This window comes from Lepus europaeus, chromosome 9 (genome assembly GCF_033115175.1).
Source record: "Lepus europaeus isolate LE1 chromosome 9, mLepTim1.pri, whole genome shotgun sequence".
In the NCBI taxonomy this organism is placed as follows: domain Eukaryota; kingdom Metazoa; phylum Chordata; class Mammalia; order Lagomorpha; family Leporidae; genus Lepus; species Lepus europaeus.
Genome location: NC_084835.1, coordinates 68,226,012 through 68,369,632, shown reverse-complemented (window position 1 = coordinate 68,369,632; position 143,621 = coordinate 68,226,012). Strand labels below are relative to the sequence as shown.

The 143,621-nt window shown below is 44.7% G+C and overlaps 4 protein-coding genes across 8 annotated transcripts; 3 read left to right on the top strand and 1 right to left on the bottom strand.

Moving 5' to 3' along the window:
* Positions 1-3,705: 3,705 nt before the first annotated feature.
* Positions 3,706-4,224, top strand: CETN1 (centrin 1). The gene has a single exon (XM_062200233.1). It carries the CDS (start codon positions 3,706-3,708, stop codon positions 4,222-4,224), a length of 519 nt encoding a protein of 172 aa, XP_062056217.1.
* A 41,640-nt stretch (positions 4,225-45,864) lies between these two features.
* Positions 45,865-69,772, top strand: CLUL1 (clusterin like 1). The gene is made up of 7 exons (XM_062200232.1): positions 45,865-45,979; positions 47,236-47,384; positions 53,976-54,143; positions 57,056-57,488; positions 61,448-61,585; positions 63,972-64,186; positions 69,584-69,772. Exons 1-7 carry the CDS (start codon positions 45,874-45,876, stop codon positions 69,770-69,772), a joined length of 1,398 nt encoding a protein of 465 aa, XP_062056216.1. The 5' UTR covers positions 45,865-45,873.
* Positions 69,773-84,456: 14,684 nt separating this feature from the next.
* On the top strand, positions 84,457-97,123 carry TYMS (thymidylate synthetase). The gene is made up of 7 exons (XM_062201436.1): positions 84,457-84,667; positions 87,128-87,201; positions 89,555-89,729; positions 93,244-93,345; positions 94,059-94,234; positions 94,869-94,940; positions 96,221-97,123. Exons 1-7 carry the CDS (start codon positions 84,472-84,474, stop codon positions 96,356-96,358), a joined length of 933 nt encoding a protein of 310 aa, XP_062057420.1. The 5' UTR covers positions 84,457-84,471; the 3' UTR covers positions 96,359-97,123.
* ENOSF1 (enolase superfamily member 1) lies at positions 95,296-142,551 on the bottom strand. Of its 5 annotated transcripts, none has more exons than XM_062201431.1 (16): positions 142,446-142,551; positions 134,957-135,065; positions 126,443-126,558; positions 123,078-123,164; positions 122,679-122,705; positions 120,554-120,626; positions 120,400-120,438; positions 119,955-120,037; positions 117,200-117,234; positions 114,559-114,646; positions 113,173-113,307; positions 103,220-103,261; positions 101,995-102,124; positions 101,618-101,717; positions 99,354-99,435; positions 95,296-96,434 (listed from the first exon to the last, which is right to left on the bottom strand). In XM_062201431.1, exons 1-16 carry the CDS (start codon positions 142,527-142,529, stop codon positions 96,411-96,413), a joined length of 1,254 nt encoding a protein of 417 aa, XP_062057415.1. In that variant the 5' UTR covers positions 142,530-142,551; the 3' UTR covers positions 95,296-96,410. The 5 variants fall into 5 exon arrangements, with proteins under 5 accessions (XP_062057415.1, XP_062057414.1, XP_062057419.1 ...); XM_062201430.1 differs by lacking the exon at positions 95,296-96,434 and adding an exon at positions 97,861-98,234; XM_062201435.1 differs by lacking the exons at positions 95,296-96,434; positions 134,957-135,065 and adding an exon at positions 97,861-98,234.
* Between the last annotated feature and the right edge of the window lie 1,070 nt (positions 142,552-143,621).

Genomic DNA, 143,621 nt, shown 5'->3' with positions numbered 1-143,621 from the left:
TGCATTTTAGCCACAAGTTAACATCCAAAGAGGGCAGTTTTGGGTGAACCCCCCTTAGAGAACAGGGTCCTTGGTCTCACCCTTGGAGGAGGGTCTTTTTTGTGGCCTCTCCCAGTGACTCCTGTCTAATTATCTGCCTGACAGTGTTGTTACAGAACAAGGTGGGTTTGCTCCCCATATGCTGTGTGATGTCAGTCTTTTGAGAGGAGAGAGCCTTTATTAGTGACCAGTAAGGGAGCAGGAGAAATTGAAATTAAGCCGCTACATGGTGCCTTTGACACGGATGCTGGGTACTGTCAAGTCCTAGTGTTGTAGGCAGGCATACAGGATAAAATTGATTAGGTTTGTGAACTGGAAGACTATACCTTCAGCACTGTGTGACCTCATGCCCTTACCTGGCCACACCTGTGTGCCCACTGGCCAATCAGACTAATTCACCACTCCCCTTTGAAAGTGGATTAAAGGCCTGGAACACAGTGGGCCCAGCCTTTTTTTTTTTTTTTTTTTTTGGCCTTTTGCCTCTTTTGCCATTGCAGGCCACCATGACAGGGAACATTGAACCATCAAAGGAGCAAGCAAAGGATGGGAGCTAGATTCTGGGCAGTCTCCCCGCCCTCTCCAGAAGAACCATGAATATTCCTCCCCTGTCTGAGAATGTACCTCCCATTTTATTAAATGATAGATAATTACAGCTCAAAGACAGAGCCAACTCCCCTCCAAAGGAGCTTGCACTATCGGGGAGTAGGTACTTCCATTTTCTCAGTAAAATGCCTGCTACTATTTGCTATTCCTGAATTCCTTCTCAAGGCAAAGTCAAGAACCAGGTGCTCGCTGTGCTGAACCAGAGGGATTTGGAGTCAGTCAGGCCAGCATGGAGTTTTCAGGTTTAGCAACTTTCCTGAGAATGCAGGAGCCTAAAGGAACAGTTCAAGATCAGTGTGATGAACAAAATCTTGGCACTGCACCCAGCCAGGCCAGACTTTAAATCCCAGAGCTACCACTGATGGACTGGCCATGTTGGTCACCTTGCTGGTGCTTCATTTTTTTTTTCCATTTGCAAAGGCAGAAATGATTGCAAGGATGGAATGAGAATACAAACAGGGGGACAAGCACAATGCCAGGCACATGGTAATCTAAGTCCCCTGGCCCTTTTAAGTCAGAGTTTGGATGATGAACATAAAGTAAATCTCCACCAAGAGCTGTCTCTGACCCAAAGCACTGTTTTCAACGAAAAGGAGCTCTTGGTGGCCTTATGTTGTGACTGTTGATTGCACACATCTGGAAACTATGACAACTGCTTTGCTTTGCGCTCAACTTGGCCCAAATGTAGCTCTATATAAGGCAGCTTCTATCTTTCAGTTTTTCTCAACACATCATAGCTTGGCTTGAAAATGGGCAAAGGGGTAGGTGTCAAAGGAAATGCACAGTGTCTGGGAAGAATTCCGATTCCACTAAGAGTTACCAGTGAGGTACAGTCACACTGCGGCCCTGTCCCTGGACTGTCGTGGATTGTCTGGCACTGGAGATGTGTCAAGAAGCCTCACGTTCATGCCGCCTCTGCAGATGCTCCCGATGAGTCTGGGTAAGGGACTTTTCCAAAGTCACAGGCACAGTTGGCCATGGACTTGGGGTGGGATCCCAAGCTTTTTGATATGGGAAAAAACAGGGCAGGGGAATGAGCAGTGTTGCAAGATTTGCAACTATCGCGCCTGCCTGCCAGAGTCTACTTAGAGTTGACATCGCCTGCAACAAGTGCTGGAAGGCAAGGGACCAGAGGGACCAGAGAAGTTTGTTTGTTTGTTTGTTTGTTTGTTTGTTTTTGCCTTTAGAAATTCTGTGTCCAGACCCTCTGTCCACTACCTCACACATCAATTGGGGCAGGTAATCAGACAGGGCTAATGAAACATGCTTAGTTTTTCATTGTTATAATGCAATACCTGGGACCAGCTAACTCCTCTAAGAAAAGCGATCTTTCTAGGTCACAGTTTTGGAGGTTTGAGGGCATGGCATCTGCATTGGCTCAGTTCGGTGAGGGCCCCCTGGGCTGTGTCACTTCATAGTTACAGCAACGGTGACAGCACAGCACTGGACAGAGAGCAAGAGAGCTGATTGGGCCAGCTTCAGGCTATGAACCACCAAGGGAACACAGAACTACCCTAATGCCTTCCTAAGGGCAGCACCTCTAATGACCTGAAGACCTCTCACTAGGCCCCACCTTTTAAAGGTCTCACCCCCTCCCCACACAGCCACCACCCCCACCCCTCCAAGCCTCCCAACACAGGAACTTTGAGGGAGAAGCAGACAACTATAACACAACTATAACACATGCCATGGAAACAATATCTGCCCACAAATTTTAAAAACAGCTTGTAAAGCACTTCCAGCATCATTTAATCTTTTGGGGGTTTTTGGTTTGCTTTATGTTGATGATTCAGAAGGTATTTCAGGATAGCATTGTTATGCATTTATTCTACAAATATTTGTTAATCCACCTATTACGTGACATTTAAGCACTGTTCTAGGTGCTGAGCATACAAAAACTCTTCCAAGTTTCCTCTGTTGTAACAGATTGACTAGTGATAAATTCAGATTTTTTGGACAAAGAATTCTAACAAATTAAAGTCATCTTTTAAAAAAATATTGTTTAAAGACATATGCAACTATTCTGATGGCAATTCCTCTGTGGGCTTATTTGGTAACTTTTTTCTTTCTTTTTTCACCTGAAAAGCTTCCATTTTTCAATTACTCCTCTGGTTTCCAGAAGGACCCCTTTGTTTCCAGGAGCCAATCCTGGGTCCTAATGTGCTCTGTATCATCTCCTGTTCTGTCCACTGTCAAGGGAAGGCTCCCAGAGTGTGGGGCTGAGCACAGCCCTGATTGGATGATAAACTGTGAAAGAGTAACATGCTGCCAGAGTTTCAAAAAAAAAAAACTACCAGAAAACTGGAATGCAGTATTACGACTCTCCCTCCGAATCAAAAGCCTAGTAAATGAAATTAGGACCATTATTCAACTGCAATTATATGAAGTCAAATTGAAACACCAAAAATAAATCATACATTTGGATATTACATTTCATATTTGAGAACATGCCAGGAGTTTTATTATTGCTGAGTGTAACGTCAGGAGACAAACTTCTACAAATTGTATACATAACTTTTTCCATTTTATCTGTTTTCCATTTATGTCAAGTTGAACACATGGTATGACTTTTAATATTCTCTTTCCCTTCTCCTTCCCCATATTTAATGCCAAGTGAACAAACTTAATCTTGATTATCCTAAATTTGCCCTTCAGTAACCTCAAGCCAAGAATGTTTTTAAAATTAGTATGGAAAAGGAGAGAGAGGAAGAACTTCCAAATGAACCTGATGGGTTTGATGGATGCTAACCAATGGGGCCCCTAAAGAAGACCAGCGAGCGGTGAGTTATGGAAGACAACGCGCTACAGGCAGTTCTGGCCAGCTCGGGAATCAACTCCTGGAAAGTCGGTTATAAACCCAGGGACTGTGGATGTTAATGTAAATAAGATCTCCCAGATGTGGAGGCCTTTGCCGCCAGGGGCTCCCTGGGCCGGAGCGGGGCCAGAGCTCTGCTTTGAGGATGAACGCTGGGAGGTCCGCGTCTCCGCGCGGGGGCGCCTGGGCGCAGGCGCAGTGGCAGCGGCGGCGCTGGCGGCGTTAGCGTTAACAACTGCCAGGCCAGGATGGCGTCCAGCTTCAAGAAGCCGAACTCGGCTCCCGCCAGCCAGAGGAAGAAGTCGGGTCCGAAGCCCGAACTCACTGAAGATCAGAAGCAAGAAGTTCGAGAGGCGTTTGACCTCTTCGATGCCGATGGAAGTGGCACCATCGATGTGAAGGAGCTGAAGGTGGCCATGAGGGCGCTGGGCTTCGAACCCAGGAAGGAGGAGATCAAGAAAATGATCTCGGAGGTGGACAAGGAGGGCACGGGGAAGATCAGCTTCAATGACTTCCTGGCTGTGATGACTCAGAAGATGGCCGAGAAGGACACCAAAGAAGAAATCCTGAAGGCTTTCCGGCTCTTTGATGACGACGAGACGGGGAAGATCTCTTTCAAAAACCTCAAGCGCGTGGCCAACGAGCTGGGCGAGAACCTCACGGATGAGGAGCTGCAGGAAATGATCGACGAGGCCGATCGGGACGGGGACGGCGAGGTGAACGAGGAGGAGTTTCTGAAGATCATGAAGAAGACCAGCCTCTATTAAAGTCGCTGGCACGGAACGCCATTCGCCGGGTTTTGTGAGACTGTCACTTTGAGGGCAGTGGCTGTCTCCAGCTCTTCTCTTTCCTCCTCATTTGTCTTGATCAATTTCCAAACCTCTAGCTCAATTACAGACTTTGAAAGATGCATGCAACATGAGTTTTGGTTTTTAATTCTCAAGAGCAGACCTGGAGTACATTAGGTTAAAGTGCATCCGTTATTTTCCTCGCGAGTGTGGACATCCATCAAACTAAAACCAGGACGGCAGAAATAGGGTTCCCTTGTCACTTCTTTGGTGGTCTTAGATGATCTTGCTTCATATATGATTTCTTAAGTTGAAACCATTATCCTAGCATAATCATTTAACTACTGATTTAAAGGAAACTGGAATGGCGATTTAAGAACTTACTGAGCTCAGGAAAGGTACCAAAGTATAGGCTTGCCTGTGGGTGGTAGTGAACTGTGCAATTTAGACTATTTTCTGGCTTCCTCACATACGTATGATTCTTTGTGTATAAATTATCTACTGTGAGCAGTGCAGGACCAGTATGTGTACCTGGGCTACTGAATAAAAATGAAACTGAGTACTCATCCAACAAAAGGTAATTTGATGAAGACATTAAGCTAACAATTTTGAGTATTTACAAAAGTAAGATCTTCATTTAAGCAATCGTAAAAAATGTCAAATACATTTTAAGCTACTTATCTGTTCTTGAAAAGATCATTGAACGTTTTAGGCATTATACCACTAGAACATAACTTAGCCATTTCATTACTGCTTAATTACAAGGCGCTATCCACCTACCGGCTCTTAGAACATCATAACTGTAGGTAATTAAGCCCCCTCCCTGCCCCCAACCCCGGATGTACTTGACATTAGAGTGTCTGAGATACAGATAGTTCTCTGGTTCTCTATTTTATACATTTTAGTAAATTCACTGTGATTTGCATGTTTGTGAATAATATTACTTGTTTACTTGTTCTTTTATAAATTAACTCTTTCTTGCTTTGAAATAAAGATGCCTACTCTTGAATAATTGAAGTTAGAGAAAATTTACTGTGACTGTGGGAAGATAACATAATCTGTTTGCCAAGATGGAAGCTTTCACTAAGGTTTTGGAAATAGGCAACAAAGTTATTCAAGGGGCTAGATATTTTGGTCACAACTAAATCTAAGTTAAAACTTCATGTAAAGTCCTGTTGAGATAAATGCTCAAATTCAAGAAATTTTTTTTTACTTGGTTTGCCAGCAGTTCTGCTCTTCAGATGATAGTAGATCTAATCAGGAGAATGATGAGAGTTCTTCAAAAAGTTCATGGAAAAACAGATTTAAAATATGTTTATTTTGGAGCAAAATTTTTTAAAAAAATTTTTTTAATTAAACTTCTATTTAATGAATATAAATTTCCAAAGTACAGCTTATGGGTTACAATGGCTTCCCCCTTCCAAAATTTCCCTCCCACCCACAACCCTCCCCTTTCCCGCTCCCTCTCCCCTTCCAATCACATCAAGATTCATTTTCAATTCTCTTTATATACAGAAGATCAGTTTAGTATATATTAAGTAAAGATTTCAACAGTTTGCCCCCATATAGTAACACAAAGTGAAAAAAAATACTGTTGGAGTACTAGTTATAGCATTAAATAAGAGTGTACAGTACATTAAAGACAGAGATCTTACATAATATATATTTTTTTAAAAAATTAATTAATTTTCTATGCCATTTCCAATTTAACACCAGGTTTTTCCTTTTTTTCATTTCCAATTATCTTTATATACAGAAGATCGATTCAGTATATAATTAGTAAAGATATCATCAGTTTCTACCCACGCAGAAACACAAAGTGTAAAAATACTGTTTCAGTACTAGTTATAGCATCACTGCACATTAGACAACACATTAGGGACAGATCCCACATGGGATGTAAGTACACAGTGACTCCTGTTGCTGACTTAACAATTTGACACTCCTGTTCATGGCGTCAGTAATCTCCCTAGGCTCTAGTCATGAGTTGCCAGGGCTATGGAAGCCTTTAGAGTTCGCTGACATTGATCTTATTCCGATAGGGTCATAGTCAAAGTGGAAGTTCTCTCCTCCCTTCAGAGAAAGGTACCTCCTTCTTTGATGGCCCCATTCTTTCCACTGGGATCTCACTCCCAGAGATCTTTCATTTAGGTCTTCTTCTTTTTTTCTTTTCCATGGTTTCTTGGCTTTCCATGCCTACAATACTCTCATGGGTTCTTCAGCCAGATCCAAATGCATAGTTTTTTTTTTTTTTTTTCCATAATACACATTTTCCAGGAACTTTTTGAAGATCTTCGTAGTATTATAGTCTCAGTTCTCAGTGACAGGGACAAATTTGCCAAAGCAACAGAACTGACTAAAGTGATGACTACATGGGCATTCATTGTGAAACAGGATTTTGTTGAAGTGGCTGGCACAGGGCAGGGGAACTCTTGGGCTGCAGAGACTAACAGTTGAAAAGCCTTGGGCGCAAATCCAGTTGTCATGGAAATGGGTGCGACTTGGGCCAGCATTCATGTGAAGGGCCTGCTCAGAGAGTAAGAGGAAGCATATGGGAATCTGGCATCCTTGTTGACCAGTGTGTTGGCCCAAGGGTGGACATATGCATTAAGTAGAAATACTGGAAGCAAAGGTGTCAGAAACTAGAAGCAAGGGTCAGCGCCTCAGTCAACTGGATGAGGCTAGCTTTGGTTCCTGGCCCAGTAGAGGATGGAAGTGAAACACAGGCTGGTGTTGTGGCATCAGGGGTTAAGGTGCTCCTACAATGCTGGCATCCCATACAGGTGTCAGTCTGAGTCCAGGCTGCTCCACTTCCAATCCAGCTCCCTGCTAACGCACCTGGGAAAGCAGTGGAAAGATGGCCCAAGTGCTTGGGCCCCTGCACCCATGTGGGAGACCTGGATGAAGCTCCTGACTTCAGCTTGGCCCAGTCCTGGCCACTGTGGGCATTTGAGTAATGAACCAGCAGATGGATGATCTCTCTCTCTCCCCCCACCCTCTTTCTGCTTTTCAAGTAAATAAAAATTTTCTTTAAAAAAAAAAGAAGAAGAAGAAGAAGTGAAACACAGAAACCTAGGCTGAAGCCCAGCAGTCAGTCCAGCTGGCCGCACTGTGGGGCCAGTTCTAGAGGCTGCAGCAGAATACTTCAAGGGGCTGCCTAAGGGCAGGATCCATCCCACGCAAGGGGAGGGGCTCTGGAAGATTTCTGAATCCTCCTCATTCCTAAGGAAGAATCTCTCATTGGTGCCTTTTCCTGCTTCTCCAAAGAGGGGGTAGAGCGAAGTGGGAGGGCTAGCTGAACAGGCCTAAACTGACTCTAGAATTTTTAAAGAAATTAGTCATCTACTGGTTGGGTTAGACATGTACCCTAGACGACAAAAGCAGAACCTAGAAAATACAAAGAGTTTATGGAAACCTTTTTGCAGATGAGGAAACACAGCTAAGAACATTTGGGAAGGATTAAAAATGTAATTTTTCACTGGGCTATTACAGATGGCCCCAATTAAAAAAAAAAAAAAGAGCAAGAAGTAAACCAAAGAAACCCAAGTGGGGCTGGCACTGTGGCATAGTAGGCTAAGCCTCCATCTGTGGCAATGACATCCCATATGGGCACCGGTTCATATCCTGGCTGCTCTACTTCCAATCCAGCTCCCTACCATGGCTTGGGAAAGCAGTAGAAGATGGCCCAAGTCCTTGGGACCCTGCACCCACATGGGAGACCAGGAAGAAGCTTCTGGCTCCTAACTCTGGCTGTTGCAGCCATTTGGGGAGTGAACCAATGGAAGGAAGACCTCTCTGTCTCTCCTTCTCTCTGTCTATAACTCTGCCTCTCAAATAAATGTTTTTTAAAATTGTACTTAAGTTATACAAGTTTCCTATGTTTCAATACACAGATTTAGGAACACAGTGGTACTTCCCTGCTTGCCCTCTTGCTCATGCTCCAACCCTTCCTCCCTCTCCTTCTCGGATTCCCACTCTTAAATCTTACAAAGATCTATTTTCAGTATAATTATTGATTGTATAGTTAACCCTACTCTAAGTAAAAGAGTTCAACAAATAGTATGAAGAGAAAAACAAACAAAAACAAAAAACACTGCTCCTCAACAGAAGAGACCAGGGCTGTAAGCAATCATCAAATCTCAAAGTATCTATTTCATTCCAATACATTACATTTTAGATACTCTATTAGTTACCTTGGATCAGGGAAAACATGATTTCTGTCTTTTGGGGACTGGCTTATTTCACTAAGTACAGTGGTTTCCAGTTGTTGCAGAAGGCAGGATTTCATTTTTTTTTTTTTTTACAGTTGAGTAGTACTCTGTAGTGTATATATGTACCATAATTTCTTAAAAAAAAAATAAAAAAGAAACCCATATGACCATGTAAAATTCTTGTAGGCGAGCTCTTGCTTTGTGATATAATCTGAAAACAAGAGCATGGGGCCAAGGATGAAAATGTAAAAGTCTCAAGGAGCAGGCATTTAGCGCAGCAGTTAAGATAACTACATCTCATGCCACAGTGCCACAGTGCCTAGCTTTGAATCCTGGCTTCAGCTTCCTGCCCATGTAGATCCTGGGAGGCAGCCATGACAGTTCAACTAATTGGGTTCCTGCCACCAATTTGGGAGACCTAGAACCTGTGTGGTAATTTGGCCCAGCCCAGTCATCATAGGCATTTGTGGAGTGAACCAATGAGAGGGACACCCCACCACCTCTCTCTCTCTCTCTCTTTCTACCTCTCAAAATCAAAAGTAATTTTATAAGTTATCACAAAAGCTAATGCCCCAAATAAACAGAATTTAAAGGGTTCCCCCCTGCCTTGAGGATAAGAAATGTTATGTTTAAAGTAAGAAGATATAGGAAGGGGTAGATCCAACTCTTGAAACTGCTGCAGGTTGGTTTCCCTAGGAAGCAGACTCTGGGTCTGAGATCTGTGTACAGGAAATCCAAGCGTGGAGGAGGAGAGATAGCAGGACCAGAGGTTGGGGGGGGGGGGGGAGGAGGGTTGGGCTGTGACCTAATTACAATGAAAGCCTCAACTGATCCCACAGGGAACTCTGGAACTAGAGTGCCTGGCCCCAAAGAGACATTCCAAATTGGGACAAGGAAGTTGGACTGTTAAAATTTTTCATTGATTGACAATCATTGGGCATGGGCTGCCATCAAGAAGAAGCTATGACCTTGGGCAAGGTGGCTTTCTTCTTCAACCAAGGGCAATCACTGGGAAGGAGAACACAGCTACAAACTGTCAGCCATCAACACTCTCAGCACTGGGGCGATGGAGTACTTCAATTTAAAGGTTTAGGGCTGGGAGTGGGTGTTGGGTTCACCAGGTTAAGCCACCTCTTGGGTGGCCTACATTCCATACTGGAGTGCCTGGATTTGAGTGTTGCTTCAGCTTCTTCTTCTTCTTTTTTTTTTTTAAAGGCAGAGTTACAGAGAGACAGAGGCAGAGAGAGAGAGAAGTCTTCCATCTGCTGGTTCACTCCCCAGATGGCCACAACGGCCCGAGCTGCACTGATCTGAAGCTAGGAGCAAGGAGCTTCTGGCAAATATCCTGCATGGGTGCAGGGTCCCAAGCACTCAGGCCATCTTTCACTGCTTTCCCAGGCCATAGCAGAGAGCTGGATTGGATGTGGAGCAGCAGGGACTCAAATTGGCACCAATATGGGATGCCAGCACTAGGGCTGAGGCTTTACCCGCTATGCCACAGTGCCAGCCCCTGCCTCCAGTTCTGATTCAGCTTTGCACTAATGTGCCTGGGAGGCAGCAGATAATGGTCTAGTACTTGGGTCCTTGCCACCCACATAGAGACCCCAGCCCTGGTTGCTGTGGGTATTTGGGGAGTGAAGCAAAGAATGAAAGAGCTATATCTCTCCCTCTTTCTGTCATTCTGCCTTTCAAATAAACAAATAAAAAAAAAAACCAGCAAAATGCAGGGACAGGGAAGAGTTGTGCAGTTGAAGGGGTGGTTGCTTCTGAGGGAGTCCCTCATAGCTTCCACTACAGTCCATGTCTTGCACCACTTAGATCCACTGGCTCTGTTAAAGTCCCGGAAGGAGCTAATTCAGGATTCTGACAGCCCTTTCTTCCCGAGGGAAACTTATAAAAGGAAGGTTAGAGGGACAAACTATAGCCCCTGCCACAGCTGCTGGTCTTCAGGACCCCACAACAGTCATCTTCCCCCCTCAACCATCCAATCTAGATTCCCCTCACCCTTAGCTAGAGCACCTCTGCTGATGTCAGTGGCTCACCTGGTAGGGTGACCCAGATCCTCATCCCTGAGAGGTCCTAGGTCCCAATCCCTTGCCCTTCTCAGGTTGTGGCTGTTGGGCTGTGGCTGTTGAACTTAGCCATTTTACTCTCAAATGGAGTGAAGGAGTCCCAAGTGGCATTTGCGTGGATCACGTGGGTGCTGAACATGCACACCCATTCCCTTCCGGCAACTGACTCTTTCCCTTGACCATTGGTCTCTCAGCCTTAGGAACCCACCATGAATGGGTGCTATACTTAGTTTGAAATTTAATAGGACTCTTGCCGTGCCCACTGGTGAAAGCATTCTTCCTCTGGGGACAATACTTCTGAATCAGAGTCCTAAGTAAATGGCCGGCAGTTACAGTAAGAATAACTTTGACTCTTAGTTTGCTATCTAAATGATACCACACCGCAGAGTGGGTACTGATTTACATTATACTCTGCTTCCTGGAAGGGGGGTACCACATCCTCAACAGCCCCTCAGAGGAAACTTTTTAAAAAATATTTATTTATTTATTCAAAAGTCAGAGTTACATAGAGAAAGGAGAGGGAGAGGGAGAGGGAGAGAGGGAGAGGGAGAGAGAACCTTCCATCCACTGGTTCGCTCCTCAACTGGCCACAACAACTGGAGCTGTGTTGATCTGAAACCAGGAGCCAGGAGCTTCTTCCAGGTCTCCTGCATGGGTGCAGGGGCCCAAGGACTCGGGCCATCTTCCACTGCTTTCCCAGGCCACAGCAGAGAGCTGGATGGGAAGTGGAGCAGCTGAGACTGCTCAGCCACAGCACCGGCCACTCTCAGAATCACCTTTAACAGGCCGTTCCATTGTTCTATCAGGTTGAAAGCTCCAGCGTGCTACAGGACCAGTGGATTCCATGGTCATATGCTGGCCCCTATACCTCCTGTTCTTTAAAGTGAGCCCTTCATTCCAATGTAATTACACATGGGCTCTGTACAACAGAATAAATATTCAGATACCAGCTGAAGCTCTGCAGGCAAATCCGTGAGTGCAATAAGTGGCAAGTTCTGCCAAGGTGAGTCCTTGCTCTTTCCAAGATACAGAAAGTCTGATGGAGACCACTTGACTTGGAGCGGCCACTTGGTCTCCTGGAGGGACGGGGCTGCGGCGGCAGATTCGTGTCATCCTCAGGAATGAGCTCACTTCTGTTGGGCTCACACCAAGTGATGCCTCCACCCATTTTGTCCGCTACACCACACTATGGTGGCTGTATCACCGAATACATCTTTGGTGTTATTATTTAAAAAAAAATTCTCATCTGTTAGATCAATCAACTGTAAGAAAAATAGTAGTCTTGGCTTTTTATTGGTAGTTCATGTCCTCTCTCCCTCTAGTCAGTCTTTCCAAAGGTTTGTTAATTTTGTTGACTTCATTTTTCAAAGAATCGGTTCCTCTTCATGATTTTTTTTCTATTTTCAATTTCAGTGGTTTCTGCTGTTTATTATTTTTTTCTTCTGTTTCTTGTGGTTTATTTTTCCTCTTTCTACTGTCTTGAGGAAGGAACTTATACTATTAAGTTTAGAATGTTCCCTCTTTTCTGATGGATGCATTTGATATTCCAAATTTACTTTTTTAAAGAAAAATTTATTTATTTATTTATTTGCAAGGCACTGTTACAGAGAGAGAGAGAGGGAGAGCCAGAAAGAGAGATTGTCCTCCTGCTGTTCAGCCCCCAAACAGCCAGGTCTTGGTCAAGCTGAAGCCAGTAGCTTCCTCTGGGTCTCCCACATGGATGCAGGGCCCCAAGACTTGGGTCATCTTCCACTTGTTTCCCAGGTGCATCAGTAAGGAGCTGGATCAGAAGTAGAGTGATGGGGACTTGAAATGGTGTCATATGGGAGGCTGGTGTTGCAGGTGGTGGCTTAATCCATTATGCCACAATGCTGGACCCTAACTTCACATCTTTGTATTGCTTTAGCTATGTTCCACAAATTTGGATCTGTAGTTTCAGGATTTTCATTTCGTTTAATATATTTTTAAAATTTCTCTTCAGATCTCTTCTTTGACCTGTTTTTTAGAATAATGTTTGTTTTTCAAGTGTTTAGATTTTCCTCTTACCTTTCTGATATTGATTCCCAATTTGATTCCATTGTGGCCAGAGAGCATGCTCTACATAGTTTCAATTCCTTTAAATGTTGAGGTTTGGGACAGATGTTTGCTTTAGTGGTTAAGATGGTGCTTGGGTGCACTGGTGTTGTGGTATAGTGGATAAAGTCACCAGCATCCTATATGGGCACCAGTTTGAGTCTCTGCTGCACACTTTGGATCCAAGTCTCTGCTAATGCACCTGGGAAAGTAGTAGAAGATGGCCCAAGTGTTTGGGTCCCTGTACCCATGTGAGAGACCTGGAAGAAGTTCCTGGCTCCTGGCTTTGGATCAGCTCAGCTCCGGCTGTTGGGGCCTTTTGGGGAGTGAACCAGCAGATGGAAGAATGGTATCTCTCTCTCTCTCATTCTAACTCTGCCTTTTAAATACATAAATAAATTTTAAAAAATACTGCTTTAGGGGCTGACATTGTAACACAGCATGTTAAAGCCCCGGCCTGTAGTGCAGGCATCCTTTGGGGGTGCCGGTTCCAGTCCTGGCTGCTCCACTTCTGATCAAGCTTCCTGCTATGACCTGGGAAAACAACGGTGGATGACCCAAGTCCTTGGGCCCCTGCATCCACATGGGAGACCTGGAAGAAGCTCCTGGCACCTGGCTTCTGATCGCCTCAGCTCTAGCCATTGAGACCATTTAAGGAGTGAACTAGTGATGGAAGACCTCTCTCCATAACTTTGTCTTTCAAATAAATATAAATAAATCTTTTAAAAATACTGCTTTTAAAAAATAAACAATAGGAGCCGTCACTGTGTGGAGCTGCCACCTGCAGTGCTGGCATCCCATATGAGCACCGGTTCAAGTCCAGCTGCTCCACTTCCGATGCAGCTCTCTGCTATGGTCTGGGAAAGCAGTAGAAGATGGCCCAAGTCCTTGGGCCCCTTCATCCACGTGGGAAGATCTGGAAGAGGCTCCTGGTCCCTGGCTTTGGATCAGCGTAGCTCTGGCCATTGTGGCCAGTTGGGGAGTGAACCAGTGGATGGAAGACCCTCCCCCCACCTCTGCTTCTCTATGTAACTCTGACTTTTGAATAAATAAATAAATCTTTAAAAAACAAACAAACAACAAAAGATGATGTTTGGGATGCCCACATTCCATATCAGAACACCTGGGTTTGAATATAGGGTAAACTCCAACTCTAGTTTCCTGCTAATGCACTTGCTAGGAGGCAGCAGGTGAATGTGGGAGTCTAGGGCTAAGTTTCTAGCTCCTGGCTTCAGCATGATCTAGCCCCAGCTGTGCAGGCATCTGGGGAGTGGACCAATGGATGGGAGATCTCCGTATGTCTCACTGTGTCTTTCTGCCTTTCAGAAAAATTTGTTGAGGTTTGTTTCATGGCTCTGGGTATGATTTGTTAGAATATATTCCATGGATATTTAAAAAGTATATTATGCTGTTGTTGGTGGTTTATAAATGATAATTAGATCCTTCTGGTTGATGGTGTGGGTGTGTTTTCCTATAACCTTGCTGATTTGCTGTTGATTATTCTATCAATTATTGTTAGAGGGGTGTTAAAGTCTCCAAATAAAACTGTGGCTTTGTCTATTTTTTTCCTTTCAGTCCTTTAAGTTTTTGTTTCACATATTTTGCAGTTCTGTTGTTTGGTACATACACATTTATAATTGTTCTGATTTCTGATTTCTGGGTAGATTGACACTTGTATGACTATCTAATGTCTCTCTCTCTGTCCCCAGTAATTTTATTTGCTTTGAAGTCCTTGATATGTGATATAGCTACCATTCTTTCCTTTAATGATTCATCTTTTACATTTTCCATCCTTTTACTTTCAGCTTTTCTGTATTGTTTTATTTGAAGAAAGGTCCTTATGGACAACATGTAGGTCCTATTTTTATTCCAGTCTGTCAATCTTTAAACTGATGTACTTCGAACATTTGTATTGAATGTAAGTATGAATATATAAGGGCTAAAGTTTTTTGATTCCTTTTTGTTCTCTCCATTTTTCATTTTTGAATTACTTTTCCTTCCTTTACATTGGTTACATGAATACTTTTAACCAATTTATTTATCTATTTGACAGTAAACACACACACATAGAAAGAGAGAGCAGAAACACAAGAATGTGAGCGCTCATCTGCTGGTTGACTCCCAGATGCCCATGATGGCCAGTGTTGTGTGTAGGACAAAAATGGAAGCTGAGAACAGAATCCAGGTCTCCACATGTGTGGCAGGAGCCCAGTCATCTGAGCCATTGCCGTGCTTTCCAGGGTCTGCATTAGCACGAAGCTGGAGTCAGGAGCCAGAGGCAGATAATGAACCTAGACATTCTGAGATGAGATACGGGCATTCTAACCAGTGTTTTAATGCTGTCAAATGCTCGCCCCTACATGAGTACTTCTCATCATTTAATTTTGATTTACCTAGAGTGTTCTTTATGTCTTTGTCTAATTTTCTCAGTGGTTTCTCCAGGTGTTACAGTACATATGCATAACTTATCACAGATTACTGGTGTCATCATTTTACTAGTTCCAATGAAATATGAGAACCTTTCCCTTATATCACTCCATTTAGAGTTTTCTTAAATATTTCTTCTACATATATACAGAACCAGATCAGGATTCTAAGTTTTGCTTCAGGAAAATATAGACAACTCAAGAAGAAAAGACGAGCTTATTGTATTTACCCCACTTTATCTGGCCCACTGTGTTGTTTCCTCCTTCTTCATAGTCCAGTTACTTCCTTTCCCATTTCCTTTTTGTTTAGAGAACTTCCCTCGCCATTCTTTCAGGGTAGATCTGCTAGTGACAAATTCCCTTTGTTTCTCTACTCTAAGAATGTCCTCATTTCCCTTTTCATTCCTACAGTCTTCACTGGGTGTAGGATTTGGGAATAAGTTATTTCCTTTAGCACTTTTGTAAGAATACGGTATGCCATCGGTATGGTTTGACCAAGAGTTCATGTGTTGGAGGCTTGGTTCTCAGATGGGAGATGGGACCGTAGTGGGGTGGGACCTAGTGGGAGATCCGTAGGTTAATTGGGGCGTGCCCTCAAAAGGGACTGTGGGACCTCAGCCTTTCCTGCTTCCTGGATGGGGATGTGGTGTCTCCCTCCCTTGAGCACTCCCAGCAATGCCATCTGCTATAGGGAGACACACAAAGGAGGGGCCCTCACCAAAGCCTGTGAAATGCTCTTTGGACTCTCAACTTCCAAAGCTGTGAGCTAAATACAGCCTTTTTTTTTTTTTTTTTTTTTTTTTTTTGTATAAAGTTGGTCTGCCTCAGGTATTTCATTGTAGGAACTCGAAATGAACTCATACAGCTGTCAAAAGAAACTAAACTAACATAGAAATAGTGGCACTCCTCAGCTCCATCCTTACAAATTCAATTCACCAAGTGAGGGAGCCCTGGTTAGGAGCTGGAGAACCCAGCTTGCCTCATAGTGTTATGCCTGAAAAGGAATTGGAGAAGTTAAGGTCTGTTGAGAGCAGCAGGGTAGTGTGAATGGATACAAAACCATGGCTGAAGAGAAATAGCTTAAAGGAAAAGGAAAAGAGAATACTCTAGAGGCACATCACCTCTGGGTTTCCAGAAGAGAGGATGATAAAGGAGAGATTTCTCAGTATCTGGAAGACTTTTCAACAGCCAAACCTGCCCCAAGACAGACTACAGGGCCCATCTTTCTGAGTGTAGAGTCATGGGTCTGATGAATGTTTTGCCAAGATCCTGAAAGTGTTTCAGACTACTGATGTTGTGACGCTATAAAAGCCACCTCCATGGGTCAGCATTGTGGTATAGTGGGCTAAGCCTCTGCCTATGGCGCTGGCATCCCAGATGGGCACTGGTTCCTGTCCCGGCTGCTCTTCCTCCAATCCAGCTCTCTGCTATGGCCTGGGAAAGCAGCAGAAGATGGCCCAAGTGCTTGGGTCCTTACACCCACGTGGGAGACCCAGAAGCAGCTCCTGGCTCCTGGATTCAGATTGGCCCAGCTCCAGCCATGGCAGCCATTTGGGGAGTGAACCAACAGATGGAAGACTTTCTCTCTGTCTCTCCCTCTCTCTGTAACTCCATCTCTAAAAAAAAAAAAAAAAAAGAAAAAGAAAAAAGAAAAAAGGAAAGAAAAAAAAGAAGCTGTCTCCACCCTCCACCTCCATACAGGTTTCTAGAATGCAAAATGAAATGGAATGTATTTAAAGAATCATTAGGCTCACAGACTTCATTTGGATGGCAACCATCCCGGGCTTGTGCCATGTGTAGCATGTTAGGCTGCCACCTGCAATGCCAGCATCTTGATCAGAGTGCAGGTTTCAGTCCTGGCTGTTCTATTTCCAGTCCAGCTCCCTGCTAATGTGACTGGGAAAGCAGCGGAAGATGGTCCAAGTGCTTGGGCCCCTGCCACACATGTGAGAGAGTGATGGATTCCTGGCTCTTGGTTTCAGCTTGGCCCAGCCCTGACCATTGCAGTCATTTGGGGGAGTGAGCCAGAAATGGAAGTTCTCTTTCTCTCTCTCTCCCACTCTCTGTCACTATGCTTTTCAAGTAAATAAAAATAAATCTTCAGAACACTTTTTCCTACATAAGAATGTTTTATTACTACAATTGATGTCAACCTAGAGAAGTGTCTGCCTTGTTGTGTGTGGATGTTGACTGACGCATTTATAATTCAAGGTGAGACTATAAAGTGATGTGTGCTATTTTAGCAATGGCATTCAATATAGCACTTACTCTAGGTTCAGGAGCTTCTACATGTTCTATTATTAGCTCCATTTACAACAGGGAAACTGAGGCATGGGGCAATTAACCAACTTGTGCAGGAGTATGTAGCTAGTAAGTGATAAAGGGAGGATTGAACCCAGTTGGTTGCACGCCAGAGTTCAGGCTGATAATCAATATACCTTCCACCAACCCAGCACTATTTAGTTTCACCCACTTGTCGGACTTGCCCAGTGCAGTGAATGCGTGCCCTTCCAAAGTCACACAGGGGACCAGTGGTGATGCTGCACTTAGAACATTTTGGAACTCCTCTTTTGGAGTCAACCTGAAAACCTCCAGCACATTCTTCTGAATTCTCAAGAATGAAGCCCGTCGAGAATAAGCTGAAATATTTTTTTGGAAATAGCCTCCAGTTGTTTATAGTCAGATCTACTGACCAGAGTGGCTGGAACAGCTGGATAGTTTCTTTTGTGGTTTAAAACAGCAAATGCCACTTAAATCATGAACCCAGTTTCCTCAAATGGCTTGCTAACTGGTTTTGAAGGTACTTCCTAAAGAAAAGCGCCAGCAAAGCAGTGACTGACAACAGCACGGTTGGAGTAAGTGTCTAATCACTAAGGCAACCCAGTGTTTTGAAGGAACAACACTCACTTGGACATGTACATCTGGTGATATTATTTTTCAAAGTTATATGCTATACAGATGCATTCTTTGCTATGTGAAAGAATTGTTCTTGCATTTATTAAGAAATTTTATTTAAAAAGTGGGGGGTGGGGGTACCAGATAGGAGATCCACTGGCTAAGTCAAGTGCTTGAACATCATAGACCTTCAGCAGAGACCTTGGGGGAGGCACTGAATGTAGTCCCCATGGTTCTGCCATGACACTTTTTGCTTGTTTTTCTCTTCACTGAGTTAGTTGCCAGGCATGAAAATTCAGTGACTGCACGTGAGCATCCATATTTCGGGCTCCTTTGGGGGGGGGGGTTCTTTCCGCAGTAGGCCCACATGCCCTTCCGACAGCGGCCCCCAGTTAACGGGAGAGGCCCAGCCTCTGTGTTGGCTACAGGCCCTGTGCACTGTGCTACCTGCGGGCCCTGCGGCAAATTAGGGTACCCGCCTCCAAGCCCAGGACACGGGCGCCTCCAGGGGGCAGCACTCCCGCATCATCTGAGTGACAGGTGAGGGATGACACCCGTCAACACCCAGAGCTCTCCCCGCTCCCCGCTCCCCGCTCCCCACTCCCTGCAGTGCCCCCCCCCCCCACCCCGCCCGGCGGAGCCAGAGAAAGCTGCCCTTGCAGGGTAGGGCGCACCTCGCCCAGCTTCTCCAGCGTGGGCAGAACCAGGTGACTCCCGGGCTGGCCAGGGAAGGGAAAAGCTGTTGACGGCTTCAGGGACTGCCAGCGACCTCCTGGACCTCCTGGACTCTTCCAAACCGTTCCTTCGCGTTTTCAAAACAGCCAGAAGGAGGAGGAAGGAGGTGGATGCAGGGCGAGGGGACATCGCTGCCAAACCTGGGCAGCAACCAAGCAGAAAGAGGCCTCGGACATCCAAGGACCCGTGCTCGGGCAGTTCGTGTCATTCTCAGCTCTACTTGGTAAATTCATAATTCGGGGACCCCGCAGAGGAGCCACTGATTTCCATCCCGTCCTGGTTAACGGAGGTTAATGAAGCGAAGAGGCGCACACACTAATTATGGCTATGTTAAGCCGATTACTCCGGCTTAGCCAGCTTTCAACGCACAGATCTTCACAGTGGACGGCATCAGGCTTTGTTAGCTGTTTTTCTCTCCCCAGGACTTTTCTCGGGACACTCGAAACAAATACTTATAAAGCCACTTTTACCTGCCTCGTTCAAGAATAGGATTTTCAAACCCATCAGCCCCCGACAGTGATGGGTGGGAAGGCTTCCAGAAATATGGGGTAGCACAATGACCCAGAAGAGATGTTGTTACCTAATAAAAATGCCATAAATATAGAATGATGAACTACCATGGGAAATGAATCCATAGTAAAGGACACTCTGGAATGTGGGATAGTAAAAATCACTTAAACTTCACATGACCTCAAAGAAAGAAAGTCATGGTGATCTTGTTTTTCTGGGTCCCTCAATTGATGCACTGAAATACAGCTATTTCGCTCCTCCTACCATCTAATGAACTGAATTTAATGCTTTTGGGGTAGTCTTTCTTCTGGGGGAGAGTCTGGAATCTTGAATCCAGACTGAGTTTCTTATGCTCAACATCCTTTAGGTGGTTATCAGCTAATGAGACAACGAATTCCATGGAAGCATCTCCCTTGTGGCCATGGGGACAGAGGTGCCTGTCTTTGATAATTCAGAACAGTGGTGAGCAGAGGGTCAGATCACCCTGGGGTGGTGTCACAACCAAAAAAGTGGCTGTGGCACTGAGCTCCCCGATGGTTTTCTACAGCTGGTCCAGATTTTCCATGGGCTCACCTTTAAATTAAAAGAATTTCTGCACTTTCAAGAATTTGAAAACAAAGCCATGTGTGAGAACATGAGATCCACTCATATGCCCTTGCAAGGAATAGGTTGCATTCCTTTTTCCACACTTAAAGAAGCGCCTCCTTTTTCTCAGAATGCCATATATGTAAATGATCCTAAATTAATCTTTAGCATGTGCCCATGCTGTTTTGATTTATTCTACTTTAAAAATGTGCCCATTGTTCTCTTTAAACACTTTTTGGCAACTTTTGCAGAAATTGAAATATTTGAGCAAATTAGCAAAATGAGTTCAATTAGAAGGACCATTCAATAAATACTAAAGGTACAAACATCGCTACACTACACAAAAAGCATTACAGATTTTATAATGCTATATAAGTTGTTTATTTGACTTCCTTCTTAATTAGCAAAATACAATGAAATTATGTGGAGAAAAGCAAACCAATATAGAATAGCGTTTTTACATTTCTTTAAGTATTTTTGAAGTGGAAAGAACAATGAGACCTGGATTAAATAAAATTCTGGTTTTTACCTTAACAATTTTATGATATTGGGAAACTTACTTAACTTCTCCCATTCTCATTTCACTTATCTGTAGAATAGGATTGCCAGTATTCAATCCCAGGATTGAAAGGATGAAATGAGAGTCTATGAAAAAATGTCTAACATGGAGCTTATAGTATAAGATGCTCAATAAAGGTAGCTCTCACTATCAGCAGATTTTTCAGGTAATGGTGATTTTATATGTCTTGTACATTTTTTTAAAAAAAATCTTAGAAATAGTTGACTTTCAAATGATTAGAATGATTCATTCTTGTTACCAAAAATGTCAATGACTGCCATAATCACAAAAATCAAGCATTACTTAAATCATGCATATTAAATAAACTAGTTCCCTTAATACCACATCATGTAGGCAAGTCTTAATTTTGGTGGCTGGTTTATCTATTGTTCTTAAATAAAAAGTTGTATGTTGCCTCTGAACTCAGCAGTTGGACTTTTCAATAAATTTGCTCTAGTAGCATTAGCCTTTCCTAACAAGAGTCAAGCAATCCATTTTCCAATTTTTTCTTCAACTCTCATAAATAATAAATACTATATTCTGGTTAAATATTTCCTGAACATACATGAAGGACATATAAATCAGTCTCTATATGATATTTTCTCACTGGGAAAAGAGTTTATCTGGTTCAAGAACTAGGCAGTTTTATTGCACATAAAGTTTCCACAGCTCAGCCAAAAGCTGGAGGATAAAGACTTGCTGCAAAAAGTCTTAAATTGTTCACAGCCATTTTAATTATCCTATGCAGAGATTGAAATGGTGCAGTAGTTGTGTGAGTGTGTATTCCTCCTGCAGAATATTAGAACAAAGGCTTGCAATTTCCCGAAGAGAAGGCTGGCAAGGTGTTTGGAAATACAACAAGGAGCCTGAGGAAGTTAGTGGAATGACAGGCTTGTTATTTCTATAAATAGCCTAGAATCTATTCTAATTTTATACTTGGGTAATTAATTAGATTAATTTTGCTTTAATAAGGATCAGGAGTAAGAGAATACTGGCAGTGAAGGTCCCCCCCTCCCTTAGGACTTGTTAATCGGTTAATCAACTAGACAAAGTTCCAGGGGCTGGTGCTGTAGTGTAGAAGGCTGAGCCTCTGCCTGCAGTGCCAGCATCCTGTATAGACTCTGGTTCGAGTCCCAGCTGCTCCACTTCTGATCCAGCTCCCTGCTATTGTGACTGGGAAAGCAGTGGAAGATGGCCCAACTCCTTGGGCCCCCGCACACATTTGTGTAGCTCCTGTCTCCTAGCTTCAGCCTGGCCCACCCCTGGTTGTTGCAGCCATTTGGAGAGTGAACCAGCAGATGGAAGACCTCTCTCCTTCTCTCTCTGTATCTCTGCCTTTCAAATAAATAAATAAATCTTTTTTTTAAAAAAGTTTCAAAAGATAACTATCAAAGAGCTATAATGGCTTAACCATCTTTAAATAATACCTCTCAATGAATCTAGGTATTGAGAAATCAAAACCTACATTTTTAAAAAGTTGACCCTAACCATTGAATGAGCTGGTTGGTTGGTTTGCCATCTCTCCCCCAAGTCCACCTTTCTCTCTGCCCTACCCTGTTCCCCAAGGTCTTGACTTCTGTGAGTTGTATCACTGGGATCCTTGCTTTTATGTCCTCTGATTGAGTTCAGCCATGGAAGACATCATTTTGACGGCACCTTTGCAATTATAATCCCCTCCTCCAAGCTCTAACACTCATATGGCTGTTGTATCCAACAATCAATTCCCTTATGCTGTCCTCTTCTGAAAATAGTCCCTTCATAAAAGCATTTCATAATTTCCTCTGAGTACTGTTTCCTGTACAGACTTTGGCCATTTGGTTAGGAAAACTGACTACTGAAATTATGGAAGATTAAGTAAAATAACAGAGGTATACACAGGCAGAGTGGTGCAATAAATGGCACATTCTTGTGCTGTCAACAATGCCTAGAGAATAGCTACAAGTAAATATTTCTTGAGCTGAACACTGAAGGATAAGCAACAAGTGGGAGAAAGACCTAGAAGGGGCAATATATGGCATGGAGAAAATAACCCATGGTCATGCAACTTCAGGCAGCTTCAGACAAAAACTTTTGGCACCTACAGTGCAACGTATGTACAAGGAAGCAGAAGGAGTTAGTGTGGAGAGGCAGGCCCAAGGCAGACAATGAAAGAATGGCAAGCAATTTTGTTCATTTCACACACACACATATACACACACACACACACACACCTGTTCAGGGTCTGTTTTCTGATGCTGTAACAAAATACCTGAGACTGAGAAATTTCTAAAGAGCAGAGATTTATTGGTCATGGTTCTAGAAGTTGGTAAATCCCACAATAGGGCAGTCATGTTGGGTGAGGGCCTTGGGCTATTTCATTGTACAGCAGAAAAGTAGGACATGTGCTAAGAGGAGAAGAGACAAACAAAGAAGACCTGCTTCGTAACAATCTGTTTTCTTAAGAACTAATAGTACCACAAGAACTAAGACTTGCAAGAAAGACATTAATCTCTCTTAATAACCTAATGAGGGAGTGTTGTTGTGGTGCAGTGGGCTAAGCAACCATTTGTGATGTTGGCATCCCAAATCAGAGAACCAGTTAGAGTCCTGGCTCCTCCACTCAGCAGAGATCCAGCTCCCTGCTAATGCACATGGGAAGGCGTTAGATGATGGCCCAAGTACTTGGGCCCCTAGCACTCATGGGAGACCTGGATGGAATTCTGGGCTCCTGGCTTCAGCCTGACTTAACCCTGGTCGCTGCAGTCATTTGGGGAGTGAACAGATGGATGGAAGATACCTGCCCTCCAAATCCCATCTTTTTCTCTTTCACTCTCCCTTTCAAGTAAAGAAATCTTTAAAAATTGACCTGAGAATGTTCCTTTCTTTTTCCAAATTAGGGAAACTTTTTATAATTATTTCACTAAAAAGGGTGCATGTGGGAGGATTCATGGTGTTGCTGGGACTTTGGGCAGTCACTGTGGACATCTCCACATTCTCAGGGCTCCCTAATTCCTGGGTGAGGGTTATTGCTATGAGATCTGTGCTCAGTCTAGGGATTGCATGGATCCTTTGTGTGGCTCTTATGATGACTACTTTACACACTGGGGCTAGCATTGGTTTCCTTTGAGGAGAGGAGGTGAGCGTGAGACTATGCCAATAGAGCTGAACAAACCTCCCCTCTGATTTTTTTTTAAAAGGAGATATGCCACACCCAACTTGGATGTCACCTTGGATAGTCATCTCACCCTGGAGCACTGAACACAGCTCCCTGACCACACACAACACACACCTCTGGGTATTCACTGAAAGAGCAGACACTCCACTAAGCAATTACAGGGAGAAAAAAAAGAAACCAACAAGTATCTCCACAAATGCCTACTAGTAAATGCACCTAATCAAGAAACAAGAATAGGGAAGGCAACATGATGCCTCCAAAAGAACACAACACTTCAATACTAGAATGTGAAGATGAAGAGATTGAAGAAATGTAAGAAACAGAATTCAAAAAGTTGATTGTAGGATTACTTAGAAGTAACCAGAAGCAAATCCACAAACTAAGGAAATCCATACATGACACAAATGGAAAATTTTCCCATGAAATTGACTTTAAAGAGAAATCAAAATGAAATATTGGAAATGAAGAATTCAATAGAACAAATGAAAAATGCAGTGGAAAGCCTTAACAACAGATTCAGTGAGGCAGAAAAAAGAATATCCGAATTAGAACACAAATCTCTAGAAATTTTACATCATGCCAAAAATTAGAAAACTAAAAAACAGTGCTGGAGATGTATAGGATACTATGATACTATCAAACAATCAACATATGGGCCTTGGGAGTTCCTGAAGGCATGGAAAGAGAATGGATTAGAAGGCCTTTTTAGTGAAATAATTACAGAAAGCTTCCCTAATTTGGAAAAAGAAAGGAACATCCAAGTATAGGAAGCACATAGAATTCCTGATAGAAATGACCAGAAAAGGTCTTCACCACAACACACTGTAGTCAAACTCTCCACAGTAAAACTCAAAGAAAAGATTGTAAAATGTGCACAAGAGAAACACCAGATTACCTTCAGAGGAGCTCCAATTAGACTCACAGTGGACTTTTCATCAGAAACCCTACAGACTAGGAGAGAATGGTGAGATATATTTCATGGTCATTGCTATGAAAGAAGGTGAAGGCCAGCAGACTCATAGAATGGCAGATGTCCTAAACAGCACTCTGGCCTCAGAATCAGCCCTTAAGGCATTCAGATCCAGCTGAAAAGCCCGTGAGAGTATTTCAGGCATGGAAAGCCAAGACACTCTGTCAAAAAAAAAAAAATGACCTAAATGAAAGATCTCTACGAGTGAGATCCCAGTGGAAAGAACAGGCCATCAAAAAAGGAGGTACCTTTCTCTGAAGGGAGGAGAGAACTTCCACTTTGACTACGACCTTGTCTAAATATGATAAGAGTCGGTGAACTCAAAAGGCCTCCATAGTTTGGCAACTCATGACAAGAGCGTAGGGTGATTACTGATGCCATAAACAAGAGTGTCAATTTGTTAAGTCAACAATAGGAGTCACTGTGCACTTACTCCTCATGTAAGATCTCTGTCCTTAATGTGCTGTACATTGTGATTTAATGCTATAACTAGTACTCAAACAGCATTTTTCACTTTGTGTTTCTATGTGGCTGCAAACTGTTGAAATCTTTACTTAATATATACTAAACTGATCTTCTGTATATAAAGAGAATTGAAAATGAACCTTGATGTGAATGGAAGGGGAGAGGGAGCAGGAAAGGGAAGGGTTGCAGGTGGGAGGGAAGTTATGGGGGGAAAATCCATTGTAATCCATAAGCTGTACTTTGCAAATTTATATGCATTAAATAAAAGTTAAAAAAAAGAAGGTGAAGGCAGAAAATCTCCCAGTAAAAGTATAAAGGAAATCTAAAGTCAACATAGGAACATTTATAGGAAAATGGCAGGGCCACATCATTACTTATCAATAGTCACCTTGAGAGTAAATGGCCTCAACTCTCCAGTTAAAAGACACAGACCGGCTGAGTGGATTAAAAGACAAAACTCATCTATTTGCTGTCTACAAGAAACACATCTCACCAACAAAGATATAGGCAGACTGAAAGTGAAAGGATGGAAAAAGATATTCTATGCTAACAGAAACCAAAAAAACAGTTGATGTAGCTATCCTAATATCAGACAAAATAGACTTTAACATTAAAACTGTTAAAAGAGACAAGGATACTATGTAATGATTAAGGGATATATTCAACAGGAAGATGTGACTACTATAAATGTACATGCACTTAATAAAATTGACACACCATTGGCCCAACTAACCAAAAAAGAGAAGAGAGAAGACCCAAATCCATCAAATTAGAGGTGAAAGTACAAATGTAGCAACAAACACTATAGAAATAAAAAGAATCATCAGAAATTACCACAAAGACCTATATACTAACAAACCAGAAAACCTAGAAGAAATGGAGAGATTCCTGAACACATACAATCTACCTAAATTGAGCCATGAAGGCACAGAAAACCTAAAGACTAATAACCAGGAAAGAAATTGAATCAGTAACAAAGAATCTCCCCAAAAAGAAAACCCTGGGACCAAATGGCTTCATTGCTGAATTCTACCAGACACATAAACAAAAACTAACTCCAATTCTTCTCAAGCTATTCAAAACAATTGAGAGGGAGGGAATCATCTCAAACTCCTTTATAAAGCCAGCATAACCTTAATTCCTAAACCCTCTCCCTCTCCCTCTCCCTGAAAAAGATACAACAGAGAAAAAGAACTATAGAGTGATCTCTCTGATGAATATAGACGCAAAAAATCCCAACAAAATACTAGCCAATAGAATCGAATAATACATCAGAAAGATCATTCACCCAGATCAAATGGGATTTATCCCTGAAATGCAAGAATGCTTCAACATTCGCAGATCAATCAATGTGTTACATCACATTAACAAACTGAAGAAAACCATGAATATCTTAATAGATGCAGAGAAAGCATTTGATAAAATACAACATATTTTCTTCTTTTAAAAGATTTATTTTATTTATTTGAAATACAGAGTTACATAGAGAGGTAGAGCCAGAGAGACAAAGAAGTCTTCCATATGCTGGTTCACTACCCAAATGACCTCAATGGCCAGAGCTGAGCTGATCCAATCTGAAGCCAGGAGCCAGGAGCTTCTTCTGGGTCTCCCACACAGGTGCAGGGACCCAAGCACTTGGGCAATCTTCTACTGCTTTCTCAGGCTGTAGCAGAGAGCTAGTTCAGAACTGGAGCAACTGGGACTAGAATTGGCACCCAATGGGATGCCAGCACTGCAGGCCAGGACTTTAATCCACTGCACAACAGTGCCGGCCCCTACAACAGCTTTTCATGATGACAACTTTAAACAAACTGGCTATAGAAGGAATATTCCTCAACACAATCAAGGCAATTTATGACAAAACCCATGGCCAGCATCCTATTGAGTGGGGAAAAGTTGGAAGCATTCCCACTGAGATGCAGAACCATACAAGGATGCCCACTCTCATTTCTTTATACAATATAGTCCTGGAAGTTTTAACCAGAGCCATGAGGCAATTAAAATAAATCAAAGGGACATAAATTGGGAAAGAGAAAGTCAATCTATCCCTATTAGCAGATAATATGATTCTATAAATAGGGGATCCAAAAGACTCCACTATTGGAACTCATAAAAGAGTTTAGTAAAGTGGCAGGATATAAAATCAACACATAAAAATCAATAGCCTTTTTATATACAGACAATGCCACAGCTGCAAAAGAACTTTTAAGATCAATCCCATTCACAATAACTACAAAAATAGCAAATACCTTAGAATAAACCAAGGATTACAAAGATCTCTATGATGAAAATTTCAAAACATTAAAGAAATAGAATACACAAAAAAATGGAAAAAATCTTCAATGTTCATGGATTGTAAGAATCAATATCATCAGGGTCGGCGCTGTGGTGTAGCTGGTAAAGCCGGTGCCTGCAGTGCCAGCATCCCATATGGGCACTGATTCAAGACCTGGCTGTTCCACTTCCAACCCAGCACTCTGCTATGGCCTTGGAAAGCAGTAGACAATAGCCCAAGTCCTTGTGCCCCTGCACCTGCATGAGAGACCCAGAAGAAGCTCCTGACTCCTGGCTTCAGATCGGCATAGCTGTGGCTGTTGCAGCCACTTGGGGAGTGAACCAGTGGATGGGAGACCTCTCTCGCTCTCTGCCTCTCCTCTCTCTGTGTAACTGACTTTCAAAGAAATAAATAAATCTTTAAAAAAATTGTCATAAAGATGTCCATACTACCAAAAGCAATTTACAGAATCAATACGATACCAATCAAAATACCAAAGACATTCTTCTCAGATATACAAAAAAATGATGCTGAAATTCATATGGAAACACAAGAGACCCTGAATAGCTAAAGCAATCTTACACAACGAAAACAAAGCCAGAGGCATCATAATACTGAATTTCAAGATATACTACAGGGCAGTTATAATCAAAATAGCCTGGTACTGATATAAAAATAGATGGATAGACTAATGGAACAGATTAGAAATGCCAGAAATCAACCCATGCATCTACAATCAACTTATCTTTGACAAGAGAGCTAAAATCAATCCCTGGAGCAAGGACACTCTTCAACAAATGCTACTGAGAAAACTGGATTTCTAAAAGCAGAAGTGTGAAGCAAGACCCCTACCTTACACTTTACATAAAAATCCACTCAAGATGGATTAAAGACCTAAATCTATGACCTGATACCATGAAATTACTAGGGAATATTGGGGAAACTCTGCACGACACTGGCATAGGCAAAGAGTTCTTGGAAAAACTCCAGAGGCACAGGCAAAGCCAAAATTGACAAATGGGATTACATCAAATTGAGAAGCTTCTACACTGTATCACAGTCAGCAAAGTGAAGAGGCAACTGACATAATGGGAGAAATTATTTGCAAACTATACAACTGGTAAAGTATTAATAACAAGAATATATAAAAAGATCAACAAACTCAACAACAACAAAACAAACAACACAGAAATGGGCAAAGGACTTAAACAGGAATTTTTCAAAAGAGGAAATCCAAATGGCCAACAGTCACATGAAAAATGATCACTAGCCATCAGGGAGATACAAATCAAAACTACAATGAGGTTTCATCTCACCCCTGTTAGAATGGCTGTCATAGAGAAATCAACAAACAATAATTGCTGGTGAGGATATGGGGGAAAGGTACCCTAATCCACTGTTGGTAGGAATGTAAAGTGGTAAAGCCACTGTGGAGGACAGTATGGAGATACCTCAGAAATCTGATGATAGCCATAACATATGACCCAGGCATCCCACTCCTGGGAATTTGCCTAAGGGAAAGGAAATCAGCATATTAAAGTGTTATCTGTGGGTCCTGTGCTGTGGCGTAGTGGACTAAGCTGCCACCTGGGCACCAGCATCCCATAAGGGCACTGGTTAAAGTCCTGGATGCTCCACTTCCAGTCCAGCTCTCTGTTATGGCCTGGAAAGGCAGTGGAAGATGGCCAAAGTGCTTGGGTCCCTGCACCTGCGTGGGAGACCAGGAGAAACCTCCTGGCTCCTGGTTTCAGATTGACACAGCTTCACCAGTTGTGGCCATTTGAGGAGTAAACTAGCAGATGCAAGACTTCCTCTCTCTCTCTTTCTCTGCCTCGTAAATAAATAAATAAATAAATGGAAGGAAGGAAGGAAAGAAGGAAGGAAGGAAGGAGTTATCTGTACCCCCAAGTTTAATGTAGCTCAATTCACAATAGCTAAGATATGGAATCAATCCAAATGTCCATCAACTGAAGACTGGATAAAGAAATTATGGGATATGAAATCCTGTAGTTTGCAACAAAATGTATGAAACAGAAAAAACATCATATTTAGTGAAATAAGCTAGTCCTACAAATACAAATTCCATATGTTCTCCCTGTGATAATTGAGCACCTAAAAGGAAATCTATAGAAGTGAAATTGATACTTTGAGATGCAATGGCTTTGAACAGCCCTTCTCTTGACAGTTGAGGAACACTTTTTTAAAAACTATTTTTTTAAGGATTTATTTTATTTATTTGAAAGACAGAGTTACAGAGAGAGGTGGAGACTGAAAGAAAGGTCTTCCCTCCGCTGGTTCACTCCCCAGATGGCCACATCCTGCGCCGATCCAAAGCCAGGAGCCAGGAGCTTCTTCCGGGTCTCCCATGTGGGTGCAGGGGCCCAAGGACTTGGACCATCTTCTGCTGTTTTCTCAGGCCATAGCAGAGAGCTGGATCGGAAAAGGAGCAGCCAGGACTAGAACCGGTGCCCATATGGAATGCTGGCGCTTCAGGCCAGGGCTTTAACCCGCTGCATCACAGTTTCGGCCCCTAATACTATTTTTTTAACTCTTTACTTAGTATAGAGTTAATCATTTGTGTATGAGTTAATCTAAATAGATCTTAGTAAAAAATAGGAATGGGAATAGGAGAAGGAGGAGGAAGAGGGGTGGGAGTTGGGGTGGGAAAATGGGTGCAGTGGGAAGAATCACTATGTTCCTAAAGTTGTACTTATGAAATGCATGAAGTTTGTATTCCTTAAATAAAAGGTCTCTGGGGAAAACAATAAAATGAAAATTATGTCATGAAAAACAGGTACTGAAGACCCTTGCTACTCAATGAGTTGGTCCAGGACCAGCAGTATTGACATCACCTCAGAGCTTGTTAGCATTGCAGAATCTCAAGCCCCCAGACATACTGGATCAGAACATGCATTTTAACAAGATCCCAGGTGATTCATTTGCATGGTAGAATTTAATAAGTGTTGGTTTAAAATATCTCTGACAGGAGACTAGAGGATAAATTTAAGGCAATAGAGGCAAGTCAGAGAGACGAAGGGAGGACATAAAACAGGGCAGCAGTTGAGATGTAACAGAGGAGACAAATATAAGGAAATCAAGGAAGACAAAAATGCCTAGCACAGTGTAGACAATTCCTAGGAATTTTTTAAAAAAATTTCAAAATAATTATAGATTCACAAGGGGTTGCAAAGAAATTACAGAGAAATACCATGTGCCTTTTACCCACCCTCTTCTAATGCCAACATCGTATACAACTAAAATACAATATCAAAACCAATAAACATTAATATCCATAGTTTGTTCAGATTTTGCCATTATATGCATTTGTGTGTAGCTTCATGTAATTTTGTTGTATGTGTAATTTTGCCACAACAATCACTACTCAAACCATTATTGCAAGGCTTATTTGTGTTGCTTATTGCTAGCCATACCCATCCCTATTCCCTCATAACTACTAATTCATTCTTCATCTCCATTATTATGCTATTTTACAAATGTTACCCAAACAGAATCATGCACTGTGTACCCTTTGGGACTGTTTTTTTTTTTCATTCAGTGTCATTTCTTTGAGGTTCATCCAACTTGTCATGTGTATCAATATTTTTACTCCTTTTTATTACTGAGTAGTAGTCTATGGCATGAAAGCATTAGGGTTCGTTCAACCCACTTAACTCACTGAAGGACGTTTCCAGTAGTTTCCAAGTTTCCTGTTTTGAGCTGTTATGACAAAAGCTACTATGAACATTAGTACACAGCCTAGATATTTTTTGAATGAATGAATAAGAAAGAGTAGGATGTAGTGATAAGCTCTGAACGATGTAGAGTTAGTAAAAAAAAAAAAAAAGAGCCCAATCCAATGTGAAACAACCAAATACCACAGAGTTTATTTTGTTCCATACACATACACACACAATTAATGAATTATTATTAAAATATTTATTTATTTATTTACTCAAAAGGCATACTTACAGAGATAGAGAAGGAATGTCAAAGAGAGAGAGATTTTTAATTTGCTGGTTCACTCCCCAAATGGCTGCAACAGCTAGGACTGGGCCAGGCCAAAGCTAGGAGCCTGGAACTCCATTCAGATCTCCCACATGTGTGACAGGGGCTCAAGTACTTGACCATCTTCCACTGCTTTCCCAGGCACATTAATAGGAAGTTGGATTGAAAATGGAACAGCCAAGGCCTGAACCGGCACCCATATGGGATGCCACCCTTGTAGGTGGCAGTTTAACTCACTGCACCACAATGCCAGCCCCCAATAGTATGTTTTTAAAACAAAAAAATCTAAGTGAAGTGTCACCTTAAAGTTTAAAGTAAAACTTGACAGAGTTCTCCGTATATTGTTTTAAATGTTTAAGAAACTTAGAATGGTCTTTGTTGAGATTTTTAAAAATATTGGTGTGTTTCCAGTTGTTCAAGCTCCTATTCCATAATATGATTTTTTTTTGACAAGCAGAGTTAGACAGTGAGAGAGAGAGAGAGAGAGAGAGAGAGAGAGAAAGGTCTTCTTTCCATTGGTTCACCCCCCAAATGGCCGCTAAGGCCGGCGCGCTGCACCGAGCCAAAGCCAGGAGCCAGGTGCTTCTCCTGGTCTCCCATGCAGGTGCAGGGCCCAAGCACTTGGGCCATCCTCCACTGCCTTCTCAGGCCACAGCAGAGAGCTGGACTGAAAGAGGAGCAACCTGGACAGAACTGGTGCCCCAACTGGGACTAGAAACCAGAGTGCCGGCCCCACAGGCAGAGGATTAGCCTAATGAGCTGTGGCGCCGGCCTCCATAATATGTTATTAAGCATTATTGGATCACACCATTCATCAAATAGTTTTAAAATCAGTTTTAATTTGTAAAAGGACATTCTATGTATCCATGGGAAACATCAGCAAGGAAAACAATATAGCATATATAAATACATATATGGAAAATATTTTATATTTTATATCATCTACTTTAAATAACTCCAAGACAGTGTTATTTTCTTTTTTACTGTACATTTTAATGAATTCATAATATGACCCAAATAATTCCCACTTTTTCTGTTTTCTAGGGCCACATTGCCCTTTAATATTCAAATAAGAATAAGCCTACATCTTGTGACTCACAGGGAGAACAGTCCCTTCTCCAGGTGGCATTCTGGCACCTCTTGCTACAAACTGGTCTTAGACAGAGTCATCCCTTGAAATGATGTGGCCACCATTGTGCAGAGCCAGAGGGGGATGATGAAAGACCACAGTCCCCTGCTTCGCTGTCCCAAGAGTGTGCACAGCATGACTCCTAACTCCCCACCACCAGCTTCACTCTAGAAGAAACACAGCATGGAACAGGGAACATTTTACAACATCACCACCCTTTCTCTGAATGATCCTGCTGAGCCCCTCCCTCCTAGGCCCTAGACCACTACCCACTATGTAGGAATCCTCTCAAACCAAACTGTTTTCTTCATGACATTTTTTTCCAAAGTCCCAAAGCCCCACATCTCAGAGACACTGACTGTCACCATATCCAACCGTTTCTTCCATCCCAATCTTCCTCACCTGCACCCCCAGTCAGGAGAAGTCAAAGCATTAATCAATGACGCAGTCATCCTGAAGTCTTCAGCTTCAACTGCAGGCCTTCCTTTGGGCAGCTGAAAGGCTACTAGACCCTTTTCTCAAGTGAAAGAGATTTTATTGAAGGCTTGGAGAAGAAAAGAAAAGGACATTATGAAAAGTAAAACATCAAATGTACACACATACATACACACAAGAATGGACTAAGGCTCTCTTTCCTGAGATGCATGCCTGATCTGTCAGGCATAATCTCTTCATTAAACTTGGCTAGCATGCTTACTGCTACTTTCTATCTCATGTCTGAATTCTTTCTTGCACAAAGACAAGAACCTCTGATCAGCCATTTCCAGGAACTTATTTGGCAGGCGAGAATGAGAGCAGTGGATACAGGCTATTCAGCTCCAGATGGTCATGAGGCCTGTTGGATCATGTGACCAGACCTCTGGATTATGCAAGGCAATAATTTCCCAGGCCTCCTCCAAACACCATAGGACAAACAGCAAGAGAAGGATACCCCCAATCAGCTCTATGCTCAAACGCCAATTAGAAGAAAATATAGAAGATGCATTTTCACCCATGCTACTCGCAGAACATTAAGAATTACTTCTCTTGAGAGGGGAATACTAGGTAGCCAGGTAGACATTAACCCATGTGTGTAAGAGGAGCTGAAAAAAATGGGAATTTTTGAAGAAAATGGGAATTGTTAAAGAAAAATGGAAAGCTTTAAAGAAAATAGGAATTTCTGAGCAATGGAATGAGGAAACAAGCCTTGAAAGCAGACCAGCATAACCTTGTTATGTGGACTCCAGCCCACTCCCTTGGTGGGCAGTGTAGGGCAATCGTCCCTAACCTGTACCATGAGGGCTATTAGGTCCAATAACATTGTGGCAATAAAGTCCTGGGAGGATTTTCAGGAATTCCACACCCAGAAATCCCTCTACTCAGCAACTTCCCAGAAGAGGGAGGTAGGGAGGATAAATGGGGGAGGGGAAGCATATTCATATCCATAAAAACTCCAGTCTGAATGCAACTGTGGTCTCAGCTGTTTCCAGAGACACCCAGATGGTCTTCCAGGTGTATTCTGTTCATTAAACCTGGCTAGCATGCTTACTGCTAAAAAGAAAAAAGAAGAAGAAGAAGAATTAACTAAGGCAAATGGTGATTGCTTCCAGAACATTGAGGACAGGAATGTTCTTAGCCTTCCTTCTACCCAGCGCCTCCATGGAAAAACCAGTTTACCTGCAGTTCCTACCTTCTACTCTGTGCTGTTAATAGAGTATCTGTGATAACTTTAGTTGGCCTCATGAAGCTTCTTTTGTATCAAATGTGCACTTAACCCAGTTAAAGTTTCACCTATAGAAATTAATTAGGGCATGTGGGGAGAAAAGAAAACAACTAGCCATACCTAGTTCTTGAAATTTTGTATGCATCTGAGTAGTTGACCAGTTACACAATGCAGAATGGTGAACTGTAACCCTGCTTGTAAAAACCTTAGGTGAAGAGAGGGGAACCATCACAAGAGTGTGACCAAGGCCGAGTGAGGCTGGACTGGGTGTTCTGTTTGTGGCCACCCCACACCCCACTTCTCTGCCCTGTGTTCCAAGGAGGTTGGCCCCTGAGTTGGTATCACCAGGCCTCTGGGCTGATTTTCTGGATTCACCCTGGAGGACTGCCATCCTCTCCATGCAGCTCCTGTCCCAGCTCTCAGTGGGCTCTAGAGCCGTGGCTCCCTCCCTTTTCCCCCTTGGCCTTTGGAAGAATAAAGGATTTCCACTGGCTGGTAAGTAGCCTTCAGATCTTTTCATGTGAACCCTATGAGGTGAATTCTATTTAATTCCAGTTTCCTGACAAATGCAAGGTCAAAGTAGGTGGTACAAAATTGGATTAGGAATTGTTAGGTCTTGGTGATCAAGGTGTTTTTGTTTGCTTGTTTTCTAATGTAGACACATAATTTTAAAAAGTATTCACTTCTACATAAGAAGTAAGAAAATAGTCATATTGATTCAGAGTTCTGATGTTTAGAAAAACAAACAACTTTTAGGACATTTTGGTTAACATGTAGCCAAAGGCTTTCTCAAGCATGGTGAGTAATCTGTCTTTGCTGACCTGGACAGGTCTCCTGCTTCCTTTCAGGGAAGAATCTGACCATGACCAAAAGTCTTTCATAAAGAGTCTTAATCTAGTTATAACACACACACACACACACACGGTTTCTTCGGCCATTATAATGTAGGCCTGTTTTCACCTTCCAAAATATCTGCAATCAGTACACAAGAATTCTTTTTTTTTTTTCATATAGAGAAACTGTTTTGCTCAGCACACATATAATAAGTCAAATGATATATTCTGGCATTATTTATATGCTCCTGTTTATATTGGCCTTGCAATTTTTTAGCCAATTAAGGATTAGAAGGTGAGACTTAAGTGTTATTTAGAGGGGACAGGATGATTTATCCTTCCCCAGGTCACTGGGATGGGTTACAGAGATCATCAAATAGTTATAGTATTTCACCCTATCTAGTTGTCATCAAGAACCAAATCAAAAGACATTTGTCAGGGTCATGTTGATATCATCAGAATTCAAAGAAAAACCTGATTTTTAAATTAGGTACAGTGACACTCATTTTCCCCCAGGGTCCGTTGATCTCTACATGCATTAGCTTACTCAGTACTAAAGTACAACCCTTCTATAGCTCACTCTCATGGGCCTGTAAATGGCACAGGCCCAGATACAATACATCTGGCAGTTTGCTTGGGTTGGCCACTGGATTGAAAGAGAGAGAAGTCTGGGATAATTCCCAAATGTCTGGATCTGGTGACAGGGAGATATGGCAGGGTGAGCTTGAGGAGAAAAAGCTGGATCAGGCAGGCTGCTGACCTGAGATCCCTGGGGGCCGTGCCAACAGAGAGGCAGCCAGTAGAGGCTTGGCTGCACATGTCTGTGGTCTGGGTAGCGTCATCCCAAGGCAGGAGAAAAGAGGATCAAGGACAAAATCCTGGCAAATATGAGGGATCTTCCAAAAGTTCATAGAAATGTGTATTACGAAAAAATTACCTATGGATTTCAAAATTTTCACACCAAAATAAACTTACCTTTTAATTCCACCTTTCCATGAACATTTTGAAGCAGCCTAGTAAAAACATCTAGAGTGGGCAGAGCAAGAGGAGCGGTAAAGAAACCAAGCAGGTATTCTGTGTTGATAAATGCCCGGCACATAGTAGGCACTTGGCGATGTTGTTGCAGATAAGTAATGGACACTGGCGACCATGGTGGGTGGGATGGGCCTGAAAGCTCAGCCCACTCTTACTGGCAGCTAGTCAGAAATTTGCCTGGAGGGGTGGGAGTTGTGGCACAGTGGGTTAAGTGGCTGCTTAGGATGCCTGCATCCTGTATCAGAGTTCCTGGTTTGAGTCCCAACTCCTCCAATTCCAATCCAGCTCCCTTCTAATGGCCTGGGAAAAGCAGCAGAAGATGGCCCAAGTGTGGGAGACCTGAATGAAGCTTCTGGCTTTGGCCTGGCCCAGCACTGGTCATTGCAGCCATCTGGGGAGTGAACCAGCAGATGGAAGACCTCTCTTTCTCTTTGTCCTCTCTCTTTTTCTTTCTCTCTCTCTCCCTCTCTCCTTCCCTCCTAACTCTAACTTCCAAAATAAATTAAAAAAATTTTTTTTCTAAAAAAGGAACCAGATTTTTGTAATCATAGCTTCTTGATGACTCCAGCCACAGAAATCCCCATTGGTAGTAAGCGTGAAAGCCTAGTGCTTTCATAGGAGCAAGGACAGCACCCCAACAGTTCCCCAGTAAGTTCTGCTTCGGTCTTATTCGCCTCTTAAAATGGCCTCACATCTACCCACAGCTCAAGTCCAAAATGCAGCAGCCAGGTGTGTGCTTAGCCTAACAGTTAATATGTTGGTTAATTTGCTTGAGTTCCACATCAGAGTACCTCATTCAATTGCGGCTCCAATTCTTGATTCCAGCTTCCTGTTGATGGAAACCCTGGGAGGCAGCAAGTGATGGCTCAAGTAGTTGTGTCCCTGCCACCCACTTGGAGGACCTGGATTGGGTTATCTGCTCTCAACTTTGGCCCCTTAGCCATTGCATTACCATCTGGGGAGTGAACCCAGCAAATAAAAACTGTTTCTTTCTCTCTTCCTCTCCCTTTTCACCCCTCTTTTCTAGGAACTCAATCCAGGTCTCCCTCAGAAGTGGCAAGGACCAACTACTTGAGGTAGTTGGTCTCCTGTCACCTTCTAAGGTGTGCGTTAGCAGGAAACTGGAACTGGGTCCTTGAACCCATGCATTCCCGTATGCTATGTGGGCATCCCAACCTTCATCTTAACTACCACCCTTTGTGTCAACTTACCCACAGTGACCTAATCTTGCCTTTAAAAAAAAACTCTAACTTCTCAACCTGCCTTACTATACAAAAACTATGTGATCAATCCCTTTCTGCCTCTTCATCTGATGATACCTTCAAAAAAATTTTTTTTAATGCATATTATGAAAAAACTACACATGGATTTCAAAAATTTGGTACCACAATACACTTACCTTTTAATTCCATTTTCTCATGAGCTCTGTGAAATATCTTTGTAGTTCTCACTGCACTCTGCCACATTGGTTCTTTTTCTTAAACTTGCCCAGCTTGTTTCTACCTGTGCACCTGCTCTCTGTTTGCAGATCTCTTCCTCAGCTCTTGGAAGAGTCACCGCTGCCTGTCTTTCAGACAGGGCTAGCTTCATGCATGTGTTCCCTGGGCTCAGAAGGACCCTGTACTTGGGATAGGGGTTTGGTACACAGGTTCAAGTCCTGGCTCCCCTTCTGATTCTAGCTTCCTGCTAATATATATCTTAGAAGGCAGCAGGTGATAGCACTAGTAATTGATAGCTCTCCATGTGGGAGACACAGATTGAGTTCTGGGCTTCTCCTAGCTTTGGCCTGGCCCAGCCTCAGGGGTAGTGGGCATTTGGAGAGTGAGCCAGTGAATGGAAGCTCTCTTTTTGTCTGCCTTTAAAATAAACTGAAAACAAACATTAAAAAAAAAAAAACCCTAGAACTAAAATGTTTGGGAGAAGTGTTTGGGATTTGGGATTTTTTAAGATATGGAATATTTGCATATATCTTATGAAACATTTTAGGGGAGGAGATTCATATCTAAACATGAAATTCATTTGTTTCATATGCACTCTATACTCACAGCCTGAAGGTGATTTTATACAATATTTTTAAGGATTTTGCACATGAAATGTTTCATGGTGTGGAATTTTCTACTGAGGCATCATGTAGGTGCTCAAAAAGGTTCCAATTTTGCAGCTTTTCAGGTCCATCACTTTTGGATTAGGAAAGCTTCACCCATAGTAGGTTCTGCTTTCAGGGACTGTATTAGAGGCCCCTTCCTTCAAGAGGCCTTCCTGGGCCACCTAGTAGCTCCTTCTCTTCTAAGTTACTGCTTATCACATTCTCCCATTTTATTTTCTTTCTAACACTTTTCTTTTCCCCAGATGTTCTTGTATTTCTGTCTTAGAAGGCAACATTAGCAACTAGAGATCAGAGACCCCAGCATCCTCAATGTGGAGCCTAGCAGGTGCTCAGTATACCTGTGCTGAATAAACTGTGCCAAGAGAGCTGAACTTTCCGGAAGAAAGAGAAGCACTATGATGGACATAATGAAAATTTCAGAATGAATTTGATAGTTATATACATCCTGATCAATAATTAAATTTGTGTACTGCTGGTCTAAACAGATAGATTCTGGCTACAAAATTACATCCTTCACATGAGGATATAATTTCCTTATATTGTATCCAACTTGAATTTTTCCTTGAAGATTTTATTCATTTATATGAGAGGTAGAGTTAAGAGAGAGGGAGACACAAAGAGAGAGATCTTCTATCTGCTGGTTCGCTCCCCAAATGGCTGCAATGGCTGAAACTGAGCTGATCTGGAGCCAGGAGCCAGGAGCCAGAAGCTTCTTCTGCGTCTCCCACGTGGGTACAGGGGCCCAAACACTTGGGCCATCTTCCACTGTTTTTCCAGGCCATAAGCAGAGAGCTGAGTAGGAAGAGGAGCAGCTGGGACACAAACTGGTGTCCATGTGGGATGCCAGCACTGCAGGCAGAGGCTTAACCTACTACACAACGACGCCAGGCCCATCAAATTTGAATTTTCTCATGTAAGATTTTGAAGTCAAGATTCAAAGCCTACTTTTGCTACATATGTTATATGAGCCTAAAATAATACTTTTAGTTTAGTCTGAAATTTTTAGAGCAGTTATTGATCTACCTTCTGATTACAATGTACTCTTTGGCTCAATTAAACACTTCCATTTACATTAGCTGATTTGATCTGCTCAGGAGCTCTGAGAGCAGGTAATGTGGCTGCGATTTCTCATTTTGTAGATCACTTCACCTCATTTATTACACCCCAGCTATGTTGCAGCTCGGCAAGAATCAGTGAATCACAGCCACAGACTGCCAGAACTGGGAGTAGCAGTGGGGTCATTTCTTCCAGCTCTCCTGGTTTTAGAAGAAAACAATGATATCTGAGTACCTAGGATTGTAGTGGGCATCTTGATGGAATCTGATCTCTTAAATCATTGATTTTAGGGGCCGGCACTGTGGCACAGCGGGTAAAGCAGCCGTCTGCAGTGCCAGCATCCCATATGGGCGCCAGTTTGAGTCTGGCTGCTCCTCTTCTGATTCAGCTTTCTGCTATGGCCTAGGAAAGCAGCAGAAGATGGCCCAAGTCCTTGGGCCCCTGCACCCACGTGGGAGACCTGGAGGAGGCTCCTGGCTCCTGGCTTCAGATTGGTGCAGCTCCGGCCATTGCAGCCATTTAGGGAGTGAACCAGTGGATGGAAGATCTCTCTCTCTCTCTCTCTCTCTCTCTGCCTCTGCCTCTGCTTCTCTGTAACTTTGCCTTTAAAATAAATAAATAAATCTTTTTAAAAAAATCATTGATTTTTAAAAAATACTTGAAAGGTAGAATGATGGAGAGGGAGAGAGGGTGGAGAGTGAGGGATGGATGGGTGAGAGAGAGTGAGTAAGATCTTTCATCTGCTTGTTCACTCCCCAAATACCCAGCCTGGCTAGGCCAGGCTGAAACCAGGAGCTCCATCTGTGTCTGCCACATTGGTGGTCATGATCTAAGTACTTGAGCCATCATCTACTGCCTCCCAGCTGCATCAGAAAGGAGATGGATTGCTAGCACAGAGAGGCTGGGACTTGAACCAGGCACCCCAATGTGGAAAGCAGGCACCCCAAAGGGTGGCTCACCACTTGCCCCTTAAATAATACTACACCACTGGTCCTTTATAGCAAGTGAATTAGTCAACCTTTGCCTGCACAGGGAGCAATTTTGAAATGAGTACTTAACATTCTATTTCTAAAAGTTTGTTTATTGTTGTGAATCATGTCCTTTATTAAATAAGTGGCTGAATAAATGAGGATAAGGAAGGAAGCAAGCTCCAGAGAGGGAGGAAGAGAGAATAAATCTGGTGAAATTAATTACTACTGTAATCTACATGGATAAAAATTTGTTTAGATCTTTATGGTCTTCTCTTTCACCTTACTTGTCTCATGCATTCCCACCTTGATTTTTTTGGGGGGGTGGGCCGCAGGAGGAGGGCTTCTTCCAGAAGGTAATGCTCCTGGCCTCTTAACCTCAAATTTTCCACCGCACAAAGCAGGGGTGTTATTTGTTTATGTTGTTGGCATATCGGTTTCTATCATGGAGAACTCCTTTCCCTGTCAGACTTCACAGGGGCACAACAGAAAATCTTTGCTTTTCTATAGGGCACAAGCAGGGCTCAGGGGCTATACAACAGCAGGGATACTGCATTGTACCCCAGAATGGGTACACACAGGCTCCAACCTGCTATCTGCCAAGTGCCCCAGTGGGAAACCCACAAGCTGACCAGCTATGCCAGTGGGGTGGACATATCTAACTCTGGGGTGACATAGAGGAGTCTTCGAAAAGTTGACATAAAACGTGAATTTTGGAAAAACTATGTATAGGTTTTTTAAAAATGCTTGCATCAAAACAAATTTATATTTTAATTTCATTGCCCAGGTACTTTTTTTTTAATTATCTTTTTTTTAACTTTTATTTAATGAATATAAATTTCCAATGTACAGCTTATGGATTACAATGGCTTCCCCCTCCCATAACTTCCCTCCCACCCGCAACCTTCCCCTCTCCCGCTCCCTCTCGCCTTCCATTCACATCAAGATTCATTTTCAATTCTCTTTATATACAGAAGATCAATTTAGTATAAAGATTTCAACAGTTTGCACCCACATAGAAACACAAAGTGAAACATACTGTTTGAGTACTAGTTGTAGCATTAAATCAAAATGTACAGCACATTAAGGACAGAGATCCCACATGAGGAGCAAGTGCACAGTGACTCCTGTTGTTGACCCAACAAATTGACACTCTAGTTTATGGCGCCAGTAACCACCCTAGGCTGTCGTCATGAGTTGCCAAGGCTATGGAAGCCTTCCAAGTTTGCCGACTCTGATCATATTTAGACAAGGTCATAAAAGACAGGGTGAGGATAGTACCCAATGATCCTAAGAGTGGCATTTACCAGGTCTGAACAATTATACAGCATTAAGTGAGGAAGAGGACCATCAGTACACACAGGTTGGGAGTAGAGCCATTGGTGGTAGAGTAGAGGTTATGATTACAAAGGAATGAGGCCCAAGTGCGCTAGACAGGGTCTAGAACAAAGGACAGAGTCATTATTAGAGGAGCTAAGAAAGGTGCTGTCTAAGCTACAATTAAGTTTTCTGATTGAGAGGCAAATAGAACCTGATAGAAAGGGCTTGATAATAATCTGTTGGGCTTTAGGCCTTGTAAGTTAAGAGGCCCAGACCTATCTATCTCTTCACATGGGGTATATCCTAAGGGAGGTGTGAACCTCCTAGGGGAAGGCACTCTGTTGACTTTCATTTCTTGGCTGGCCTGGGAGGAGAGCTGGCCAGGTAAAGGCAGGGGGCATCTCTAACAAGAAATTTACAGTTCTGCCTGCAATGTTGCTGACCCTACTTGACCATCCCCTCAGCTGCAGTGGTCACTTTGGAAGCTGGGCTGAGTGAAGGGCTTTTCAGCTTAGAGCCAATAAGATCTGTGGCTCTGATGCCCAGGTACTTTTTGAAGTAGCCATCAGGCATATCCAAGATGCTCTGAAGCCAGTGATAAGAAACCTGACATTTTAAAGTCTATCTGTTAGCCAATAGAATCCAACAACACATCTGAAAGATCATCCACCCAGACCAAATGGGATTTATCCCTGGTATGCAGGGATGGTTCAATGTTCGCAAATCAATCAATGTGATACACCACATTAACAAACTGCAGAAGAAAAGCTATATGATTATCTCAATAGATGCAGAGAAAGCATTTGATAAAATACAACACCATTTCATGATGAAAACTCTAAGCAAACTGGGTATGGAAGGAACATTCCTCAATACAATCAAGGCAATTTATGACAGACACACAGCCAGCATCCTATTGAATGGGGAAAAGTTGGAAGCATTTCCACTGAGATCCGGTACCAGACAGGGATGCCCACTCACCATTGCTATTCAATATAGTACTGGAAGTTTTAGCTAGAGCTATTAGGCAAGAAAAAGAAATCAAAGGGATACAAATTGGGGAGGAAGAAGTCAAAATATCCCTGTTTGCGGGTGACATGATTCTTTATTTAGGAGATCCAAATAACTCCACTAAGAGACTATTGGAACTCATAGAAGACTTTGGTAAAGTAGCAGGTTATAAAATCAATACACAAGAATCAACAGCCTTTGTATACACAGGCAATGCCACGGTTGAGAAAGAACTTCTAAGATCAATCCCATTCACATTAGCTACAAAAACAATCAAATACCTTGGAATAAACTTAACCAAGGATGTCAAAGATCTCTACAGTGAGAATTACAAAGCTTTAAAGAAATAGAAGATACCAAAAAATGGAAACATCTTCCATGTTCATGGATTGAAAGAATCAATACCATCAAAATGTCCATTCTTCCAAAACCAGTTTACAGATTCAATGCAATACCAATCAAAATACCAAAGACATTCTTCTCCAACCTGGAAAAAATGATGCTGAAATTCATATGAAGACACAGGAGACCTCGAATAGCTAAAGCAATCTTCTATAGCCTTGACAGCTCATGACAAGGGCCTTGGGTGATTACTGACGTCATAAATAAGAGTGTCAATTACTAGATCAACAACGGGAGTCACTGTGCACTTGCTCCCCATACAGGACTCCTGCCCTTAATGTGTTGTACTATGAGAATTAATGGTAAAACTAGTCTTCAAACAGTACTTTATACTTTGTGTGTCTGTGTGGGTACAAGCTGTTGAAATCTTTACTTAGTATAGAGTTGATCTTCTGTATATAAAGATAATTAAAAATGAATCTTAATGAAGAATGGGATGGGAGAGGGAGTAGGAGGTGGGATGGTTTGGGAGTGGGAGGGCGGGTATGGGGGAAGAATCATGATAATCCAAAAGTTGTACTTATGAAATTTATATTTATTAAATAAAAGCTTTCTATAAAAAATAAAGTCTATCTGTGTGATTCCTCAATCTCAGCTGATATTGCATGCTCCCCTTCCCATCTTTTGCAATTAAGATGAGCTTGCTTCTAAGCCACCTTAATTACCAACCAGCTATTTGTTATATGTTATAATCCACTTGAATCTGGAGCATAATAACGTTGTAATTACGAAAGTAACTGGATTCCTGTGACGTGTTGCTTAACCTTAAAACCAAAAATGGCAGCTGTGAAAACAAATGAAGTAATTAGAGGAAGAACCCTTCTGGAAGCTTTTTTGGAAGATATTTTTAAAACTCTAGTCATTAGTACTACTTAGGAATTAAGCACTGTTCTCAGAAATCCCGCTTAAAGCGGGACTGTGCATGAAAGGGAAAAAACCTGCTACTAGAGAATCCACTGGATTTCCTCAACAACGAGAAAGTGACAGCCAGGCCTTCAACCTGGCCCAACCGTGGACAGCAGAAGACTCATGAGCAAAACTGTGCAGGAGCTGAGGAGAGCTGGACAATTTCATAAGGACAGACATTTCCAAAATTCTGCTCTTCTTTGCCTGAGAAAAATACCCTAAGTGCTCTTTCCTTCATGGGCCAACCAGTCATCTCCTAGGATAAGACACTTCTGTGAGAGGTGTGGAGTATAGTTGCTTAAAAGTGACACTAGGCTGGTTAAACCAGCAATAGTTCAAGCTTTGCTTTGAGCTGGTCTGTTTTCCAACAGAACTAAGAGGTGTCCAACCAAAACAGAATTAGCGGGTAATCATGACAGCTGAAACGGGGTGTGGGCTGGACTCTGAGCGTGTTCTGTAATGCTGAATCTTGGTGTCCAAGTATAGCAGAGAGAAACCCCAGCCTGCATCTGGCTTGGAGTCAAGGACCAGTTTCTAAGGGCTCTGGAAAGACAGGTGAACCAGTCAAGGCGTGACCTGCTTAGAGGAGTACTTGGTGTATAGTACACGTTGACTGGCTTTCAAAGAAATTCAAACACAATCTTGAGACTTCAGCAACCAGAGAGCACACCATGACTGTAGAGTCTAGAGCTGGCTCTCCTGGCTAACAGCTCTTCAAATTGCTCTCAAATGAATCATTTGGAGCCATATTTTCAGTTCAGTTACTCAATTAGCAAATTGTAGTGAGCCTGACATACTCCACTCTTGCATTACTTGTATGCTCAGCTTTATTTTACTTAGTTAAAAGTGATTCTCTTTGTTCTTTCACTTTATCTAGTCAAATGCCAATCAGCTATGTGAGTACTCTTTTCAACATGTTTTATCTGAGTCTTTTTTGCCTTCACACTGTTGCTCCTATATCTAACCTTAGAGTTCTGTTTTGCCCATATAGTAATAAACTTGTCGTAAATTGAAAACGTAAAGAGCGCTTTAATGAAGGCTTTAATGATTCCTACCAAAGCATGTTTGTGTAAAATAAGTAGGCTGAAGTCATTGATTCTGAGCATGTGCATAGCTTGCCCTCTAGTGTTTCTTTTTAAAGCCTACCACACTTTAAACCACATTTGTAATCTCAAAATATGGGCTTAATAGGATTAAGAACTGTGTCATCAAATTAGTAGGACAAGCCTAAATCCCTGGCACAGATGAAAATTAAACCAGAGAAAAGTGAAGGTTCTTCCAGAAGCCAAGGGCAACTTCACTGAGGAGAGATTGCAAAATTAACGGTAAATACAATCTATTAAAAGGTTTGCTTGGTAAGTAGGTTAGTAATAGAGAAGAGTTAGTTCAAAAGATATGTAAAATGCCATAACTATGTAACTACTAATACAAGTGCCATTTTACTATTGCATTCAAAAGACATTCCAAATGTTGATTAAATAACAAAGATTTTTTAATATAGCAGATATAAATAGAGCAGATAAATATTCCTTTTGGGGGAAGATAATCTAACCTATTTTTATAGATTTAATTTCATTAAAGTATACAGCTGTTTTCATTTAACTTTTCTCAGTAAAGTTTCAAAAATTTGTATTTGGAATATTTATAGCTAGCTATGTGAAATTAAACTCAAAAAGAGATTCATTATCTGAGAAGAAAAAAATTAGCTAGGCAGTACTCATATAGTATGATGATTTCTATAAGAAGTATGAGAACAGGTATGTGACTGTTTTTTGCTGTCTTAAAAAGTTAGAGAGCCACGTAGGTAGAAACATACCTGAGGACTCAGAATTTTGGAGGAAAAATGTCTTCATTGGATTCTGACTCATTCTATAGTTAGAAAAGTTTATTGTTGACAAGGAAATAAAATCACACTGGACTACCAGGGGCTGTGATGCACACTATCCACTGCCGTGAGTTTCAAGCAAAGCCGATGACAGCCTTACTTAACCATCAGGAAGAATGTAAACTAAACAGGGACTCGGGCTTGTTTGTTTTGTTAACTTATATTCCCAGCTTCCTTATGTCCCAGACACATTAGCATAAGTTGTCTAAAGTCATAAAGAAAAAATGACAGAGAAACGCTTTGGAGCACCATGTGTTTTCCATTGATGCCGAATGCATCTAACCTAATGGGAGGCATTTGTTTCAGGTTTATTTTTTTCTGCGCAGTAACAGCGGGGACATGAAGCTGCCACTCTTGGTGTTTGTTGTGTATCTGCTGTGGCTGAAAGATGGTCGCTGTGCACCTACTTGGAAGGACAAAGCCGCTCCTGCTGGAAACCTGAAGAGTGAGTTTGGTTTCTTGTCTGTGCTGTGTCCTGACTGCACCTGCCTGTCCTGCTGGCTTTGATAGTGAGTGGCAGAGAGAGAATTGTATTCACTGCCTTTCACAGCGCAACGTTCTCTGGGCACGTAAACCAAGCTGCTAGGACACCAAACGTCTGGATATAAATAGAAAATTCCGATCAAGTCTCTGCAAGCATTCACAAATCCAGATGTTTGCTCTCATGTCGATAAAACTTGCCAACTTTTTGACTGTGATTTTTTTTGTGAGTGTGTATCATCCAGATGTTTGGCATCATCGTAGCACAGCTTTAATGAACAGTGAAATACTTTATACTAGCATTTGAAAAATTTAAACAATTAAAATGATCTGTGTGACTGCTCTTAAGCTAGTAAAAGAATAGGTTATCCTTACATTGAATCTGGTTGTTCTGTGGCCATTAACTTGTGACCTTTACTCAGTGATAAATGAGGGTACTTAAAGAAGTTTGTGGAAATTATAGGTAAGCTTGTTTTGATGCAAAAGAAGTTTTGAAATCCATGCATAGGTTTTTTTCATAATGCATATTTTCCACATACTTTTTGAGACTCCCCTCATATGTTTTGCATACTTAACATTTAGGCCAAATTGGCTAAAAAGGAGCTGACTTGGGCTCTATAATTAAATTCAGAGGTAAGAATAAGGTTTCTTAGGAAGCCTAAGACTACAGTGAAAAGAGAATGACAATGAATTTCATACCTGCTACGGGCTTATTAAAGTTGTATAGGTGACATCCATTGGGTTATGAAGGCATTGTATATTAAATGATAATAATTAAACGATCATACTTCATGAGTTCAGTGCTTCCTTGGAAGGTAATTGAGGCTGAAAGAAAGGGAAATTGTTTACAGTGTCTGAAGTCCCTGCTGGGTATTTAATATAAATTGTTTGTGAAGAGAATTCACAATTTTCTCTAATATAAACACACTTGAGTCTTAAATGAAAGAAAATGGATAAATGAAATAGTGCCAGGGGGAAATGGCAGGAATGAGGTTCCATGAACCGTGACTTGTTTAGGAGCTGACACGGGAGGAGCAGAAGGCTGGGTCCACGTGGCAGCTGGGTGCACGTGGCTGCTGACTGCCCATTCGTTACCACCAGCTTGCAGAGAACGAGGCTATAAAATACAATTATGCCTCTATTTAGGGGACATGGAAGATGGGTGAACTTGCTGTTCTTTAATCTAATCAGATCTCCGAGAAAGACTCCATTGCCTTTTAGGTTTTTCTGAAGCTGGGGAGATAGATGAGGACGAAGCGGTGAAGATGGCTTTGATTGGCATTAAGCAGATGAAAATCGTGATGGAAAGAAGAGAGGAAGAACATTCGAAGCTCATGAAAACCCTGAAGAAATGCAGGGAAGAAAAGCAGGTACAGTCATTGGAAATAACACCTGTTGGTCAATATATCTGGGCCACAAATCCCACACTTGTTAGTGTAAGCGATGACTTCTTCATTTTCCCTAAAAATAAATTTCCTGGGCCAGTGCCTTGGCTCAACAGGCTAATCCTCCGCCTAGCGGCGCCGGCACACCGGGTTCTAGTCCCGGTCAGGGCGCCGGATTCTGTCCCAGTTGCCCCTCTTCCAGGCCAGCTCTCTGCTGTGGCCCCGGAGTGCAGTGGAGGATGGCCCAAGTGCTTAGGCCCTGCACCCGCATGGGAGACCAGGAGAAGCACCTGGCTCCTGGCTTCGGATCAGCGCGGTGTGCCGGCTGCAGTGCGCCGGCCGCGGTGGCCATTGGAGGGTGAACCAACAGCAAAGGAAGACCTTTCTCTCTGTCTCTCTCTCTCTCACTATCCACTCTGCCTGTCAAAAAAATAAATAAATAAATAAATAAATAAAAATAAAAATAAAAATAAATTTCCTGGAGGGGTAACATTTACTGATGGCAAGTTTGAAGGAAAATTTAAATTTCTTCAGCGAACATATTACTTATAGAACAGGCCTTTGCAGGACTTCAAACTGAGAAATTTGGGGAATTCATCTCTGTTTGGAAAGTGCTACCTTCTCAAAAATACTTTCTGTTCTTGGTCACTTCTGAACTAGGATCATGAGTCAAGTGTTCAGGGAGTTTTGGGCTAGATTAAATACCCCCTAGTTTTTTTTATCTCCCACACTCTGTTACTCAAAGACTGCTAGCTCTCACTCCTAAATATACGTTCATTCATTTGTAAATTAGCTACCATTGATATCTCAAGGCACAATTTACAAATACATTTAGGGTGAGTTTCAACATTAGCTAGGATGAACATTCTGTCAACATTGACAGAATCCTCCAGAGATTTTGAACTTTTTAGCCAACTTGCCAGACCTGATTGGATCATCACAATTTTATGTCATGTAAACCTAAAAGAGCAAATGCTGAAGAATGATCAGCTTTGCCATTTGCTTCTTGTCTGTTTGAGCTTATTATTCATATTTTTAAAAATGTATTTACTTACTGACTTAGGAGGCAGAGAGAGAGACAGAGAGACAGAACTGTTATCCTCTAGTTCTCTCCCCTAATGTGTGTAATAGCACTGAGTCAGGCCATAGCCAGGAGCTGGCAGCTTGATTCAGGTCTCCCATGTGGGTGACAGGAACCCAATGGTTTGAGCCATCACTGCTGCCTCCCAGGGTCTGCATTAGCAGGAAGCTGGAGTCAGGAGCGGCAGCCAGGAACCCAGCCCATGCACTCTGATATGCAACGTGGGCATCTATCTTAACTAGCACCTTACCAGGCCAAATGCCTGTCCTCTGTTCACATATATATATTTAAGTCTACCAGATTGTTAGCCTTTTCTCTCAAAATCTTTATCTCATATCCATCTAGTTGGCTTAGCTAAATAAGAATTGTTTTTAAGTTAAACAATGATTTTATTGCTTGAGTATGTAGACAAATTTATACCACCAGGACAGAGTCTGTGGATGACTCATCAGAAGAAACTCAATAAAATCCATCCGTCCTCCCAAGTCCTCTCAAACATCAGCTGCAAGTGAACAGAGACGTGAGCCTTGGTCCAGGCTTCCAGGGTGTGGGAGGCCCTCTTCCCCAGGGGCCTCACGCACAGCTGGCCACATTAATGTCTGACACAAGCATTTCAAGAAAGCACTAGTGTATGTTAAATACATCAGCCTAATCTATTTTTGAAATTTCAAATAGTCTTACTTAATAGCTATAGTTCAAACTACATATTTTACTGATAAACATTATATTCAAATGTCTTTGGAAGATGTTGAAAAATGTTCAGGAGCTGATGTTTAGCCTAGTGGTTAAGATGTAAGTTGGGGGCTGGCACTATGGTGTAGTGGGTAAAGACACCGCCTACAGTGCCTGCATCCCATATGGGCGCCAGTTGGAGACTCGGCTCCTCCTCTTCTGAACCGGCTCTCTGCAGTGGCCTGGGAGGGCAGTGGATGATGGCCCAAGTCCATGGGCCCCTGCATCCATGTAGGAGACCTGGAAGAAGCTCCTGGCTTTGGATTGGTACAGCTCTAGTCATCATGGCCATCTGGGGCGTGAACCAGCCGATGGAAGACCTCTCTCTATCTCTCTACCTCTGTGTCTCTGTAACTCTGCATTTCAAATACATAAAAAAAAAAAACACTTTTTTTAAAAAAAGATATAAGATGTCAATATCCCATGTCAGAATACCTGAGTTCCATACCTGGACCTGGCTTTTTTTAAAAAAAAAAAAAAGATTTTTATTTATTTGAAAGGCGGAGTTACAGACAGAGGGACGCCAGTGCCACAGGTGGAGGTTTAGGCTGCTACGCCACAGTGTTGGCCCCATGGCTGTGGCTCCTGACTCCAGCTTCCTGCTAATGCAGACTCTGGGTGGTGGCTCATGTAATTGCGTCCTTGCCACTCCTGCAGGAAATGTAGGTTGAGTTTCCTGACTCCTGGCTTCAGCCCTGTCCCAGCCCCAGCCACTGTGGGCATTTGGAGAGTGAACCAGAGAATGGAAGTGCACTCTCTAAGTAAATGAAAAAAAAATTTTTTTAATTGTTCACATTCTGCAGTGTAAAATGGTAAATTTCTAAGTTGTAGACATTGCACAGCTCAGTTTATTAACATGAACAATTAATGCTCAAACCAATTACATTTCTTTTTAAAAATGTTATTTTCCAACATTACTTCTAAATCAAAGAGGGAATAAAACCTGTAGCAAAAATAATTGAGGGAAAATATTTAAGATTTAATGTTAAGAGTAAATTACTTTTAATTTTTTGAATGTTAAATTGTAATAATATGCATAAAATTGACCATCAGCCATCTTAAGTGCACTATTTAGTAGTGTTAAGTGCATTCTAACTGTTGTGCAGCCAATCTCCAGAACTGTTTTCATCTGAAACTCTCCATTTTAACAATTGCCCACATCCTCTCTCCCTGGTCAATTTCTTAATTGAAAAATACAGATAGACAGTCTATCTTCTTCCTACACCTTTAAACCTACGAGGATACTTCAAAATGTACACGAAAAGTGGAATTAAAAGTTTATTTTCATGCAAGAAAACTTGAAACCAATGCATGTTTTTTTCCTAGTATGCACTTACATGAACTTTTGGAAGATTCTTTGTATGTGTGATTTCAAGTTTTTTTAAAAAATAATTTATATATTTATTTATTTATTTGATAGGCAGAGGGACAGAGAAAGAGTTCTTTCACCTACTGGTTTACTCTCCAAGTGCCCACACCAGGGCTGAGCCAGGCAAAAGGCCGAAGCCTGAAACTCCACCCAGTTCTCCATGAGAGAGAACTCTCTGAGGGAGTGCCACCTCCCTGGGTGTGCATTAGCAGGAAACTGGGATTGGAAGCAGAGCTGGAACTCAAACCTAGGCACTCCAATATGGGATGCAGTTGTCCCACCTGGCATCCTAACTGCTACACCAAATGACTGACCACCCCCCGCAACAATGTTTACCCCAAAATAAACCTATCTCTTAACTTCATGTTCTATGAACTTTTCGAAGTGCCCTAGTATAACACTGGGGACACTGGATGACCGTTGGCTGCATCTCTTCAGCTCCCTAGCATCGTGGCTGCTGGGAGTCCATTAAGCAAATGCCAGGTGGGCCCCAAAGCTGTGTGGCAACCTGTGTCAGGAAACTGGTTGATGTTGCAGCTACACTTGCCGCTTCCAGGCAGGCAGGGTTCCCAGCATGAAAGGAACATTACTTGACCAACAGCTGCAAACCCTCCTCCCTTCGGGCTGCAAACCCTCCTCCCTTCGGGCTGCAAACCAAAGATTTTGAGGAAATCTAAAATAGTTCCTCATCAAGCATATATAGAAGCCCGTAGCTGAATTCTTTCCTGGTGGGCTTGTGGGTCTGGCCATCTGGGCAGAGGGACACTAGGTGCAGTAATAGACCCTTTATGAAACACATTGTCCCATGGAATGATTCCAACATCTGAATAAACCATTGCTTTCATTTCACAGTTAAGAATACTGAGATTGGAGAAGTTAATTAATGTATTACTCCAACACTGTAACGAATGAGCAGGGAGCAGACAGACATGTGCCATGTGGGACCTGGTGACTTCTGCTGTTCTCGCTCTCTTGAGCCTCCTGACAAGCTAAGGGTGTGGTGCTATGAAAGAATATTCCAGTTAGGATGGGTCAAGTAAGCAAATACTGATTTCCATGCTTGCCCTGAAGAATCCCAGAACTGCCAGTAATTTTTATTTATTCTTAAGAACCTTGAAATAAATGTGGTGAAATGCTAAAAATGGTTAAGTCTTCAAATTAAAACAATAAATTTTAAAAAGTTGTAAAGAGTCATAACTGGAAAAAACCTATTTATTCTATAAAAATCCCTTGAATTATGCTCTTAAATTTGGGCATTTGGTAATTAAAAAAAATAAAAGAAAACCTGTTTATCTGTGAGGGTCCCTGACTAAAAATCACTTTAGATCTAGAATAAAAAAGGTTTAGACAAATCATGACTTGGCAATCATGGGGCCAGCTCTCCCATCTCCCTGGGTGGAGTGCCACTCATGCTGGGTGACCCAGCATCATCACCTTCCCCTCCCCCACCCTCCCTATGATGCATCAGAAACACATCTTGCTACACATCTTGGGAAACCCTGCAGCAGCACACAGTGAAGTGCCCCCCACCAGCTTGAGACACTGTGTGGCTAAGCTGTGAACTGTGGGCAATGATATCTAAACACAGTCTCTGGCCATGGGTGGAATATGTATGGGGAAAGAAGCAAAAGACAAGACATTCCTAAAGCAGAGGTTGCACTTCATCCAGGGTGTTGGAATGCATGATTTTGTAAAATTCTGTTAGCTTCTGGGGGTGAGTGGCAGGTGGTCTGAGAAGGACTATTCATAATGTAGGAGGGACTTTGTCTGCTTATCTCAATACAAAAACCTTCAGGTGCAGGTCCTATTGTATTCCTATTTGCTAATGAGGAGAGTGAGGCTCAGAGATACGGTCACCTGACAAGGATACACAGTTGAGTGCGGTTTGAATTTGGCAAAGTTGAAATTTTGGTTTATAGGGACAGTGAGCAGAATATCTAAAATCAGGACTGGTGGAGACAATCCAGGAGCTATTGTTGCCTGCCGTGGTAATGCACCACTCTTCAGAGGCTGTAGGATCTCAACATTGCTCTGCAAAGCCCAAGGAGACACACGCACACCTTGTCTGGGTTGTAAGGTGTGTTTGGTGGGCTGGGATCCTGTCTGGTTTTCCCATGCGGCAGGAGCAAATGCCACTTGGGGTAGCATGGGACCTCCGCAGTGACGGCTGCTGAGGAGTCCCAGGCAGGTGGAGGAGACCCAAGACCATCAGTGATTTCTTTTGCTTTGCCCGTGGACAAAAGTGCACAGTAAGTTGCTTTTAAGAACAGAAACTTTTCTCCCACACTGGTTTTTCACTTAAAGGAGTTACCTTTATCCGCCACCCCCCACCTCCCACTCCCTTATTCCTCTGAGCTCCATTTCAGGCACAGAGCAGCTGGTCTGGACAAGTTCCCATTCACAGGGAGACTGGGGATGCAGCCAGGGGCACAAGAACAAAGGCCTGTTGCGCCGAGGGGCGGGGTCCAAGGGGTGCCACTGCTTCTGGTCCCCCAGGACCTGGCCAAGCCCATTCAGGACCTGGCCAAGCAGAGCCAGCACCACAAGGGGGCGTGCTCCAGAAACAGACAGGAAGAGAAGCCGCGTGAGAGCAGCTCTGCACCTGGAGGGCAAGTCGCCAGGAGAACTTGACTGGAAATCCAAAGTTGGGCTTTCTTGTAGTGTTTAAGTGTATACAGAGATTAAAGGCAGCATAATTGAAAAAAAAAAAAAAAGGTGTCCACTTTAAAAGTCCGCCTTCCACATCCCCCTTAGACTGGACGTGAAGACAGACCCACCGACCAGTGAATCACAGGCATTGCCCCCAGATTGAAACGGCTTCTTTAGTACAGGTTCACTCACATCGAGCAGACACTCAAATGAATGACCAGGTGAACAAGGTTTGCACATTCTTCCCCGGGGATCAATCAGCAATCTTTCCTTAAGCACACAGAAAGCACTGGAGCAGATCTGGCAGGTGCCAGGACCCCCAAGGAGAAAGACTGAAGGGGTTTAGAATACAGTCGTCCCCTGCTCCCCAATCTGCAGTTTTGCCTTTTGTGATTTCAGCCCATGGTTTCAACTGTGATCGGAAGATACTAAATGGAAAATTTCATAGATAAATGATGCATAAATATCAAGTGATTTTTATTACAGTGTATTTTTGTAATTTCTCTATTATTCTCTTACTGCAACTAATTTATAAATTAAACTTTATCACAGGTCTGTACATATAGGAAAACACATAGTACTTATACAATGCTGTACTACCCATGGATTCAGGCGATTACTGGGTGCCTTGGAACACATACCCTGCAGATAAGGGGCGTGACTATACACAATTTGCTAAACAGAGGAATCTGCTAAGGTACATATAGAATCATGAAATGGAAACAGGACTTTTGTTTCTAATTAGGAGGCCCTGAAACTTATGAATGAAGTTCAGGATCATTTGGAAGAAGAAGAAAGGCTATGCCAGGTGTCTTCAGCAGATTCCTGGGATGAATGCAGGTCTTGCCTGGAAAGTGACTGCATGAGATTTTATACAACCTGCCAACCCAGGTGGTCTTCTGTGAAAAACACGGTAAGAGGGAAATAGAGCTCAAGATTTCAGAGTGCCCAATGCACGTGCAGCTTACTGTTCATATGTTCATATGTAGACTAGGGGTGCTTGATCTGATATTGGCCTTTTCAGTCTAGAATTTAACACTAATGATTGTGTGCCATTGCTTGTGTACGTACAATACATCAGAACATTTGTTTTGCATTCATTCCCCCCTTTTAATGTCACTATACATCTCAGCAATACCGTATTTCTGTCTTTTCTTATTCATGCTCACATTCCTGCGAGATTGTAAGCTCTTTGAGGGCAGGGATCGGATCTTACTTGTCTTCATTGAGCACTGTAGGTGTCCAATAAACATATGCTGAACTGTGATTGGAATCATGCCGTCTCTGGTTTCCATCTGCTTTAGTTTTTTCCCCTGGAGGTCAAATATTTGAAGACATTTTCCCCCTCAATCTCTTCTTTCATGTATTTGCCTTCATTTTGTTTAAGATTTACTTATTTATTTGAAAGGCAGAGTACAGAGAAAGAAGAAGACACACAGACACCAGAGAGAGAGAGAGGGAGAGAGGGAGAAAAAGAGAGAGAGAAGGAATCTTTCATTTTCTGGTTCAATATCCAAATGACTGCACCAGACCAAGATGGGCCAAGCTGAAGCCAGGAGCCTGGAACTCCATCCAGGTCTCCCATGTGGCTGGCAGGGACCTGAGCACGTGGGTTGTCTTCCATTGCTTTGCCAGGTGCATTAGCAGGGAGCTGGATTAGAAGTAGAACTGAGAGGACTCAAATTGGTGCTCCAATGTGGGCTGGTAGCATCACAAGCAGCGGCTTAATCCACTGTACCACAACACCTGTCCCAGCATTTGGCCTCGTAAGTGTGTCTCTCACACACATGCACACACATGCATATGTACCTACACACCTCTCCCCATCCTCTCCTGCCCCATCCACACGTGTCCTACAGGCCTATCATGTTGTCTTTTTTGTCCCTTTGGTGATCTTCAGGGCAGAGGGAATCACAGAAGGGGGTGACCTGAGTAGGATGAGCTCTGCCCCCTAAAAGGCTCCAGCTGACCTGGATTTTTTTTCTTCCCCCTCCAGAAACTAAGCTGAATTTGAAGTAGAGTGGAATTGCACTCTGTAGTAAAGTACACACTAATTAGACTATGCCCCTGGCTTGGCAGTGCCAAACTCAATTACACAAGGAGGCACCCTTAGGAGCATGAACGTGCCAAGTTAATTTGCCTCCACTGTTAATGGCATCTGCTCTATTTTTAGAGCCACTCTCTAATACACCAGAATATGGTGGAATTAGAACTGGCTGGAGGTCAGGAAATTTGGGGCCATTCCCTTAAGGACCAGTTGTATGACCTTATAAAATATTCATGGGGGATTTAAAACTTGGTTTTTGTGGATGGAGTCAAGTAAACAAAAGCTGGCAGAGGGAGAGACAATCTACTCAGACTAATTTCTGAGACAGGCATGGGTCTTCTAAAAATTCCTGGAGAATTATTTGCACAGTACAGGGATGATGTATAACAATTATATTCAACAGTTGATTACACCCAAAATATCCATGTCACTCTCATATAAGGGAAATTATGATCTTCCTAGACTTACATGTCACACAGATGAAGTAGAGCATAGTGTGAATACTAGAAAATCTTCTAATGAGTGGTGCCCAGATTTCTGCAATTAGAAATTTATTCCTTTGACTATAGAAAAGGGGCTTCCTCACTGCTAATATGTAAGCACCCCTATGTAGCCTATCAAGCTCTCTTGAGTATATATCGTTCAGTGTACATGTGTTATTTTCTTCTCCATAGACTAGTCTCGTGAGAAATAGAATATAGACATTAATGACACTAAGATACTAACTCTACAAAATAGTGATGATAATAATAAAGAACTAAGTAAGACAGAAGTGAAAGACAAGAGGTTTCTTTCCAGTGTTCAGGCAATTTCCCTGATGCCCTGCAGGGAATGGCATTCCAACTGTCACCAGCTTATCAGGCTATAAGCTGTCAACGATACTGTAAATTTGACCTTTTGCAAAAAAAAAAAAAAAAAGTTGATTTGTAAGGCAGACAGGGTGAGAGGGAGAGACAGATTTTCTATGCATTGGTTTGCTCCCCAAATGCCTGCAACAACTAGGGGTAGGCCAGGCCAAACCCAGGATCAAGGAACTCTGAGTCTCCTCCATGGGTGACCGGGGCCCAAGTATTTCCACTGCTTCTCAGGTGCATTAGCAGAAATGTGGATCAGAAATGCATAGCTGGGACTTGAACCAGGCACTCCAATATGGGACGTAGGTGCCCTAAGCGATGGCTTAACCTGCTGCACCACAGCACCTGCCCCGAATATCAGACCCTTTCAGGCCACTGGTGGGCAAACAAAAGCCAGGAGGAATTTCTGATGCTATATCCACAAAGTCAAAGCCAGTATAAGAGAGTTAATAAATTATTATCATAAAGTGAATCACCTTTTTCTAGCTTGCCCAGAAATGTTATTGATTTATAATAACTATGTAAGTTGACTTTAAAATTTGTAGTAAGATGGAGACTGGTGTTGTAGTAGTGTGTAAAGCTGCTGCCTGTGACACTGGCATCCCATATGAGCAGCGGTTTGAGTCCCAAATGTGTCACTTCCCATCCAGCTCCCTGCAAATGCACCTGGGAAGGCAGAAGATGGCCCAAGTGCTTGGGTCCCTACCACACAACTGGGAGACCCTGATAGAGTTCCTGGCTCTTAGCTTCAGCCTGGCCAGTGTGGCCAACTGGGGAGTGAACTAGCAGGTGGAAGATCTCTCTCCCTGTCACTCTCTTTCAAGTAAATAAATCCTGTTTTAAAATAAAATAAAAATTGCAGTAAGAAATGGTCCAGAAAAAAATTAACTTTTATTCCATTTCCATCCTCTCTTCCACCCACAGATTGAACAGTTTTTCAGGAAGATATACCAATTTCTGTTTCCCTTCCACGAAGATAATGAAAAAGACCTCTCTGCCAGTGAAAAGTACATTGAGGAAGACGAACAGTTGGTCCAAATAGAGGATGTGTTCAGCCAGCTGAGTGTGGATGTGAAATCTCTCTTTAACAGGAGTGTTTCAGTCTTCAAACAGATGCAGCAAGAATTTGATGAGGCTTTTCAATTGTATTTCATGTCAGATACAGACCTCATTGAGCCTTACTTTTTTCCGGCTTTATCCAAAGAGCCAATGCAAAAAGCAGGTCTCGTGCAGAGTTGGAACATTCCCAACTTCTTCCAGATGTTTCGTAATTTCAGTGTGTCTGTTTATGAAAGCGTCAGTGAAGCCATCACGGAGACACTGACTGCAGTACAGGATTCACCAAAACAAGGCAAAGGCAAGTACTTTAGAAGGTTACTTTTACTTAGATGTCTATAATAACATCAAGTTTTGTTTAGCTTCAAAGATTCTAGACATTTCTGAGTCACTGTGTGGCATTTCTTGAAATGACAATTTATGTATAACCAGGTTTCAGGTTAAAGAAGCTTTAAAGTCTGCCAGACACCATCCCTCTTCCATCAGTGTTGAGAACTCTAGTGTGGTGCTTTCTCTTTCAAGCAATTTCCACAGCTGAAAAAGAAAATACTAATAGAGTGAGAACTTGAAAACCCATTCTCTAATCTATTAGAGCTCCTTTGGATGTTCAAGGTCATTCTGTTTGAACACCATGGATTTTCTTTTTTTTTTTAAATGAGTCTAGAGTTTTCAACTCCCAAATTGTGGTGTAACCTCCTCTCACGTTTAATATGGTCAAATTGAGTGCTCTTCGAAGCATGGCCCCCTCTGAACCACAACTGTAATTCCTTCAATCATAAAAATTTTTGCATGAAACCACAGAACACGCCCACAGACAAACCCAAAACTACAGAAAATGCGAATAGATAAGAAATTGCTTTCTATCAATGCTAATCGCGTTCTGCAATATTCGGTGTTGGGAAAATACTGCTGCTTTATGCTTGAAGGCAGGAGACGCCTCCTTCAGGCTCCCCTGGAGCTGCTTGGATGAAGATGTCATACATGAGAGCTGCCAGGTGGGCCAAGTGCAGGACCTATGGTTCCTTGACCTTAGCTTTTATTGACCACTAGGCCAAGTGAAAGGCTGCTCCCCTTTGAAATGAAAAATAAATCAGGCTCCTTCTGGCTATTTTCCAATTACATCAGCTGTAGCCGGCAGCATCTCAGTCAGATCCCAGAATCCCCATGGCATTGCGTGACTGGCCTTGATAGAGGAGGAGTTTACCTCACACCTCACAGAAACTGGAGCCAGGAAACACTGCTTCACAGCCTTCCAGACCCATTGTTCCGTGGTTACAGGACAGCCATCGTTACTGGAATTGCTGGGTCCTGTAATTCTATTTCAGGGTCCTATAAATCAGGTTTTTTGTCTCATATTCCATTCTGAGTTTCCAAATTCATCAAATATTCAGAAGCATCAGGGCTAGAGACCAAATACATCAATGCTGGAGTGACATGGAGTCATTTCCCCCGACCATGGAAGTGGGCATAATTGTCTTGAAATATTGATTCAGCATGTGTGCATTAGAATAGGGTGCCTCCTCCTTCATGTTTTGTAGCATCCTTACACATGTGTTGCTGCATTCAAATGTGCACTGGACAGCAGTGATTCAGACACATCAAAATCTCAATTTCCCAGCCATGACAACTCTCACCCACTGACTACGAATGTGGGTTCCCACCATTTACCTGAAGTTCCACCTCACTCACACACCTGGGACCAGCCCCTCTGCCCTCAGCTGCTCCTGTACCCTTGTCCCTCTGTAACACCTGGATATTCAGGATCCCTATAAATGCAATTTTTTAAAAACCCCATGTTACACTGTTATGCTCTTCTTTCTATAATATTCTTGCCTATCCAGACAATACACAGCAAGCTCAACAGAGATGTTCTCCTCCCAGGTGAGCAAATGTGTACTATATATGAAGAGACACACAGGGCTGCAGGACATTTGCATGTGGTTTCCATCACTTTTCTGGACAGGTGGTAGGTGAAGAATAAGCCTATTGCCCCTAGAAAATCTGCCTATTGAGTTGAACTTTGCCTTGTGGTAGGCAGAACAATGGCTGCCCTGAGATATCCTCCCACATTCCCACATTCCCAAAACCTGTGAACTTGCGTTATGTGGCAAAGGGATATTAAGGTTGCCGATTCACTTATTTTTATAATAGGGAGATGATTCTGGACTATCAAGGTGGGTTTGTTGTAAACACAAGGGTCTTAAAAGTGCAAAAAGGAGGAAGAACAACATTAACAGAGCTGGCAGCATGAGGACCTGGCCTTGCTTTGCTGGCTCAGCCACCAGTCCCATAATGCAGGTTTTGGAAGCTGGAGACATGCAGTAGATCCTCCCCTAGAGCCTGCACGCACAGGAAACCAACTCTGCTGGCGTCTGGATGTGAGCCCAGGGAGATCCACTTCAGTCCTTGGACATGGAAAAACATACAATAGTGAATCTGTTGTCTTGGACCACTAAATTTGTGGTAACTTGTTATAGCAGTCATAGGAAACTAATAGATACCTCTTGTCAATGACAATGGTCTGCATGTGGTGGCAGCCTTCATAGATGGGCCTAGTTGGTTAGGATCATTCTAAAAGCCAAAGTCAGAATCCAGACCCCAGTTCCTGAATTTATCAAAAGAGGACACAATAGCTCTTGCAACGATCTTCACTCGATCTTCACTTATCTTATAAATCCCTAGTCAGAACAGAGAAGATCATGATCTACTGTAGCTTGACACTGCATAGAGGACCAGATGTGGTCTAATTCTGCCTAAGGGAATGTGTCTCCACCCTAATTTGCTCATGGGGGAGAGGCTGAGACAAGAATGGATGATTTGTCTCAGTGATGGCAGTGGAAGTAGCTGCTGCCTAGAAAGATGCTGTCACAGCTTGACTGGGGTCATGGATGATGCCATGGGTGCAAAATGGAGAACTGTTGTTTCTGGGACCTGGGATCTGCCATCTCTAATATATGCACCACGGTGTTAATCTAGATGCTGGGAATGAGACCATGATTATGACACAGGTCCTCACTTCCAGGAGCTCAGTCCAGAGAAAGGCAGACAGACAGATAGGTGGACATTTGCACCACCATATCTCTTATAGGTGAAGGGACAGCAAATGTTCAGAAGAATGATGAGATTAAAATGCCAAGGTCAAGTCCCTCCCCCCAGGAGGCTAGAAGTCTAAGGAAGAAGAGAAGCAAGCAAGCACCACTACCACATAGAGCAGGGGTATCTTCTACAGTGGGCCTCCTCACAGTAGGTTTTGGGGGCAGAGAGGGTCCAGGAAGGCAGCTGGGAGGAAGTGACTTTCTGGTTACCAAAGAGATACTTGCCTTATACAATAGACAACCTAGCAATGCTGCACAGGCTTTTAAACCTTGAGATTCACAATTTGTCTCAAAGTAAGATGCTTCCTTTTACAATATTGAAGACTTAATATCGGATAATATCAGATTATGATGTTGATGAACTTGTCTTAATGTCAAATGGTCTATTAGGAACTGCCAGTTTTCCATTGGATAGACTTCTTGGATATCGATGTTTTTATATGGATGGTTAACTGCCCTAGAATAGTTTCTCAAAATTTAATCCACTTTAAATATTTTCCTAAATCTTTGACCCACTTTTTGTGGCATTATATACATTTCATGTGTGTGTGTGTGTGTGTGTACACATACATGCAATACTCAAGAAAATGGTACTGTAATAAAATAAATACCCAGCACCCAGTTTAAGAAACAGACTTTCCAATACCTTTGGACTTCCAATTATTTCAACTACAGTTTATAATTTTTAAATAATTGTTAAAGACATTCTTGGTAGAAGTCCAAAGAAAAAAGAGGCTTATATCACCTATTTACTTAATATCGCCAGGAATTTGATTAAAAAAGACATACAAGCTTTAAAATAATCCAAATATACAAAGGAACAACATAAATGAAAGCTTCGCTCTCACTGCATTAAGTCTCTTCCCAAAGGCAGTTACTATCATTAATTCCTCATGATTGCTTCTAGAAAATAAAATTGCACACAGTAATGTAATGTGTGTATATACAAACAATAGATCTCTAGGAAGGAGATTCCTCCACTGAAGAATATGGGAAACAGTTAATAGACATCAAATTGCCCTGGCAAACATTTGGACCAGCATTACTCCCATTCTTGAATATGGGAAAACACTTTGAAGGCACTGGTAAGCCAAAGGAACGTCCTCTCTGTCTCTTTAAAGCAAACTCTAAGGACACTAACGTGTAAATAGCACATTCCCTGCAGACCCTGGCCACGGACCCCTGGCTTCAAAGATGTTACCTGAGCAGGACAGACAACCGTGTGGGGAACTGAGCCAGGACTTGTCGGGATGTTTCAGATTTCACCAAAGATGCCAGAAGTGTCAAGATTACTTAGCCAAAGGTAAAAATAATTTGTATTCTCTTAGTATTCTGGTCAGAGGTCAAAGTCTCACTTTCTTAAGCATTGTGGATTCATTTGCTTTCCTTCAGGTACTTTTTTGCATGCTCGTTTCCATCTGGAAGTGCTCAGTAAAGGTTTATAGGTTTTATTACTCCAAAGTATATCAACTAATCCTTCTACTTTTTTTTTTTCATTTACCTGATTGTTCCTGGGAAATTTTTATGGCTAAGGACCAAATTTTTTTTAATGACAAAAAATATGTGCACCAAAGAGAAACAGTGAACAAAATAGGGCAACTCTTTCTTTCTGCAAAGAATATGAAAACCCACAAATCCAGGAGAACTTCCCGTTGAGCACACAAAGTTTTAGTCAAGTGAGATTTTGAAAGAGTGGCATGAGCTCTTTCCAGTTGGTAGATTAATCAACTAGTTAATGACTGCTTCCCAAACCCTAGGAAGCTTCCCCACTTCCACCTCCTGCCCTGGCTGTGGCTAACAGTAAATGGAAATCCTTCTCCTTTTTCTTGTCCCTCCCCAAGTCCCAGTCCTTTCCTCCTCTCAGCCCTCTGGGGCCAGACTGCAGGCATTTAGCCTGGTGGTTAAGGCACCAATTGGCCCACCCACATCCCATATCAGAATACCTGGGTTCAAGTCCAGTTCTTATTCCACCTCCTTGCTGACACACACCCTAGAAGGCAGCAGGTGATGGCTCATGTACTCGAGTCACTGCCCCTCATGTGGGAGACCTGGACTGAGCTCCTGACTCTTGGCACTGTTGTGGGCATTTAGGGAGTAAATCAGTATCTGGGATCAGAATATTTTTCTTGCTCAAGTAGATAATTTTAAAGATTATTTACTTTCCTTTTTCTTTTAACAAATAATGGAAGAGCTTTTGATTCCTACATTTCTGTATTTTATCTCACTAAAGCTCTCAGGGAAAGAAAATGTAAAAGTATGGTTAATGGCTTAGAGCAGAAGGTTGGACAATATAGTAAGAGCAAGACAAATTAAACCAATAAATTAACCTAGCACACCAGCTTGTGACTTTGGGCAAGTCATTTTCACTGTCTAGGCCTCAGTCTAGTCATCTGTAAGTAAAGGACCAACGATGCTCTTTGAGATCTAACAAGATTATTCTATGAAGCAACCTCAGAGAAGGCAAATATGATTATGAAAAATGCAAATAGAGACAGATAAACACAGAGCTTTTTTCCAAAAAAGATTTTTTTCTTTGAAAGGCAGAGTTAGAGAGAGAGAATGAGCAAGAGTGAGATCTTCTGTCCATTGGTTCAGTCCCCAAATGGCCCAAACAGCCAGGGCTGGGAAAGGCCAAAGCCAGGAGCCTGAAATTCCATCCAGATCTCCTACATGGGTGCAGGGGCCCAAGCACTTGGGCCATCTTCTGCTGCTGTCCCAGGCACACTAGCAGGGAGCTGGAAAGGAAGTAAAGCAGCCAGGACTCGAACTAGTGCCCACATGGGATGCTGGCATCGCAGACCGCATTTAACCCACTCTGCCACAACGCCAGTCCCCAAAACAGACAGATCTTCTATCTGTCAGTTCATTCCACAGATGCCTTAAGCAGCTGGGACCGGTCCAGCTGGAAGTCAGGGGGCTGGAATTCCATTCGGGTCTCCCACGTGAGTAGCAAGCCATTGCTGCTGCCTCCCAGAGTACACATTCAGCGGAAGTCAGGTGGAGGCAGAACTTGAACTGAGCAAATCTTGAACTTGAAATTACATCAATATTTGGGAAGTTACTAACTCTTTTTATTTTATTTTATTTATTTATTTATTTGACAGGCAGAGTGGACAGTGAGAGAGAGAGAGACAGAGAGAAACGTCTTCCTTTTGCGTTGGTTCACCCTCCAATGGCTGCCACGGCTGGCGTGCTGCAGCTGGCGCATTGCACTGATCCGAAGCCAGGAGCCATAGCAGAGGGCTGGCCTGGAAGAGGGGCAACCGGGACAGAATCTGTTGCCCCGACCGGGACTAGAACCCGGTGTGCCGGCGCCACTAGGCGGAGGATTAGCCTATTGAGCCGCGGCGCCGGCCACTAACTCTTTTTAGAGAAGCACTCCCTTTCTCCTTTTGTTTCAACACCAGTAGCCACCAGTTTGGCCTCCTGTTGCTGAGTTCTCAGGGTTTATAGCAAGAAGTTCTATCTCCAGCCTGGTTTCTGTGATATAAAATCATATAATTAACAACTAAACCAGAACATATTTGAAACTAATGTAGGTAATACTGATAACTGCTTCAGACACCAGGCATAAAGTGCATCTCTCATAGGCAAAGGGGAACATAGAAATAAGGGTTGGGACTGCAGCCCAGGTCACTCTGCTCCAAGTCTCACAGGCCTTTCCTTGACCATACTTTCTTCTCTGCCAGACTGTCCTGATGTACCTGAACTACACACAGAATTGGAGGAGGCCCTCAAATTGGTCAACGTATCCAGTGAGCAATATGCCCAGATCCTGCGGATGGCCCAGTATCATGTAGAGGACACCATGTATCTCATGGAGAAGATGAGAGCCCAATTCAGCTGGGTGTCTGAACTGGCAAACCAGACCACAGCAACTGAGAATGCCTTCAACTCAACAAAGGTAATGGCCACACCCAAGAGCAGATGGAGACTCCATGTACATGTTCTTCCCGTGAACTTACATAGTAATTGCATCTGAATTTGAAAAATCAGCTAGAGAGGAATATTTGTATTTCCATTGTGATTGTATTCAGGCTGACTTGATGTAATGTAGTTCACAGTATTAAGAAAACAAGAAGCTCTACAAAGAAAATCAACTTAAAATACCAAGTATTTTCTAATTCCGAGATGGCTAATTTTGTTTAGCAATTTTTTTTTCATCATATGTGTAGAATGCATATTATTTAAAAACTATGTATTGATTTCAAAACTTTTTTGCACAAAAATTAACTTTGAGTTTGAAAATTTTGGTTTTTTTGGAAAGGCAGAATGAGAGAAAGGAAGAGACAGAGTGGAAGAGATCGTCCATCTGCTGGTTCACTACCCAGATGGAGCTGAACCAGGACAAAGCCCGGAGCCTAGAATTCCATTTGGGTCTCCTACGTGAGTGGCAGGGAACCAAGCACTTGGCCCATCTTCTGCTGCTTTCCCAAGCACATTAGCTGGGAGCTGGACTGGAAGTGGAGCAGCTGGTACTTGAATGGGCACTCATATGGAATGCTGGCATTACAGAGAGCAGCTTAATCTGCTATACCACAATGCCAGCTCCAAAAATTACTCATCTTTTAATCCCTTTTTTTTTAAAGCAAGCTTTTTGAAGTATGCTTGAACAAACAAGAGCTCTGTCGATTATAGCATTTGACAGTATGCTGCTGAGTTGCCTTGATTTTAAACCTATTTAGGGGCCAGTGCTGTGGTACAGTGGGTAAGGATGCTGCCAGTGATGCCAGCATCCTACACGGGTGCTGGTTCAAGTCTTGGCTGCTCCACTTCTGATCCAGCTCCTTGCTAATGGACTGGGAAAGCAGCAGAAGATGACCCAAGTACTTGGATCCCTGCCACCCACAGAGGAAACCAGGATGGAGCTCCTGGCTCCTGGCTTTGACCTGGCTCAGTCCCGGCCATTACAGCCACTTAGGGAGTGAACCAGTGGCTGGAAGATCAATTGATATCTCTGTCTTTTCCTCTCTCTCTGTAACTCTGACTTTCAAATAAATCTTTTAAAAAACATATTTATGGCCGGCGCCGTGGCTCAACAGGCTAATCCTCCGCCTAGCGGCACCGGCACACCAGGTTCTAATCCCGGTCGGGGTGCTGGATTCTGTCCCGGTTGCCCCTCTTCCAGGCCAGCTCTCTGCTATGGCCCAGGAGTGCAGTGGAGGATGGCCCAAGTGCTTGGGCCCTGCACCCCATGGGAGACCAGAAGAAGCACCTGGCTCCTGCCTTGGGATCAGCACGGTGCGCCAGCCACAGCGCACCAGCCGCGGCGGCCATTGGAGGGTGAACCAACGGCAAAAGGAAGACCTTTCTCTCTGTCTCTCTCTCACTGTCCACTCTGCCTCTCAAAAATAAAAATAAACATATTATACATTAACCTTGACATAAAACATAGTGTCATCTTAAATTACATCAATACTGTGACTCCTGCATTCAATCAATAACTCTTTCTGCATACTAACTTTTTTCATGAGACCTACCCCCCCATACACACACATTAATATCCAAATGCACCAGGCTAATGCTTCCTGATGGGGTTAGTTATAAAGATCTGGATGCAGGCCGGCGCTGTGGCTCAACAGGCTAATCCTCCACCTTGCGGCGCTGGCACACCAGGTTCTAGTCCCAGTCGGGGCGCCGGATTCTGTCCCGGTTGCCCCTCTTCCAGGCCAGCTCTCAGCTGTGGCTGGAGAGTGCAGTGGAGGATGGCCCAAGTGCTTGGGCCCTGCACCCCATGGGAGACCAGGAGAAGCACCTGGCTCCTGCCTTCGGATCAGCGTGGTGCGCCGGCCACACCGCACCAGCCGCGGCAGCCATTGGAGGGTGAACCAACGGCAAAGGAAGAGCTTTCTCTCTGTCTCTCTCTCTCTCACTGTCCACTCTGCCTGTCAAAAAAAAAAAAAAAAAAAAGATCTGGATACAAACATCACTGGGGAGAACAATTGAAGACGCAATATTTGGGGCAGTATGTGATGTCGGTGCCTTTCCAGAGCCCTGGGGTGTCTTTTACCAGCTCCTCCTGGTGCTGCGGTTCACTGCTCTCCCTGTGGTCATCACCTGAGGATTGCCCTGTGGCCACTTACACTGCAGGATCAGGCTGACGCTAGGAGTTGCCCAAAGCCACAGTCTTGGTTGGTATCCCCTTAAAAGTTCCAGCTGAGAGCATCCCTTTATGAATCACTTAGGCAAGAATCTCGGGCTCTGCTTCCCAGGAGTTTAACCTATAACATTCTGTAATCAGCATTTTGCTCCTTCAAATCATAAAGTTATAACCTATGTGTGACTTGGGAAATAATTTTAGATGGTCACAACAAGCACATTAAAAAAACAAGCAAAATAGAGTAAATGAAAAAAATTGGTTCATTGTGTTTGCTAAGTCATGCATGACATGGAACTTGTGTGTGTGTGTGTGTATGTAAGATACGCATATGGATATGTATTATGTAAAAATTCTCATTTGAGAGGCAGAGAGACAAAGCTTCCAACCACTGGTTCACTCCACAACCCCTCTTGGGAGAATCCAGGTGCTGGGAACTCAATTCCGGTTTCCCGGATGGGTGGCAACAACCCGGTTACTTGGCCCATCTCCTGCTGTCTCCAGGGTTCTACATTAGTAGGAAGCTGGAGTGAGGAGCCAGAGCTGGGACTCAAGCCCAGGCACCCTGATACGGGATGCAGATGTCGAACTTGCTAGGTCAAACCACCTGCATGAATAGACTTGTGTTTTGAGTCATGGTGTGAAATGAACTAGGGAGTTTAAAACATTCATGGAAAATGTGAACTCTTCCTTTTTAGATTTTTATGTGAGAGGCAGAGAGACAGAAAGAAACAGAATTCCCATCTACTTGTTCACTTCTCAGATACACACATGGCCCGAGTTGGGGACACAATCCAGGTCTCCCACATGGGTGGCAGGGACTCAACTACTCACACCTGCCTTCCGGGATCTATATCAGTAGCAAGCTGGGGTCAGGAACCAGAGCTGGGAATGGGAGCTGGATCCTTTGACGTGGGACACAGGCATTTAACTGCTGGGCTCAGTGCTCGCCCCCATGAGATACCTTTTAATTCCACTGTTCCTGAACTTTCTGCAGCCCTTCATGGTTGTTACTGTAGACCACAAAGGGTTTTAAATGCCACTGTTCCAATCCATGATGACTTTCTGGCTCTATGAGTCTATCAGAATTATATTCCAGGAGGGTAAAATAATTCAATATGTTCAGTCATTCTCAGATAGATGGACTTTTGGTTGAATAAGAAAAATAATCCTGTCTTAAAAGAAAAAATTTAAGAAAAAATAATTTTTAAGCTTTAGAAAGCTACAACCAATATGTAATTGCTTTTATCATCATCAGTATTTTCCAGCCTGTGCTTCTGCTGGCTTCCATTCTAGTGTCTGAGTCATAAGATTTATCTAAAATGCTTTATACCAATAACAAAGGCACCTCTATATAAAAACCTCCATGTAGAATGAAATTAGTTTAAATTACTCATCTTTTTAATAATTATGATCACTAAAGAGCATTTACCATGCGTCAGGCAATGTTCTAAGAATTTTCCCCCCATATCAGATAATTTAATCTCCTAAATGACCCTAAAAGTATGCAGTAATATTTTCCAAAATGAGACACAAAGGAGAGTAGGCAACTTGTGTGAGGTCACACAGCTAGTAACTAGTAACTGGAATTCAAATTCAAGCAGCATTTTTCCAGAGTGAGGAGACTTAACCACTTCCCTAAGCTGCCTCTAGAATCAAACTCCTAAAATAGGAAGTGATAAAAGAAAGGCTTGTATAGAAACTACACAGATTAGCAGGTGAAAAAAGGCATGGCCCCGGTTGTATTTAATGTATAGTTATTTATTAAACTACCAAAAGGAAAGGGGGATAGTTACACGAGCTATTCCTTTATAAGCTAGAATCACAAAATCATCAGTTTCAATTTGGCCTTCTAATATTTTTGTTTTAGTTTTGGTTTGGAAATTTGTTTGAAAATATTTCCAAAGTAGTCCATTTGAGATTCCATCAAGTGTCACATCAGTTCAGTTCTATGTAAATGATTGTTTGTTCATTTGTTTTTTATTTGACAGGTAGAGTTATAAACAGTGAGAGAGAGACAGAGAGAAAGGTCTTCCTTCCGTTGGTTCACTCCCCTAATGGCTGCTACGGCCAGCACTGCACCGATCTGAAGCCAGGAGCTGGGTGCTTCCTCTGGTCTCGGTCTCCCATGCGGGTGCAGGGACCCAAGCACTTGGGCCATCCTCCGCTGCCCTCCTGGGCCACAGCAGAGAGCTGGACTGGAAGAGGAGCAACCAGGACTAGTACCTGGCACCCCAACCAGGACTAGAACCCCGGGTGCTGGCACCGCAGGCGGAGGATTAGCCAAGTGAGCCACGGTGCTGGCCCCTATGTAAATGATTAAAGTCAAGTACATGCCCTTGAGGATTCATTAAGAGAGTAGCCAACGAGAGTATTGCATGACTAGTTCTTGCTAAAACCACCTGTAAAACTATAAATTGTACACTTCCTAGGAAATCTCAGCACAGAATTTGGCATGTCACATCAGTGCTCGTGGCACAGAGCATTGGTAGTGCTCAGCAAACATTCCACCTACTCACTTGTGTTTTCCAATTCTTCTTCTGGTGGATAAGGGCTGCCATGTGACCAATGAAATGGGAACACAGCTGCCAAGGACTGTTATACTTCTAGGCTGACTTTCTGAGGAGCCTATTCATTCTTTCTCTGCTGAGGGCACGGAGAAACCTTGCACTCACTTGCTAGTCATGAGCTGATGCACCTCTGTCCACCAGGGTCCTGAGTGTCAACTGATATGGAGCTCCTGTCATGGACATGCAATGTGAATGAGAAATATTGTTGTTGTTTGAAGCCTAAAATGTTGGGGATAATTTGTTCTCTCAGCAAAACCTATCCTATTCTGAAATGTGGGTACTGAGGGTAGGCATTTGGCCTAGCGGTTCAGACAATGCTTAGAATGCCTGCATCTTACATCAGAGTGCCTCCGTTTCACTCCCAGCTCTGGCTCCTCATTCCAACTTCATGCTAATACAGACCCTGGAAGGCAACAGGAAACAGCTCAAGCGTTTGAATCCCTGCAACCCACATGGGAGACCTGAACTGAGTTTCCAGTTCCCAGCTTCAGCTCAGCCCAGCCCTAGCTGATATGAACATTTGAGGAGCAATCAGTGGATGGGAACTCTGTCTCTATCTCAAGTAAATAAATTTTAAAAATTCTTATCAAAGGCATACTGGAATTTAATAATCCTTCACTGTATAATTCTCTAGGAAGTTCCAAGTGTTCGTGAGAGAACTTCAACCAAACAAGGTGAAATGAAGGTAGACTTCAGCATTTTGCCTTCCCCTAATTCTACACTCAAGATGCTTCTTGAAGAAAGTTCTGAGAGCTCTAGCTTTGTTGACTACATAGCAGCAAAAGTTCGACAGCATTTTAAGGAACATTTTAGAACTTGGTAAGCGAAGTGTCTCATTAGGAATGCTTTGTTGACAGGAAGAGATGATTCATAAAAGGAAAAAACAAAAGTAGCTTTCAAAAAATCTGGAAAATATGTTAATCCTATTTAGTAACCAAAGACATGAAAGAAGATAGCATTTTGTGATAAAATGGGAATTCTTGTTATTGACGAGAACATAAACTGTTTTTGCCCTTTGAAAAACTATTTGATTATGCATATCAAAAGCTATAAAATACTTTGATATAATAATTCCACTTTTGGAATCAGTCTTCAGGAATAAATAAGACTAAAGGTTATGCCTCCAAGAGATTTATATAGAGGTCTATACAGATATTTGAAAAAATACTGAAATATAAAAAAATCTTTGTAGCTAAAAACAGGAGTAGTAAAATAGGTTATGACTATATTAAGTAAGCTTATGAAACACTATTAATTTCATATTATCATTTTACAGAAAAAAAAATTGAGGCTCAGGTTCAAGGTTAAACAAACTTCTCAAGTCAGTAGGTGGTGGAGCCAGAATTTTTTTTTGTTTTTTTAAGATTTGTTTGAGAGGCAGAGTTACAGAAAGAGAGAGGCAGAGACAGAGGTCTTCCATCCACTGGTTCACCCCCCAACTGGCCACAACAGCTGGAGTTGGGCTGATCTGAAGCCAGGAACTTCTTCCAGTTCTCCCACATGAGTACAGGGGCCCAAGCACTTGGGCCATCTTCCACTGTTCTCCCAGCAGGGAGTTGGATTGGAAGAGGAGCAGCCAGGGCTTGAACCAGCACCCATATGGGATGCCAGTACCACAGGTGGAGGCTTAGCCTACTCTGTCACAAGGCTGACTCCTGGAGCCAGAATTTGAACTCAGTTCTCTGACTCCTAATCACCACACTGTACTGCCTTCTGCTAGGACATTTGAATAAAAAAAGCAAGATGCAAAAATCTTGGCAACATAACCAATCCTAAAGAGGAATTACATTTTAATTCTAAGTTATCATTCATAAGGGACCTTGTTAGTAGGTCCCATCAATGGTATAATTAAGTTAGCTATTAACAGATTTGCTGCCTCTCCCTTGACCTCTGAGTTTTGGAGACCTTGTTTTGCTAGCTATATCGTCAACAACAGTATCTTTTATAGCTCGATTCAGGCACAGGGTTGTAGAGGAGCTCCCTGTGTGCAGCAAGAGGCATGAGACACACACACACATAACTTTAAACCAGGGCAGGATTTAGGAGTCCACCATGCAGGCTCTGGGAGCTCAGGGCAGGGCAGCTCACTTTCCAGCAGCCCAGGAACTTCTGAACTGGAACCAGTGGATAGCTTGCTCGGGGCATAGTGGTCAGGGCAAAGCAGCTGCAGGCATGAACTGTTCATAGGTCACTCTGCTCAAGATTTAATGCACAGGGAGGAACCAAACTTGCCTGGCTGAGCCTCGTGTCTCCCTCTGCACAGGCATAGAAGGGCATCTCAGTGAACAGTCCAACATACTAACTCCGTCTAGGGAGCTTTGAGGCACCAATGGATCTCAGGTCAAATCTGTCACTTCTCCACGGATGACAGTTTGCTCTTTCTGACCCCTAAAGTAGGCTGGGCCACCTTTCATGCATCCTCATAATACTAGGCAGCACTCTGTTCTTCCAATTTTACATGTGGCTCTACCAGTGCTGGATTTCAAGACAAACTATAGTTATTATAACCAAAAACAGCATGGTACTGGCATCAAGACAGACACATAGGCAAATGATAGAGAATAGAGATCCCAAAGATAAAATTCATGAATGTAAAGCCTACTGATTCTCAATGAAGATGCCAAAAACATCACTGGAGAAAGGACAGTCTCTTCAGTAAATGCTGCTGGAAAAACTGGATACACACATGCAGAAGATTAAAACTTAGTTCCTAACTGTCACCCTACACAAAATAGATCAAACATCTAAATGTAAGAACTGAAACTAGGAAACTACTGGGAGAAAGCATAGGGAAGTGGCTGCCGGCCCTGTGGCATAGTGGGTAGAGCCACTGCCTGCAGTGCTGGCATGCCATATGGGCACCGGTTCCAATCCCAGCTGCTCCACTTCCAGTCCAGCTCTCTGCTATGGCCTGGAAAAGCACTGGAAGATGGCCCAAGTCCTTGGGCTCCTGTACCTGCGTGGAAGACCTGGAAGAAGCTCCCAGCTCCTGGCTTCAGATTGGCGCAGCTCTGGCCATTTCAGCCATCTAGGGAGTGAATCAGTGGATGGAAGACTGACTCTCTCTCTCTCTCTCTCTCTCTGTCTCTGCTTCTCTGTAACTCTGCCTTTCAAATAAATAAATTAACATTTAAAATATAAAAAAGAAAAGAAAGCATAGGGAAAACATTTCAAGTCACTGGTATAGGCAATGATTTTTTGGATAAGACAGGCAACAAAAGCAACACTAGACAAATGGGATTATATCAAACTAAGAAGCTTCTGCACAGCAAAGGAAATAACCAACAGAGCAAAGAGACAACCAATGGAATGGGAGAAAATATTTGCAAACTGACAGGATTAATTTCTAGAGTATATAAGGAACTCAGCAATAAAACCAGTCTAATTAATAACTGGGCAAAAGATCTGAATAAACATTTCTCAAAAGAAAAATTCAAATGGCTGACAAATGTGTGAAAAAATGCTCAATATCACTAGCCATCAGGAAAATGAGAATCAACACCATGATTATTATCAAAAAGACAAAAGAAAACTGGAAAGGATATAGAAAAAGGAATCCTTGCACACTGCTAGTGGGATATAAGTTAGTACAGCCATTGTGCAGATTCCTCAGAAAATTAAAAATTGATATGTCATATGCTCCAGCTATCTAACATCTGGGTATATTACCTAAAGAAATGCAATCAGCATATCAGTGAGACACCTATCTTCATTGTGGAATTGTTCATACTGGTCAAGATATGGAATTAACCTAGATGGCCATTGATGGAGGAATAGATAAAGGAAATGTGGAATATACACACAATTGAATATCATTCAGCCACAAAAAGAATGAAATCCTGGCATTTGCAGCAAAATACATGAAACTAGAGGTTAAGTGCAATATACCAGACACAGAAAAATACTACGTGTTTTCTCTCATATGTAGGGATTTTTAAAAAGTTGAACTGAGCTTAGAATAGTGATTACTAGAGACTAGGAAGGGTGTAGGTATCAAGAGGGAGGCTGCATAATGGATAGTAGAGAGCGGTAACAAGCTCAAGGTTTCCACAGCACAGGGGGTAACAATTCACAACAGTGTATTATGTACTGTATAAAGACCTAGAAGAGAGAAGCTGGTAGGCCCAAACACAAAGAAAAGGAAATGAAAAGGCTAGCTGCCTAGTGTAATTATTTTATGCTGTCTATATGTGTTTGTTGAAATACTGCACTGAGGGGCCAGCACCATGGTGCAGAAGGATAAGCCTCCATCTGCTGTGCCAGCATTCCATATGGGCGCCAGTTCAAGTCCTGGCTGCTCTGCTTCCTATCCAGCTCCCTGATGATGCACCTGGGAAAGCAGCAGAAGATTGCCCAAGTGCTTGGGCCTCTGCGACCCACGTGGGAGACCTGGAAGAAGCTCCTGGCTCCTGGCTTCAGTCTGGCCCAGCCCCTGCTGTTACGGCCTTTTGGGGAATGGAACACCAGATGGGAGATCTTTCTCTCCCTCCCTTTCTATATTTATGCTTTTTAAATAAATACATCTTTAAGAAAAAAGGAAAATTGTACTGAATGCTATAAAATGTATAAGTATTAAATGTTAATCAAAAAATTTAAAAATAGAAATTCTAAATTCAACAAATCACAGTTTCCATAAGTTTAAATGACAAAAATCATCTATAATCCCACCATGTTAATAAAACCTCCATTATCATTTTACTATTTTTCTTATTTACATTTCTACCTTTTTTAAAGCTTTATTTATTTGAGAGGCAGAGTTAGAGCAAGAGGGAGAGACAGAGAAAAGTCTTCCATCTGCTGGTTCACTCCTCAAATGGTCACAATGACCAGGGCTGGGCCAATCTGAAGCCAGGAGCTTCTTTGGGGTCTCCCATGTGGATTCAGGGGACAAGCACTTGGGACATCTTCCACTGCTTTCCCAGGTCATAAGCAGAGAGCTGGATCAGAAGAGGAGCAGCCAGGATATGAACCAGCACCCATATGGGATGCCAGTGCCACAGGAGGAGGCTTAACCTTCTATACCACAATGCCAGCCCCTCCCATGTATTTTCTTAGATTGGGTCCCCTAAGATGGAATTACTTGCTTAAAGATTAATATTTCATTGTTCTTGATACAGATATTGCCCAATGTAACAGCAATGTCTGAAGTTTCTCATATCCTAACCAGCACCTTATTGTGAAAAGTCCTTCATAAATGACATTTTTTTACCTCACTGTTACAATTTTTATTTTTTATGAGAATCAATGTTTTTCTAGGTTTGCCTAGTGACTAAATTTCATCTTGTGCACCATCCTATTAAAACAGTGGCTAAAGACTTTGTCCGTGTTTTGCTTCTATCAGTTACCTCAGTGTCTCAAATCTAGGAAAGGTGAAAGAGAAAAATTCTAAGGAAAAAGACAGGAAGGAAGGTAGAACAGAATAACTCCTGGCATTTTCAATCCTGTGAACACTTGTTAGGTGTTTGTAGATATGTAGCTTGTTGAAGCATGGATTTCAATTCTATAGGCTAAAATAAATACTTAGAACCCTCCTCTGGAATTCTCATCCAATAATCTAACATCCTAAGTGTCTGAGATTCCAAATGAGTTATTTTCCTATTCTAAACTTTCTTTTTTAAAGATTTACTTATTTATTTGAAAGTCAGAGTTACACAGGGAGAGGAGAGGATAGGGACAGGGAGAGGGAGAGAGAGAGAGGGAGAGGGAGACAGAGAGATATTCTATCAGCTGGTTTACTCGCCAGATGGACGCAATGGCCAGAGCTGCGCCAATCCAAAGGCAGGAGCCAGGAGCTTCTTCCAGGTCTCCCACGCAGATGCAGGGGCCCAAGGAGTTGGGCCATTGTCTACTGCTTTCCCAGGCTATAGTAGAGAGCTGAATGGGAAGTAGAACAGCCAGGACATGAAGCTGCACCCATATGGGATGCCGGCACTGCAGGCAGCAGATTTACCCACTACACCACAGCACTGGCCCCTCTATCCTAAACTTTCCTAGCTGCCACTGGCACTGGGATCAACAGTTACAGGCAGTAAGACAATGCTGTGTACATCTTGACTATCTAATAAGCTCCTGAATAAAATAATGGTGTAACAGGAATTTATTGAATAGTTGCTGTTTGCACAGAGAACAGAATATTTTCACATCAGAAATAGAGAAAGACCATTTAGAAATCCAACAAACTAGGGGAACTATGAAATTTCTTCAAATGGTGATGTTTATAACCATACCATGGGTTTTCCATTATTTTGCTATTATTGTTTACAAAAGCCAAGAACATTTATTCTATTACTCCTCTTAAACATTCATTCACAGAAAAAACACTCTAAATCTATAAGTAGTTTACTAGTATTTTGATCATTGCTTTTTTTTTTTTTAGGTAAGAGGATCTAATACATCCTAAATCCAGCCAAGTAGAATTACTCCTTCTGTTGAGACCTGATAATTCTGAAATACATATGGGTAATGCAATAAACATAGTTGCAAGAAAATATGTTAGTCACTTGTTATGGAGTACTATTAATTGGATGACAGTCTAATAGCTATTTAAATTAAATTAAATGACAACTCCTTTAAAAATTAAATGTACATATATACTGTATTCTGATATTGCTGTTCTTTGTATTATATATTAAATCACCTGTATTTCCACGTTTTGTCACTTCTCCAAGCATGCTACTTTCTAATTACAAAAAGTTTTTCCTGGACGGTGCCGTGGCTTAACAGGCTAATCCTCCACCTTGCGGCGCCGGCACACCGGGTTCTAGTCCCGGTTGGGGCGCCGGATTCTATCCCGGTTGCCCCTCTTCCAGGCCAGCTCTCTGCTGTGGCCAGGGAGTGCAGTGGAGGATGGCCCAAGTGCTTGGGTCCTGCACCCCATGGGAGACCAGGAGAAGCACCTGGCTCCTGGCTTTGGATCAGCGTGGTGCGCCAGCCGCAGCTGCCATTGGAGGGTGAACCAACGGCAAAAAGGAAGACCTTTCTCTCTGTCTCTCTCTCACTATCCACTCTGCCTGTCAAAAAAAAAAAAAGTTTTTCCTTCAATTTGTTTTTAATTCAAAGGTCAGACAGAGAGAAAGAGAGAGAGAGACAGAGAGAGAGAGAGGCTGAGAGAGAGAGAGCAAGCTGTGAGAGAAAATTGTACTTCCCATCGACTAGCTCATTCTCCAAATGCCCAAAACCCTCAGGATAGAGTCTGGGGTGGCATCAGCTGAGAACCAAGTACTCAATCCAGGCCTCCCATGTGAATAGCAGGGATCCAATTACCTGAGCCATCACCCAGAGCCTCCCAGGATCCACACTCTAAGAAGCTGGATCAGGAGTCAGAGGTAAAGATTGAACCCAAACACTCCAATATGAGATGCAGGCATCCTAACCATCGTCTCGATTTCTAGGCCAAATGCCCATCCCCTTCAATTTGTTTCTGGGGACTGGTGTTGTGATGTAATGGAAAAGCCACCACTTGCAAAAATAGCATCTCATGTGGCCTCCTGTTTGTGTCCTGGCTGCTCAACTTCCAATCTATCTCACTGCTAATGCTCTGTGGAAAGCAGTGGACACGGCCCAAATGAGTGTTCGGACCCCTGACACCCACATGGAAGCTCCTGGCTTCAGCCTGGCTCAGCCTTAGCTGTTGAGGCCGTGAATCAGTGGACAGAAGATTTCACTCTCTGTCTCTCCCTCTCTCTCTGTACTTATTATTCAAATAAATCAATCTTTAAAAAATCTTTTGAATGTGCATATTATATTTGACATTTCAGAAAAAGAAATCTAATTCATTTCAATAGCTTCTGTATTGTGTATTTGTGTGCGTAGTAAAATAAATATGGCATAAAATGTAACATTTAAGCTTCAAAAAACTTTTACTCATTTGAAAGGCACAAAGAGTATTCACCAATCTGCTGGTTCAATCCTCAATGCCTACAATAGCCTGGGCTAGGTTGAAGCCAGGAACTAGGAACTCAATCTGGTCTCCTACACAGGTGGCAGGGACCCAACTTCCTGAACCATCACCTGCTCCCTCCCAGGGTGCTCATTAGAAGGCAGGTGGAATCAGGAGTGGGGCCAGTCCTCAAACTTAGGCACTCCTTTACAGGCTATGGGCATCCCAAATGATGGCCTAACTGCTACAACCAAATGCCAACTGCAACTTTAAGCATTTTTCAGTGTATAGTTCCATGGCATCAAATACATTCCCATAATGCAACCATTACCAACTGTCCACCTACAGAAATTTTCTTGTCTTCTCAAAGCGAAACTCTGTACCTTTTATACACCAACCCCCATTTCTCCTACCTTCTAGCCCTGACACCCACCATACTACATTCTGTCTCTATGAATCTGACTACTCTAGGTACCTCATATAAGTTGAATCATACAGTATTTGTACTTTTGTGACTTCCTTATTTCACTTAGCACAATGCCTTCAAAGTTCATCCATGTCATTGCATATATCAGGATTTCTTTCCTTTTATAGGCTGAGTAATATTCCATTGTATGTGTAAATCTAATTTTGCTTATCCATTCATCCATTGATGCACACTTGCATTATTTCTACCTTTTAGCTATTGTTAAAAAAAGCTACTTTGAACATGGATGTGCTGTAGAACTTCATTTTTTTACTTAAAATTTTTAATTTTATTTATTTGAGAGAAAGGATCAGATAGAGCTCTCATCCACTGGTTCATTCTCCAAATGCCCACAACAGCTGGGAACTTGGTCTCCGCCTCCCACGTTGGTGACAGGAACCCAATCTCTTGAGCCATCACTCTGCCTGTCAGGGTCTACATGAGCAGGGAGCTGGAGTCAGAAGCCACATATCAAACCCAGGCACTATAATATGGGATGTGGGCATCTTAACTGCTAGGCCAAATGGCTACCTCTCATTTTTAAATTAATACAACTGTGTTTTCTTTGGACAAGGCTTAACATACTACATGGAAAACACAACATGTTTTAGGCTGATGTTCACTTAATGTCATAATTAATGCTCACTTAGTGACAGTGGTGCAACACAGAGATAGGAGTGTTATTTGCCAGTTTATACGACTAAGGATTACATGCAGAACATACACACACAACCTTTCAAATTATAAAAACAAATGTAATTAAAGAGAGGACGCTAACTCTTTAAAGAAACTTCCAGCTGGTCTTGATCTAGTTGATAGAAAAGCTTGTCAGGGAAAATTAGAGTTCAGCAGCAGCCAATTTAATATAATCAATTCCAAATGAAGATAAAGCTTTTCCTAAATCATAACTGAAGGATACCAAAAAAAGAAAGAAAAGAAAAAAGAAAATAGGGACTATTGATAGAATCCCAGATTCCTTGGTGCATAGTAAATCTCAAATAAATACCATCTACTGAACATTTCATAGATTTGTTATCAGAGAGGTGCCAAAACATAAGTTATAAAGGGAACCTGACATTTTCTAACCAACAAGCGATGAGAGTTCACAGGATGGAACGGGAGCTCATATTCAAAGCAGTGAAGTGGTTAAAAGAAAGAAAAAGAGCATGAGATGCTGACTAGGATTTTAATCCTCAGTACCACATTTCCTCACAGGTGACTTTACCCAGGATCCTTAGACATGTCAAACCTCAGTAAGCCTCAATATCTTCATCTATCAAGCAGTAAAAGTTTTTACATTATCAGAATATGTGAGAACTACATTACATAACCCATTATTGATATGCATCATAAATGCTATGAAAAAATGTCAAATATTCTCAAAAATGCTAGTCTCCTGCTCTCCTTTACACCTAATGTTACCAATGTTTTTGAGTTTTCTATATGAAGGGGGAGGTTTTTCTTACATCAATAATCTTCAAGTGTTTTTTCTCTCTCACATTCCTCCTTAGGAAATGGAAAAAGATACATATATTCTTGCATGTGATTTTCCAATATAAGTTTAAAAATAGATAATTTTTATCCTCCCATCATTAATATTAGCATTTAAAAACTTCATCTCTCTCAAATGTACCCAATTGAATTGAAATAGTATAGCAAATTGATACCCATCCTCATCCATTTACACAAATACACAATAGTTTCTCTTTTTTTAAAACTTTTATTTAATAAATATAAATTTCCAAAGTACAGCTTTTGGATTATAGTGGCTCCCCCCCACCATAACCTCCCTACCACCCACAACCATCCCATCTCCCACTCCCTCTCCCATCCCATTCACATCAAGATTCATTTTCAATTATCTTTATATACAGAAGATCAATTTAGTATATACTAAGTAAAGATTTCAACAGTTTGCACCCACACAGAAACTCAAAGTATAAAGTACTGTTTGAGTACTAGTCATACCTTTAATTCACATAGTACAACACATTAAGGACAGAGATCCTACATGGGGAGTAAGTGCACAGTGACTCCTGTTATTGATTTAACAATTGACACTCTTATTTATGATGTCAATAATCACCCGAGGTTCTTGTCATGAATTATCAAGGCTATGGAAGCCTCTTGAGTTCGCCAACTCCGATCTTATTTAGCCAAGGTCATAGTCAAAGTGGAAGTTCTTTCCTCCCTTCAGAGAAAGGTACCTCCTTCTTTGATGGCCCGTTCTTTCCACTGGGATCTCACTCACAGAGATCTTTCATTTAGGTAATTTTTTTTTTTTTGCCACAGTGTTTTGGCTTTCCATGCCTGAAATATCCTCATGGGCTTTTTAGCCAGATCTAAATGCCTTAAGGGCTGATTCTGAGGCCAGAGTGCTGTAGGACATCTGCCCTTCTATGAGTCTGCTGTGTATCCTGCTTCCCATGATGGATTGTTGGCAGTGACACCACCCATTTTGGCATTGCAGCTAAATACAAGCTGGATTGTTGAACTTTCTCTGATAAGCCTGGCTGGACTGAGCAGACCGTTCAACCAGGAGTCAAACTGACCCTCTCAGCTGTCATCAACAGGAAGAACCTCAATGCAGGAGGTTACAAAGGTGGGCTGGGATTTGAACAGGAACTTAATTGGCTTTGAGTAAAGCATCAGATTGGTCCCTGGCAGTGAAGAGAAATGAAGCCACTATGTTTTGGCCTTAAAATTCTTCTGTGAAATTTCAAGCATGTGAATTTTTACTCTTCCTTTTTTTAAAAAAAAAAATATTTATTTGAAAGGCAGGGTTAGAGAGAGAGAGAGAGGGCAGGAAAGGCAGAGATCTTCCATCTGCTAGTTCACCCCCCAAATGGCCTCAACAGCTTTGGGGGTAGGTCAGGCTGAAGCCAGGAGCTTCTTCCAGGTCTCCCACGAGTGTGCAGGGGCCCAAGGACTTGGGCCATCTTCTATTGCTTTCCCAGGTGCATTAGCAGAGAGCTGGATGGCAAGTGGAGCAGCTGGGACTCAAACCGATGCCCATATGGGATGCCAGTGCTGCAGATAGTGGCTTTACAACTGCGCCATGGTGCCAGCCCTGAACATTTTATTCTTCCAAAGAATTATAATCCTCCCTACACTGAAGTCTAGAGATTGCAGGTCCATCCTAAGGGAGGTTCTTAAAGGCATGCCTGGAAGTTGTCATGTTTGTGCCACATTTCGGTTCAGGTCTGCATGTTAATTTTAAGGCGTTCCTCAGCAACAATGCCCTGTCATTAATGGAAATGACCCAGCCCTCCAGCTTGTTCATCACAACCTGCATGTCCCACACCACTTTTTCATGACCTTTGAACATTATTGTTCTCAATCCCCCAAAACTTAAAAAATACATTTTAAAAGCATAATTTAAAACAATAATTAGAAAAGTAAACTATCTGCTACCCTTTAACTCAATGTAATTCAGTTTACTATGGTCTTCGTAAGCACTCTTACAGCCAAATAGCAGTTGCACCACTTTTTCCATCCACCAGGCTCGCGAAATATTTCCTGAAACACTTCCTTATTCTTTTCTTAGTATTTTTCTTCCCCGCCAACTTACCCAATGGCCAACTGTTTAGTAAAATGCCTTTGAGATTTACTTTGTAAAGGTTTTGTGCCATATAAGAGCAGACCACATTGCTGACCAGATGAGGCAAGGCTGCAGATGAGAGGTATTTATTTACTCCCTCTTTTATCCTGTTTTCCTGTCGTAAAAACTGTAAACTTGAGCTTGAGAGGTGAGCGTTTGCAGAAAGATTCTAGAATCTTGCAAAGACAATACTTAAGGGATTGCTAGGAAAAAGCACCAGTAACTGAAAGCTCAGTCAGTCCCTGTGCCCCACGCTGAATAAAAATAACAAGGACAAGATCTGAAGATAAAGCAAAGAGACAGTTTAATCTATTGACCGAGAAGGACAATAGCAGACTTTTGAGTCTCAAAAACTACTCCTGCTTAGTGAGGAAGGTCTGGAGTTTGTTTGTTTGTTTTTAAAGATTTATGGATTTAGTTAGTTGAAAGGCAGAGTGAGAGACAGAGAGTGAGAGGAAGAGAGAAATATCTTCCACTCATGGGTTCACTCCTCAAACGGCTGCAGTGGCTGGGGCTGGGCCAGGCTGAAGCCAGGAGTCAGGAGCCAGGTGCTCCATCCTGGTCTCCCACGTGGGTGACAGGGGCCCACTGCTTTCCTAGGCTCATTAGCATGGGACTGAATCGAAAACAGAACAGGCGGGACTTGCCCAGCACTCAGATATGGAATGCTGGTGTTGCAGATGGTTAGCTTAGCTGCTGCACCACAATGCCCGCCTGGTCCGGGGAACTTAATAAGGCTGTAAAGGAGGTGGGGCTGCTGCGCCAGGTGCCAAAGCCTGAGAGCAGGGCATGGACGCCAGCGCGGTTCCATGGGAAGCTTGCTTGATGGCTGACTTTATCATGAGGAGACACAGGCAACATATTCCATACAAATAAGTAGCTACAAAAGAGTATTTTGGCTGAAATCTGAAAGAGGCAAAGTCTTGTGTTCAGATATTCCAATTTTTATTTAGCAGGATGAAGCCCACTCGGCCCGGGGCTCATGCTTGACCCTTAGCTATTGGTCCGCCTTTACATTCTGTTACGATAAACTCAAACCTCTGGCCATGCTGACCTGGGAGGACCAGAACACTTTGCAACTGCAGCTGGTCTTCCCAAGGCCAGTCTCTGGAATTCACCAACAAACACCATTTATCTGTTTGAACTGACAATTTAATCAGTCGCAGGCTCAGTAGCTTGCTTTTGTTCATCAGAATATGAAAAGAAAGATGTACTCAGTCTGCTTATACATCCACTTTACTGAATGGCAAGAAACAGTGTTTCACAAGTTCCACAGAGCCCACATGGTAATTTTTTTTTTAAAAGATTTATTTATTTGTGTGAAGGTCAGAGTTAGAGAGAGAATCTTCTATCTGCTGGTTCACCCCTCAAATGGCAGTAATGGCTGGAGCTGGGCTGATCCGAAGTCAGGATCCAGGAGCTTCCTCTTGGTCTCCCACGTGGGTGCAGGGGCCCAAGCACCTGTGCCATCCTCTGCTGCTTTCCCAGGCCATTAGCAGAGAGCAAGATTGGAAGTGGAGCAGCTGGGACTCGAACTGGTGCCCATATGGGATGCCAGTGCCGCATCCTGATGCACCACAGTACTGACCTCACCACACTGTATTCTTTTTTTTTTTTTTTTTTTGACAGGCAGAGTGGACAGTGAGAGAGAGAGACAGAGAGAAAGGTCTTCCTTTGCCATTGGTTCACCCTCCAATGGCCGCTGTGGCTAGCGCGCTGCGGCCGGCACACCACGTTGATCTGAAGCCAGGAGCCAGGTGCTTCCTCCTGGTCTCCCATGCGGGTGCAGGGCCCAAGGACTTGGATCATCCTCCACTGCCCTCCCGGGCCATAGCAGAGAGCTGGCCTGGAAGAGGGGCAACCGGGACAGAATCTGGCGCCCCGACTGGGACTAGAACCTGGTGTGCTGGCGCTGCAGGTGGAGGATTAGCCTATTGAGCCGCAGCGCCGGCCTCACACTGTATTCTTTATATCTTTTATTCTTATATTCTCAGACACAGCAAAAATAAAATTTTTTGAGCACTTAATGTGTACTCAATACACAGTTGCTGATGTAATAGACCGCTTGTGTTTACAACACATGTATCGATACATCTTAAAGTCATTATCAGACAGCTTCTATTCGCTGGAGTCTACACTATAAACACCTCACTAAAATTGAAAAAATTATATTTATATAGTGGGCATATGCAGGGCTTAGGTCTAGGTGGGCTGGAATTCCTTCCAGCCCTGCAATGTAATCTCTACCTGGCAACCTAAAACACCCACCTTTCCAGGATGCACCTGTGTCTCATCCTGGACCAGGAAGGAGAAGCCATGATACCACATGCATATTAAACTCCACTTGGTGGTGCCCCAAAAACCCCAGCTGGCTTCACCAATGCTAAGACCCCACCCTCTTTGAATATTTAATTAAGTCACCACCACCCCTACCTCATAAAAGAGGTGGAGAAGAGGGAATAGCCTGCTTTTTGCCCCTGACCACAGTTGGGGTGCTGTTCCGGTGCTTTCTTTCTTTCAAAAACTCCCTGGCCTACTCATGATGGGTATTTCCCCATTGAGATGGTCCACAATCACGTGAGAACAATGTATGCTTATGCTTACTCTCACAACTTTTAAATAAATCTTGTTCTCACTTATGCACTTCATGTATGCCTGGGCTTAGAATTCTTATCTCTGTGCGGGTCAAGCACCTGGATTAAAAGTTAAGGTACTAGGACCATGTCTGTATTAAAAACCTAAAGAACCAGGAACCAGAGTTGTGGCGCAACAGGTTAAGCCACCACCTGCATCGCCTGCATCCTGCATGGGAGCTGTGGTTCAAATCCAGGCCACTCCATTTCCAATCCAGTTCCCTGCTAATGCGCCTGGGAAGGCAGCAGAAGATGGAGAAAGTGCTTGGGCCCCTATTCCCACGTGAGAGACCCAGATGGAGCTCCAGTCTCCCGGCTTCCTCCTGGAGCCCTTGCAGCCATTTGGGGGGTAAACTAGCGGGTGGAAGATCTCTCTCTCTGCAACTTTGCCTTTCAAATAAATAAATCTTAAAACCTGAAGAATTTTCGGCTGGCACTCCCCACTTGCTCCAGCTGCTGGCCTTCAGCGAGGATTGGGGGCAAAGAAAATGAAAATTCCTTATTAAACTGTCTTCAACGTTACAGGAAAATCTCAAAACAGGTTTTAAAAAAATATCTAATAATGCATGAACATTATCACAATTGCTCCAGGCTTCTGTAGTTCAGCCTCCAAACCTTCAAAACTAGATCGGCTCTGCGGGCCAATGTACTAGACTGCAGGGTTTAGGAATTTCTCCTGGGCTGGATGGGACGAAGACTTTCCAAGCTGCGGAGATGACGGATCGCAGGGTGCTTACTGCCCCTCTGACCCAGGGGCCTCCCACCGCGCCCCGCCCTGCCGGCTCCGCGCGCTCCCGGGAAGCGAGGGGCGGAGCCAGCGCGGCCGCGCAGGAAGAGGCGGAGCTCTGGAGGTGGCGGGAAAAGAGCGCCCGGAAGGGGCCCGGCCGCCGAGCCCACCTCAGCCCACCGACCGCCGCGTCTCCGCCGCCAGGCCGCCCGCACCATGCCCGCCGCCGGCTCTGAGCTGCCGTCGCCGCCCACGGCGCAGGAGCAGGGCGCCGAGGCGCGGCCGCCGCACGGGGAGCTGCAGTACCTGGGGCAGATCGAGCACATCCTGCGCTGCGGCTTCAGGAAGGAGGACCGCACGGGCACCGGCACCCTGTCGGTGTTCGGCATGCAGGCGCGCTACAGCCTGAGAGGTGACAGCGCCAGGGGCGGGCGGGAGGGCGCTCCACGGCTGGCCCTACCCTCAGTCCGGCGTCGCAGGGGAAGCATCGCGTGCCCATTTCCCGGGCGCGGGAACCGAGGCCTGGGTTGGAGAGGTGATTTGCGTAGAGCCCCACAGATAGGAGCCCTGAGCCTCCTAGCTTCATAGCTCTCCAAAGCCGGCGTGAGCTGCGAGCGTTCGCCCCATCCGGGAGAGTGGCAGAGACCTGCCCGGGCTTGACCAGGCGTTGGCCAGGGGGCCGCCACTCCGCGCGCTGGCTGTGCTGCGCTGTGCAGCGTTTAAAACTGGAGCGCAAACGGGGTGGGCGGGGCGGCAGGAGGCGGGAGAGAGCCGAGGGGTGGGCTCGTCTGGTACCGTCGGACGGCCCAGGGAGGAAGTGACTCTGGGAGGGTGGCGGCATCAGGGGCGACAGATTTGCCCCTCCCCAACGGCAGATCTAGGATCCTGCTCAATCCACCCTCCGAGGAGACAGAACAGCATCTTTGACACAGGGGCTGATAGGGGTTGCAGGGGAGAGCCGCTGTAAGAGCCCCTCCCCAACCCGCACACCCATTCTGGAAACCGGAAACTGCACCAGGGGCCGGGGGCTGCCCTGCTTTGGACAACTTGCCGGCCGTCTTCTGAGCAGCTGCAAGTCCAGTCAGTGGCTTCTGATGAGCCGCAGAACTAGTTTTTAATTCACCTCCTCTGCTTAGAGAGCGAGCCAGCTTCCCCATACTTTAAAAATGGAGGAAATGGGGGCTGGCGCTGTGGTGTAGCAGGTAAAGCCGTTGCCTGCGGTGCCAGCATCCCATATGGGCGCCGGTTCGTGTCCTGGCTGCTCCACTTCTCATCCAGCTCTCTGCTATGGCCTGGGAAAGCAGTAGAAGATGGCTCAAGGCCTTGGGCCCCTGCTCTCCCGTGGGAGAACCAGAGGAAGCTCCTGGCTCCTGGCTTCAGATCAGCTCAGCATACCAGCCATAGTGGCCATTTGAGGAGTGAACCATTGGATGGAAGACCTCTCTTTCTCTCTCTCTGTAACTCTGACTTTCAAATAAATAAATAAATCTTAAAAAAAAAAAAAAAAAAACTGGAAGAAATGATGCTCCATAAGAAATACTGATAAGAGCCGGAGCTTGAAAATCTCCCTGTCACACAGATGTCAGCTGTACAGCCAATGATGTGGGCTAAATAGGTGCTGCATTTAAAGATGGGTTTTTACACTTTCTATTTCTCTATTGCTTGATGCCTCCCTTTTTGTCCCTTAAGCTGTGCAAATTTACATATTGCCTCCCAGAACTGTAAAATGGAGATCTTCATGGCTCCTGGAGGAAGCTTGAGTTGAGCATTAATAGGATCGTATATATAAAATATTTGAACTGATTAGGGCACACTGGGGAAAAAAAGGTCAGTTTGTTTTACAGCTAAATTCTGTAGTTTGGGCCAATGTGATATCAACTATGCCCTGAGCAGGTCATACACCTGGTCTTGTGTGGTAGATGGCTGTTCTTTGCCTTTCCCATGTGGGCACTCCCTACCCTCAGTTTCACTGTGTGAAATTCCTCTGTCCAGGGGCCACCACTGTAGGGTAGTAACTTAAGCCTCCGCCTGCAGCACCTCCCATGTGGGTGCTATAGATTCAAGTCCTGGCTGCTATACTTTTTTTTTTTTTTTTTTTTAAGATTTTATTTATTTGACAGGTAGAGTTACAGACAATGAGAGGGAGAGACAGAGAGAAAGGTCTTCCTCCCGTTGGTTCACTCCCCAAGTGGCCACAACGGCCGGAGCTGTGCCGATCCGAAGCCAGGAGCCAGGTGCTTCCTCCTGGTCTCCCATGCAGGTGCAGGAGCCCAAGCACTTGGGCCATCCTCTACTGCTTTCCCAGGCCATAGCAGAGAGCTGGATGGGAAGTGGAGCAGCCAGGACACGAACCGGCGCCCATATGGAATGCCGGTGCCACAGACGGAGGATAACCTACTGTGCCATGGCGCTGGCCCCGACTGCTGTACTTCTGATCCAGCTCCCTGCTAATGACCTGGGAAAGCAATGGAAAATGTCCCAACTGCTTGGGCCCCTGCACCCACACGGTGAGCTACTGGCTCCTGGCTTCGGATGGGCCCAGCTCGGGCTTATGTGGCCATTTGGGGAGGGAACCAGCAGAGGGAAGGCCTCTCTGTCTATAACTCTGCCTCTCAAATAAATAAATAAAATATTTTAAAGAAGGAATAATTCCTGTGTCCAGGGCTTGCCAGGATTCAGGAGGGCTGTGTCCATCTGAAGTGTGTCACTGACTTGCCCCGATCCCTGGTGCCCACTCAGAATTGCAGTTTTCCAGATGTTTCTATTATGGTCACATCAGGCCCTCATGTCCCAGGGCACTTTTCTTTCCCAGAAATTTGGACAGGGTGTTCTTTTTTCCCGTCTTCAAACTGTGCGGCAAACTGTTTTTCAGATGAATTTCCTCTGCTGACAACCAAACGTGTATTCTGGAAGGGTGTCTTGGAGGAGCTGCTGTGGTTTATCAAGGTAAAGAAGTTGCCGCTAATGGAAGTGCACAGTCTGCTTTCAGCACAGCAGCCAGCGAGATCATTTACAAGCCAGATTGTGTCATGGCTTGGCCTAAAGCCCCAGCAACTCCCTTCTCATACCCTGAGAGCCCTGGTCCTTATCAAGGCCTCTTTTCTGGCTCCGGGGCTCTGGCCATGGCTGCTGCTCTCTGCCCCACCTTTCCTGGCCTCCTTGCCAAGCTTTGAGCACATGGGACTTTGGCACTTGCATTCCCACACCTTGGAGCCTTCTTTACGTGCATTGTGACTCCCTCCTGCTGGTCTCTGCTCGCACCTTCCCTGGCCTCTTCATCTGTACTGTGACACTCCCCTCACCTCATTTCTCTCTGTAGAGAAACATCTGGTATGTAATGTCAGCCTTCTCCCTTTCTCCCTTAGAAGGAGAATAAATAGATAAGATGTGCTGTAAGCTCCACGAGGGCCCTGAATTTGTTTCTGTTGTTCTCTTTCGTTCCTTTTGTATTGTGGAGACAGCCCAACACATGGTGCCTACTGGACATATGTTGGTCCTGAATATAGGTACCAGATGTATTCTCATGTTTGTGTAAACTAGAAGAGTCTCTTCTGGGGTGGGCATTGTGGTGTGGCAGGTTAAGCCACCACCTGCAAAGCCAGCATCCCATGTGGGCGCCAGTTCAAGTCCCAGCTGCTCCACTTTCGATCTAGCTTTCTGCTGGCAAGCCTGGGAAAGCAATGGAAGACGGCCCAAGTTCTTGGGCCCCTGCGGCTACATGGGAGACCTGGAGGAAGCTCCAGTCTCCTGGCTTTGGCCTGGCACAGCCCTGGCTGTTGCAGCCATTTGGGGAGTGGATTAGTAGATGAAAGATTCTCTCTCTCTCTCTCTGTAACTCTACCTTTCAAATAAATAAAAAATAAATCCTAAAAAAATAAAAAAAGATCAGCCTTTTCCAAAGAGCTGAATGCTTGGGCAAGGACTGGAGTGCCACGCAGCAGCTAAGCCTGAGTGCTTCCAAGTTTCATGTCCTGGTCCAGAACCAGTGATGGGCTGTCCAGTGTTCATTGGAGGATGCCTGAGGAGATGTGCTCAGTTCTGGGCCATGCCAGAAGTTGGGGTCTCTTCTGTAGAGCGCTTAATGTGACTCAGAGGGTCTTGGGCCAAATCAGACTCATGACCTCTCATCCCATTCTAGACTTTAGATTTGGATCCAGTCTAATCTTCCCTTGGTTCCATGTTCCCTGGGATATTTCAGTTTGTGTTGACCTCTGTCAACCGACAGCCTCTGGTTCTGTAACACATTGTCATGATTCTCAGAAGAGGACTAAAGACTAGCTAGTTCCCAGTCTGGGTGGAAAGGAGAGACTTAAAGTAGTATGTGAAACTTTGAGAAATGGTTTGTTGGAAGTGAAAATACACATCAGACTGAATACTACAAAGGGAGGAAGCAAAATGCTCAGACAGGAAATGCCTTCACCTGTTTTAACTTAAAGCTTGAATAAGGAATTCTGTCCTTAGGGGGAGCGTCAGACTCACTTCTGAGAGATTGCATAGGCAACTCAAAGAGAGGAGTCAGCTCGCACCTGTGCTGCAGCTAGAGCCCTGGACAAGACAGGGCCATCCCATAGCTAGTTTCTGTTGAACACTAAGCATTTTGTTCATTTTATCCTCACAGTAATCACGTGTGGTGGATACTATTCATGTGCTGTCCATGGGTGATAGTGAAGCTAGAGAGAGGAGGGGGGGTATAAGGGTCAGGCATGGAGCCTGGTGTGCCAGGGGCACAAGGGAGTCTGTCCCTGACCCGGATGCATAATTGGAATGCAGGCTAAGGTGTCATGGATCAAATCTAAGGGGTATGATGTACTTGACCAAAAAAAAAAAAAAATAGCCCACACAATTGTGTAAGTATAGATTGAGTGAACATGACTGCATAGTGGCACATGTAAGATGTGAATGAATTTGTGTCTGAATTCAGTGCGGTTTGACTGGTAGATTTGCCAGGAAAGCTAATACTGTATTAGACATGCCCTATATCCTCTATATCTGATGCACTGAACAGACTGCATAAAGGGCATTCCGTTAATTTGGGGGTATCACTTAGACACAGAACACAATTGAAGAATAAATAGACCTGTCAGATGAGTTGGAGGTATTTAGAATGTTTAGTTGAAGGGAACAAAAGAAAACATTTCAGAGGGTTGTTCCCAACAAGGGAAGCCCTCAAAAGTCTGGGCAGGGACCAGCTCTGCATGGACCCACTGAATGCCTGCCCCAGGGGCCTGCGGGGTGGGAGGCTGTCTGGGGCTCAGCCAGATGGCTCAGTTTTCACTTGAATGCCTCTTCCCTTTTCCAGGGATCCACAAATGCTAAAGAATTGTCTTCCAAGGGAGTGAAAATCTGGGATGCCAATGCATCCCGAGACTTTTTGGACAGCCTGGGATTCTCCACCAGACAAGAAGGGGACCTGGGTCCAGTTTATGGCTTCCAGTGGAGGCATTTTGGTGCAGAATACAAAGATAAGGACTCAGGTGAGGAGACAGAACAAGGCTTCAGGTTTCCTTCCTAGGGTGAGTTTTTACTCCATTATTTCAGGTAAAGTCTGCAGGATGATTAGTGTTATAGGAACCGATGTGTAACTTCATTGTGAGAGGCTGCACCAGGTTAAGGTGGAGAAACCACAACGTCACACTCTTGGGGAATCGTGTTTATCTGTTGCTTAGTGTGTGCTTGGCCCTTCCCAAACCCGGGTCAGGAGCAGATGGCTGGTTGTGGCAGAGGTGTTTGTGCTGGGCAACCGGGTAGGGAAGGATCTCATCTGTGAGACAAGGTGCCTGCAATTGCCTTGGGCTGGCTTCCGCCTTCTTTTCAAGGCTGAGACTCCAGCAAACTGTAGGTGGCGCTGGTGTGACAGCATAGTCCCCAGGTCACCCTCTCCTTACTCTGCTGGGGTGGAAGAAGAAGAAGAAAATGTCTCACTCCTAGACTTTCTCCTTTCTCTGTCACCATAGGTGGCACCACTTGCCAGAACAAATGCCCCCTTGTGTGTGTGCGTGTGCATGCGTGTTCATGAAGTACAGTTTCCTGGCTGGGCAGGGACCTGCAACCTTCAGCGTGTATGGCTTTAGAGAGGACCATCACGTTTCACTCCCAGCTGGCTGGAGGGATTTGGGCCTAGCGCTGTCACAGTTCCTTAGTAAAAGCCTAAACTCCATACTCATGTACAATCATAAGATCTTTTAAATTTGGCAAACTTCAGGAGTTGTAAAATATTGTTACAGACCTGGAATAGGTAAGCTTACAGAGACAGAAAGTGTGGTTTCCCCATGGGCTGGGGAAAGAGGGAGTGAGGAGTAAGAGTTTGATGGGTAGACAGTTTTAATTTCGGGTGATGAAAAAGTTCTGTTAAGTATGGTGATGCTTGTGTGATGTGAATGTACTTAACACCTCTGAACTGCATGCTTAAAGGTTAAATGGTGGGGCGGGCCTTTGGCCTAGTAGTCGAGATGATGCTGGGGATACACATCAGAGTGCCTGGGTTTGATCCCCAGCTCTGGCTCCTGATTCCAGCTTCCTACTAATGTGGACTCTGGGGAGGCAGCAGGGATGGCCCAAGTATTGTTTTGTTCCTGTCACCCACATGGGACACCTGAATTGAGTTCTCAGTTCCCAGCTTTGGCTACTAGGCCACTGTAGGCATTTGGGGAGTGATCTCTCTCTTTCTCTGTCTCAAATAAATAAAAATATAGGAAGTATAAAGAAATTATTATTAAAGAATAGTTAAAATGATAAATGTAATGTCATATCTACTTTACCGTAACAGAAATACTGTGTGGGCCAGACTCTCTGCAGGTAAATGGTCTACAAGCTATTGGTCTGTGATCACCTTAGGTTATGAGGCCACTTCCTTGGCCAAGGGTGCCTTCCATCCTGCTTAGTGTTTGATTATTTATTGTTTCTCAGTAAAATTATGGCCTTAGTTTAAACTGTTAGGTTTTTTAAATTTATTTTATTTGAAAGGCAGAATTAGAGAGGGAGAGACAGAAAGAACTCTTCCATCTGCTGGTTCACTTCCCAAATGGCACCATTACAAGGTGGGGCCAGGCCAAAACCAGGAGCCTGGAACTTCATCCTGGTTTCCCATGTGGGTGGTAGGGGCCCAAGTACTTGGGCCACCTTCCATTGCCTTCCCAGGTGCATCAGCAGGGAGCTGGATTGGAAGTGGAACAACTAGGACTAGAAGCAGCACTCATGTGGGATGCCATTGTCACCCATTCCCTGCTGGTAGCTTAACCTGCTGTGCCACAATGCCAGCCCTTAACTGTTGGATTTCCCTAAGGAAGTTAATCTTGTTTTGCATTTTTTATTTTGAAAGAGTTACAGCTCACAGGAAGTTGCAGATTTATGTTTGTATAGACAGAGTTCCCTGTCTTCTTCAGGCAGTTTCCTCCACAGTGGCACCTTGTATAAACTGACATTGGTGCAGTCTGCACAGCTTAGCAGATTTTGCCGGTTTTATACACATCCGTGTGTTTGTATGCAAGTTTAGCTCATGTCATGGAACTGCCGCCACAATCAAGATACAGAGCTGTTCCATCACAGTCCATCTTTTTTTTTTTTTTTTTTTTTTTTTTTTTGACAGGCAGAGTGGATAGTGAGAGAGAGAGAGACAGAGAAAGGTCTTCCTTTTTGCCGCTGGTTCACCCTCCAATGGCTGCTGCGGCTGGTGCATCTCACTGATCCGAAGCCAGGAGCCAGGTACTTCTCCTGGTCTCCCATGCGGGTGCAGGGCCCAAGCACTTGGGCCATCCTCCACTGCCTTTCTGGGCCATAGCAGAGAGCTGGCCTGGAAGAGGGGCAACCGGGATAGAATCCGGCGTCCCAACCGGGACTAGAACTCGGTGTGTCGGCGCCACAAGGCGGAGGATTAGCCTGTTAAGCCACGGCGCCAGCCACAGTCCATCATTTTAAAATCGTCGATGTTACTTTTTTTTGGAATTGTAGTTTTGAGAGGACTTTCCTCCCAAAAAATGTGAGAACTGGACTGGAACATTGCCTGACTTCCGTCAGTGGAAGGTTAACTAGAGGAAAAGGTGCAGGTGTGTACTCTGTTAACAAATCATTTCTGCACTTCAGTTTCATCTCGGATGGATGGCAAGAAGTTTCAGTCCAGAGACCAGGACTAGGAGAGGAGTGCAAGATGGCGTCTTCATTAGCGAAGTCTCCCTATTAAGTCCCTATTTAGCTGCTAAATTGTAAACTGTATCCTGGGGACAGGGTATTGTCTAGCCTTTGGAAGGTACCCGTGGTCCTGTTCATTGGAATGTGTATGGAATGCTGTATCCTAGATAAGATCCAATATTTTGAGTGGGACAAGGATAAACTATATGTCAGTGAGCTGACAAGAATGGTTGATGACAGGGCTGGCACTGTGGTGTAGTGGGTAAAAGATGCCACCTGCAGTGCCAGCATCCCATATGGGTGCCAGTTCTGAGTCCCAGCTGCTCCACTTACAATCCAGCTCTCTGCTATGATCTGGGAAAGCAGTAGAGGATGTCCCAAGTCCTTGGATGTCTACAGCATCATGGGAGACCCGGAAGAAGCTCCTGGCTTTGGATCAGACTGGCTCTAGCCGTTGTGGCCATCTGGAGAGTGAACCAGCAGATGGAAGATCTCTCTACCTCTACCTCTACCTCTGCCTCTTTCAAATAAATAGATAAATCTTAAAAAAAAAAAAAAAAGGTTGATGGCTACAGAGACTTAAGTCCCATGGGGACCATTGGAAGAAACCAAGATTGTTGAGACTGGAGAATAGTCAGAGGGGCCAGGGGAGCAGGTAACTCCATGGCAGGCCAAATTTGTAAAGGACTGGTGTGTACAACAGAAAACAGATTTTATTCAGCTCATATAGTACCTTCAGCACAACCCAGCAAGATTTGGGAAGTTTGCGTGAAGGCTCTGGGTGTGAGACTGTAATAGATGACCTCAGAAGTGTCTTAGAGACTTTGATTAATGTGTGAATGTTCTCTTTTAACAATTCTACAGATTATTCAGGTCAAGGAGTAGACCAACTGCAGAAAGTGATTGATACCATCAAAACCAACCCTGACGACAGAAGAATCATCATGTGTGCCTGGAATCCCAAAGGTGGGAAGCACCCTAGTCATCCTCCTTTGCACTGACCCTCCTGTGAGCACAGAGGGACTCCAGTGGCATTGTGCCCTGGCTGCTAGAGGGAGGCAGGACCCTGGGAAGTGCCCTGGCCACACGGTTGGCTGTCATACTTCATCCCGTTTTCACTTTCTACTTGTGAGGTTGGACCCGGATGATCTTAATTTGTATTATAGGCTTTAAATTACCTATAAAAACACAAATAATATTTTAACATCAAGTTAGAGCAAATGAAGTTTCAGGTCACTTCCCTGCCTATTAGCGTTGTTAGTCATTATATTCTGAAGTTAAACTCTACCAGGGTAAGTATCCAGAGTGGAATATTTGCATCTATAATATTTAGTACAGGGGGCTGTGCCTGAACCATTCTGTCTGTATTTGCGGTGTGGCCACAGAAGTAGCACGTGGTTAACGCACAGGTGGGAGCATGTTGCTACGGCTAAATGTCCATCCGCAGAAATGGCACATTGACGGGCAGGCCCCCCTCTGCTTTGTGCCATTGCTGCAGCAGGCAGAGGGAGTGGTCTGATTTCCAATGTGACTGGCAGGTAAGGGTCATGGGGGTTGCTGCGGCCCAGTAGCTCTTTGTCGTAGTTCCCAGGTTGGCTTCTTTCCCCTTCCTGATTTGAATGACTTGTAACTGCTCTCTAGAACTGTCGCTTCTCATTCTTTTTGCGCTGGTTCCTCAGACCTTCCTCTGATGGCGCTGCCCCCGTGCCATGCCCTCTGCCAGTTCTACGTGGTGAATGGGGAGCTATCCTGCCAGCTGTACCAGAGGTCGGGAGACATGGGCCTGGGTGTGCCCTTCAACATCGCCAGCTATGCCCTACTCACCTACATGATCGCGCACGTCACCGGCCTGAAGGTGGGCTGCTCTGGGAAGGCAGGATCGCTGCCAGCTTAGCACACTGAGCTCCTCGGCGCCTTCCCAGGCTGCAGAGGCTTCAGGGTCTGATCAGTTTTAAAATGTTCCTCTGTTGTCCCCTTGTATCTGTGGGGGGCGACTTAGATACCAAAACCCTAGGATGCTCAAGTCCATTATGTAAAATGGCCAAGCATTTGTATATACTCTGTGCACATCCTCCTTAATCCTCACATCATCTCTAGAAGAAAATGCAAATGCTATGTAAATAGTGGGTGTTGTTTAGGACATAATGACAAGAACAAAAGGTTTGAACATGTTCAGTGCAGAGGAACTCTTGGTGTTCAGCCTGGCTGGTTGCAGGTATGGAGGGCTGAGTGTGTATGTAAGGCAGATATAAGCTGGCTCACTGTAACCCTCCATGGAGCTCTCCTGCCCTCTGGTCCATGTAACGAAATAGAGGTGGTTTATATTACTACCTTTATGAATTCACTTTCCTCACTGGTTATTTTATTTTATTTTTTTTTAAAGCCTTGGGGGTGGCAGTATACTCTAGAGTGTGTTTTTAAATGACTGTTTTAAAGGAATGGAGACTAAGATATTGACTGTTCTGCTTTCTCCCATGGGATTCGTTCAGCCAGGTGACTTTGTACATACTTTGGGAGATGCCCATATTTACCTGAACCACATTGAGCCACTGAAAACTCAGGTGAGTGTTATCTGTCACACTTCTGGGTTTGGTACCCTTCCTTGGGAAAAAAAGGCTGATTGATAAGAGCATCCTTGTGTGGATGCCGTGTCCCAGATAAAGGCAACTGCTCTGACTGCAGGGCCTCCTTTTTAGGGAATGGTGGAGGGTGGGTGAGCAGAGATGAGGCAGGCCACGGGCACCGCACCTGACAGGTACTATGAGGTATGAAGCATCAGTACCACAGGGTATCTTGGGCCACCTCAGAGGTGATATTTTAACTTGGAATTTTACTTGAAGAATTGAAATGCAGATGTTCTCATTTTATGCTTCCTGACTCCCAGGAAAGAAAGATTTAGCACCAAGAACCTTTCAGTCCCTTTAGAGCTAAGTTTATTTGAAAGTCAGAGTTACACAGAGAGAGAAGGAGAGGCAGAGAGAGAGAGAGAGAGAGGTCTTCCATCTACTGGTTCACTCCGCAATTGGCCACAATGGCCAGAGCTGCGCCAATCTGAAGCCAGGAGCTTCTTCTGGGCCTTCCTCGTGGGTGTAGGGGCCCAAGGACTTGGGCCATCTTCTGTTTTTTCAGGCCATAGCAGAGAGCTGGATTGGAAGTGGAACAGCTGGGTCTTGAACCGGCGCCCATATGGGATGCTGGTGCTTCAGGCCAGGGCGTTAACCTGCTGTGCCACAGCACTGTCCCCCAGAGCTGAGTTTTTAAAGTTACTCTTTTGCAAGAGCTTGGCTGCTTTGGCTGATTTTGAGTAGAGGGAAGGGTGCTTCTGTCTGTTCTTCTTGTGTTGGACACGGTGATGTGAAGTTGTAACCTGTGTGTCCATGTCCCAATCACTGCCGTCTGTTGGTCCCAGGAGCCCTGCCTTGCATCTCCTTCTGTGTCAGCTATCAGCAGATGTCTTCCCTTCTGCTTCCTGCCAGGGCCAGTTGCGATAGGGACTGTGGAAATCAAGTATCCATGTTGAGTGCTACTGGGAGTTACAGACACAGAAAAGTAAAAGCCTGTGTCCCCAGCTTTAATTTACCAGGTGTGACAGTAAGAATTTACGCCTGGTGAGCTACCAGGTTCCTGACACTGTGTAATGCCAACAGAGTACCCTTCATGTTGGAGCTGTGTGGGAGGACGCATAACCAGGGTTGAGGTAGCTGCAGTCTTAACAGCCCTGTGAAGTAAAACCTTGTTGATTGAATACTGCGTACTAGTTGTGTGAAGAGGCCCTGGGAGCACAATTAAGGCAGCTTGTGCAAACATGGCCACATCATGGTCTTAATTGTTTTTTTTTTAGCTTCAGCGAGAACCAAGACCTTTCCCGAAGCTCAAAATTCTTCGAAAAGTTGAGACGATTGATGATTTCAAAGCTGAAGATTTTCAGATTGAAGGGTACAACCCACATCCAACTATTAAAATGGAGATGGCTGTTTAGTATGTTTCCGCAATGGTTGTTGGAAGGATATTATCAGTCTTCAGGGGTTGGGCTAAAGGTGAAAGTTCTTTTTGCTCTAAAGGAGAAAGAAACTAGGTAAGAAATCCATCTGATCTTTCACTTATTATTCATTAACTTCTAAGAATGTTGTCACTGGCAAATATAACTTTGGTTCTTTGAATAACAAAAAGACTTGAATCTGTTTAACTGTGAGAGTGTAGGAAAATACTGAATTTATGAAGTGAGGAGTAGAAATGTATATACTCTTGAAATATGTACATATATTTTGATCTTGTCTTTATGAAAAAAGGTCAGTAAGTTTCAAGAATTGTGAATTCCTCCAAATTTGAGTGAGCTCAATGACACTACCAATCATGATGTATAATGTGGTTATGAACATTTAAAGTTACATTTGTTTTATATATTGCTATAATAAAGTGTTCTGTATTTGTCCATGTCTTTTTCATTACTTACTGCTATTTATCTGCTTAGTCCTGCCTGAAAGAGATTAAACTAAGTCAGCAGATGCTGTATTCTTGTTTGAATGCTACTTATAGGGTTAATATATATTATCAAACTAATTAAAATATATTATTGACTGAACAATATATTCTGCCCTGTTTTATACTGATTCAATTCATTTTAGCTGCATTTTGTCACTAAAATATAAGGACCATTCAGGAGAGAGGTTTTTAAGGGGCAGGCATTTAGCGCAGCAATTAAGATCTATTCATGTTCGAGGACCTGGGTTCACTAACCAGATCTGGCTCCCGACTCCAGCTTCCTGTTAGTGCAGACCCTCGGAGGCAGCAGTGAGGCTCAAGTAGTTGAGTTCCTGCCACCTGTGTGGGAGACCTGGATTGAGTTTCCACCCCAGGCTTTGGATCCAACTGTTGTAGACATTTGAGGAGTGAACCAATAGATGGAGGCTATTAAAATAAAATTAAAAAATAATCAGGGGCCGGCGTTGTGGTGTAGTGGGTAAAGCTGCCACCTGCAGTGCCAGCATCCTATGTGAGCACCTGTTTGAGTCCCGGCTGCTCCATTTCTGATCCAGCTCTCTGCTATGGCCTGGGAAAGCAGTAGAAGATGGCCCAAGTGCTTGGGCCCCTGCACCTGCATGGGAGACCCAGAAGAAGCTCTTGGCTCTTGGCTTCAGATCGGCGCAGCTGTGGATGTTGCAGCCATCTGGGGAGTAAAGACATCTCTCTCTCTCTGCCTCTGCCTCTCTGTAACTCTGCCTTTCAAATAAATAAATCTTTAAAAAAAAAAATCTGTGAAATTGTCATTAGTTTCAGTATAGTGTGAATTCTGTAATATCCTTAGACTGAACAAGAAAGGGATGTTAAACCACTCCAGGGCTAATCAGTGGAATCTTTCCCTTTGTTGTATCACAGATCCCCTGTGGTGCTGCAAAACTATTTTTATTCTGCTGATTTATGACAAGTGTTAAATAGAGAAAAAAATGAAAAATTTTCCCAACAAATTATGCAGCATACTGCTTATTTTTAAAGTACAGTTTAATGTCTAGGTACCTGAACTTGATAGAACATTTGGAAGATTATCTTCCCAGACTGCGTTAGGTAAATCTAAATTTAAGGATTAAAAAGAAGCCTGTAGGTTGATTGGCTAGAAGAATCAAGTTGTCATTACTGAGTTCATTCCCGAGGTTAATGTCTTTCATTAACCTTGTGATGGGTAAGATACTTCTTTTCCCCTCATCCTATTTATATAGCTGTACTAAAGACATTTTAAGCTTCTTAGGGCTGAACACTTAATTTTCGTGAGCGGCAAGGAGTCTCTTCCAGACTTCACCCTCTGGATACTGGTGTTTCTTTACAGATTCCTCCTTCATTTCGGTTGAATAGCCAGCAGCCTAGCAAAGACAAGAAAGTGAGTGGTGCCAGAAACACCTGGAACAAAAACATGTATTATGTGTTTCTGCTGCTACTACAGTGCTTTTACATATAAGTCAGAGGTGTCAATACTTTATAAGTTTTTATTTTATTTGAAAGATTCAGAAAGAGGTCTCCTATCTGCTGGTTCACTTCCCAGATGTCTACCAAAGAGGATGCTGGGCCAGGCTGACGCCAGCAGAAGGAACCCTGTCTGGGTCTCCCACGTGGGTGACAGGGACCCAAGTACTTAAGCCAACACCTACTGACTCCCAGGGTGTGCATAAGCATAAGCAGGATGCGGGAATCAGGACTAGAACTCACACACTCCTCATAAGGGTTTTAAATATAAGTTTTCAGGAGCAGGTGTTGGGGCACAGCAGGTTAAGCTGCCACTTAGAATGCCAGTTTCCCATATCAAAGTGCCAGTTTTAAGTCCCGGCTCCTCTGCTTTCAATCCAGCTACCTGCTAATGCACCTGGGAGGCAGTGCATGATGGCACAAGTACTTGGATTCCTGCCACCCATGTGGGAGACTGATGGAGTTCCTGGCTTCTACCTGGCCCAGCCCAGCTGTTGCAGGCATCTGGGGAGTGAACCAGCAGACAGATCTCTCTGCCTTTCAAATAAATCTTTTTTAAAAAAATTAATTTTCAGATTTTTTTGGAATAGGGCAGAGGGGCACACTATTGGCTACCTGCCAGGACTGGTAACTAATCAGGCTTCTTTGATAGTTCAATCTCTGACCTCTTGAACATGATAGGGGAACTTCCCCCATAACGCAACTATAGTCAAACCTTTAAGTCACCAACTTACAGTGTGGTGCTAGGTTTTTTGTTTTGTTTTGTGTGTGTGTGTGTGTGTTTTTTTTTTTTTTTTTTTGTACAAGGTGTGTATGTTTTAAGGCCTCAACGAGAGAGGAAAAGCTAATCTGAGAGAATCTTTGTTGGTTAATTTAACTTCCAAGCTCTGACCTTTAAGCCTCAGGAATTTGATTCTAGGTACTAAAAATAAGCTCTACAGGGTAAAAGCTTTGTGCTGCAAGGGCTGGGTCGTGGGCACAGCCATGGCTGGCAGTGTCTCTGGGAGGCTGCAGCTTACCTTAGGAGGCATGTAGGAAGCCTGCTTGATTGTCACAGGATACTTGAAGTGCTCATGCAGGTGGTCGACGTATTCACACATCCTAGGAGGAAGAATCAGATCAGAACAGTGATGCCTGCAGTTAGATGATTCACGGGCTACTAAGGGGAAAGCACTAAGAAACTGACTGTTGAGGTTCATCGGTGAGGCCATGTGCTTCTAGGCAAATCCCTTAACCTCTGTGCCTCCGGCTTCTCACAGATAAGATGCAGCGATGTGGGGGCTGAGATGAAATGAACCATGAAGTCCCTTGTAGCGCCAAAGGTTTTGTGATGTCCTGAACACATCAACTCTGGCTTCATAATTATTCCAATTACTCAGGTGCTTTTAGCCAAAAGTTAGGTGTATACATTTAAATTTCCAATTGAGGTTCCTTGCAGCTATCTGGATTCGAGTGAGCAGCTGTGCAAGGCAGGCCCTGAGCCCAGTGCTGGGACTACATGGGAACTGGTGGGAGAGGGCCACATGGCTTCAGTGGACAGACGCTAGCCGCTGACTGTACCAGGTGCTGTGTCGGCTATGGCGAGCAGGGTGGGGGTGGGGGAAGACCCACCCATGCGCCAAAGGACAGCTGAGCCTTGAAGGACAAGCAGGGAGTCGACCGAGTGCAGCCGGCCTGAAGCGTGACAACAGGCCGTGCGGCTGCTGGAGGCAGTTCTGCTCCAGGGCCCTTCCTGAGCAGCAAGGCCTGTACAAGGCACCAGGGACCTCAGACCTGCAGGGCTCTTCCTGGTTGGACAGAACCTCTTTTGGAACTGAAGTGAGAGGACCAAAGGCAGAATAATGCAAGGATGTTAATCTTCCTCCTTACAGACAGAGGATGATAATTGAAAGGGAAGAGAAAAACGATCCAGTCCCAACCTGCATCTTCCAGGTGAACAGACTCAGATAACCAGTGGCAGCATCGGGACTGAGGCCCAGATGTCCTCCTGTCTAGAGATCTAACGTTCTTCAGAGGATAACACACTCAAATACTAAAAGGCAGCACCTGTCTGCGCGCCACCCAGCTCAAGAAAGAGACCGTTGCAGTTACCAGGAAAAGTCCCTGAGCACACTGCCGGATCCCGTTTCTCTCTCAGCCCAGCATTTGGTGTTTACATTTCCCGTGCTATTTTTATGCTTTCATCGCTTGCTGCTTGTGATCTTTCTGCGATACAGTTAATTCCAGGAGACAGGAAAAGCATAATAAGCCAAGCTTTCCACGAGCAGATGACTGGAAGGAGCACACCCCGAGAGTAAGATGAGAGACGTGGCCAGATCGTGGAAGACCCCATCGTCGGGAAGAGGGGACCGGACAGAAGTGGAGGGTATGCGGATGCCCAGAGCCCAGCTTCAGAGAGTTGGCAATGGCGGCTGCTGGAGGGAGGAGTTCTGGGTACAAACTTCTTCCCTACCACGCTTACAAAGCGAAGTGAGCTAGCCACAAGAACCTACCCTTCCTGAATGAAAAATTTGTGGTTTTTTTTTTTTTTTTTAAAGTTTATTTATTATTTAAAAGAGTGACAGACAGAGGGAGAGACAGAAAGAGATCTTGCATCCACTGGTCACTCTCCAAATGGCTGGTGCTAGGCCAGGTGCAAGCCTGGAGCCTGGAAATGTATCCAGGTCTCCTATGTGGATGGCAGGGGCCCGAGCACTTGGGCCATCTTGTTCTGTTTTCTCAGGTGAATTAGCAGGGAGCTGGATCAGAAGTGGAGCAGCTGGTACTCAAACTGGTGGGATGCTACTGTTGCAAGTGGTGCCTTAACCTGATGTGCAACAATGCCAGCCCCCATGGTAGGCTTCTGTTGTTACTGCCCATATAGAATACTGGGAGCAGTGACTGATGACATCCCATATGGGCGCCAGTTCCTGTCCGTCTGCTCCACTTCCAATCCAGCTCCCTGCTAATCGCCTGGGAAAAGCAGCGGAGGATGGCCCAAGTGCTCAGGCCCCGCCACTCACCTGGGAAATGAATGAAGCTCCTGGCTCCTGGCTTTGGCCCAGCCTAGTGGATGGAAGGTCTCTCTTTCTCCCTTTCTCTCTGTCTCCTCTCTCTCTAACTCTTTCAAATAAGTAAACAAAAAAAAAAAAAGTGGAAGCAAAACAAACTTGGCCTTTGAGTTCTAAGATGTGCCAGAGCACAGGGTTCTGCGTGCCTGGTCAGGGAGACAATTTTACAAGCTCTGTCCTGGAGCTGGGGACACTACTGAAGGCGAAGGTGTAGTTAGCACCACGTTACTGACCTGTTTTTAAGGCTTGCAGAGACTGCTATGTAGTCAAATATAATCAAGTGCTGGACCAGTTCACAGAGGCCGACGCCACCAGCATGGGGGCAAACAGGAACTAAAAGGAAGACAGGTTTCTATTTAATGCTGAGAGGAGAGCAGAGAGAGGAAGGGCTGAAAGAGAATCTGGGGTTTTTCTTAGTGCTGTCAGGTGATTAAATAATTTGTTAATATTATGAAATGATGAAAAAGATTCCTTGATTAAGGCTAAGCAGAAATTAGAAAAAAATAATCAAAGTGACAAACTATAGAATCGCAAAGACCAAGAAGGAACCACAAGCGTCCAAAGGCAGGGGGAGTGGAGGTCCAGCCTGCGGCCTCAGCAGCACCCTTACTTCCAAATTTTTTGGCCATCAGTATCACTGAGAGGTTCTCATTGACACTTCCCAGTCTGCAGCTGTCAATCTGGAGAAACTGCAGGGCATTCGCCTGTAGGAGCTGCTTAAATATCACTCTATTGTGGCACTGGAAATAGAATTAAAAAGAACATCAGCAGGAGTCAGCCCTCTGATCCCCGTCAGGATCTCTAAGCCTGGAGACTGTTCCTCATCAGTGGCCTTCGGGAAGCCTGGGCATGAGGAGCCGTGACAGTGCAGGCGGGGACCTTGTCCTCACTTCCTTACAAATCTGCTAATGGAACTTAGGAGTCAGGTAGCAGTCACAGCATGTTGCCATTTATTAAGAAATAACTGTCTTCTCGACTGGCAGGTGGGAGGGGAAGCAGAGCATCAGGGTGAAATGTGGTGACGGCAATGAGCAGGTGGCATTGACAGCAGAACAGAAGCATGGCAGAGCAGTGCTGGGAAAATCGAGCCTCTGTTCCGTGCACTGCTCTGCTCGGGGGCTCACTGCAGCAGGTCTGGGCAGGCATTTGGGCTTGGCTGATAAGCACCAGAAGTGTACGCCATCACGTGTATTCCATCTGGAAGCTGGCTGTCTTGTAACCACTGCATGTCCTTGTAATGCAACATTACACTGCTGACTTTGCAGCTTTCACTAGCTACCCTGGAAAAGAGCAATGACCTCGGACATAGCAGTTGTAGAAAAAGCCACAAACGTTTAATGATATTGGACTCTAGACTAATGAAGTGTAGTAAAATGATGTAATTTCTGGGGACAGGGTGGTGTAATGGGTTAAGCCACCGCCTGCAGTGCTGGCATCCCACTTGGGCTCCGGTTCAAGTCCCAGCTGCTCCACTTCCAATCCAGCTCCCTGCCAATGGCCTGGGGAAGCAACAGAAGACAGCCCAAGCCTTTGAGCCCCTACACCCACATGGGATACCAGGAAGAAGCCCCTGGCTTCTGGCTTTGGCCTGGCTCAGCCCCAGCCATTGTAGCCATTTGGGGAGTGAAGCAGCGGATGGAAGATCTCTCTCTCTCTCTCTCCTTTCTCTCTCTTTCTTTCCAATAGGTAAAAAAAATCTTTTTTTAAAAAAGGATGCAATATCTGAGATGATGGAAATTTCCCAGCTCAGGGTACAACAGGTACTGCAGCCGAATGCATAACTGTGTCCTCAAGAGGTAGTCAGTGTGTGGCGATCCTACCGAGATGCCACTTACCTGTTCCCCAGTGGCAACGCCAATTCCTAGTGGGACCAGCGCCTGCAAGATAGAAGCAGCCTGGAGTTATTTTCCCAAGTTTTGAACTGCAGCTTCTAATGTTTAAAAATATTTGTAGCTAAGGAAGGAAGCAGCCCTGCTGTTGAGCCATGTGAAGTTTGAAGACTGGCAGAAGGCGCTGGGGGAACACAAGAGTGGGGGAGGGCTGTGTCCACAGGGGAAAGCAAGCACTGCTCGCATGCTCTCATGGCCTTCTGTGGTGTCCTGGCCGGGGCTCCTCTCCCTGGACCTGTGCAGTGGGGTAGAACTGCGAGGAGACACAGCCACTCAGCAGTGGCTCCTCATTGATTCATGGGGTCCAACCTCTGCTGACCCCTTCCTAGGGAGGTCACCACTCCCTTGAGTCCCTTCTGCCATTGTTCTAGAACCTTCTCAGATCTTCAGTTCCAAAACCCAGCTCCATGGACTGAGGCCATTGCTCACCGGCTGAACTCCTCAACTGGTCAGTGCTGGACTCTTCACCTGCACACAGTGCCCTGTTCTCTGTCCTCTCACCTACCACCTGGGCCCTCCCCTCCTGCCTTCCTGGGCTTGTGACTCCACAGTTAGTCTTCTCAGGCAACTGGTTTCTCCATGGGTTTTCCTTGCCTTGGTTTAGGATGATAATTTCAACAACATGAATAGCTAACACTTTCTGAGCACCTACTACCTGCCAGGCACTGCAATACACTGCAGCCAATGGTTCCTGGTCACACCCCAGTGGGAGAGGAGCCACCATCACCCCTGTTTTACAGGTGTTCAGGGTGAGAACTGCTCCCGGTCCCAGAGCTAGAAAGTGACAGAGCAGGGATTTGAACTCTAGGCTGACGGTGGAGCCAGGGGAGGCATCCAACTCGTTAGACTAAGGCAACTTCTCAGCAGAAAACGCCCTTCATTTAGAAGCCAGGTGTGCTGCTCCAACACTTGTCCTGCCTCTGTGAGGTGTGTGGACCTGGGCAAGTCGCACATGTGCCACCCGGAGCCATGCTTTCCTGGGTGCACGAGGGCTCGCCTGAGCAGATGGTCTCCAAGACACCTTCTTGTGTGAACATTCTGTGTCTCCCACAGAAGACTAGAAAAGCCTCCAGGTCTGGACCTGTCTCAGATCTTTTCCGCCGGTTCCTCGCCTCCCATCTACTGGTCTCAATCCACCCTGCAGGTTGCTGGCACTCACATCCCCTGGAATTCCAGCCATCACTATGCCATTGTCTCATTCAAGAAGCGTCAGGGACTCGCTCTCTTCAGCTGCGTCCTCTGAGTGGACGGACCCCGTCATCTGGCCCCAGGCCCCCTGCATTCCCCTCGGACATCCCCATGCAGCCCACCTGCACCTGCCATTTCTACAGCTGCCCTGCTTCCTCGGATGCCGGCTAAAGCCATATAAGCTAAACCATGCCAAGTCAAAGCCCGGAAACGCCTCTGAAGAAGGCCATGGTTGTTTCTGGCTCCTGCTCCCTCCCTTCCCCTGTAGCTTTGGTTCCTTACAGAGTCAGCTCTGCTCTCCCCACCACAGGGCCTGGCCACACCCAGTTTATGAGGTACATGGGAGCGCTCCTTCTGGAACATGGAGCCATGGCTCCTCAATTGGAATTAAATTTTTAGGATCAACACACAATAGCTATGCAAAGCAACCTCAGGGAAAAAAAAATTGTTTGGGGCCTGTACTGTGGCACAGCAGGCAGTGCTGGCATCCCATATGAGTATGGATTCATGTCCTGGCTGCTCCACTTCTTATCTAGCTCCCTGCTAATGTGCCTGGGAAAGCCGTGGAAAATGGCTCAAGTCCTTGGGCCCCTGCACCCACATGGGAGACCTGGAGGAAGTTCTTGGCTCCTGAGCCTGGCCCAGGCCTGGCCATTACAGCCATTTGGGGAGTGAACAAGTAATTCTTCCAAATAAATAAACAAATCTTGTTTTTTTTTAAAAAAAATGTTCCTGGGGGGGGCGGAGCCAAGATGGCGGATAGTGAGGACGTGTGCCTTAGTTTGGGAAAATAAACTTTCATAAAAGTGGAATTACTGTAGCCTCAGGAAAAGACTCAAGAAAAAAAACTGCAGAGGAAACGCTTCCGGATCTTGTGGATGAGACACAGAGGACTTACAGGGAACACACCGCGTGGAAAACCAACCGAGATGAGCCGAGCGGCAGCGGCGGGAGAGGAGCCAGAGCCACAGAATCTCGCCAGCGCGGGAACGGAGGACAGTAAGACAAAGACCTGAGAAGTCCGAGACATTGGGGGGAGGGGGAACAGAGGCCTCTCCCTTCACTCACCAAGCAAAACAAAGAGCACCGCGATTTTACATATGTAAAGCTCAGCCAAACTCAGTATCTTTAGCGAAACTGGAGAACACATTGAGGGCTGCATAAACTCTGTGTATGGTCCCAGGGGTAGATCAAACCAATACTCACAGAGGCTAGATTTCAACTACCCTCAACTCCACTCCCAACTGAGTCAAAAGAAAAAAAAAAAAAGAGAGAGAGAGAGAGCTTCCCAGCAAGGAGCAAGTAATCTGGGAGAGTCGCTCTTTAGACAGCCTTAAACCTCAAGAAACAAGCATAGCTCTCTGGCCACACCCATCACAGCCCCTAAGGCTCCAACAAAACAGACAGCTCACTTAGAGGCATAGTATAACGAGAGAAAAAAAACAAAAACAAAAACACCACAAATTATCTCTAACATGCCAAGCAAGAAACATAGAAGCGGAGGTACCAAGAACAAGGAAGGCACTATGACGCCCCCAAGTGAACAAGACACGCCAATGCAAGATTATGAAGATGAAGAGATAGAGCAAATGCAAGAAGCAGATTTCAAAAAATTCATAAGAACATTAAGAAGTTCTCAAAAACAAATTCTTGAACTACAGAAATCCTTAATGGACAAGATAGAAAATCTCTCCCGTGAAAATGAAATATTAAGGAGGAATCAAAATGAAATGAAACAACTAGTGGAACAGGAAACTGCGATACTGACAAAAAACCACAATGAAATGAAGAACTCAATAGATCAAATGGCAAACACATTAGAGAGCCTTAAAAACAGAATGGATGAAGCAGAAGAGAGAATATCGGAATTAGAAGACAGAGAACAGGAAAGGAAACAGTCAAATCAAAGAAAAGAAGAAGAAATCAGAAATCTAAAAAATACTGTCAGGAATCTACAGGATACTCTTAAAAAACCCAACATTCGGGTTCTAGGAGTTCCTGAAGGCATGGAAAGGGAGAAAGGATTAGAAGGCCTTTTTAGTGAGATACTAGCAGAAAATTTCCCAAGTTTGGAGAAGGACAGAGACATCCTAGTACAGGAAGCTCAGAGAACCCCTAATAAACATGATCAAAAGAGATCCTCACCACAACACGTCGTAATCAAACTCACCACAGTGAAACACAAAGAAAAGATCCTAAAATGTGCAAGAGAGAAACGCCAGATTACTCTCAGAGGATCTCCAATTAGACTTACAGCTGATTTCTCATCAGAAACCCTACAAGCCAGGAGAGAATGGCGAGATATAGCCCAGGTACTAAGAGAGAAAAACTGCCAGCCCAGAATATTATATCCTGCAAAGCTCTCATTTGTGAATGAAGGTGAAATTAAGACCTTTCACAGCAAACAGAAATTGAAAGAATTTGTCGCCACTCGTCCAGCCCTGCAAAAGATGCTTAAAGATGTGTTACATACAGAAACACAGAAACACGGTCACCAATATGAAAGAAGGTAAAGGAAGGAAACCTCAGAGCAAAAGATCACAGGAATCTCAAACCAGATATTAGAAAATATCTTTGGCAAATGGCAGGGCAAAGTTACTCCTTCTCAATAGTCACATTGAATGTTAATGGCTTGAACTGTCCAGTTAAAAGACACCGATTGGCTGATTGGGTTAAGGAACAAAACCCATCCTTTTGCTGCTTACAAGAAACCCATCTATCCAACAATGATCCATACAAGCTGAGAGTGAAAGGCTGGAAAAAGATATACCACGCCAACAGAAATGAAAAGAGAGCGGGCGTAGCCATCTTAATATCGGACAACATAAACTTTACCACAAAAACTGTTAGGAGAGACAAAGAGGGGCACTATATAATGATTAAGGGATCCATTCAACAGGAAGATATAACGATTATCAACGTATATGCACCTAATTACAGGGCACCAGCTTATTTAAAAGACTTGTTAAGGGACTTAAAGGGAGACTTAGACCCCAATACAATAGTACTGGGGGACTTCAATACTCCACTCTCAGAGATAGACAGATCAACAGGACAGAAGATCAACAAGGAGACAGTAGATTTAAATGACACTATAGCCCGAATGGATCTAACAGACATCTACAGAACATTTCATCCTACATCTAAGGACTTTACATTCTTCTCAGCAGTACATGGAACCCTCTCTAGGATTGACCACATACTAGGCCATAAAGCAAGTCTCAGCAAATTCAAAAGAATTAGAATCATACCATGCAGCTTCTCAGACCACAAAGGAATGAAATTGGAAATTGGCAACTCAGGAATCCCTAGAGCACGTGCAAACACATGGAGATTGAACAACATGCTCCTGAATGAACAACGGGTCATAGAAGAAATTAAAAGAGAAATCAAAAATTTTCTGGAAGTAAATGAGGATAACAGCACAACATACCAAAACCTATGGGATACAACAAAAGCAGTGTTAAGAGGAAAGTTTATATCAATAGGTGCCTACATCAAGAAATTGGAAAGGCACCAAATAGATGAGCTTTCAAGTCATCTCAAGGATCTAGAAAATCTGCAGCAAACCAAACCCAAACCCAGTAGGAGAAGAGAAATAATTAAAATCAGAGAAGAAATCAACAGGATTGAATCCAAAAAAACATTACAAAAAATCAGCCAAACGAGGAGCTGGTTTTTTGAAAAAATAAACAAAATTGACACCCCATTGGCCCAACTAACTAAAAAAAGAAGAGAAAAGACCCAAATCAATAGGATCAGAGATGAAATGGGAAACGTAACAACAGACACCACAGAAATAAAAAGAATCATCAGAAATTACTACAAGGACTTGTATGCCAGCAAACAGGGAAATCTATCAGAAATGGACAGATTCTTGGACACATACAACCTCCCTAAATTGAGCCAGGAAGACATAGAAAACCTAAACAGACCAATAACTGACACAGAAATTGAAACAGTAATAAAGGCCCTCCCAACAAAGAAAAGCCCAGGGCCAGATGGATTCACTGCTGAGTTCTACCAGACATTCAGAGAAGAACTAACTCCAATTCTTCTCAAACTATTCAGAGCAATCGAAAAAGAGGGAATCCTCCCAAATTCTTTCTATGAAGCCACCATCACCTTAATTCCTAAGCCAGAAAGAGACGCAACATTGAAAGAGAATTACAGACCAATATCCCTGATGAACATAGATGCAAAAATTCTCAATAAAATTCTGGCCAATAGAATGCAACAACACATCAGAAAGATCATCCACCCAGACCAAGTGGGATTCATCCCCGGTATGCAGGGATGGTTCAACATTCACAAAACAATCAACGTAATACACTACATTAACAGACTGCAGAAGAAAAACCATATGATTCTCTCAATAGACGCAGAGAAAGCATTTGATAAAATACAACACCCTTTCATGATGAAAACTCTAAGCAAACTGGGTATGGAAGGAACATTCCTTAATACAATCAAAGCAATATATGAAAAACCCACGGCCAATATCCTATTGAATGGGGAAAAGTTGGAAGCATTTCCACTGAAATCTGGTACCAGACAGGGATGCCCTCTCTCACCACTGCTATTCAATATAGTTCTGGAAGTTTTGGCCAGAGCTATTAGGCAAGAAAAAGAAATTAAAGGGATACAAATCGGGAAGGACGAACTCAAACTATCCCTCTTTGCAGATGATATGATTCTTTATTTAGGGGACCCAAAGAACTCTACTAAGAGACTGCTGGAACTCATCGAAGAGTTTGGCAAAGTAGCAGGATATAAAATCAATCCACAAAAATCAACAGCCTTTGTATACACAGGCAATGCCACGGCTGAGGAAGAACTTCTAAAATCAATCCCATTCACAATAGCTACAAAAACAATCAAATACCTTGGAATAAACTTAACCAAAGACGTTAAAGATCTCTATGATGAAAACTACAAAACCTTATAGAAAGAAATAGAAGAGGATACCAAAAAATGGAGAAATCTTCCATGCTCATGGATTGGAAGAATCAATATCATCAAAATGTCTATCCTCCCAAAAGCAATGTATACATTCAATGCAATACCCATCAAGATCCCGAAGACCTTCTTCTCAGATCTAGAAAAAATGATGCTGAAATTCATATGGAGACACAGAAGACCTCGAATAGCCAAAGCAATCCTGTACAACAAAAACAAAGCCGGAGGCATCACAATACCTGATTTCAGGACATACTACAGGGCAGTTGTTATCAAAACAGCATGGTACTGGTACAGAAACAGATGGATAGACCAATGGAACAGAATAGAAACACCAGAAATCAATCCAAACATCTACAGCCAACTTATATTTGACCAAAGATCCAAATCTAATCCCTGGAATAAGGACAGTCTATTCAATAAATGGTGCTGGAAAAATTGGATTTCCTCATGCAGAAGCTTGAAGCAAGACCCATACCTATCACCTTACACAAAAATTCACTCAACATGGATTAAAGACTTAAATCTACGACCCGAAACCATCAAATTATTAGAGAGCATTGGAGAAACCCTGCAAGATATAGGCACAGGCAAAGACTTCCTGGAAAATACTCCAACAGCACAGGCAGTCAAAACCAAAATTAACATTTGGGATTGCATCAAATTGAGAAGTTTCTGTACTTCAAAAGAAACAGTCAGGAAAGTGAAGAGGCAACCAACAGAATGGGAAAAAATATTCGCAAACTATACTACAGATAAAGGATTGATAACCAGAATCTACAAAGAAATCAAGAAAATCCACAACAACAAAGCAAACAACCCACTTAAGAGATGGGTCAAGGACCTCAATAGACATTTTTCGAAAGAGGAAATCCAAATGGCCAACAGACACATGAAAAAATGTTCAAGATCACTGGCAATCAGAGAAATGCAAATCAAAACCACAATGAGGTTCCATCTCACCCCGGTGAGAATAGCTCACATTCAGAAATCTACCAACAACAGATGCTGGAGAGGATGTGGGGAAAAAGGGACACTAACCCACTGTTGGTGGGAATGCAAACTGGTTAAGCCACTATGGAAGTCTGTCTGGAGATTCCTCAGAAACCTGAACATAACCCTACCATACAACCCAGCCATCCCACTCCTTGGAATTTACCCAAAGGAATTTAATTTGGCAAATAAAAAAGCCATCTGCACATTAATGTTTATTGCAGCTCAATTCACAATAGCTAAGACCTGGAACCAACCCAAATGCCCATCAACAGTAGACTGGATAAAGAAATTATGGGACATGTACTCCATAGAATACTATACAGCAGTAAGAAACAATGAAACCCAGTCATTTGCAACAAGATGGAGCAATCTGGAAAACATCATGCTGAGTGAATTAAGCCAGTCCCAAAGAGAAAAATATCATTTGTTTTCCCTGATCGGTGACAACTGAGCGCCAAAGAGAAAACCTGTTAAGTGAAATGGACACTATAAGCAACTATGACCTGATCAGCTCCTGTCCTGACTTTAGATGTACAGTGTAATACTTTATCCTTTTTAGTATTTGTTGTTGTTGTTGTTGTTCTAGTACTATTGGTTGAACTCAGTAATTAACACACAATTATTCTCAGGTGTTTAAATTTTAACCGAAAAGTGATCCCTGTTAAATCTAAGAGTGGAAAAAGAGAGGGAGGAGATGAACAATTAGGAAGATGCTCAATCGGACTGGCCGCAAATGGTGGAGTTAGAAATGTGCAGGGGATTCCAACACAATTCCATCAAGATGGCATGTACCAATGCCATCGCACTAGTCCAAGTGATCAATTTCAGCTCACAATTGATAGCTCTGATAGGTCTAAGAGTCAAAGAGATCACACAAACAAGACAAGTATCTGCTAATACTAACTGATAGAATCAAAAAGGGAGAGAAAGATCCAACATGGGAGGTGGGATACACAGCACACTCATAGGATGGCAGATGTCCTAAACAACACTCCGGCCTCAGAATCGGCCCTCAGGGCATTCAGATCTGGCTGAAGAGCCCGTGAGAGTATAGCAGGCATGGAAAGCCAAGATATCATGGAAAAAAAAAAAAAAGACCTAAATGAATGATCTCTGTGAGTGAGATCCCAGTGGAAAGAACGGGGCCATCAAAGAGGGAGGTACCCTTCTCCGAAGGGAGGAGAGAACCTCCACTTTGACTATGACCCTATCGGAATAAGATCAAAGTCAGCGAACTCTAAAGGCTTCCATAGCCCTGGCAACTCATGACTGGAGCCTAGGGAGATTACTGACGCCATGAACAGGAGTGTCAAATTGTTAGGTCAGCAACAGGAGTCACTGTGTACTTACACCCCATGCGGGATCTGTCCCTAATGTGTCGTCTAAAGCCAAGTGATGCTATGACTGGTACTGAAACAGTATTTTTATACTTTGCGTTTCTGTGTGGGCGCAGACTGATGAGGTCTTTGCTAATTATATACTGAAGTGATCTTCTGTATATAAAGAGAATTGGAAATGAAAAAAAAAAAAACAACCTGGTGTTAAAATGGAAATGGCATAGAAAATTAATTATTTTGAAAAAAAAAATTATGTAGGATCTCTGTCTTTAATGTGCTGTACATTGCTATTTAATGCTATAATTAGTAATCCAATGGTAGTTTTTTCACTTGATGTTGCTATATGGGCAAAATGTTGAAATCTTTACCTAATATATACTAAACTGATCTTCTGTATACAAAGAGAATTGAAAATGAATCTTTACATGAATGGAAGGGGAAAGGGAGCGGGAGGGGGGAGGGTTGCGGGCGGGAGGGAAGTTATGGGAGGGGGGAAGCCATTGTAACCCATAAGCTATACTTTGGAAATTTATATTCATTAAATAAAAGTTTAATAATAAAAAAAAAATGTTCCTAAACAAGTAGGTCTCGTATAAAGGAAAGAGTGTGCTAGCCCCGAGGAACCATGTAACGAGGAACACAAAGGGGTATGTGGGGCAGACATTGGCCGGACCTGTGCTCAAGAGGAAGGAGGATGCTTAAGACAACAACCGGTGACCAGAGGCAGGGGGTCTGCACTCGGAGCTGAGTGTGCTGGGCCACTGCGGGGTGACAACATCAAACAGTCAAGTCCATGGCCAGGTCCTGCCAGGATTCCCTACCCAGCTAGCCGTATGTGGCTTAATACTGCGTCTTAGAGTTTGCTGTGGTCAGGGGACGGGAAACACAGAAGCTACGGTTCTCCTTAGAAATTCACAGTCTGGCTTTGTAGATCAGTGCTGGGAGTCTCCCCAGAGACAAGGGACTGTTTCTCAGAGGCCAGCTCCCAGTTAGGGCAGATGTGTCCCGACAGCTCCGGGCAGCACGCAGGCAGCCTTCTCCCTGGGGCCTGACCTTGACATTATCTAACCAAATCTTTTCTTGGGAGTCATCCAGAGGAATATACATTTTTTGTTTCATTGTGGGTGAGTAAAGTATTTAAATACCAGTCACATTTCTTTACTTACAAAGTGTGGGAGCCATGTCTATTAGCCTTGCACTGCAGTAGCCTTGCAACTTTTAACAATTTGCTTTCTCTAAAATGAAAATATGCAAGGGCCTTGGATAAGCTACAGTGGATACAAGGATATCAGATCTGTGACTCCCATGTGCGTCACATAAGAGGGAATAAGAGGAGGAATTTTAGCATCTGTTACCACCACTCTGGAAATGAAGAGAAAATATTAATGGCTGTGGGAGCAGAAGCAGGGGTTTTCCTACCTTGGAAATGGTAGCATGCCCCAGAATGTCATCGGGGGACGTCGGCTCCTCAATCCACAATGGCTTGAACTCAGCCAGCTTTGACATCCACTCCACGGCCTCAGGCACGTCCCAGCGCTGGTTGGCATCCATCATCTGTCAGGAGAGACCCTTCATAGCGGGGGGTGGGTGGGCAGTGCACACCTCGCTGCAGAGCTGTGGCTTCCAGAGAGGAAATGCTGTTATCTGGTGCCACCACCTGCTGAGTGTGGCTCCCCTGACAATTCTAAGGCCTGGCCCTCCGCTCTAACAAATGGTACCAAAGGGAAGCCTCAGAGACTGGAACTCTGGCTCCATGAACTATCTTTTGAAGGAAATGCACACTGTCCAATGAGCCGCAGTGAATTCCAGAAGCCCAGGCCATGAGAAATGTTCATTGGCCCTGGAGCTCAGGCCCAATACATTTATCTGCCCCCCACAAATAAGCACATTTCAAAACGTTTGTGGGAAATGGAAGTAAGACATATATTTATTTTGGTGTCAAAAAAACCTGTTGAAATCCATGCATCATTTTCTTTTTCGTAATATACATTTTCCATGAATTTTTGAAGACCCCTCCCTTGTGTGCTGTCTTACAGTGCTGTTTGGAAGAAGCGTTCATCACCCTCAGAGTTATACTGTAGTCAACCCTGAGTTGCTCAATAGTATCTGGCACAGTAACAAATAACCCACACTCTACCATTCACGGAGCATCTGCTCCACTAGGCACTACATGGATTCCGTCCCATTTAATACTTCCAATAACCCTACAGGCAGTTCATATTAACCCGATTTACAAAGCAAGCAGGCATGCGGAGAAGTTAGTCAGGTCAGTGGTGAGTGCAAGTCCAGGCCCAGCTGTCTGCATGCAGGAAGCCAGCTGCTGGGTGTGCTAACCTTGAGAGAGCCCTCCATCCCCTCATAGCCCCATCACACTAGCAGAAGAGACAGAGAAACAGAGCTCTCTATAGAATGTGCTAAGTGGGAAAAGCACACTTAGATCAATTTTTATCATAAATTATTTGGATGAGGATGATGTCATGAAACAAAAGCAGCATTAATTCATCTATAAATAATGGGACTTCTGATCCTAAGGCAAGGATCCCAAGCTTCCATTTTAACTTATGAAATGAGCCTCTAAAACTGCATGGCTTATGTAGCCAGTGCTGCAGAATTTAAAAACTAAAAACCATCAGCCTTGATTTTTTTTAAAGCATTTTAAAGAGTTCACCTCCTATAAGATGACGAACTATTCTCCACTGACAATAACTTTTTAAATTCCCAGTGTTCTCTAATCCTTGCTTGAAACAAACTGCCTTTTGGCCCTGGTCAAAGGCTGGTATTCTCAGTGGGGTAAAGGATATTTACCAGAGTCTTCTCTGGTCCAATCATGTCTCTGATGAGGCGGCATCGGCGCATGTCATCCTGGAGATCAGCACCCACCTTTACTTTAAACCTGTTACGACACATACGGTTGAGCACTTCAGATCTATCCAACCTGGCAAAAACGTCCCTGTCAGTAATTCAGAGAGCAACAATGTGGCACAATGGGTTAAGCCCCCATTTGGGATGCTAACATGGGAGTCACAGATCTGATATCCTTGTATCCACTGTAGCTTATCCAAGGCCCTTGCATATTTTCATTTTAGAGAAAGCAAATTGTTAAAAGTTGCAAGGCTACTGCAGTGCAAGGCTAATAGACATGGCTCCCACACTTTGTAAGTAAAGAAATGTGACTGGCATTTAAATACTTTACTCACCCACAATGAAACAAAAAATGTATATTCCTCTGGATGACTCCCAAGAAAAGATTTGGTTAGATAATGTCAAGGTCAGGCCCCAGGGAGAAGGCTGCCTGCGTGCTGCCCGGAGCTGTCGGGATGCTAACATCCCAAATGGGAGTGCTAATTCTGAGAGTCCTGGCCATGCCACTTCCAATCCTGCTTCCTACTAATGCATTCTGGGAGGCAGCAGGTGATGGCTCAGTGCTTGGGCCCCTGCCACCCATGTGGGAGACCTGGATGGAATTCCTGGCTCCTGGCTTTGGCCTTGTACAGTTTGGTTGTTGCAAGCATTTGGGAACTGAACCCCTAGATGGAATCTCTCAATCCCTTTCCTCTTTCCCTTTCTCCCTCTCTTTCTTTCTCTCCTCTCCCTCTCTGCTTCTCTCTCCCTCTCGCTCTCTCTCTGTTTATGTGTGTGTATTGCTCTGCATTTCAAATAAAATTTTTAAAATAGACCACATTTTCTAGTAACCTCTTGCTCTTCCCAATCAATCTTCGGACACATCACTAAGAAAGGAATAAACCTGCAACTTGTACGACTTTACTCACTGTAAGGGCCTTCACTCTCAATTATCTGCAGAACTGCAGTTAAGGAAATGAAGGGAGAATTAGGTTTTGAATATGACTGAGTTTTTAGTGTGCCCTGAAAAGGAAATAAAAAAAAAAAAAGAGCCACAATCAGAATTGAAAAGGGAGAGTGAGGCCCCCTTTGTAGCTTGACTCAAGAGTCTGATTTATAAAGTGCTGACATCAGCACAGCCCTCCACACAGAGGGCTTCACCTTGAATTAACTCAGGGAGGCAGAGGCCACAGGCCCAGTCCATCCCCAACGTGCAGGGACCTGAGGCTCAGGGGGGGCCAGAGACTAGGTCACATTACTGGGGAGCAGCAGAGGCTACCTCCAGGAAGCTCTCCCTGAGCTAGTAAGTCTTGCTTATTTTCATGTGAAAGGCAAAGAGACAGAGAGCGAGCGAGAGAGCGCTTCCACCTGCTGTTTCACTCCCCAGATGCCCTCATCTAAGTCTCCCACGTGAGTGGCAGGGACTTTCTCCCACGTGAGTGGCAGGGACTTCAGTACTTGAGCCATCGTGTACTGCCTCCCAGAGTGTGCATTAGCAGGAAGGTGGACTGAGAGCAGAGGAGCTGTGACTGCAGCCAGGCACTCCATACGTGGGGTGCAGGTGACCCACACAGCCAGTTAGCCGCTGTGCCAGAAAGCCCATCTCTCCTTGAACTATTCTCTTGAGGAGTGGGCTTCAACATCCAGACTATGCCCTCAGAAGAGTGTCGTTGGCCCAAAAAGTGGGCCCCCATGTTCGTGGTCAAGGCTGTTCCCTCTACTGTTCAAAGTACCCCACCTTCCTGCCCCCAGGGTGCAGAGAGACCCCCTCACTTACTGCTTCTGTTCTCTCCCTGCACTCAGCACACAACCCACTAACGAAGACATTTCCATACCAGATGGAACTTCCACGAGTCCCCAGAGGCCAGGCTTCCTGCACTGAGAGAGCTGTGAAATCTCTCTGAATCCCTCACTCACCAGATGCGGCTCCTCCTGCCTCGCCTGGGTGTGTGGGAGGACTGAAAGCAAGCTCTTACTGCACCTGCGCTGAATCCACCCTGTGCCAGTCCTTGCCAGACATGGCAACGTGGGGAGAGCCCTGAGCTAAGACTGTCTCTATTTCACAGAGCGAGAAAATGAGGCCGAGAGAGACTGACCAGCTTGCTCCGTTCACACAGTGAATACTTGCAGGGGATGAGGGCAGAGGGGAGATGAGATCCCTGTTCTGACAGATGCCAAAGCCCCTTGCCACTGCTTCTCTCTGCCTCCTTCGCGTTCTCGCTCAACACTTTAGTCAGGCCAGTTTGCCAAGAATTCAGCACCTCTTAAACTGGAATCGCCCAGGGATGTTGGCACGTTTGGATGCAGCAGGCGAGTGCCTTGGGAAGTTAACCTGGCCCCTCTAGATTTGATTGAGCCAGAGCTAATGGATTTCTGTTCTTGCTTGCAATCAATGATCTCCATGCTCTCTCCCAGCCCCGATGCTCTAGGACGCCAATCAGGGCTCCCACCTCATCTTAGAGAAAGAGTGGTGTAGGCTGACACATCCTTGGCATCTAACATAGGACGCCCTCTGTCCTCATTAACCCTGAGCAGCTCTCCACTGCCCGAGTCCCTTATACCACAAACCGGCAAAGTCAAATCCATCACGGCCCAAATAACTCACCTGGTCCAGCCGTCCTTCAGTGCCTCCGCGCAGCGCTGTGGGGGAGGGAGCGCACTGTCAGCACACTGAGAAGCTCCTGGGGCCCGGTGAGGACCTCCGTCAGTTCTGAGCTCCCAAACATTAAGGCTGTAGCATAAACTACAGGTACACCTCTGCTAATGGCCTGGGAAAAGCAGCAGAAGGCCCAAGTAGCAGGGCTCCTGCCACCCACATGGGAAACCTGAAAGAGGCTCCTTGGCTTCAGCCTGGGCCAGTGCTAGCTATTGCCGCCATCTGTGGAGTGAGTGAACAGATGGCAAACTTCTCTCTCTGTCTCTCCCTCTCTCTCTGTAGCTCTAACTTCCAAAATAAATAAATAGATAGATAAATAAATAAATCTTTTAAAACACACACACACACACACAGAGGAACACCCATGTTTGGCTGAAGTTAAGAGCAGAAGCAGGCCAGCATTGTAGGGGGTAAAGGTGCTGCCTGCAACACCGGCATCCCCTATGGTCTCCAGTTTGTGTCCTGGTTGCTCCATTTCTGATTCAGTTTCCTGCTAATGGCCTGGAAAAAGGAGCAGAAGATGACCCAAGTGCTTGGGCCTCTGCCACTCATGTGGGAGAACTGGATGAGACTCCTGGCTCCTAGTTTTGGCCTGGCCCAGCTCTGGCCATTGCAGCCTTCTGGGGAGTAAACCAGTGGATGGAAGATTTCTGTCTCTCTGACTCTCCTTCTTTCTCTGCTTAACTCTGACTTTCAAACACCCAAATGAATCTTTACTTAAAAAAAAAAAAAAAAAGAAGGAGCTTAGCCAACAGCGCAATTCTTTCTACTTGCCTCTCTTCCCTCATTTCTACGGGAAACATGTCTTTGTCACAACATTCCTGGAAGGGAGATGTGGCATTAACATCTTTTTTTTTTTTTGACAGGCAGAGTGGACAGTGAGAGAGAGAGACAGAGAGAAAGGTCTTCCTTTTCCGTTGGTTCACCCCTCAATGGCCGCTGCAGCTGGCGCACCATGCTGATCTGAAGCCAGGAGCCAGGTGCTTCTCCTGGTTTCCCATGTGGGGGCAGGGCCCAAGAACTTGGGCCACCCTCCACTGCACTCCCTGGCCACAGCAGAGAGCTGGACTGGAAGAGGAGCAATCAAGACAGAATCCGACACCCCGACCGGGACTAGAACCCAGTGTGCCAGCGCTGCAGGTGGAGGATTAGCCTATTGAGCCATGGCGCCGGCCAACATCCCTCCTTTTAAAACTGGGATACTCCGCGGCATTCACAGAGCCAATGGATGAGAGAGCAACAAGCAGAAGTCAGCTTCCCCCGCTGCTCCCCACCCGCACCCCCTCCCTGCCTCTAAGGTGAGAACAACACAATGAGGAAGAGTAAGAGATGAACCATGTGCTGACTACATGCCACGTTCCAGCCACGGTATATCTCACTACATTTATCTGAGTCCTCAAAACCGCCCCATCTACCATTATTTCCCTACCTCACATGAGGATACTGAGGCCCAGCTTGGTTAAGTGACTTGCAAAATGGTACAAGGCTGGCTCTCCCTGGAATCAAATCCCAGGCTGTCACCTTCCAGAGCCCAAGGTAGAGATCACGAAGGCACAGAGTCCCAGTATCCAGGATATGAATGGCTTTATTTTTGTTCATGCATAGGTACTTTCAGAATGAAGTCTTGGATCCAAAATGGTTTATAAAGGCTAACAAGGGGGGCTGGTGCTGTGGCATAGCGGGTAAAGCCACCACCTGCAGTGCTGACATCCCATATGGGTGCCTGCCAGTTTGAGTCCCAGCTGCTCCACTTCTGAACCAGGACTCTGCTATGGCCTAGAAAAGCAGTGGAAGATGGCCCAAGTGCTTTGGCTCCTGCACCTGCATGGGTGACCTGGAGGAAGCTCCTGGCTCCTGATCTGCACAGCTCTGGCCTTTGTGGCCATCTGGGGAGTGGACCAACAGATGGAAGATCTCTCTTTCTCTCTCTGCCTCTCTTTCTCTCTGTGTGTAACTGATTTTCAAATAAATAAATAAATCTTTAAAAAATTAGTTTAAAAATCAAAAGTCTCAAGGGGTAGGAGTGCATGGTGACTGTTCCAGCCAGAGGTCACAAGCTGGGCTGACAACCTGGACTTGCATGGCTGGCGTCTGAAGAGGGGCAGTGCTGTGGATTGAGCCTTCAACCTGTGGGGTCCCAGAGAATGCCAGGCTGGCAATGTAAGAACTGAATTGAGGGGCCGATGCTGTGGTAGCGGGTAAAGCCACTGCCTACAGTGCTGGCATCCCATGTGGGCGCTGGTTCATGTTCGGGCTGCTTCACTTCCGATCCAGCTCTCTGCTATGGCCTGGGAAAGCAGTAGAAGATGGCCCAAGTGCTTGGGCCCCTGCGCCCACCTGGGAGACCTGAAAGAACCTCCTGGATCCTGGCTTTAGATTGGCACAGCTCCAGCCATTGCGGCCAACTGGGGAGTGAACCAGAGGGTGCAAGATCTCTATCTCTCTCTGCCTCTCCCTCTCTCTGTGTAATTCTGAGTTTCAAATAGACAAATACACCATTTTTAAAAAACAAGAACTGAATGGAACAGAAGGGCACCAAGGTGCTGTCCATGGAGACTGGAGAACAGGTTGGGGCGGGAGACCACCCCACATATACCTGGCATCAGAAGGAAGGGACAGAGCACAGCACTGTGGGCAAAACAGAAGGGAAGACAGTTTGCTCCTCCCCCTCAGCCCATCCACAAAACCAAGTGAAAGAACCCACCTGCTTCAACATGTCATCTGAGTACCCCAGCCAGGCGCACGACGTGGTGTAAGCAGGGTAGCCGTGTGTCAGCATTTGTTCTTCTGCAAAAACACAACACTTTCCAGGGATCTCCGGAATTAGAACTACCTGGAGCTAAGCTGGTGCCCACAGACAAGTACCCAGGCACCAATACAGTCTCGTGGGGACTTCAAACCTGGGTGATCGGGATATCCTAAGGGCCCTCCCTGCCCATTGTGTGATACAGAAGCCAAACTTCCTTTTCAGCTCTGCAGTCGAAGGTCACACCCTGAAGTTTTCTTCACCCAGCCCCAACTATCTGTCCAAGGGCCTCGCTGCTTGGCACAGGGCATCTGGGAAAACCATGACCACTCCCAATGGACAGGCACACTCCAAAATGGACAATGACAGCAAACATAAGGAAAAGAAAGTTCTCCTGACCCACCTCTTTCTTTTTTACCAACTTGAGCTTGCTGCAGTATGTCTGGAAAAAATGAAAAGCATCACTTGTTCTTTCAGACAACAAAGCACACAGCTACCAAGTGTGTGCGTCAGAGTGACTGGATTGGGGCCCACTGCACCCCGCAAGTGCCACTCACCGTAGGCATCCTCCTCGGTCAGGACGTCAGTGATGTACCTGAAGTCGATGCAGGACAACAGCGTCCTGGGGTCCTGGCAGCAGGGCAGGAGGGGAAAGGGCCCAGTCAATTCACGGGAAGATTATGTGTCTAAGAAGCTGCTCACAGGGACCCATGGAGCTCACGCCTTCCACAAAGGGACCCTTGAGGCTGGTGCTCCTCGGCTGCTGTTCCTTCTGGGGCTCTCACTGCCCCTGACAAGCCCTAAGAGCCTCAGGCCCTGAGGTCTTGCTCCCTGCTTCTGCCTCATTCCTTTCCAACTCACACGGCTTCCTGGAGAGAGGACCTGACTCAAGGCGAACACTCAGTGCGAGATCCACGTCCTGTTTTTCTGCTGCAGCCCTCAGGCTGACCTGCAGGGAGCGCAGAGTGAATGAGGGAGGCCAGGGAGCAGTCTCGTGGCTGAGGAGAGAAGGCTGCTCTTGTTACCCCGCACCCAGCGCAGCCCTGGCCTAGCCCTTACCGGCAGCACAAGCTTGGGCAACATCTTTGGAGAAACGACGCTAATTCGCTTTACTAACAGGAAGGGAGTGGATGAAGGGGAGGGAGCTAAGTCTCCTTCCTGGATGACGGCTGTATGTGCTCCAGGCCTGTCCTTGCTTCCCTGCCATGCAGGGCTCTGGCCAGACAGGAAAAGCTGCCATCTTGGCTGGACCCTGCTCTGAGACCTCTCCCCAGCCCAACACAACAGTCATGTGGAAAACCATGGATGGGGGCTGGTGTAATAGATTAAGCTGCTACCCGCAATGCCAGCATCCCATATGCAATCCTATATACAATAACTGTGAACGATCTCACAAGCTCTCTCAACCCTGAAATTCTGCTATTTGTAACAGGTCCAGCATTGGGGCTGGTGTTGTAGTATAGTGGGTAAGGCCTCCACCTGCGACGCCAGTATCCCATATGGGCATCAGTTTGAATCCTGGCTGTTCCACTTCTGACCTAGCTCCCTGCTAATGACCTGGGCAAAACAGCAGAGATGGCCCAAATACTTGGGCCCCAGTCACCCACTTGGGATACCCGGATAAAGCTCCCAGCTTTGGCCTGGCTCAGCCCTGGCCATTGCAGCCATCTGGGGTGTGAACCAGCAGATGAAGGATCTCCTTTTCTCTATCTCTCCTTCTCTCTGTAACTGACTTTCAAAAAAAGAGTCCTAGCATTGAAATGGGATCTAAAAGCTGGGAAGTCCACAGCTGAGGCCTCAGGACCTTTTCTGGTGATTCTCAAATCATCTGTTTTGGCAGCCACCAACCACACCTGTGACAGGCTGATCTTGGAGCTGGAAGGTGGCTCCTGAGGCCCGAGCTGCCCTCTGCCACAGCAGACAGCTGGCGTGACAATGTCCTGTCACAATTTTTCTGGCATCCAGAGGAGGAGCAAAGTCTACTGGTTCCACAACCTTTAACAACATGCTGTAGGTTTTCCTTTAATTTTGCTGCTAAATAAAAAAGAAAAACAAGGGCCTTCATTTGTAGCCAGATTTCTGGCAACCATCCAAGATATCACCCAGGGACGGCTGCGGCCAGAGTGGGTAAGCACTGGGCCCCAGGTCCCCGTGCTAGTCACTGGTGAGGCTCGGATCCAGAGCCAGGCCCCCTGAGTCCACTCTAAGTTGCCCACAGCGTTTTCGTCCTCAGCAGCCAGGTGTTCGTCCCTGCTATTAACAGGTCAAGGAGAAGGGTGTGTATCTTTAGAATTCAGTGCTGAGCTTCCCGGCTCCTGGAACTGCCCAGCAGAGACCGCAACGGTCTGGATTGTGTGGCGAGTACTTTTCTCATTGGGTCTTCAGTTCTGTGGGGTCTCTAGACGAGCTGTAATGATCCTTCACAGCCACACATCATGTGGTGTGCATCCACAGGGGCCTTCTTCCCGTGGAGCCACCCTGCCTGCCTGAGCACGGCCCTCTTCTGCTCCAGCTACCAGAGGCGGAACACTCTATTCCTCTGCGATATTATATTCCTACTGCTTTATCACCACACAGTGACCCACAGGCACTCCTGTATATATTCACATTATCAAAAGGCAAGTAATCCTCGAAAAACACTGCATTTACAGACACAATTAAAACATTAGAGGATCTACTCACCATGTCCACAAGCAACTTCCATAGGGGCTTAAGAAAAAAGAAAACATTTGATAAATGTGTGAGTGTGAAGCACCCATTTTCCTCCTGATGACAAATGCATTGGAGGTGAACTCTGCTCCCAGACATCTGTCCACCTCCCCATCCCTAAGGCTGCCCACACCTTCTGCTGCCTCCAACCCTTCTCTTGTGCTATTCCTTCCCCTCCTCCCCAGCCCTTCCTAACCTGCTCCTACAGTTTCTGAACTACTGCCAACATCGCTGGGGCAGAATGGGGCAGGAAATCTGAACAATCCTTTGGGGACCTGCAGTGCAGCTGCCTCTCGCCTTTAGACGGCTGCTTGTAGAGAAGACCACAGGTTGTCCTGTGCTGGAGCCCAGGCGAGGGTGGGAGGTGATTACCTTTCCCTCCTGCTTGGCCCATAGGTCCCACACGGCGTTGAGGACGGCCGCTGTGGCCAGGTGCACCACACCTTTCTCGGGACCGATCTGGTGGGGAAGGAAAGTGCAACAGCCTGTCTTAGACTTGAAAAGGACGTTTAGGTCTTCTAGCCATGCGCATGCGGTGGAAACTCACTTACAGCTTAAGGTTTTTAAAAAATAGCTTCTAATTTACAAAAGGCTTGCAAAAAGCATAGAGGAGATATATATATATATATATATATATAGAAAGAGACATACACATACAGATCTATAGCTGCATTTATATCTTTTTTCTGAGCCATTTGAGTGTAAAGTTACAGATATGCTCTTGTAACCACAAATACTTCCGTATATAAATCCTAAAAACAAGGACATTTTCTTACAAAGCCATCGTATAATGGTCACATGCAGGGAATACAGCATTGATAGAATACACTAGAAGACAGTCTATAATCAAATATTACCAATTTTACCCCGATCCACAGCAAAGCCAAGATCACACATTACATTGTTGTCACATCTCTTTAATATCTTTTTGTCCGGAACAATTTTCCCTCTTCTCTGTATGACACTGGTGTTTTTAGAGAGTGATAGGCCAGGTGACTTCTTTAATATGCCTCAATTTGGGTTGGTCTGGAGTCCCTTTATGTGTAGATTTGGGTTATATATTTGTTTTGCATGAATACTCCATAAGCAATGATAGCATTCTGTGTTAAAGTTACTACCTTTTGTTGATTGGGCAAGTTTCAATCTATTTTGATTCTCTACTGTGAAGTTACCATTTTCCTTTTCTCAGTAAGGAGGTTACTGTTGCCCTCAAATTTTAGGATCTACTGATGTACCTCAATTAATTATGGCCATGAAGGTTGCATTATGTTGGGTTTTGTAATGTTATCATTCCTCTTAATATTGAGTAGTTTGCATTCTACTGTAGTGGAGAGTTTTCTCTTGTTCTTTGTTTATTATCTGAATGGAATCAAGGATTCTTATTGGATTCAGTGGGTTTTGCTTTGAACAGGCTTTGGCTGCCCAAACTCATGCTGATGTTTAAGCCTTGTAGTCCTATGCTAATAGCTAATAGGTTAATGCTAGTGTTCAGTAGACTCAGGCTAGAGACTTGACACAATTTTGGTATCTAGGAGGTGGGCCACATGGGAGGTCGTTTGTTTATGGGGAAGCGGGGACTTGCCCTTGGAAGGAAGTTCTTGTGAGAGGTTTGGTTATTTAAGCCAAATTCGACCAACCTTCTCTTTGCTTCCTGGCTCGGCATGGGAGTCTGCCCTGCCATCCTCCATCCTCACCAGGTGCCTAAGCCAGGGGGTCTCCCAGTTTTGGGCTGTGAATCTCTAAAACCGTAAGCTGAAATAAGCATTCTTCCTTCCTAAGCAGCTTCTCTCAGGTGTTTGAGTTAAAACAACGAAAAGCAGACTAATATGGGCTAATATGTGATCGTCATTACGATCACATTCATTTTGGTGCTCGAACAGTCCCAGATTCAGCTAGTGGGAGCCTCGTCAAGATGATACATTTTGAGGCTGGCGCTGTGGCATAGCTGGTAAAGCCACCACCTGCAGTGCTGGCATCCTATATGGGCGCTGGTTCGAGTCCCAGCTGCTCCACTTCCAACCCAGCTCTCTGCTAATGGCCTGGGAAAGCAGCAGAAGGTGGCCCAGGTGCTCGGGCCCCTGTATCCATGTGGGAGACCTGGAAGATGCTTCAGGCTCCTGGCTTTGGATGGGCCCAGCTCCGGCTATTGTGGCCATTTGGGGAGTGAACCAGTGGATAGAAGACCTTTCTCTCTCTCTCTGCCTCTTTGTAACTCTGCTTTTCAAATAAATCAAAAAATAATTTTTTTTTTAAATATGATACATTCTGAGGTAGGTTCAACCTGTTTCACAGAAAATTCAAAAATGAAATTCCAGGCACCCAAAGTGCCCTTTTTTCCACAGATGGGAGACTGAGCAGAGTTAGGGAAAGACAACCTAGTATCAGGAGACCAGGGCAAAGTCCAGGTTGCTGGGTTTATCTTACTGCGGGAGGCCCCTTTCTCTGGACCCTCATTTTTCCATGCCTTGGACTTGGGTTTCAAATGCAGACCCATACCCAAAAAAGGTGCTCTGACCGCCTCTCACCTCGGCTTTGCTCATTTCTCCCCTTATTCACTGCCTCCCATAGCTCCAGTACATGCACCTCTTCTCTGTTCATTCAGTTTTCCAACTCAGGGAGTGGGAGATGAGGACCAGATTAGGATGAGCAGAAAGGCAACAATTACCTCAAAATACTGACTTTCCTGGGGCCGGCGCTGTTGCATAGCAGGCTAAGCCTCAACGGCCTCTGACGCCAGCATCCCATATGGATGCTAGTTCCACTTCTGATCCAGCTCCCTGCTAATGTGCCTGTGAAAGCAATGGAAAATGGCCCAAATGCTTGGGCCCCTGCCACTCATGTGGGAGACCCAGAAGAAGCTCTGGGCTCCTGGCTTCAGCCTGACCCAGCTCTGGCCATTTTGGTCATTTAAAGATTTTTATTTATTGGCCGGCGCCGCGGCTCACTAGGCTAATCCTCTGCCTTGCGGCACCAGCACACCAGGTTCTAGTCCCGGTCGGGGCACCGATCCTGTCCCGGTTGCCCCTCTTCCAGGCCAGCTCTCTGCTGTGGCCAGGGAGTGCAGTGGAGGATGACCCAGGTCCTTGGGCCCTGCACCCCATGGGAGATCAGGATAAGCACCTGGCTCCTGCCATCGGATCAGCGCGGTGCGCCGGCCACAGCGCGCCTACCGCGGCGGCCATTGGAGGGTGAACCAACGGCAAAAGGAAGACCTTTCTCTCTGTCTCTCTCTCACTGTCCACTCTGCCTGTCAAAAATAAAAAAAATTTAAAAAAAAGATTTTTATTTATTTATTTGAAAGGCAGAGACACAGACAGAGAAGGAAAGAGAGAGAGCAAGAGAGAGAGAGGGAGATCTTTCATCCACTGGTTCACTCTGAAAATGGCCACAATGGCTGGAGCTGGGTCAGGCCAAAGCCAGGAGCTTGGAGCTTCTTCCAAGTATCCCATGTGGGTTCAGGGGCCCAAGCACTTGGACCATCATCTTCTGCTTTCCCAGGCACGTTAACAGGGAGCTGTATCTGAAGCAGAGCAGTGGGGACTTGAACTGGTTCCCATATTAGATACCAGCACTGTAGGCTGAGGCTTAACATACTATGCCACAGCACCGGCCCCATGGATAAACTATTTTTTTTTTTTAATTGTCAGCCTATCTCTATTCTCACATTTGTTGCAAAAGACATCTTAGAGCTGAGTATTATTATTATTGATGAAAATTTTACAACACAGGTCCCTTACCCATCTCAGCTGCCCGTCACTCGTGAGCTGCCTGTAGAAGCCTCTGAAGTCACCGACAATGTCCTTGAGATCCTTGTGAAGGACATGGTGGGCGAGGGCATTCACAGCACAGACAACTATTAAAAAATATTTAGTTTTCTCTCTTAGTTTGCTTTAAAGTCAGTAAAACATGAAAATACCAGAAACAAAACAATTTGGAGATTTTAGGTTAAAAAAATTTAAATACAAAAGGTTCTTGCTTTAAAAAGTGTCCCAAATGTATTCAGTGGTTGTCACAGTTCCCATCACACAAGTAGAACAGTTTTTATCCATATACCTAGTTTAATTGCTGAGCAGAGCAAACACATTTTGATTGGTTATCATGTAAAAATAGAACCAAACATACATTTACAAGTAAACAATATTCCCACATTGTTTTCCTTTTCACTTTGTAAAGTGCTTGGGCAATGAGATCCAAAGCCAAACCCTTCTAGTGCATTGTTCCTAAGGAATAACAACACTCTGGCTTACCAAAATAAAAAAAAAATTTAAAAAGTTTTTAAAAATCCACACCTTATGGCCGGCGCTGTGGCTCACTAGGCTAATCCTCCGCCTTGCAGCGCTGGCACACTGGGTTCTAGTCCCGGTCGGGGCACCGATCCTGTCCCGGTTGCCCCTCTTCCAGGCCAGCTCTCTGCTGTGGCCCGGGAGTGCAGTGGAGGATGGTCCAAGTGCTTGGGTCCTGCACCCCATGGGAGACCAGGAGAAGCACCTGGCTCCTGCCATCGGATCAGCGCTGTGCGCCGGCCGCAGTGCGCCAACTGCGGCGGCGATTGGAGGGTGAACCAACGGCAAAAGGAAGACCTTTCTCTCTGTCTCTCTCTCACTGTCCACTCTGCCTGTAAAAAAAAAAAAAAAAAAAAAAAAAAAAAAAAAAAATCCACACCTTGGCAGGTGCTTGCACAGCAGTTAGGTTGTTACTTGGGGTGCCTGATCTGGGGTTGCATTGAGGCGCTGTGAGTTAAGCCATCGCCTGTAACACTGGATCCCATATGAGTGATGGTTCAAGTCCTGGTTACTTCACATCTTATGCAGTTCCCACCTAATGTGCCTGGGAAAGCAGAGGAAGATGGTCCAAATACCTGGGCCTGCCACCCACATGGGAGACACACGCAGATGCAGCTCCCGGCTCCTGGGCTTGGCTTGGTCCAACCCCAGCAATATTCTCTCCCTCCATCTCTGTAACTCTGCCTTTCAAATAAATAAATGAACCTTTTTTTAAAAAAAAAAAGTGCCTGGTTTAAGTCTTTGCTCCTCTGCTTTTGATCCAGCTTCTTGCAATGTGTATCCTGGCAAGGTGCAGCCCTGGGAGGCACCAGATGATGGATCAAGTACTTGGGTCCCTGCCACCCATGGAGGGGATCCAGATGGAGTTTGTGGGTTCCTGATTTTGGCATGGCTCATCCCTGACTGTTGTGGGCATTCGGGAAGTCAAACAGTAGATGAAAGATGGCTCTTTCTGTCCCTGTCTCTCTGCCTTTCAAATAAATGAAAAAAAAATTTTTTTTAATTTAGAAAGAAAGTAAAGAAAATGACTTGAACTGGGGCCCGCACTGGTGCAGCAGGTAAAGCCACCACCTGCAGTGCTGGCATCCCATATGGGTATCATTGCTAGTCCCGGCTGCTCCTCTTTCGATCCAACTCTCTGCTATGGCCTGGGAAAGCAGTAGAAGATGGCCCAAGTCCTTGGGTCCCTGCACCCATGTGGGAGACCCAGAAGAAGCTCCTGCCTCCTGGCATCAGATTGGCTCAGCTCCTGCCATTGCAGCCAGATTAAATTAATTAAATAAATTTGAGAGCTTGTTTGGAGGTTCCAGCAGGGGAGCGCAGCTACTCGTATACCCTTGACCGAAGACCGGTCCTCCTCTAGCGGGGAAGGTCATCCTCTTCGACCGAGCGCGCAGCTTCGGGAGGGACGCACATGGAGCGGTGAGGGAGGAAGGGGACACCCGCCTAGCCAGCCAGATCAGCCGAATCAACCCTGGCGATCAAAGGGGTGACAGATGTCGCAGCAAGATCGCCCTCACATCCTAATTAAATAAATTTGAAACTTGCATAATTCTTACAAGTAAAATGTCAGACTGTATAGAAATACTGTTTTTGTAAGTAGTGTGTTTCCTTATAATGACTTACTTATTATATACTACATTTTTCTTATTTTATTTTTTAAAATATTTATTTATTTGAAAGGCAGAGTTAGAGTTATGTAGATGCAAATATCCAAGATCTAAAAAAAAAAAAAAAGAATCCAAATGTAAAACACCCTGGTCCAAGTGTGCTGAACAAGGGCTACTCAACCTGCAGCAGCACACGCCCCCAAGGCGTGCCTGGCCTCTGTGTGAAGCAGCTCCCAGATGTCATCTGTGCACTTGCACAGATGCAGCATTTACGGCTGAGCCAGCCACTCCTGGACCTCCAGAGCTTTTGTTAATGGATACACAACCGTTCTAGTTCAGATACGCATCCCTAGAACTGTGAAAAGAAGGAGTCCTCCTCACTCCCTGATGGTTGTCGCTCTTGGATTACAGAAAAAGCTGTGTAAGTCAGGGATGCAGGGTGAGGTCTATCATTATCTACATCTAACCTCTGAGCATGAATTTGATTGCTGGCATAGATGACTGCTTGAAGCACACCTCCGCTATGCATCGCAACAGCAAATGCACTTAACAAAACCAAGGATGACCTCATCTTTATGGCTCTAAGAGATGACAAGAAACGCTATTATTTTTATCTACAGTATGTAGATCTTCCCTTTTCAACAGGAAATCTACAAGAAATGAACTAAAACATACTGCAACCGATAGGAATCTGGGCTGTGGTCATCCGACTCCAGTGTGGAGAAAAGTCCACTGCAGGTTTGCAAGTTCAATGGGCTGGAAATTCATCTGGAAAAAACTGGCCCTTTAGTCTTGCTGACTAAACACCATGGTTTTCCTCTGTGCCTATGTGCCCAGGACCTGCCAGCAACACCCAGGACCTGTTATGACTGGGTGTCAGAGCCCATGAGTGGTAGAAAGCCGTAAGACTTGTGACTTTGCTTTTGGGCATATTTAATATTCTTCCATTTTTAGCTCCTCTTCCTTTTATTTTCCAATTTCCTATTAAAACTATTTTGGTCTGCATTGTATACATCTTACACACAGGTACAAACCTAAAGAATATATCAACCAAGAGTGAACCCTAATGTTAACGATGGACTTTGGGTGATATAGGATGAGCATTCCTAATCCAAAAAGATCCAAAATATGAAACACTTCAGGTGCCAGGCATTAATGATAGGAGATATTGGGGTCAGTGCTGTGGCGCAGTAGGTTAATCCTCTGCCTGCACCGCTGGCATCCTATATGGGTGCCGGTTCTAGTTTGGGCTTCTCTTTCAATCCAGCTCTCTGTTATGGCCTGGGAAAGCAGTAGAAAGATGGTCCAAGTGCTTGGGCCCCTGCACCTATGTGGGAGACCCAGAAGAAGTTCTTGGCTCCTGGCTTCAGATCAGCTCAACTCCGGCCATTGTGGCCATCTGGGGAGTGAACCAACAGATAGAAGACCTTTCTCTCCATCTCTCCCTCTGACTGTAACTCTCTCTCTCAAATAAACAAATAAAAGCTAAAAAAAAAAAAAAAAAAAAGAAAAGGATAAGAGATATGGGTCTGGCACTGTGGCGCAGCAAGGTAAGCCGCTGTCCACAATGTCGGCATCCTACATGGGCGCTAGTTCCAGTCCTGGCTGCTCAGCTTCAGATCCAGCTCCTGCAAATGCCCTTGGGAAAGTAGCAGAAGGTGGCTCAAGTGCTTGGGCTCCTGCCACCCAATGTAAGAGACCCAACTGGAGACCCAGATGGAGTTTCAGCCTCCTGACTTTGCCCTGGCCCAGCCTTGGCAGTTGTGGCCATTTGGGGAGTGAACCAGCAGATGGAAGGTCTCTCTGTCTCTGTTTCCCTCTCTTTCTATAAGTCTACCTTTCAAACAAATAAATAAATAATCTTATTAAAACTATGGATAAGGGATACTCGATCTATAATGATGAGTACCAACAGTGCTCAAAAATTTTAGAATTTGGAGCATCTATGATACTAGATTTTCAGACTAGGGATGCTCAACCAGAGATGTCTATACAAATATTCCAAAATGCAAATCTCAAACACTGTGGATCCCAGATATTTCGGGTAAGGGAAACTTAACCTGTAATGATGTATCCTAAAGGTTCATCAATTTTAACAAATGCACTGCTCTGCTGGAAGACGCCGATAATAGGGCTGTGTTGTGCATGTGCGGGGCCAGGAAATACATGGAAAATCTCTGTAACTCCTGCTCAGTTTCACTACAAACCAAAACTAATCCAAAAAATAGCCCTTTTAAAAAAACATAAAGGAAGCAGGAGAAAATGAATAATAGTGAAATGCAACAAGGACAAGAGTTGAAAAGAAACTTCCAACATAAAATTACACTGGTTTATTCTGTACATTAAAAAAAAAAAAACCCTCCCTCCTGCCCTCACACACGAGTATCCTCTTCACTCCCTCTCTATCTGGATCATAAAAGAACTGCTGGGTAAGTGAGCAGGTCAAGGCTGTGGGAGAACCACGAGGAGCTAATGGAACTTTCCATCTTTAGCATGAGTGCTGTGTAACACATTTTTGGTGAGACTGAGTCATCTGCAATAGCAGGAAAATTAAAGTGAAAGTGAATTCTGTCATGCTGTGGTCTGAAAAAGGCGGAAGCCAACAACATTAGCACGAAAGAGACACGCATTAAAGTCATAAAGAGATGGAAGTTGATTTACCTGTGTCTGAGCCATCTGGCAGGACAGCTGCTGGGGCTGATAATGGAGGAGTTGGGGGTGTGTGTGTCAGGGAAGGCCCTAACCACTGAACTTGGCATCATGGCAGAACCTCTTACCTGTCTTAGTGCCCAGGGAGGGTCCCTCTACTGTGCACCCAAGTCAGCAAGTTCAGTGTTGTCTGATCACAGAGGTTCTAGGGGCCTGTCCCATAGCCCATGTTGTGAGCTCTCTTGAGTTTTATGCAGCGTCTCGGGGACTGCACTGTATGGTGTGCAGCATAGAGAAAGACAGCGGCTTCAGGAAGTGCTCGACTTGCATCCAAGGACAACTAAAGTCAAAGAAGAGGCTGGAGCATAGCTCACAAAGCTCTGTCTTGGTCAGCAGTCACTGCCTTGGGGAAAACTTTTAAACAGGAAGTCCTTGACTTAATGGAGGAGGGGATACTGATCACTGTCTAGTTTCTATTTATCTGAAAAACTGCTACCTAGTCTTTGAGATTCACCTCAAAGTATCACCTCTGCTCTGAAGCTGTCTCTGAACCTCCTGCACAGAGGGAAGCAGCCCCTGCCTTCCTGGAAGACTTACCTAGTTCTTCTGTATCCCGGGGTCCCCCCGCACAGATACCAAAATTAGCAGGTGCTCAAGTCCCGTATGTGAAATGGGGTAGTATGTGCATGTAGCCTACGTACATCCAGTATATTCTGGATCATCTTTAGATAACTTGTGATACATAATACAAGGCCTATGCATCACTTCATTCCCATGGATTCAGTACCGTACTCAGTTTTGCTTTTTGGAGCTTTCTGGAATTTTCTCCTCCAATATATTCAATTTGGTTGAATAGATGGTTATTGAACCTGCAAATATAGGGGGCTGTGTATACTTTTTGTTTTTTATTTTATTTTTTCTAAGATTTATTTGCAAGGAAGCAGGGGTCCAAACACTTGGGCCATCTTCCATTGCTTTCCCAGGCACAACAGCAGGGAGCTGGATTGGAAGTGGAGCATCCAGGACTCAAACGGGGCACCGCAGGTGGCAGCTTTACCCACCACACCACAGCGCCAGCTCTCTATGCTTTTTAAAACAGTAATTCTTGGGGTGGGCATTTGGCTTGGTGGTTCAGATGCTAGTTAGGATGCCCACACTCATGGGGTCAGCATTATGCAGTGCGTGAGGTGGGTCAAGCCACCATATGTGATACTAGCATCCCAAAAGGGCGCCAGTTTGAGTACCAGCTGCTCCACTTCCATCCATCCCCCTTCTTATGTACCTATGTGTGAGAACCAGATGGAATTCCAGGCTCCTGGCTTCATCCTGACCTTGCTGTGGTCATTTCAGCCATTTGGAGAGTGAACCACAGTATGAAAAATTGATTCTCTCTCTCTCTCTCTCTCTTTGTGTGTGTGTGTGTGTGTCTTTCCCTCTCTCTCTCTAACTCTATCTTTCAAATAAATAAATGAACATTTTATAAAAAGAGGGGCTGGCGCTGTGGCATAGTGGGCTAAGCCTCTTCCTGCAGGACTAACATCTCATATGGGCATCGGTTCAAGTCGCAGTTGTTCCTCTTCTGATCCAGCTCTCTGCTATGGCCTGGGAAAGCAGCAGAAGATGGCCCAAGTCCTTGGGCCCCTGCACCCATGTAGGAGACCAGGAAGAAGCTCCAGGCTCCTGGCTTCAGATGGGCTGTTGTGGCGTGAACCAGAGGATGGAAGTCATTTTTGTCTGTCTCTCCTTTTCTATCTGTAACTCTACCTCTCAAACAAATAAATAAAATCTTTTTAAAAAATTGCCTATGCCCCACATTGGCATACCAGACTTTGACACCCAATTCAAGCTCCTCATTGCAGCTTCCTGCTAATGCAGACCCTGGAAGGCAGAGGTAATTGCTCAAGCAATTGGATTATTGCCACACACACGGGACAACTGGATTGAGTTTATTTTCTTTTCTATTAATTAATTTTTTAAACATTCGAAACATTCACAGGTCAGTGTATGTCTATTAGATGAAGCTACTTTTTTTTTTAACTTTTCTTTCTTTTTTTTTCCAGAGAGAGAGAGAGAGAGAGAGAGAGAGAGAAAGATCTTCCATCCACTGGTTCACTCCCAAATGGCTGCAACAGCCAGGGCTGGGCAGGGCTGAAGCCAGGAGCCAGGCTCTTCCTCCATGTCTCCCATAGAGGTGCAGGGGCCCAAGAGCTAGATGGGAAGTGGAGCTGCCAAGAATCAATCCAGTGCCCATACAGGATGCTTGTATCATGGGCCGTGGCTTCACCCACTACACCAGAACTCCAGCCCCTGGATTGAGTTTCTTGATCTTGGCTTTGGCCTCAGCCAGGGGCCACTGTAGACATTTGTGGAGTAAATCAGGGGAAGGGCATTCTCTCTCTCTCTCTCTCTCTCTCTCTCTCTCTCTCTCACACACACACACTCTCTCTCTCTCAAATAAATAAAATTAAAAATTTTTTTAAAACAATAATTCTTATATCACACTATGATCATTCCTTTCACGTCCATCTCCCTGACAAGTTTGTGTGCTCCTTGTATGTGGAACTCTTTTTCTCACTCTCCTTTAGAATCTCTCCCCAGTGCTTGGTAGAGTACTTGACACAGAGCAGCATTCAAGAGGAGTATATTGAAGATATCGAAGGACAGACTTGTTGGATGACTGAATGCCAGGAATGGGAAGAGTTGGCACAGCAGCCACCATGAGAGTACCACTGCATGATCAAGAAATGTCCCCTTGTCTGTCTCTCTCTGTCTCTCTCTCTCTCACATACACAAACACTTCAGCAGAGTAAGACTCTTATTCTACAACTAGAATAAGACAGGGCAGATACCCATGGAGAGGTCACATCACCACCAAAGTTACGGTCTCTTTCCCCCCTCCCTGGGTTCTTACCCTTTAACCTATGGTAATTTGGCTTCAGCCCCTAGGACTCCATCAGAATCGATCTGGCAAAGGTCACCTGTTTGTACTTCTTGAATTCTGTACATATTATATAGTTAGAACAAGCTACCTTTAAATATTCTGGAGAGAAATCGCTGTGGGTGGGACTCACTGAGTTCCTCTCTTGGCCTCAGTGTCCTTGTGTCTAAAAGTTAAGGGGGCTCAATGTCACCACTGAGCTCTAAAGCCAGCAGTAACAAAGGTTATGTTATGATCAGTGTTTTCTGTTTAAGAACATGGTTCCACATACATCCTAAAGAATCTGCTCTCCCTGGATGAGATCTTTGAAATTAGACAGGGCCTTTTCTACCATGAAAATGAGTGAACTTGAGACCAACTTGGTGTGAAATATTTTGAGAATCCAGTAGACTCATGATGCACATCACTATTAGCCTTCATCTGGGAGCTCACATCTGCTCCTTCTGGTTGCCCTTGGTTACCTGCATACTTAATATCCCCAAAGCTGTACTGTGGTCAGGAGTTAAAAGCAGGTGAATAGCATTTTGTAGCTATCACTGACCACGAGAAATGGACTGAGAGTCCCGGATGTTCCAGCACTCTGTAGATGACTACAAGGAGAGAGGCCAAACCCTGTCACTTTTTAATTTCTCCCAGCAACATATATAACACACATTCACAAATTATTTTTACTCTCTTAGAGCAGAGTAAATACAGACAAAACAGAGGCCAAAACTAGAATCCAAGTGAAAATTAAGCATTCTGGAACCTTACAAAAAATCCTTCACTCACCAACTTCAGTGCCTTTCCCCAGCGTGAAGGTAATTCCACATCCTGTGAGTCCATCTCCTGCATCGGTCTCTATGATGACGTAGGCAGCTGAGTAGTCAGGGTCCGTGTGCTGCGGGAAAGGTCACCCCTGCTCAGCCGAATGTCAGCACACAGAAAAGTCACCCGAGAATGACATCCCAGGAGAACAGAAAACCCAACAGGGGACAAGCAGGGAGAGCAATGATCTGACTGACCATTGACTTTGCCCAAAGAAAATGTGGCAGCTCTGCATGGGATGACTTCTTGAAGGATTCAAATTATTTTAACAACAATGTACACATGCATTAAATTGAAAATTTTTTAAGATCATTTTTCATCTATTTAAAAAGCTGACAGAGAGAAAGATAAAGATATATATATATACATATATATGTGTATATATATATATATATATATATAGAGAGAGAGAGAGAGAGAGAGAGATCTTCCACTTGCTGGTTCACTCTCTAAAATGCCTACAACAACCAGGGCAGGTTCAGGCTGCAGCCAGGAGCCTGGAAGTCTGTTCATGTCTCCCAAGTGGGTGGCAGGGACCCAACTACTTGAGCCATCATCTGTTGCCTCCCAGAGTGCACATTAGCAGGAGGTTGGATTCAGAAGCCAGCTAGGAATCAAACTCAGGCAATCTGATATGGGCATCCCAAGCGTGCCTAAATCGCTGCACCAAAGACCCACCCCTCGATGTACACAATTTTGACAGTTGGCAATTACTTCTTGATGTTCAGCTCAGTTTTTTTTTTAAAGGAAAGCTTTTATTTAATAAATATAAATTTCATAAGTACAGCTTTTGGAATATAGCAGTTCTTCACCTAATACCCGCCCTCCCACCCTTACTCCCGTCCCACCTCCTACCCCCTCTCCCACCCCATCTTCATTAAGATTCATTTTTAATTATCTTTCTATACAGAAGATCAATTCTATACTAAGTAAAGATTTCAACAGTTTGAACCCACACAGACACACAAAGTACTGTTTGAAGACAAGTTTTACCATTAATTCTCATAGTACAACTCATTGAGGACAGAGGTCCTACATGAGGAGCAAGTGCAAAGTGACTCCTGTTGTTGATTTAACAACTGACACTCTTATTTATGACGTCAGTAATCACCCGAGGCGCTTGTCATGAGCTGCCAAGGTTATGGAAGCCTTTTGAGTCCACAAACTCCATCATTATTTAGACAGGGCCATAGCAAAGTGGAAGTTCTCTCCTCTCTTCAGAGAAAGGTACCTCCTGCTTCAATGGTCCCATCTTTCCACTGGGATCTCACTCAGAGATCTTTTATGCAGGCCATTTTTTGCCACAGTAATGCTCTCATGGCCTTTTCAGCCAGATCTGAATGCCTTAAGGACTGATTCTGAGGCCAGAGTTCAGCTCAGTGTTAAATCCCAGAGTTTTTGCTCACAGCTCTCTGCCGGCTCTTTGTTACACTCACCAGCAGCTGTGACTTGTTTTGCCTAACCTGATTGATCTTCACTGCAGCTGCTTATAGCAGAGCCGAGAGCACAGCGGCACCAGTTCAGAGATTTCTGGGGGTGAGATAAAGTAAGCCTTCAAAACAAATTAAATCACTTCTTCTTGGTTTTTTTTTTGTTTTGTTTTGTTTTTTTTGTTTGTTTGTTTTTTGTTTTTTGTTTTTTTTAATGTGGTCTTAGCTCCCCACTCTCAAACAGTGTTCTGATATCAAATTCAAGTACAGCTGGCCCTCCCTAGCTGAGGCTCTGCATCCAGATTCAAACACAGACCAGAAAGAGTGGGGAAAAAACTGCATCTGTACTGAATGTACAGACTTAGAATCATTGTTCCCTACATGAAATCTGTTCCCTTTATATAAATAAAAATTTTAAAAAAATCATTGTTCCCAGGACTGGCACTGTGGTATAGCAGGTAAAGCCAGTTCCTGCAGTGTCGGCATCCCATATGGGTGCCAATTTGATTCTCGGCTGCTCCACTTCCTGTCCAGCTTTCTGCTATGGCCTGGGAAAGCAGCAGAAGATGGCCCAAGTCCTCAGGCCCCTGCACCTGCATGGGAGACCTGGAGGAAGCTCCTGGCTCCTGGCTTCAGATTGTACAGCTCGGGCCATTGCAGCCAATTGGGGAGTGAGCCAGGGGATGGAAGACCTCTCTCTTTCTGCCTCTCCTTCTCTCTCTGTGTAACTCTGATTTTCAAATAAATAAATAAATCTTTAAAAAAACATTGTTCCCTAAATAGTATAGTATATCAACTATTTAGACAGCATTTATACTCTCATAGGTATGGTAAATAACCTAGAGATAATTTACATAAGAGGATATGCATAGATTACATGCAAACTTTATATAAGGGACTTGATCATCTAGGGATTTTGGTATCCTCAGGAGGTCTTGGAATCAATCCCCATGGATATCAAAGAAAGACTGTATTTATTGATCAACTGTAAAGAGGCTCAACACTACTTGATACAAGGGATGCAGAAGTTTTTTAGAAAAATTATTTATTTATTTGAAATGCAGAACAATACAGAGAGAGGAGGAGAGATGTTCTTTCTGCTGGTTCGCTCTGCAAATGGCTGCAAATAGTGCAGGCTGAAGCCAGTAGCCTAGAACTCCATCCAGGTCTCCCACATGGGTGGCAGAGAGCCAAGTACTTGAGCCATCATCCACTGCCTTCCCAGGTACATTAGCAGGGAGCTGGATCAGAAGCGGAGTAGCCAAGACTCAAACTGGCACTCTGATATCGGATGCCGGCGTCATAAGAGGCAGCTTAACCTGCTGCATCATGACAGCCCCAGAAGTTGGTTGGTTATTTTTTATTTATTTATTTATTTTTATTTTTGACAGGCAGAGTGGACACAGAGAGAGAGACAGAGAGAAAGGTCTTCCTTTTTGCCGTTGGTTCACCCTCCAATGGCCACCGCGGTAGCGCGCTGTGGCCGGCGCACCGCGCTGATCCGATGGCAGGAGCCAGGTGCTTATCCTGGTCTCCCATGGGGTGCAGGACCCAAGGACTTGGGCCATCCTCCACTACACTCCCTGGCCACAGCAGAGAGCTGGCCTGGAAGAGGGGCAACCGGGACAGGATTGGTGCCCCGACCAGGACTAGAACCCGGTGTGCCGGCGCCGCAAGGCGGAGGATTAGCCTAGTGAGCTGCGGCGCCGGCCTGGTTGTTTATTTTTTGAAGTCTATCTCTATAATTTTATCACACAATGGGAGAAAAGGGCAATACACAGAACCAGGTGAGAGCAGTAGGCTATATGCCGAAGTGTGGTCAATTTTAAGTAGCATAGAAATTCAAGGTGCAAAGAAGAGTGAAAGGTAAGTAGAATTTGGGGGAATTCCTGAGAGGCAAGACCACTGCCATGGGCAAAGGGGCAGCTGAAAACATCCAGGAAAGAGAGAGCAATACCTAAATCAGAGGCCTTTGTGTGGCAGCGAAGCAATGGGCTCACAGGGGCGCTGGCTTGGAAGTGAATGAAGATAAATCCAGGGAGGTGGTATGGGGGCAAATATGGAGACTCCCAAAGCCAGGTAGAAGATATGAAGGCATTAATAAGGAATGTAGAACACAACTGTTGAAGAGTTTTACATAAGACTATCACAGAGAGTTTATTACATAGTATTTATTGTCCCAGGTACATCATTCTAAGAGTGTGACATTATTTAATGTAACCCTTATAGCAACATTATAAAGAAGGTGTTAGCATCTCTAACTTAGGGATGAAGAAGCTGAGTTTTGAAGAAGCCTAGTAATTTGTCCAAGGTCATACTATAAGTTAGAGAGACAGAATTTAAATCTCTTAATGGGAAGGGGGTGTTATATATGATGGATGGGGGCCTGGGTCTGGGGTCAAAGCATAGTGGAGGAATTTGGGGTGATGCCTTGCTGAGTGCCAGCTGCATATCACCATGCAAGTTGCTAAGGGGGCTATGGATATAGCTGCCCTCAAGGAAAATGTAGTTGGGAAGATGTGGTTGCCAACATTCTAGTATTATAAGACAGAAGACGCTGAGTTCCCGGGAGAGACGCACTCTATGAAAACAGACAGCAGCACACTTGGCTGAGAGCACGGGGGGCTGGAGCAGGTGGATGAGAGAGCTGTATCTGAGCTGACCAGCTGAGGGTGGGCTGAGAGGGGAAGGGGCCAAAAGGACCGGGGCACAGCCGTGAGGGCAGCAAAGGGACAGATAAGGCAAAGACTAGTGTGTATTCAAGGGTTGGGGACCGTCTTGGTTTGTCTTTGCCATTGGGTCCGGAAAGGGAGTTGAGAGAAGAGTCAATAAAGAGACTCTAAGGCCCACCCCAACAGCAGATTCTGGGTTACAAGGAAAAGAAGCAATGGAAAAGGAAACTTTCACTGAAGCCTTAGATGAGGGTCCAAAGGTTGAGATGAGCCCAAGGTGACTGGACACATCTGAGTCTCCGTGACAGGCGAGTGCAGACACCTCATGGGCGAGAGGGGTCGAGGGCGAGAGATGCTCCGTCCTGATTTAGGTAGACTCTGTCTATATGAAGGTGAAAAACCTAACAGGAAGCACCAGATGGCCACTGGACTTGAGCTCTGGAGGTCTTGGGCCTGAGAGCATGGACTTGGTGAGAGTGTGCAGTGAGATGAGGAAGCCCCAGAGAGGGAAGAAGCAGTCAGGGTAGAAGAAGGGGCAGCCAGAAAGGCAGGAGGATGGTGGGGAGACAGATCTGGGAGTATGACCAGGCAGCAGACCGGGGGAAGGGCAAGGGTCAAGGACATCGGAAGCTGAAATAACCAGTGCCGTTCCAAGGGAAGGAAGGAAATCTAGGGCCCATTTCAGTTTAAGGTGGAGTAGACGTGTAGGAGGCAGCAACAGGTTCAGGCCAGGAATTTTGAGTCTGGCAAGGAGCGGCGGAAACCAAAGGTATTGGGGTCAAGTAAAGACTCCTTCCTGTCCCTGTGGGGCATAGAAGGAACCAATGGAAAAGAAGAGACTATGTATGGAAATGCTGGAGGAGGAAGACAGGGAAAGAGGCCCCGGAAGTGAAGAAAGGAATGGGTTGAGACACAGCCTAGAGAACAAAGGCAAGGACAGGAGGGCTGGCTGTTGACTGATGTGGGGAGACGTGGCCAAGGCTGCATTTGTCTGAATCCTTCTCAGAGATGCAGCGGACAAGGTCTTCTAACAGCTGAGGGTACAGGACTGGGGGCCGGAGGAGAGAGAACAAGTCTGGCTGGGCTGCTCCGGAGACCTCACAGCCGCCAAGGAAGGAAGAAGAAAAGCATTGCTGGGAGGAGACCAAGGGCACTGGTGGCTTGGCTGTGAGCTCCTGGTCCCCGGAGAGGCCTGCACAAGCAGGCACCTTGTAAGCACAGCAGGTCTTGAGGCCGCCACATTTCTACCCTGGTGGATGAGAAGTCCTAATGGAAAGCTTTGCTTTAACAGATGCTGGGGACAGCTTCAGGGCTCCTTCAGGAAGACACGCTGCTTGTGATTGGTAGCTTTGGGATCCGCAAGGAGGGAAGGCCTACACTTCCGGGAATGGAAAGTTCCTACCTGTACTTCCAGGGAAGAAAAGTCCTTGTCAAGGTCCCCGCGGGTGCCTAAAGGTCAACCAATGAGGATCAGACCCGCCTCAACCTTTAACCCCCATGCCCTGAATCTATAAAAGGAGCTCTCCCAATCTCTGACGTGCGACTTCTCCGGCCCCCCTCTCTGTTGCTCTGTTGGGACTGGTGAACCTTGCCCGGGAGCGGAACCCCAATAAAAGCCTGTGAATTAACTGATTCGTCTGCCTGGGAAGATGTGTTACATGCTGGACACCTTGCAGTGATCAGCAGGGCTCCCTGTGCTGCAAAGTGGCCAAAGTAGCTCCTTCCTGGGGCACAGGCTGCACTCACTCTGCAGAACTGCAAAGTAGCACATTCCGAGAAGACGCCTGAGACCCAGCAGCACGAACGCCCTGTCTCCGGAAGGTAAACCCTTCAGTGTGTGTGAGCAGGTAATCCAGGTGCCAGATAATCGCTCCTGAAATTAACCTACAGTGCACAAGGCTATCCTACACTTCACAAATTAACGCAAAGTCAAGTCGAGGTCAGAGTCCCTTCGGCTTCGGTTTCCTCTTATGTAAACAGGAATCACAGCCAGCTCCTAGCGAGGCCCTTCTCTGTCTCGGGTTCTCTACAAGCATCTCATTTACACACATGAAATGGAGAGGACCGTGCCCATTTTACAAATGAGTAAGCCCAGGAGAGGCTGCGTGGCTGACTCCCAGGTGTCAGGCCCCAGATGGGCAAAGGCAGTTGCCCTAGATCAGCTCTTTGGACTTTACAAGCCAGTAAAATGTCAAACATGGATTTGGAGGACCACAAAGGACCACCGACTAGTTTTTGTGAAAAGCCATTTACCATAATATAGAAAGACACAAGAATTAATTTTAAAAAGCAAATCTCAGAATAGAGCACATGATTTGCATTTAGTAACTTTATTTTGCATGTTTTCATGAAAAGGCTTAGTTTTATAAAACATTTCAGGTTTGAAAGAACACCTAGAATGACTGAACACCAGTGTGCCATCCGCAGGACCTCGGATATGAACTGGAGTCCCCCGGCTGCCCTTGCCCGGCCCCATTCCATGTCCTCCTGATAGGTAATCATTCTCCCAACGCTGGTGTTCCACTTCCGGGCGCAGTCACACATTCCCTACATACCGCTGCACGCTCTTTTTCTAGTGCTGCCATTTTTCAGTGGAACAGGGCCCCATCTGGATCCTGCACAGAATTCACACATCTGGAAACCACTGCATTAGAAGACGGGAGGGTGGAGGGCCCGCTCACACTCAGAAAGGAACAAAAAGCCCTTCACATTCACGTAGGAGTCAAAGCGCGCCCTTACTCGACCGCATCTCTGAAGGCTGACATCTGGGGGCAGGCGGTTGGCTCATTGGTGAAGACGCTGGGTGATGGCTCAAGAACCTGGGTCCCTGCCACACACCTGGGAGATCCAGATTGAGTTCCTGGCTCCTGGCTCGGGCCTGGCCCAGCTTCAGCTGTTGCAGGTGTCTGAAGCTCTCTGGGTCGGCCTCTTTCTCTCATAAGTAAACACAACTTTTTAAAAGACTGGCATTGGCCTGTTGACTGTGACCAGGCCTGACCATGGCTGCAGGTGCCATCATTTCACCAGTGCGCCCCCTCACGCGAGTTACTACAAGCAGCCCACCTGGAACACCTGATTCCCTGAGAGGTCCAAGTCACACAGCCAGCTGTGACGGACTCCTGGGAACCCCGCCAAGTTCTCCGTGGCAAAGAGGGAGCGCGAGAGAAAAAGAAAAGCCACGGCAGGGTGGAGAGTTTCTCCATACTTGTATTCCTTTGGGGCACAGAAAGTGTCCACCTTTCCCGTGCCCGCCGCCCATTTTACACAAGAAATGAGCGCAAGGCTGCGAAACTGGCAGGACCCGCGGGCCCCCTCACGCGGAAGGGTCCCCGGGCGGCGGCCAGCGCTTACCATGGCGTCCGAGCCGTGACCCCCGAGCGACGTGGGGAAGCGCACGTCGCGGACCGAGAGCCGGGATATCCTGCCGCGCACCATAGCGTCCGCACCACTCGCAGAGGCCAGGCCGTGGGCGCGGCGGAGGGCGGCCGGGGCGGGGCTCAGCTGCGGCTCGGCGCGCGCTGATTGGCCGTACGACCCGGGCCGCGGCCGCGCGCTTGGACTTGGCCCCCGCGGGATCTGTAAGTCCGGGCGCCTGCTGGCTGGGCCCCCGCGGTTTCCGGGCGCCCTGATCCTCGCTCCTCCTGCGTGGCTTCGTTCAGAATCCGCGGCGGACTTTGGGCCAGAAGAGAGCCAGCCTTGCCCGGAAACTCGCAAAATGGCCACTGGCTCCGCTCCTGCCCCCGAGCCGCTGGTGGACGTGGGCACACCCACCAGAGAGCAGTGGTTTAGAAAGTGTTAGCTCCGGTCTTTCCCTCTCGCTAATTCTTTCAAATAAATAAATAAATCTAAATAATAATAATATGCGACTCCAACATCCTACATGGATGCCAGTTTGAATCCCAGCTGCTCCACTTCCAACCCAGCTCCCTGCTAATGCACCTAGGAAAGCAGTGGAAGGCGGCCCAAGCCCGTTGGGCCCCTGCTACCCACAAGGGAGACCAGGATGAGGCTTCTGGCTCCTGGCTCCTGCCTGACCCAGCAGTGGCTACTGCAACCATTTGGGGATTGCACCAGCAGATGGTTTGGCCCTCTCTCTCTAATCCTTTCAAATAAATAAATATTAAAAAAAAAAAAAAAAAAAAAAAAAGTAGGGGCCAGCGCTGTGGCTTAGTAAGTGAAGCATCTGCCTGTAGTGCTGGCATCCCATGTGGGCACGGGTTCTAGTCCCAGCTGCTCCACTTCTGATCCAGCTCTGGTTATGGCCTGGGAAAGCAGTGGAAGATGACCCAAGTGCTTGGGCCCCTGCATCTGCATGGGAGACCTAGAAGCTCTTGGCTTTGTATCTGCCAACCTCCAGCCATTGTGGCCAGTGATGGAAGTCTGTTAGGCCTCTCAGCTCCCACAGCCTCAGTTCCCTACCTGAAAAGAGGAAGAGTATCATTTACTACACAACTACACTACCTTTTACCTGCCTGACCCTGCAAAGTAGGCAAGTAATTTTAGTTTTACTGTTAAAAAATGAGGCCT

What these genes read in the sequence shown, in the direction of transcription:
- CETN1 (XM_062200233.1), top strand. Translation starts at nt 3,706, where the DNA reads ATGGCGTCCAGCTTCAAGAAGCCGAACTCGGCTCCCGCCAGCCAGAGG.
- CLUL1 (XM_062200232.1), top strand. Translation starts at nt 45,874, where the DNA reads ATGAAGCTGCCACTCTTGGTGTTTGTTGTGTATCTGCTGTGGCTGAAA. An exon ending in GGTCTTCTGTGAAAAACACG is followed by an intron (nt 54,144 to 57,055) that starts GTAAGAGGGAAA and finishes TTCCACCCACAG; the next exon opens with ATTGAACAGTTTTTCAGGAA. An exon ending in ATGCCTTCAACTCAACAAAG is followed by an intron (nt 64,187 to 69,583) that starts GTAATGGCCACA and finishes ATAATTCTCTAG; the next exon opens with GAAGTTCCAAGTGTTCGTGA.
- TYMS (XM_062201436.1), top strand. Translation starts at nt 84,472, where the DNA reads ATGCCCGCCGCCGGCTCTGAGCTGCCGTCGCCGCCCACGGCGCAGGAG. An exon ending in GGCGCGCTACAGCCTGAGAG is followed by an intron (nt 84,668 to 87,127) that starts GTGACAGCGCCA and finishes ACTGTTTTTCAG; the next exon opens with ATGAATTTCCTCTGCTGACA. An exon ending in TTGAGCCACTGAAAACTCAG is followed by an intron (nt 94,941 to 96,220) that starts GTGAGTGTTATC and finishes TTTTTTTTTTAG; the next exon opens with CTTCAGCGAGAACCAAGACC.
- ENOSF1 (XM_062201430.1), bottom strand. Translation starts at nt 142,529, where the DNA reads ATGGTGCGCGGCAGGATATCCCGGCTCTCGGTCCGCGACGTGCGCTTC. An exon ending in AGTTGGTAAAAAAGAAAGAG is followed by an intron (nt 120,038 to 120,399) that starts GTGGGTCAGGAG and finishes GTGTTTTTGCAG; the next exon opens with AAGAACAAATGCTGACACAC. An exon ending in GCGTTGCCACTGGGGAACAG is followed by an intron (nt 102,125 to 103,219) that starts GTAAGTGGCATC and finishes TTCTATTTCCAG; the next exon opens with TGCCACAATAGAGTGATATT.